Raw genomic sequence first — 144,179 nt, 5'->3', positions numbered from 1 at the left:
AGTTATAACTGAACGACAATAATCAAGGAAAGCTTAAGGTATTCACGATGCCCGGGATTCCCCTATTTTTTTTATTTTTGACTTTTTTTTTTTTTTTTTTGGTTTTCGCGATACTTTCAAGATGCATTAAGCCTTCTTTCGTGCTTTCTTCTTCCTTCTCTGGCTTTTTCTGGGAATGTAGGCTAACAAGCAAAATGAATTTACTGAAACTACCTAACTGCTTGTGAATAATTATTTAATATCGTTTACATCAATTAATAGTCTTTATTTTACATGAATAAACTTTGTTAACCTAAAACTGTTTTGACTGTTAGAAAAGTCAATTTGAAGAAAAAAAAACAATTTCAAACAATTTCATTGACAGAGCTCCACATTTAAAATTACAAAATCAGAGTTTGTGTGCAAGAGCTGCTGGCTTGTTTAGTTCCAGGCTAACTTCGTTGTACTTTTTGCGATTTTATGAATCACTTCCTGCGTCTACACAACTGCAGGATTTAACATAGCAGTGCATACAGAAAGTGCACGTGATTTTGGTTAATCTCATTTATTATCGCATACATAAAATATCACACAGAAATTCAATGAAAGAAAATTTGCCAATACAACTTAGCTGAACTAAACAAATATTATTTTCAAACAATATGAGCATAGTGAAGAAACAAGTGCTTGTCTCTATATCAACATTGGGAAGATAAGCAAAGATTAATCGACATCAATTAAGTCATATTTGATATCATTTTCATAAGAGAGTAATTTTTGTAAAATGAACACACATTTTAAAATTCAGCTTAAAATAAAATATTTTGCACAATGAACCCTCAATACCAAATTCTATTGTAAGCTGACTACTAGAACAGAATTTATTCACAAAACGACTATAGCTTGACCACGAAAAGAAGGCGGATGACCTTGAAGCGAAACTTTATTTGTATCATTGGTAATTGGTAGAATATGCCAGAAAGCACTGAATAGTAAGCGGTATGGTCTCTCTAATCCTATCTGTTCCAAAATAATAACAAACAACCTATTGCACATGATACAAATGATAATTTTGCTTCAAGGTCATCCGCCTTCTTTTCGTGGTCAAGCTATATCAATACTTGTAACATGCTAGCTTACCGATCGAGGCTCCGTAAAGAATGAAAACAAATAACTTTTTTTTCGTCTAATGGCGGCTGCGTTTTGAGCTATTCAGCGTTTAGCAGACCTAATGCGATCCCCCGATTTGGCATCCAATCTTTCATGTGCCACCATTAAGGCGCGGATATCAATGGCACGGATAATTTGGGCGCCCAGTTTTCCATCAGATGGTGGCACATCGGCTCTCTTTGATGCGAAATTTCCAATAGGAATTTTAATTTTTCCGAGGGAACTCTAAGCCAAACGTATATCCAATGCATCTTTTACATGCCGCATAATCATACAGCATGGGCGCTGGTGATTTTCTGCATCTCGAAAATCCATCGACTGGCCACCCCAGGTTAGAAAATGGGTCCACAGGCGTAGATGGCCAGCGCCAAACCATCACTTCACCAGCCGGAATGAAAACAAATACAAGGCGCGTTAAAACAGAAAATAAAAACAGTATTCATTTCGATGGGTAATTTTCAAGAATTTAATTACGATAAACTGTGGTTTTGTTAAGATTTTTTCTAATTTACTACATAGGTACTGTAATTGCGGATGACTCTTAAAAGGATCAAAAATGTATTTTAAACATACAAAAAAAGAATAATGAAAAAAAGAAAAAACTTTCGAATTTTCAAATTTAATTTGAATTTTTAAATTTTTAATTCAAATTATGCTACAAGTGTTCCTTAATTAAATTAGGGCTGTGCTGTTAATTGCACTTTTGCGTGTTGTAAAAACTGTAAGTACATGCTGATGAAACTGCAACAAATTTCAATGCTAATGCACGAAGAAAAATTGTTTGAAGATGGAAATTTCATTTACATTTGATTAAAATGTAAAAATGTAAAATGCATTAATGTTGTCTTTATCTTTCAATAAGAAGAATAATAGAGTTTAAATAAATAAGTTATCTACACAGGGTGTTTCAGTTAACTCTTTCAGAACTCCTAAACGAGGTAGGGCGCATCGTGACGGCTCGAAATTATTTAGCAATGTCACATGCAAACAACATTAGCTACAATACAAATAAAATTTTGCAGGAGAAGCGTTTGAAATTTAACTCTTCAGATAATTTAATGTAAGGAAGGTAAATTTGCTTTGCTCTCCAGTAATTAATATTAGAACAAAAAATTTGTCATTATTTTCCAAAGAAGATATATATATATATATATATATGTATATATATATATATATATATATATATATATGTATATATATATATATATATATATATATATATATATATATATATATATGTATGTATATATATATATATATATATATATATATATATATATATATATATATATATATATATATATATGTATATATATATATATACACTGTTATAAGAAATTAAGAGAATTTTCAGATTTGTACAATTATTTTCAGAACTACTGGACCGATTTTAATGAAATTTGGTATGTACATACATTAAAACAATACAAAACAAATACCCATCTAAAATTTACAATGCACATTCATGATCATGAATAACACTCGTTAGAGTCGGATGGTATGAAACAGTAATTGCAAAATTTTAAAAAAAGGGGGTTAGTAGGAGGTACGGTCCCCTCTAAATGACATATAAGCCTCGCAGTGTGACCCCATACCTGAAATGAAGCAGTTTATGGGACCTTGGGGGGGGGGGGATTTGTTTCCACTCGTTCAACAACGTTGTACGCAGGCTATGGAGGGTCCTCGGAGGGGTGTTGCGAGTGTCTATTGCCCTCCAAAGAGCGTCCAAGACATACTCTATAGAATTGGAGGCTAGAGATCCGATTGGCCAATCCAGCCGATAAATATCCTCCCCTTCAGGAAATTCGTCGAAAAGAAGAACTGTATGTGGTTTTTTGCAAACATCCATTAAAATTAACTCAGGGCTAACAGCGCCCCTCAAGAGGTTGTCATAGGGCTCTAAGACCACATCTCTATACCTTGCAAGTGTCACAGAGCCTCTCTCAAAGGCATGGAGTGGTGTGTGGGCATGCAACATAATGTCAGCCCGAACCGTCAAAACACCACCGCCATAATGGTCGATTTTGCGGATATTGGAAGGCAAATAGCAAGTCCTGTTTCAGCTTAAACGACTATTCTTGTCCTACGTTTACATGGATAGAAGCAGGAACCTGCTACTTACCCTCCAATATCGGCGAAATCGACCATTATGGCGGTGGTGGTTTGACGGTCGGGGCAGGCATCATGTTGGATGGCCGCACATCCCTCCACGCCTTTGAGAGAGGTTCTGTGAAAATTGTGGGGTATAGGGATGTGGTCTTGGAGTTCTATGCTCACTTCTTGAGGGGCGCTGTTTGTCCGAGTTAATTCTAATGGATGTTAACGCAAGGCCACAGACAGCTCTTCTGGTCGACAAATTTCTGGAAAGGGAGGATATTCACTCGATGGATTGGCCAAGTAGATCTTTAGACTTCAACCTTATACAACGTGTCTGGGACGCTCTCGGGAGGGCAATAGCAACTCGCAACACCCCTCCGGGGACCATCCATAGCCTGAGAACGGCGTTGTGGAACGAGTGGAAATAATTGCTTAAGGATCCCATGAACTGCTTCATTTCAAGTATGGAGTCACACTGCGATTCCTATACGACTGTTAGAGGGAACCATACGCCCTACTAACCCATTTTTTTTGTTTAATTTTGCAACCGCCATTTTTCATGCCATCCGACTCTAACGAGCGTTATTTATGATCATGCGTGTGTATTTTAAATTTTGGGGGGTTAATTGTTTTGTACTGTTTTAATGTATGCACATAACAAATTTCATTAAAATCGGTCCAGTAGTTCTGGATATAATTGACCAAATTTGAAAATTCTCTTAATTTTTTATACCAGTGTATATACACACACTGGTGGACAATTGCTAAGGACGGATTCCAATGGGCTATGTAACGAGTAAAAAAGTTCGTGTAATTCGATGTCAAGTGAAATAAACTAATGACAGAACTCTAGAACATTCAAATGCCGATAATTTATTGTGCTCTGAAATCCGGAAGGTGTTAAAAAATGTTCAAAAAACGAAAAGGTCATTTTAGGCTGAATACGTGAAATTGAATAACTATTAATAATATTGAATTAAAAATGGGGACGGCAATATAAATAATAAATATTAATATTGCCGCCTCCAGGCGTTCCGGCGTAAGATGTTAATATGGGATGTGGCTAACATGGAGAACGATGCAATCTTCCACACGTCATATGATACTTGAAACAACATTATTCAGCAGCTGTTTGGGTTAATATACCCTTTTCTTATGTCAGTCACGGATAAGGGTGTCCTTGCTTATTGGAGGGTATTGTCGACCAGCAAAACTACTACCCAAAGCAACCCAAGCATTTTCAATTTGATTCAGATCTATAGAACGCGCTGGTCATCCGATGTGTTGAATATTTTGAGGGAGCTAGACACTCCTGGACGACGATTGTTAGTGGCATCTGACGTTACCATCCATGAAAACGAATTTATCGGCCACAGCGCTACAGAACACGTGAACATGGGGCAATAGAACAACATTAATGTATCACTAGCCGTCATCGTCTTGTTTGGAAGCACACAAGCGATGTACGGTCATTGATCATAATCTATCCATACCATGACACAACTTGTAGGAAACTAGTTGTAGGATACTAGTTGTAGGATACTACTTGTAGGATACTACAGTTTTTCGTAATATTTGCTTGCTAGTAGCAGCAGGAAACTGCTTTGCTATCTCAGTAGCTGTGTTGCGCTGGTTCCTTTTCATTTCTAGCACTCAGTACCAATCTTCTGCTGACGTCGTGTTGCGTACACAACCTCCCTCGTGACATTTGCTCCACATTTCATTTGTTTGAAATGATTTCCAAACTCTAGAAACAACCCTATGGCTGACGTCAAACTCCCTTTCAACATTTAATTTTTTCTGCCATTCTTCGATATTGCCAACCACCCGGCCACCCATAAAATCATATAAGGGATGTCGGGAAGACATACTAAAAAATGCAAGTTAGTCAATTGCTTCTTTCCCGTCAAACTTTGCTTTTGAACAATAATGGTCATCGCGTGCCCTATCCTTTATATCGTTTATCACAGCTACCACGTGACCAGCAATGCTGTGAGTCTAAAATTTGCATAATCACAACGCGTCTTACTGGGTCCCGAACTTATACTAATTTCCATATTTCCTTGCCTTCCTTTTGTGGTTGCTAGCGCTGCTATTGCCATCCGTACTTAGCAATTGTCCACCAGTGTAGATATATATATATATATGATAAACACTATCATATACTGTATTTTTAATCTGGTCAATTCAACCAAAATGAACTTCACTACTCATGTCAATAGGTGCCATAGGCAGCTCTATGATAATGGTAGACGACAAATTTAATAGCAATATAAAGATTGACCAAGAAAGAACGAACCTTTTTTTAAAGTACGAAAAATTGAAATAAATAAAAAAGACATGTGACCCTCTTCCTCCAATCAACTCTAATTTGAATTCTGAAACTTCGAATTCAAATTATGTTTTTCGCAATCACGAGTTGCGACAAGACCCTACTCATTAGAGTTATTGTTTCTAGAAATGGCTCCCCCCCCAAGCATGTCCCTCCTCCTAGGTGGTTATGTGTGTATAGGTGTGCAGGCTTAAGTGTGTGCACGTAGGCCTGTGTATGTGTGTAAAGGCGCGCGTGTGTAGGCGAGGGTGTATGAGCATGCGTGTCTAGGACATGGACGCCACCACCCAGCAGAAGTGGATTCCGGGGGACAGTGCTCAGGACCAGAGCAGCCGTGCCGCCGCCGCGCCGGTGGACGGTGGTGCTGCTGGTCCAAGCTGAAAAAGGAACCACAACGTCAAGGACTGTCAAATGAGAACAATAAGCAATCGTGATTGCTCAAAAATCCCAAAATACCCTGGGGCCTCATCAGGGGGTACTCCCCAAGGGTAGGGAAAAACCATGAGATATTTCGTGAGTGCTGCTGGCGAAGAAAGCAGCACTAGTCCCCGGCATCTCACAAAACAAGCAAATGGGGGTACCGAAACTCCAGATTATCAGCATGACAAGAAGTAAGAACAATGAACAGTTACAAACCAAAAATATAAGCTTTATAAAAAGATAAATAGAACAATTTCATAACTAATTTAAACTACAAGAGAACAAAATTCACAATTGAACTCAATATCAAAAGAAAGAACGCATAACAATCAAATTCAAGGAACAGCAAAATTGACCTACCGCTAATCCTCCACAGGCTTGCAAATGAAATGTTTTGTAAGATGCTCCGATATTGGTTCTTAGTTAGGGTTGCAGTTAAAATTTTAATCGCTGTTTTCAGATTTGCTTTATTATTGCAGATTTTTTTTAAATTTAGTAATTTGTGAAGTAATTATATTTTTGAACACTTTCTTACTGATACAACTGTGAAAATGAATTAAAGAATACACTTTAAAATCAAAATCAAGACGTTTATCATACAAAGCTATGCTGGGATCTTTATTATTTAGTTGAATATTGCGATCAAGGAAATTAACTGACTCATCCTTATTTTTTTGTTTCAGCAATAGTTCATTTGGGTAAATTTCTTTATGTGAATTGTGAGAATCATTGTTGAAAATCATTGTTGATTTGACGTTGATTGGATTGAATGGTTTTCACTATTTACATAAAGAAATTTACATACCCAAATGACACACGTTTTGCTGTTTTTAATATACGAAAAACAGATAAGCAAATGATTTTCTCAACTGCACTTGCACTACGATATCTAAGTGATCTGGGTGCAGAAAATTTAAATTTTAAGTTCTTCCTATTACATTTTGCTTAAAATTCTTTCCATATTGAAAAAGAAAAAAGAGCAGTTCACTTAATCCCCATTTTAAAACCTACATTTATCTATCACATTAAATTTTAAGGGTTATTATTGTACCACAGACCTATGTTAATTTTTTAATGCTGTTGCTAACTACTCATAGTAAAGCGTTTTAGACAATGTGCAGGCCGTAAAACCGTATTCCTCCTTGTAAATATGGAACTCACCCCTAAGTGGCAATACTTCCATTCCATCTAAGCAGCTGGGACCTGGTTCGAGTCAAGCGATTCAACCAGGTCCTACCATTTTCATGTAACCCCCATATTTACTACCCACCCAAAGCGCACACCTACACACATGCACCTTCCATTAGTAAGTTTTTGTTTGAAAGAGCCGCCATTACTGTCTCAGAAGCCATCGAGTTCTTGAATTGTAGCATATATTTTCCATCCAATCAGCTTTAAACTGCCGAAAACGATTCGCTTCTCAAAAAGGATTCTTTCTTTTCCCCTTTTGTTATTCTTTAGTTCTTCCGAACAGGTTCTTTCTCATTTTCTCTTTTCTTTTCAAAAGCATCTCGCCACGGTCGGATTTAGCGAAGATTGAACTCCTCAAACGGCTTCAAACGTGAGAAATCATACCATTCTCGCTTAGAATACTGGATACAAAGTTGGACTGAATTTTTTATGAAAATATGAACAGCAGTGATTGCGTTACAGAGACAGATTGTGCCCGAAAAATGATCTAAGCTCTTGGTGGAAAAATATTGTTTAATTTATAGGTTTGAAAAAGTAAAATCAGCTTATGTCTATAAATTTTCGCTTATTTCGCGTTTCTTTTAAATCAAACTTTATTTGAGCTAAAGAACAAAAATATGCATAGTTTAAACTATTAATCTGAAATTGTAGGTAGATCATTTTAGCTGAGGAGTCCTTAAAATCATCAAAAAGAAACAACGAACGAGGTTTTCGCACGTTCAAACTAAATACTTTTCCAACAACCTGTATTCCAATAAAACAATTTTACGAAATATTAGAAACTACATCATCACAATTTTGAAAAAGTAAAAATATTCTTATTCTCTCTACTCGCAGCTGTCTATTTAATTGCATAATATCAGGAAGTATCCGATTACATAAACACTCCTTATCCAGATAAGAAAAGTTTGGACATGCCGAACCATGACCAACGTAACTTAAATAAATTAAATAATCCAAACATCAAGTTTTATGCAGTTAAAAATTAAACTTCGATTACTAAAAGCTGCAGTTTAGCAGCTTTTAGGAATCGAAGCTGGTAAAAAGCTGCATACCAGCGTATGATCTTGTACAACGAATATTTTCTTGTCAGCATCTTACATTCACCTTTTTAATTTTTCTTTGAAGTAACCATAACCGCTTTCGTTTTTTTAAAAAAATCTTACATAGTTATATCAGTCAATTTCTAACAGCAAAAAAAAAAAAGTTCCTACCTGCTTGTTATAAAAACAATGTTCAGTTGAATTCTCCAATGTCACTAAAACACTAACCTCAAAAATAAATAAATTAAATAAATAAAAAAAAAAATTTCAACTATTTTATTTTAATACAATATGATACTTTTAGGGTGCTCAATGAAATAAGCGATCAACAAAGATTTTCTTCTTTTAAATGTAACCTCTGTTTATCATTGAAATAAGGACATTTCATAATTTTTTGCCTAGTCTTTGAAAATCGATAGCCAGAAGAATTGAAAATTTCGACTCTAACTTTTACATTTAAACTATCTTAGAGTAAATTATTGCTCAATGATGACAATCGTGTACGCTTGTGGAGCAAGGGTTGTGAGCGCCCTAATATTGCCTTTTCATTTCAAGAGCACACCGCGCCCAAAGATAGGGTGATGTTTTAGAATTCTGTTGTGTACGAAACGCGGTCAACCCTAATATTAATCCACAATACCCTGACAGTCTTACATCACGTTTGCATTATGTTTCTGACACATGTGTTGCCACTTATGACGGAGCACCTTAGAGCTATTTTTGTTTATCTAGATGATGCTCGATCACACACTGCAAGGGTGTCATAGAATTTTCTCCTCCACATTATCACCTTCATGGCCTACTTGATCCACTGAATTGTCACACATCTAGCGTATCTGGGCTTACTTTTTAACGGTGAGCTGGACGACCTGCGTGTTTGTTCAAATTAATGGCGCCCAAAAGTAGGGTGATATTTTGGAATTCTGTTGTGTACGAAACGCGGTCACCCCTAATATTAATCCACAATACCCTGACAGTCTTACATCAGGTTTGCATTATGTTTCTGACACATGTGTTGCCACTTATGACGGAGCACCTTGGAGCTATTTTTGTTTTTAGATAATGCTCGATCACACACTGCAAGGTGTCATAGAATTTTCTCCTCCACATTATCACCTTCTATGGCCTACTTGATCCACTGAATTGTCACACATCTAGCGTATCTGGGTTTACTTTTTAACGGTGAGCTGGACGACCTGCGTGTTTGGTCAAATTAATGGCGCCTTTTTCAGTTGATATAGAAAGAGATGACGTACGACCATTGTACGATATTTTAATATCTTAATCCTCGCCAGAAACACCACGTACATTCATGCTAGCGGTGGCCGAGCAGGATACCAAAACCTCCACTCATTTCTGATGTTGCCTGTAATGAATGATAATTTTGCTTTAATTTTGTAATCACTTTCTTGTTACATGTTGTTTCCACATTTGTAAAGTTAACTTTCATTCTTGGTGCATCGATGTTTTGTTATATAGATTATATGCGAAAAAAACAGAAGTCATAAGGAAACTTCTGAGAATGTAGTTGACAACTCATATTTCAAGTCTCGAATTTCCAAAAGTGTCAACGCCGTGTAAATCAATCTTAACACGCAATTCCTTTCAAAGAAAAATTCAAATCTGAAAAAACACAGATATAGAAAAAATAGGAATACGGTGCCGAAGAAGTGCTATTGGAGTGTTTGATTAATCTAATAAAAATACAGCTGTATCTCTTTTAAAAGACACCTCCAAATAAAGGACGACTCTATTTTAGGGACATTTTTTCTGGTCCCAGTCTCTTTGAATTGGGATCTCTATGTATTTGCCTCTGAATAAGTGACACTGTATTTAAGGGACAGTTACAGCGAAAACTTAAAAAATAAATGTGTGAAAGCATAAAAATTTACTGGAATCTAAGAATCTAAAATTCAACTGGTGAAAGTTTGACATAAACGTGTATTATATGTTGCATTATAAAATTCTTGCTAAAACTTATATGCATATTTTTTCCCTCTCAGCAGTTTGTTCATGTTGGCTAACAGCCAATGGATAGTCAGTGGCCGAAAGAATACCTTTTTTAGAAATTTGAAATATGAACACTGATAGAAATTTATATTGTATTGAATTTTAAATATCACGAAATCTAACAAGTTTATGTTAGGAATTACTTCAAAATAATTCATGTGTGTTACCAAACTATACCATTGCCAATTTTTTTTATTAAATTTTTATTATCAAAAAGATAAATTTTGAAATTTGGATAAGTTGAAATTTTATTCAGTTTACATGAATCATTTTTAGCATTTTATCTGAAATGTTAATAGTTTATGTTAATTGCAATATTTTACGTTTATTACGTCGTATACATGAACTCAAATACCTCCGAAGATAAGACACTTCTATTTAAGGGGCAAAATTTCTGGTTCCCTTATAGTCCCTTAGTGAGAGTTTCTACTGTATATGTAAGAAACAGGAGCCCTGAAAGATTTTCTAAGCAAGTAATTAACAATTCGGAGCATAGAATAATTGAACTGTCTGACTTACAATCTGGGGGCAGAAGCGACAGAATTTCGAGAACTTTATTCCACTTAGTCATTGCTTCGATCGAAACCTCAGAGATACTTGGATTTAAATGCGAGGAATGCTCATAACTTTAGTCTCCATCTTCGGAGCTGTCGAAAGGCTATCATTTTCTCGAACCCAGAAGAGTCTCAGAGGCTATTTCGAACAGTTTCGAACCTCCCTCATCTCATACATCTCGAGAGTGACACTAGAAATTCCTATCTTTGGTATAATTTCGGAACACAATATAGTTATGCGAAGAATTCGCAATTTAATATCGCAGTGAATTTGATTGTAGCCATCTTACGATTTTAGATTCTGTGACAGATTTAGTAGGATGTAAGAAAATGTTTTATAAAATTGTATTTACTATTTATACTCTTTAAGTATATTTAAGAAATACTTGACAATTTTTGATGCGTAAGGGAGCAGCAAATTTAACTTACTAAGTTTAGAGTCAAATAAAGCTAAATTTTCTTATTGTTGTTAAAGTTTTTGGATTGCTAAGTTACTAGAGTTTTTCATGCGTTATATGCAAAAATTAAACAGGGAAAAAACAAGGAAAAGAGTTTCGAACAAGACTATAATTAGAAAATTTAACGTTTCAGAAAATGAATTTAACACAGAAATGAGCTACGTCCTTTGTGAGTGAATTTCATTAAAATGAAATATTTGATTCACAGGAAATGTTTGTAGAGAACGTTTGCACTTTCTTTAATTTTATACTAAATTATTCCGACGGGAAAGATTTTTTAAATGAAATTGACCCCTTTACCAAAACGGTTTTCTCCTGCTTTCCCTTGCTGCTTCTAACTATTCATCAGTGAGAACAAATAATTTAAAACCCTGTCTTTTACCAAGAAACTATAAATTGCAATGTGGTGTTTTCAATCACTGCTCGAGCAACACTATTTTCATAGCTTACAATTTCATTTTTACTTCTTTGCTATTCTCTATTATTAAGAACTAGACCGTCAAGTTACGACAGGTAAAAATTGCTTCTACATTTGAACGAAGCAATTACGTGTTTGGTGATATTTTGATAGTTGAAATTGTAATTCTCACTCCAGTGGATTAACCCTCAAATCCAGTAGTTAGCGTTCACTGTTCACCATTTTTTCGTTTTTCATTCCCCTGAAATGACAGTCTTACCAGTAAAACTGTTAAGTTGCCGGATCGAGTTCAGCCTTGTCACAAAAAAGCCGTTCCCTGCATGTTAAACATTACCAAAGCATATAATCAAATTATCATGCCATGGCGCGAGTTTCCTAGTTGAAACACGCGGGTTACTCGATCATCGGCTATTATTTATATGAGGACTAAAAAATAACCCGTCATGGTATGACGGGAGCATATTGCCTTTTTATAAGAGAGATTAGCCTTCAAATTTGGTGTGTTCTGATAAATATCTGTGCCTGAAAGCCAGACTAACGTTAGTCACATTTTCACTATTTTTCATGACACGTTTCTGCCGTGGGCAGGTAAACGGCAGTATTTGCAGAAATGAATTTCCGAGACATTTGAGGAAAAGCGGTTTGGATTATATACTAACGATGGGAAAATGTTAGAATTCGACGCTTTTCCGTGCTTTTTTTTCAGCGGAAAGTAAATAAGCAAACTTGTACAATAAAGCTAACGTACAATAAATGAGAAAAATGCAAAAATAAATAAATAAATAAATAAATAAATAAAATAAATAAATAAATAATAAATAAATAAATAAATAAATAAATAAATAAATAAAATAAATAATAAATAAATAAATAAATAAATAAATAAAAATGAAAAAGTTGCAGCTGTTGGTCTTTACCTGCCTATGGCAGGTTTGTTTACCGCATGCGAAGGTTGGTACAGCTGCTTAAAAAAAGTTTTTTTTTTTTTTTCTTTTTTTTTTTTTTTTTTACAAAATTACGTTGTTGTGGCTCAACTTGGAATAGGAATCAATTCATACAGTCATTCATACACCGCACATAGGCGTATTTGGCCAGTAAAACCGGAGAAAAACCAAAATCCGAAAGTTCAATGATTTTTTTAACCTACTTTTCTTCAAGTCAGATAACTGTTCTATTACAGGACAACAGTAAAATCTCACCTGTTGCGTTTCCGTTGATGTATGTTAGTCGGAACTTAGACATTGTTGGAATCTCTCGCTTTTGTTTTCGACGCTTTTCATGCTAAATCTCCGTTTTCGTGTTATTGTATTTGAATGTGATGGGATTTAGTAAAACAAACTTTTGAATTTGGAAAAGGGAGGTATGTAGCTCAACCTAAAATCATGTTTCGTTGAATTATATTGTCATTTTTTCGCTGTGTGAAATAAAGTCGAAATCGGGTGTTTATTTTTCACTAAAAGTTTTAGATGTTAAGGTTTTTGTTTGCTTTCCGGGTCGAGTCGTGTTACACTTTTTCTATGGGCATAAAATTTAGACTTTCTGCTATGATATTCTGTGAAAACATCTTCCGCCTATTTCCGACATTTTGTTTTTTTGGAGTTGGTGAGTAAAAAAGGTTTAACTATTTCAAGTTCGGGGATTTTTCTTATTTCTTTATAGATTTTTCTGAAACTGTTAAGTATTTTACCAGAATAGAATTATATGATATTATGAAAGAATTCAAAGCCATGATACTGGATAAAAAGTTTACATTGTCGGAAGAAAAACTTGAAGAATTTGGAAAATAGGCAGATTATATATATATATATATATATATATATATATATATATATATATATATATATATATATATATATATATATATATATATATATATATATATATATATATATATATATATATATTGAGTCGTGTTTTGAAGTATTTTAAAACAGAGTTCTAGTGTAAAGATCCTTACGTAGATGCTATATTGATGATCGTTTCTTGAAAAAAAAAAAAAAAGAACACGGGATAAGATATTCCATTACTGGTCGACAAAATCTGTACAATTAGCAGAGATCACCAAAGCTCTTTCGAGAACGAAATTATAAAACTAAAGAACTACAAAATCAGGTACATGTTGAAGAGATGACTAGTGCTGTTGGTGCGTGCACTATAAAAGCAGTGATCAATCCAAAACAATAAAAGAACTAAATTCTTTACCAACCAGAACAACCAAACTTCGAAAAAATTTATTATTTCCTCCATAATAATCTAACTGTTGCTTTGAAACAGACACCTCAAGAGGCTCTTGCAATCTTTGCAGACGCAGGCTTCACTAGGAAACAGTGGGAAGAAATTAAAATCATAACAAAAGCAATTGCCCCTAGATGTTCCATTGCAGAAAGTGTTTAAAAGAAAAACATACCCGGATGAGGACTCAGTACGAGTAACAGATACCTTCTCTGAAATTCAACTTCATTTACTGCTTCGCCACGATGGGTTGCGACTGTATAAATATATATAGTACAGGTTGTAGAAACGTCTTCAGAGGGAAAAAAGCAATATGGTACTAATATAAAAATATGGCTATGATGGATACCAGCACACACAGTATAAGCAAAAATTTTGAAACAATACCGAAAACGATGCTAATATCAAACACTTGTTTCTATAGTAGTAGTTGTAATTATTAATGGTAAAGGAAACAAAATTACAAAATATTACGCCTTCCTCTGTTAGATTTTGTCGATCCATACGAGTATGCCTAAAAGTAAATATAAATTTTTGATCCCGGGTGTTGAAGGTTACCTCTCAAGCAATCCAACCAATTGTTCAGTTTTCAGAGAGGCAGCTGTAACCCGCAATAAGCCCTCGCAGCATCACCAATTATATTTTTTAAGAGTGGATTGTAACAGATGCGTACTACACAGACATTTACGAAATTTTAACCCCTACTTAAGAAGTGGAAGTAGACATCGGCAGCTCTAAAAAACAAACTCGTTTTCCCAAGAAGCAGTAAATATGATGATCGCAAGACGCAAGCACGCAGTCAGAAAATACTAAATGAGCAATTGCTGAATTCCAATAAGTGTATAAAAGAGGAAAACGATAGTAAATTTCTAAGTACTATCTTTTTTCTTCTAATAAACGCCTTATTTTTATTGAGTAGCAAGTTTCAATGCATCATATAAGACAAAAAATCGCTTAGAATGATTTTGTCCGGTTTTTCGGTACAAATACTCCTATGTGCACCGATGAGAGGCAAAGGCTAACATCCGGTTTGCGGGTGGAAATGAACACATCTATTAGCTTTCAGGAATACTACCTTTTTTTAAAATGAAATTACCGAGTTTTTGGTGATCCAACCATGACCCTCACGCCAATCATTTATCTTACTACTATTATGTATGCGAAAGTTTGTCTGTATGGATGTATGGATGTATGGATGTATGGATGGATGTTTGTTACTCTTTCACGCAAAAACTACTGAATGAATTTTGATGAAACTTTACAGTAATATAGCTTATGCATCAGAATAACACATAGGGTAGTTTTCGTCCCATTATGGGGTGCAAAACCCTCCTTAGGGGGGCAATAAAACACAATTTTCGTATAAATTCTCTAAAATGGGGATGAAAAAATGCTTGCACATATTAACATTATATGTCGATCGAAAGCTCTGATTTTTCTGCTGAAGATGGCACCTGTTCGAAATTTCTAAGTAGAATAAAACACGAGTTATGAGCTTTTTAGTTCCATGTTCGAAGGCTTTCCTTAACTCAATACAATATTTAGTGTATCATCTCAACTTCCTGTCGATAACGACTTTTGTTGTATTGTTGACTATCTTTGCTTTTCGTGACTGTTCAAGGCTTTTCTCAAGTCAAATCTTGAAGTAAGATTTTTGCACAAGATTGGCAAATAATACATGGATTTGGCTGATTTTTTTCCATTTTAATGCAACTTTGAGGAAATTAATGGTTTTTTATTTATTTGTATTGATTGGGTATTTAATCGATCAGCAGGAATCTAGCCAAACTTTTTTTGTGGAATCATTTCAATAGCTAAGGCATTTGGCATTTTTTTCAACTGTCGCTGTTTTTGAAGCTAAAGACTACGCAATACTGTTTCTCAGTTTTCACCATGTAACCAAATATCGCCATTTCTTTAATATTTCTTCCTTTAAATTTGTTAACACGTAAAATAATTCGCCATGTTCAAGGCTTTTCTCAAGTCAAATCTTGAAGTAAGATTTTTGCACAAGATTGGCAAATAATACATGGATTTGGCTGATTTTTTTCCATTTTAATGCAACTTTGAGGAAATTAATGGTTTTTTATTTATTTGTATTGACTGGGTATTTAATCGATCAGCAGGAATCTAGCCAAACTTTTTTTGTGGAATCATTTCAATAGCTAAGGCATTTGGCATTTTTTTCAACTGTCGCTGTTTTTGAAGCTAAAGACTACGCAATACTGTTTCTCAGTTTTCACCATGTAACCAAATATCGCCATTTCTTTAATATTTCTTCCTTTAAATTTGTTAACACGTAAAATAACTCGCCAACTAATTCGCAAATTCATAAACAGCGCAAAAACTTCCATTACTTCGTCTTTGCACACAATTTCAAACAATTGCCAAATTTTTACTGTTTATTGGAAACATTTCGGGTAGCATCATTGTTGACCCTATTTTGGGACGATTTCTACGGTAAGAAGTTACACATTATACAATAATTTAAATTGCCGGAGTAGCGCTGGATATTATGTATTTGATGAAGATCGGGATTATAAGGGAACTGTTTCACTTTATTTAAGAATAGTTGACCTCACTCGAATTGGATTTTTTGGGAATTACCCAAACTGACTTCTTTACAACTCCTGAACGTTTTCGTGATTTATTTTTTGTGATTTTTGGGTTTCTTCTCAGTTTTGCCAACATTTCATTTACTCCCTTTCCCCCTAATTTTCAGTTTTAATCATACCTTTTGATACATTTAAGGGGGCAGACAATTTGAAATGTCGGCGAAACTAGAGACAAACAATGTTTTAGTAATTATTTGACCTCTGCCTGCAATGACCATTAACTACTTGAATCAATTGAAAAAAAAACTACATCAACGTGAGCGAAGCCGCGGGCAAAAGCTAGTAACCTATAGTTTCGCACAAAAGTGAGAGACATTTTATCGCAAGTTTCATTGTTGTTGAAGTTAGAGAGCTACGCGGTAAGTGATTTTGGCTATTATATATATGAGGATACAGTGATTGGTAACACTTAAAAATGTAGGAAAAAATATTGTTGGCGGACAAACTTCATATGAATTGTCCTATTCATGGTATCCTCGTTGACGCCATACAACTTCGCTCATTTTCTGAAAAAATATTTTCTTTAAAGAGCGTTATAATTTAGGCATAGCAATTGAAGATAAGACAAATAATAATAACTTCAGCACTTGTGATGAGATTTTGATTGCTTTACATTGCCGCATGATTCGCCTATTTTAAGTCACCGAAAACGGTCTTACATGTTCAGCTAATAAAGTTTTAACTTTGATTCAGTTTTTTAGTAAATGGTACTTATAGATGTGCTTATTTATTTTCAAAGTCACGCTTTCGAAGAGAAATATTTCACCGAAGGGCTAAACATAAATACTAAGAGGAACGTACGTTCTGATTGCGAAAAAGGTGAGAAACGTTGAGTTGTTTTCGGCAATTCTTGGAGGAAGACTTTCACGATAACTCCATGCCTTATGAAGACTCCTAACATTATGTAGGATTTAGAAATCAGTTTCCGCACGAATACTTCATGAGGACTCGTGTGTCTGTAAACATCTTTTATTTCCGCTTGCAATCTCTGCAATTCCCTTTTCTGAGCAAACAGAAATCTCATATAACCTTGACAGAATGATTAACAGATCTTTCTGATGGAGTACCACGCCGTCGATAGATACCTGAGAGAGAGAAAGAGAGTGAGAGAGAGTGTCCTGGCGCAGGGATTGGCGTAGGGTGGCGAAAATTGTAACCTCTCGTCGAGTGCGCTTATCAACGGGATTATTTGCTGGCAAAGAATGAAGGCTTATAAAGCGAAAGAGAGAGAGCGTTGAACAAGGGGGAGGGGAGGATGTGCTATATCCATTTATTTATTTCATTTCTTATTCTCTTTCTTTTATCCGGGCAGTTCCAGCAGAAGGGAAAGCCGATAATGGTTGGCGAAAATTCGCAGTGCGAAGGTATAGAAGCGAGCTTTTATGTATAAGGGATTGGAAATAAACATCTATCAAATTCTTTAGCGCAGCTGCGTTTGGGGAGGGAGCATTTCCTGTAATGCAATTTATGCTCCAACATCTTTTATTTGAGGGGATAAGAGCCAATTTCTGCACCCGCTGCTCCCAGTCTTCCTTTTTCGCCCTGTAATCTCTCCTGTATATTTATATATATATTTGTGCGTGCGTACTCCCGCGCATTTTTCTTCTTCATTCTGTAATACTTGCGCAATGGATCTGATGCGTCCGTAATGGAAGCTCCCTGATGAATGTGGAGAAAAATCCGTTCATCAACAGGTGTATTTTCTTCCAGCAACAATCAGTCTCAAATGGAGAAATAAATAATAGTAACTTATAGTTATTCGATGCCTTTGCAATGAATGAATTACTTGTTCATCAAATATATATCCAACTTGCGATATGTGTTTTTTCAGGATTTTCATGTTTACGTTTTCAATCAAATAACTTTGGGCATCATTTTATCATTTATTATTTTTACATACGTCCGTGATTCGCCTGTGATTGGAGCTTTTAGGAACTCTATACAGAGAAGAAAAATGACTAAGAGACAGAAAAAGAGTGCAGGGATAAAGAATAACAAAATATTTTGAACAGCAGCTCAGCTACCGTCGTCCTTTGCGTATTACTTTGAGCAGATACTATTCAATTTTCACTTCGTTTTAACTCTAATAAATAGTTTGGGCTCTTCTAATTTTCGAGAATTGTAAAACAATATCTTTGCAAAGCTTCCGTCACTACACACACACACACACACACATATGCACATATATAGCTATTTTTTTTTATAGCTTTGTTACTGCTTCATGTAGTTTTTAGATTTTCAAAGTGGTAAAATGTTCAGAGCTTTTGAATACCCTCGCTCTTTTTTTTTTTTTTTTTGCCAATGGACACATCATTGCATTTTCAAAATATCCTAGATAAAAAGACTTATTTGGTCATAGAGTTCCTAAACTATATATTTTCTATACAATTTCAACATTTTCATAAAAATATAGATTATATTATCTGCACGATTCGTCCCAAAAGATGCGGAGTATATTTTTACCACGATCTGACCTGTCGAGGGCGCTTGAAAAAGCTGGATGGGTGAAAAGTATTTTCAGTTACATAACACTTCCATAGTCAATTAGCTAAAGACATTAAACGCATGAATATCATTTACAAGAACATCATTTATTAATTCGTATTAAGTGTTTCGTGACCACATCATGGCATGCAATTGGGGATACTGTCGAGTCCCGTCGGAAAATTTAAAAAAATGATCGCTTGCATACAAAAAGACTTTTTCCGAATTTGGCTGCATAACAACAGCAAAGCTAGTTCGTGTGATTCTGATCAGCAACGATTCCGCAACCACTCTACTGCCCCGACCTATCATTGACCAATTTTAATTTCTATAACTCAAAATTAAGATTGGGATACCTAAAAGCAAAAGCTATTGCTATCCGAAAAAGCTGTGACAACCGCCTTAAATCAAATGCCAGTTGAATACCTCCTAGGAGCGTACCGGATATGGCAGATTAGTTGAAAAACTAATATATGTATATACTCTTGGATAGCACTTCGAAGAGGAATAGCACTTTATATTGGTAATGTCAATGAATTTGTGTAAAAAGATTTATTTTAAAATTTTGTGTGCACACCGTGTGTATTTGTTTACGGACGCACACACAGGCAGGCAACAAGCACACACGCAAAAACACAGCACAGGATGTCATAGCGCTTCACTCCTTTCTTAGTATAGAAAACGTGAAAAAAAAAAAAAAGCTCTTATAATCTATACACCCCGTAATTTTGAAGAAATTGCGAGAGAAAAGTGTAATTAAATATCTGCTGTACGAAAAAAAAGCTATATTAGAAGTATGAGCACCAGCAATTACATTCATTTATGTCTGTTGACATTTAAATGCATGTCCAACAGGCATATCGAGGTATGACGCACGTTGCGAGAAAAATTAACAGTTTTTTCAGTTACTTTTTTTTTTCTTCTACCTCATGGTACCTTAAACATTTCTTTCGCATTTTTCAAAAAAAAAAAAAAAAAAAAAAAGCCATGGCTCTTAAAAGTATAGTTTTTGATTAATTTTTTATTTGCTAGAAAAATCTAGCTGCGAAGAGTTTATGCGGATTGTTTTTGAGGTAATAATTATAATTATAACTTCTGTTCTTTTTTTTTTTGTTTGTTTGGGTATTTACTGCATCGCTTTAACAAGATTTTGAAAGTATATTTTAGAAGACATGGTGTTATTTAAACTTTACATGTTCTGTCAACAACACCCGTCATAATAAACCGTTCGCAAACTTTTTAAACCGACTATTAACATTATTAAACCATTATCTTATAATAAGAGATTCGTGATATATATTGCGACAGCGGTAGCACAAAATGATTTTCAATGTATTTTCTAAATCTCGTTATCTAAATATAACGATAAAATTGATGAGTTTTACGCATCCACCCGAAAAATTAAATTATTTCTTTTGTTCGCACACTTAGATCTTGTTGCCAAAATTCCTTAAGAAACTCAGGAGCGTAAGTAAAATCTAGATAGTACCTCCTTTAGTTGAGTCTCTCCTGTTGATTAGATGACTCTAACAAAACTTTCGGAATCCCATTAAGAGTTAAGAGCTTTCAAAAGTTTCTTTCATACTACTCTCCTACAAATTTTCTTCAAAGAGAAACATTAAAGTAATTAGAAGTGTTAATGTTGCATCCTGAGCAAATTTTATTGCATTAAGAGTTTGAAATTCGTTAACATAACTTTAATTGTATTGTAAAGATTTTGTATTTAGTTTTCAGGAATGCCATCAACTTCAATTTGTTCAGATATGCCCAGCTTCATTTTCCAAAAGATGAATTAGAATTTTTAAAGAAAATATCCCTTTAAGACTTTCTCTGAGAAACTGTCAAACCTTGGACAGTAAACACTTTCAATGCAGCTCTATTTTCCTACCTCAACGCTTCGGAGAATAAGATAGAATTTTGGAAAAATCAACACTTTTTCTTTTGTGCAAAAATGTGTAACTGTTACTTGAAAAATTTTTAGCCATAAGAATTAGCACCACATTGTTATAAAAATTAGACATTAATGGTCTGTGAGAAGATTGAAATTGAATGTCTGTAATTGCATTTGCAGTCTAGGCTTCTTCCATATGAGCACAGTACTTGATGGTAATAAAACGTCACTGTAATGACATCAAAAGGTTGCAGTAACTTAAGAATTTTGGGCCCTATGACTTTCAAAAGTGACGGTACTGTGACCTCTCCAAAAAGTAACATAGTGCGAATCACAACTTAATATTTTTTAGTGATGTCACAGTGAAGTCACATTAAACATGCCACCAGCGTGACTTTGGTGAGACATCACCGTTCTGCCTGTTTGTGAGAGTGAACATTGTGGCTTGCAGTAATATCTTGTGCTACCAGGGTTGTCGCATCGAAATTGTTTTATAAGTACACTGTATATACAACCAAAAGTATTGGGAAACTTTCAAAAATTCACATTTTTACGGATTTCTTGAAAAATAAAAGATTAATTGCTCTGTAGTTTTTTTCCCATAAAAGGTACGCTCCATCTGTCATTTTCCAATAAAAATTAACTATTCATTTGGGGGGAGGGCAGAAACAAACTGAGAAAACAAAAAATGTTTTATATCATTTTTCATTGTAAATAGATGGCAAAGAGCTATAAATTTCAAAAACAAATTATAAAACTATCTAGAATTTATTTTCACATTTTCATAAAAATATCTCTTATAGGGTAAAGACCCCAGTAATTGGCACTTTAAGAGTTTGTCCTTAAACTTACTTCTGTTTTCAGTACTTAGAAAAAAAATACTCTCTTGCAAATATCTTTGCCTCAAAGAGTGCACATCTGTGCATCTATTTGGTTCACTAAAATCAAAAATATTTGAATCGATACTTTTATAAAAATATGTATATAAAAAGTTACCAAAATCCCCAGTAATTGGCACCTGATACCCCAGTGTATAACACCTTGTGATCCAGTAATTGGCACATGTTAATAGAACTGGAAAATCACTTTATTTTTAACTTTTAAATTACATACAAATTTTATCATCATAAGAAACATGAGTAATGATAATGTAAAGTAGGTAATCTTTACTAATAATAAAGCAGAAAGTCTCTCTGTCTGGATCTCTGTCTGTCAGGAATTCTCTCTGTCCGGATCTCTATCTGTCAGGATCACTGTGACGCGCATAGCGCCTAGACCGTTCTGCCGATTTTCATGAAATTTGGCACAAAGTTAGTTTGTAGCATAAGGGTGTGCACCTCGAAGCGATTTTTCGAAAAATCGATTTTGTTCTTTTTCTATTCCAATTTTAAGCCCATTTTTCATATAAATTTGTTAATATGAGGAAGAATGTGTTTATCTTTCTTCTAATTTATCTTTACTAATAATAAACGTAGAAGTTTCTGTCTGGATCTCCCTCTGTCCGGATCTCTCTCTGTCCGGATTTCTGTCTTTCTGTCAGTATTTCTGTGACGCGCATAGCGCCTAGACCGTTCGACCGATTTTCATGAAATTTGGCACAAAATTAGTTTGTAGCATGGGGGTGTGCACCTCGAAGCGATTTTTCGAAAATTCGATGTAGTTCTTTTCCTATTCCAATTTTAAGAACAAAATTATCATGAGATGGACGAGTAAATTACGAAATTATCATAACGTGGAACCGTAACATGGGCAAAAGCCAATTGCCGAGATACGAAATTATCATAACGTGGAACCGTAACTTGGGTACAAGCCAATTGGAGAGAAAATTCGCCACACAGGCGAACAAAAGACCTTTTAATTTTTCTATTACGGGCAAAGCCGTGCGGGTACCACTAGTTTTATATAAATTAATGCTAAATCACTCTTCTTCATGTTGGAAAAGTATTTTAGGGAAATAAAAACATAAATTTGGAATGTTCCATGGAAAAGATATTGAAATTAATGCTGTTTCATCCTTCGGTTTACAGTTTTGATTTTACGAATGCTACCAAGTTAGGTTTGCCCCAAGCATAGTTAAAAACTCATATAGCATACTTTTTTGCATAAGTTTTCCTCTTTTTTATTTATCAAATGCAACAAGTCGGTTTTCTTTCTCTTGAAAAACCGCCCGCTGCAGGCGGCATTGAGATACCGTAGGTGTCGAACGGGGGTTAGCGAGCGAATCGAGCAGAGGACGGAGCCCCCAGTATAAAATTAATTACTGACTAACTATCATTTGGATATTTTTCTGGTGAAAGTCACTCCTATTGACAAAAAGCCGCAACTTCAAAAATTGATGATTTTGATGCTTTTTTTTTTTTTTTTTTGACAATTACTGTACAAAAGCTATCGATTTCAATTTCCGCTTTATCATATTCGTAATCTACGCAAAAAACTGAAGATAATGACACTTCACTCAGCTTTATCGCGGAAATGACGCTATATCCCCAGTACTTGGCACATGGCACCCATCATTATTTTAAAATTCCAAATAGGGACGAAAATATACTTCTACACAATTAAAGTAACAGCTTTCAACTAAACAAAACTTTTGACAACGAAAACTTAAAATATATTTTAAGTCATATTTTAATGGATTTATGTGCATGCTTCCCTTAAGCCAGAGAAGAAGCTTTTGCAACAAAAATGGCTGATTTGACACAAGCCACAATTGTTTCTCTTTCCTACGAACTGCTGTCATTTAGTAACATAAATTGAAGTTATAATCATTAAAATTAATGTACATTCAGTTGGTATATAGCCTTCGTTTTCAAAAAAATTGGATACGAGTCTTATTTAGGACATTTTTGTTGGAAGTGCCAATTACTGGTGCCGTGCCAATTACTGGGGATGTTAAACCTATGTGTCCCCCGTGTGGATGGTAAACCCCTAATGTCCCTATAAACGGAGACACAATTTTTTTTTTTTTTTGAAGGTTTTTGGCTCATATCACGCAGAGTTTTCCACCAAACTTAACTAAACTTTCATAATATTTTACAGCATATCAGAGAAACATAATAATAAAAAATTTGAAGTAAAAATATTGAAAATGTAACGAAATATAACGATTAAAGCAATTAATTTTTCACTGCGCATGCACGAAAGATAGCAATTTATATTTTTTATAATCCAAAGCTTCTGAAGCTTTAAAAAAAATTACATTTCAATATCTTTAAAATTTAAAAAGATATCAGCGATCTAATGAGCAGAATTTCTATAATTTTGTTCTAAAGATTTTGATTCCATAAAGCGGCTGATTCAGTAAATTGGCTAATTCAATAAAGCTGGATTTTATTCTGTTTTTGACAATTTGATTCATTAAAGCGGTTGATTTAATTCTCCACTCATACAATTAACCGGCGTTACTGTGGCAGACTTAATTTTTATTGGAAAATGAAAACTGAAGTATACCTTTTATGTGAAACAAATTATAGAGCAATTGGCCTTTTATTTCTCGAGAAATTCGTAAAAATGTGAATTTTTGAAAGTGTCCCAATATTTTTGGTCATATAGTGTATACAGCGTGTTCCTGTTTAACCTGTAAGGCCTCTATTTTCGTATCAGTTGGCCTTCGAAGCATAACTCCAATTGCAAAAATGGAAGACCCGCAAGTTTATCGCATTTACGAAAATCACAAGCTTAAAAAAAGAAAGAAAAAAAAAGCAATTCGAACACATGAAAGTCGACATTAGTACGATCAACTTTCACCGAAATATGAAACATGGCGTTTTGTGACTTAAACCACTTTATACTCGCAGTCAATTACCTATTTGGGGGGGGGGGGAGAATAACTAAGAAAAGCTTCGACTAGAAAGGGTTAAAAATTATACGTGTACATAGAGTGAATTTCAAATACGAGCTTTTGCAGTGTTTTTCACGATTCGTCAAACATTTGTAAATGCACGATACATCTCTCCTCCAAAATTGTGCATTAAACTCGGTTTATGAAAACATTTTCAAAAGCTCTGAAGAGAAAAGTGACCTTCTTGCATTTCAGTAAAAAGATTCGGAAATATGTGAAGCAAATTTTTGTTGATCCACAACTTAAAACTTCTTCATGATGAAGAGTTTGAAAGGAAACTGCCGGAAGCAGAAAAGGAGGCCTGGCTAGCTTTTTTTTAATCTAAGTGCCCATCTCATTCAAAAACTGGGTCTTCTGCTCTATTGAAAAATATTATGACATGGGTTATTTAGAATTTAATTTGTCAATCAAGCATGATTTTTTAACATAACCATACAGCTTCATTTAAGGCAAGCAAAACATTCAAACTTTTCGTGCGGTGTTATTTGCACTAGGAAAACTATTTAATCCTAAACAATTGGATAAAACAGCGACGTTTGACTTAAATAAAAAAATAACGTTTGAAAAGGCACCTCCTAAAATTCATTAACAAAATAAATCAAGATTATCAGTATTCGTATGTTATCTATTCGTATCTTATCTAGCAGTACCCGAGCACCGATGCCCGTGCTAAAAATTTAATGTAAGTCCGTGGAATGAAAAAAAAATTGACGCCCCCTCCCCTTCTGATGGTAAATGAACATTTTTCTTTGTATAAAATGCGTACACACCTTTTCAAAAAAAAAGTTTCTTTGAATTTAAAACTCTTCGTCATTAAATTAGATTTACAATTGCTTTAAAATTCTATTTAGCGAATGAAGTGGTTTTTACTACAATTTAAAATATTTCGCCAAATAAAAAAAAAAAAAAGACATCAAATAATGTCTTTTAAATGTAAAAATAATTCAGCAACTCTATTGTTTATCGTATAACTCGCTCAGCAACCACGCTATTATAATCCATCCGTCTGACGAAAAAAAAAACCATCCTATGGAACATTCAAAAATCATCGTCAGAAAAAAAAGAAAAAACTGTCGTACATTTCAATCGGATAAACACAAATCAAAAATACGTGAAATACACCGCCAGCTCAGTCATTTCCAGCCGAGGACTGCAGTTTCGTGCTTATTAGCACTCATCAGCCCGGCATAGGAAAGTGACTGAGCTGGAGATGGAAAACCTCTTAAGGAAGCCAAGAGTGCGAAACAAACTGGTAGCTAATATACAATTAGCAGACCAGACAGTGACCTGCTTTAGCCCTGGCTAATTGGGCGGTAATTTAGTGAATATACCTTGCCTAGCGTTCAATCTTCGAGTTGAACCGAACCATTGCTTCGGTCACTGTCTGGTCTGCTAATTGTATATTAGCTACCAGTTTGTTTCGCACTCTTGGCTTCCTTAAGAGGTTTTCCATCTCCAGCTCAGTCACTTTCCTATGCCGGGCTGATGAGTGCTAATAAGCACGAAACTGCAGTCCTCGGCTGGAAATGACTGAGCTGGCGGTGTATTTCACGTATTTCTGCTTTAGCCCTGGCTAATTGGGCGGTAATTTAGTGAATATACCTTGCCTAGCGTTCAATCTTCGAGTTGAACCGAACCATTGCTTCGGTCACTGTCTGGTCTGCTAATTGTATATTAGCTACCAGTTTGTTTCGCACTCTTGGCTTCCTTAAGAGGTTTTCCATCTCCAGCTCAGTCACTTTCCTATGCCGGGCTGATGAGTGCTAATAAGCACGAAACTGCAGTCCTCGGCTGGAAATGACTGAGCTGGCGGTGTATTTCACGTATTTCTGCTTTAGCCCTGGCTAATTGGGCGGTAATTTAGTGAATATACCTTGCCTAGCGTTCAATCTTCGAGTTGAACCGAACCATTGCTTCGGTCACTGTCTGGTCTGCTAATTGTATATTAGCTTCCAGTTTGTTTCGCACTCTTGGCTTCCTTAAGAGGTTTTCCATCTCCAGCTCAGTCACTTTCCTATGCCGGGCTGATGAGTGCTAATAAGCACGAAACTGCAGTCCTCGGCTGGAAATGACTGAGCTGGCGGTGTATTTCACGTATTTCTGCTTTAGCCCTGGCTAATTGGGCGGTAATTTAGTGAACAAATCAAAAGTTTCTTTTCTTTCAAAACAAATCGCCAAAACAATGAATTACATTTACGGTTGCTTTAAAACAATAATCCTAGACTGAACTGCTCAGCTTCTAACGCGCCAAGCGACCACGCTACTAGAACCCAGCCCTTTTGCGAGTTAAGCGGATGTTTCGCCAAGCAAACAAAAAAGTATAAAATCATATTAACAGTAGCTTTCAAATCTTTATATATTAAGAGGTGCGTTGCCCGGCTTTGCCCAGTCTATCTTGAGAACAAAAGTTGTGTCAAGTGACATATATTCAACAATCAGGCTTAAATAAAAGAAACAAAAACACCATGCAAAATTACCCTTCCAAACAATGACGACAGATATTAAAATACTTTTAAGACACTGAAATGCGAAAGACGAATTTCAAAAGCGTAACCATGGAAACACGAAATAAAATAAGTTTAAGAAATTAAATGCAAAATAAGGAAAAAACAATGGATTCAAAAAGCATAACCGTTGAAACGCGAAAATAAAATGGTTGACAACCTGAATCAAAATGACATTTTTCGAATTCGATTTAAAAATGCTTGTAACTTTTCTTTCCTTTGAAGTTAGAAGCTACGTTTTTCGACCATAGGTCGATAGAGATTGGGAGTAAAAAAAAAAGGCGCTTTTTACAATGGTGTCAAAAAGAAAACTGTGGGACAATTCCTTCACTTTTTATTGATAGATTTAATGAAGAAAGTAATGACTAAATTTCAGCTAAGCCTGAAAAAGTTCGAGCTAAAAACGCAAATTACTCGCGCCGTAATTAAGTTAGATAGTATTGAAACAAATTGTTTAGTACACGGAAAATTCTACCCTTTTCAACGATATATAATATTAATATGTGCAAGCAATTTTTCACTTCCATATTCGGGAATTTATGTGAAATTCGAGCATAAATTGGAATTAAAAAAAAGAAATATTTATTTGGTTTTTTTCGAATTATAGCCTATGTCACTCAGTAAGATAGCACCTTTCATATAGTGAAGGACTTTTTCAAATAGGTGCAGTGGTTTCGGAGATTACCTCAAACATATAAACGCATAAAAATCCGCCCTCTGTCTTTATAATATCAGTAAAGATATGAGGCTTTCGTTATCAAGACAGTTGTGCAGTTTTACTCTATTGAAATGATTAGTTAGAAATAAAACATGGATAAATTTTCTTCATCATACACAAAAGCAGCGATCTTCAACCCACGGACCTCTGGATAGATTTTAATGGCTTACCTAACGACTTAGTTTCCGTAATTTTTTTTTAATTCTTCGTTTTCAAAAAAAAAAAAAAAAAAAAAACAAACAAAAAAAACAAAAAAAAAAAACAATATGCAGCAATAAGCTAAAGTTTTCAAAACATCGTTTTTTGGCGTATCTGTGACGATCTGCTCTTCAAAATGAAGAAGTGAAATCAAAACTGAGGAATCGTGTTTCTTATACTCTTTACTACACACAACTAGCTGACCCAGCCACGCGTTGCTATGGATTAAATATTCTTTTACTCAATATTTCGATAGAATCTAATTATTATTTTTAGTGAAACTTAAAATAGTCTAGCTAATTTTAAAACATATGTGATTGTTAATGGACGTGTTAGGCTGAATTAAGTACTTATTGAATTTAGTAAGTACTAACCAAATTTTCAATGGAAAAAAAAAACTATACTTACGCTTAGCAAATTTTGCAAGTATGACTTCGGCCATAAATCAAAGCAAAATTACTTGAAAGTGATAGTAAATATCGAAACTGATGGCAAAATATCGGAACGTAGAAATTAAGCATAAATCAACCCACACTTTAGAATTTACACTACATTTTATTCATATCAGATCACTATAGTTTGTAATCAATAACGTCTTCACAAAATACATTAACTAAATTAAAAACATATAAAAATTAAATTTATAAATGAGGTAGATGAAATTGACTTCGATCTATTGTGTTTCTATTATTTGAAAACTGAAAATTATCTAAGCACTAAGTGTGCACAATATTCCTGTTTAACCTGTGTTTTGCTAATACGAATAGGTGTGATATCTTTCCCACTTGTGAGTAGGCGACAGATAGTTGCCCATGAGAGAAACATGTATGTTTCAAGTCCAAACCGAAAGTAGACATTATTTGGTCTTGAGATCTATATATGGTCTTCTCAAAAGCTAAACAAATCGGAAATTGAAGCCTTCCAAATGTGTTTGAAAACTATGATGCAATAAATGGATTACGTGGCAACACAAAAATTTCTCCTTTAAACTTTTTCCTCAAAATTGTTGAAATTTTGATGAAGAAACAGGTACTGCTTCATAATCTAGGTGGGGTTGTGAAAAAGAATAATTGGTGAACCAATTTTATACCGGAAGCCGTCTAGTGGCATTCCTGGTATATCCAGAGAATTTAAAAATTCAGTTGGAATGTTTACGGCTTTGTTTCTATCGACAACTGTAAAACATTGTTCAGCATCAATGGTCAGCACAATCTAATTATGGTTTTTTTTCAGCTGTCAGTAATGGCTTATTTTTCAAAATAATTGTAGCTAACCCAGCGTCATTGCAACGTTTTTTCTCGTTGTAAATCAGTGTTAACGAAGTCGGTGACCAATTGATCAGGTGATATCACATCATAATGACTAAACAACAAATTTGAAATTGAAATGCATAAATCTTCAATCAACACTAAAGCTTCATTATACATCTTTGGTATAAAATCTTAAATTTGAACGTCGGTGTGTTTGTTTAATTCTATTGAGCACATTTTCAAACATAAAATTTATATAGTTTCCCCACAGAAATGATGATTGTGTTGGATATTACGTCGTCAAAATTATCTTAAACAGTTGACGAATACTGTTTCTCGTCATGCAAAACCTGCATTAGAAAATGCAACTCTCAATGATTGTGTGCTACCAATAAATACAATTCGCGCAATGCATATTAACGGTACGCTAATATTCCCGTCTGTTCGGGAATCTTTAACGAAAACAAATGCAAGAACAACATTCACTTTGTTTTGGATGCGCAGTTTTGTTTTGGATGGAGTTTTGGTCCCAATGTATTGACTTTAATTTTTATTTATGACCGAGATTGGTGAATGTTGTGTTCTTTGTTTGCGTCGCTTCCATGATATTTTGATTTTATTCAACACTGTAAAAACAATTAAGAATTGTCCTGAAAAATAATGGGCAGCGAATACGCCGAATTTCTGCCAGTAACGTATCTTGCAAAAAAATAGGAACGTATCTCACTAAAAGTGAGAAACCTTCCTAAAATTATCCTGAAGTCTTTCTAAAGAATTCCGAAACCTCTAAGATTCGAGACAATCATTTCTCTGAAATCTTTAGAGAGAGTCGAAGTAAGATTAAAAGTAATAGCTTGTCACATTTTTCGACTTACCAAGAAAGTACCAAATGCGTTGTCGCTACCATAGCCACTGCTAAGTTGAACTTGTAAGTATGCGCAAAGTATTCCTTTTGCTTGTTACTCTTGGAAAGTTACGGAATCCAGAGACTAACTTTCTCCCATTGGGAGTTACGTCAATCTGAATGGATCACGACGACGGTAGTGAAGTCAGTTCACTAAACTTCATTAACCTTCCTAAAATTATTCTGAAATCTTTTTCAAGGATTCAGTGTTATCCTAGGCTTAAAGCCAGTGGTGTCGCTGGACAGTCAGGAAAAACTTAGGTAGATTGAACACAAAGCTTGACACCACGCTACTTTTCCAAGAAAGCTCCATCAATAATGCTGCAAGCATGGCGAAAGGTAAGACCGACTTGCAAGCAAGTGTCGTAAGTCTAAATCGCCTAGATTCCAGCAAAGCTACATTATCCAAAGGGCTTTCGCTCTCTCTGAGAGCTTTTAGGCAGTACAATCGGAACGCAATTGAGTTGAAGCCGATATACTTGATAAATACGCTCAGTTAATCTTTAAACTGGGAGCTAAAATATTTTTCGCAACAGTGAGAAGTGTTCATTCATGACGTTTGTAGCAATTCAGGAACCTTTTGGAAGTAGATAGTTGATTTCCAAATAAAATTGTTAATGACCTGAGAAATCCCAACATGTTTCACGGAAATAATCAGTGACATTTCGGATTTATTTACATTGCATGTAAAATTGCGTGGAACATTGGTAAATAATTTTATCTCTGAGAATCGGGCCAAACACATTAGGTTTTAGACAATGTAAAAAAAAGAAAATCAGGATTGTTTTTGGTGGTGCAAGTGCTCTTCGTAGAAAATATCTTCGGTAAAATATACTCGTTGACCGTTTTCAAGCTGTAGTACTGCAAGATACTATACAGAAGGGTCTCTTTCGCATATGGGGAAACTAAATAACACCAGATAGCTTTCGTTGCTGCTCATATATCCACCCAACGCATTATTTCGTCCATATCTCGTACCTCAAATGCGACCTAATAAGGATAGAGAATAACGTATTTGACAATGTATTTAGCGGATTGTACGGAGCTGGAAAACTTGACATTTATATGAGTCTCATACGTTTTTAAAAGCAGTGGTGAGTATGGAACTACCCGCTGCTTATCAATTTCAACTTGATTTGTAGAATTTGACATTTACATTGAAAAGTGTGGCCTCAGTACTCCTCCTTTCTACGGTGATATTGTTGATAACCATCAATATCCGTAACATAGTATCATTTGTAAATTTTAATTAACTTAAGAATAAAACTTTTGAGGATGAATTAACAAACAGCGCCATCTATTAAGAACTTACCAAACCAAACAATCAATACACACTATTAGTGTATCAAAAACATTTTATTTGCAATAAAAAATTATAAAAACCATCCTATCTTTTAAGTTGGACCAAATTACAGATACATATGAAATTTGATAAAAATCGGTTCAGTAGTTTCGGAGTTTACCTCGAACAAACATCGTGACACGAGATTTTTATATATATAGATGTTAAAAAAGAGGAAGAATGAAAAATTTCTAATGAAACTGAAACAAAACCACCTTTTTGATCATTTTTGTATAGAACCGTGTTTTCTTTTTCAATTCCTACTGTTAGTTCACAATAAGTCCTATGTCTAGTTTAAATCTTGCAACTCAATTTCCAGTCACTTCTTGTGATCAGATTCTTTTGAAATTTTACATGCGACCTCAGACAATGAAATATTCTATTATAAAATTGATTAATATACTATTAGTTATAAATTTATTCCAATTTAAGTAAAGTTTTTGGAAAAATCCTCGAATATAAGGACAAAAAAATGCATGCAAAAATTAGAATTAAATATCTATACAAACCTCTGATTTTTCTGCATAGGATAAAATTTGTTCCAATGTTCCAATGGAATTAAAGCGTTTAACTGTAATTGATTTTAACTAATTTGATGCTAAAATGTAGGTAAACCTTCAAGGGAAGTTCATTGTTGATCACCGTAATTGCTGAACAACGCTTTTATTAAAATGTATCTCCGATTTTGAAAGCAATATAAATATGGCATCCACACATGGGACAAATTTTTTCCTTGGATTTCCCTTCTTGATCTTCGGAATTGACTAAAGGGTGAATATCAGGAAAAGTAGTTTAAGTCCCAGATGTATTTCTCTAACACTTAAAATAAAAAACCAAAAATATTTTTTTTTCATACAGTAAACTTTTGAGGCTTTACTTTAATGTATGACACTGGAACTCTTTTAGTTGTTCAAAATAATGTCGGTAAATATCCCACGTTTGAATCGCAAGTTTCAAAAAAATCCTGTGCATTATAAAACATCGTAGCAGAAACAAATACAAAATGATGTAACGTGTTGTTTATGTTTGCCTATGAGAATTGACCGTTGTGTTATAGAACAAGCTGATGTGTGCCTCACATGACTTCCTTTTACTCCAATTTAATGTCATTTTCCCATTATTGGTAATTTTAATGTGATTCAATAGTTTACTTTCTAAATATCACCAAATTGAAATCAGATTTAAAATTAAAAAAAAAAAATGTCGCCAAGTTGGTGACAAAACTTGGCGACCAAAATACTGGCGATATATTGCCAAGTGTCCGACAAATTATAACACCACTTGAGTTTACATCGAAATTAACAATGATTTTCCCCCAAAAAGGGGCAAATACCTCCTTTAACATCCGAATGCAACCAAAAGGGAAGGTGCACAACTAGACCCCACTAGGAGTCTACGTACTAAATTTCAACTTTCTAGGACACATCGTTTTTGAGTTTTGCGAGATACATACACACATACGCACGTCACGAGAAATTTTGTTGTAATTATCCCGGGGGTCGTCAAAATGGATATTTCGGGTGTCTGTACGTTCCTAGGCATATATCCACGTGTGATCGGGTCGAAAAAAAAGTCAACATTCATTTATGGGTGAGAAAAATGGAAATTAAGGCCGATTTTGGAGTGAAATTTTTTTCGCGAATACAATACTTCCTTTTTTGAAAAAGGAAGCAAAAAATGAATTTACGTCAATTAAAAAAAAAGCAATTTATACTTGTCTCAAGTTTTCATACCATGCCTGGAGCGCAAACTTCCGAGATGGTTATTTCTAGTAAAAAATAATTATTTGGCTTCAAGGGATTGCGCGGGACGTAACCTTTCATGTGATTTATAAGTTACAATCGAAAGTTTTCACTTCAGTTGTGCAGAATTACAAGCAAGAATTTTCCAAACTTTACTTTTCTGTTTCAACCAAATGAAGCGTCATGTCGGTAGAGCAAATTAAAACGGAAAATAAATTAATTTCTCAAACTATTTTTGCATAATTGAAAATAATTTTTCTGCAATGAAAATAATAATGCTTTTCAATTTTCTAATCTTTAATTAGCGAAGTTCAGTCTTCAAAATTCGGGAAGTTCGTCACGTCGGTAATAATCATGTCGGTAGCACATAATTAGAAAACCATTTGTAACTGAACTGATGCGTGCGTTACCGATGCATTTCACAATTCTTTCCTTGTGTAATGACTTTGTTGTAAAAAAAAATTGAATATTTGTCAGATTTTTAACATTCGCCTGAGATAAGTAACAGTCAAATACATCCCCTCCCCCTCAAATGGGGTTAAATATTCACTTTGACCTTGCCCCAATTTAAAAAAAAATCTGTTACAGATGTGTAGTTAAACTACAGTATTAACTTTAATTTCTTCGTATCTTTAAAAATCGAAAATTTCCATAATCAAATTGGCACTTTTCCTGATATTCACCCTTAAATGTTTCTTTTTTAAATATCTTATTTGTTTAAAGAATTGTTCACTATTTAATTAAACTTTGTGTCGAAAATCGATTGTCACTAATTCTTAAACTAAACGAGATCTTATTTTAAAACTTTACTTTGTCTTTCTTTAAATTGAAGTAAGTATATGTATTAGTTAATCAATGCGACCTTCAAAACCTTCTATTTGACCCTTTATTTTAATAAGGATGAAGACAATTGCACCTAATTATAACTTGTAGTGCAAAAAAGTCAATTTTTTATTTTAAAAAACAAAAATTGATATTTTTTTTCAAGTACTGAAATTTTTTATTTAATCACAGGACATTAAATATCTTTAAAAAAATCATCTCAAACAGAATTTTGTTTTTTGAAAATGCCTTAAAGAGTTTTAGGGAACAAACTATCGTTATTTAACTCAATCTTTCGTTGTGAAATAATTAAAAATCATTCATGTGAGTTGAACAGAAACGTAAAATTTAAAAGTTTAAAAAGGAATACCCACGTAATAATGGAGTTTAATCTCGAGCGATTAATCTTTTGCTAAATAGTGTGCCAGCGAAAATATTAAAAATTCTATGTCTTTGCGGTCATTAATTTTTGAGTTAAATTGAACCTATAATTAGAAATGAATAAAGAAAAAGCTTCATGGTTGCAGTACATCAAATTTAATAGGAACTTGGTAAGACATTAATTATACTGAGAAAAACCAGATCGTTGCTTCCTATGTGCGGTGCATTAATATATTTTTCATTGTGTTGTAAGAATACCGAAAAGCGTAATTTATTCAAAAATTTAGCGAGAGGGAAAATTTTTCATTTAAAAAGTCTTCTTTTATAAATCAATACAACTACTTCGAGGTTGTTAAAATTAATAGGCTTGATGGGTATTAATAGTTAAAATAGTATAGCGTATTTTTATTGTATGTGATTTAAGCCTTTAAATAATAACGATTCCGTCTGAACGTTGTTGTAATACTTGATACTCGCTACACGTGTTACACATAAGAAATGATTCAAAAAATAAAAATAATAATTTGTATTTTGATATCTTTAATTCAAATTATGTTTTGACAACCACAAGTTGTAATGGGATCTAACTCATTGGGTTCATTGTTTCTACAAACAGCTCCTGTTCCCCGAAATTGACTTTATTTATACCTGGTCCTCCAAACTTGACAAAACCCTCTTTAGACAAAAAAAACCATCCAAAACACATCAAACCTAAGTAACATGTCCCTCTTTCTGGGCGGTGGAACCAATGTCATCTGGTCCAGGAGCCTCAAGCATGACCCTCTTCTGGGGCGGGGGCTTTTATGTGCGCGTAAGCATGTATTGGTGTTTGTGGGCATGTGTGTGTGTTTGTGTGTTTATGGGCATGCGTGTGTATGGGCGCGTGCGCGTGTGTGTGTTTGTGTGTAGGACATGAACGCTGCCTCCTAGGAGGAGCAGATTTCGATGGACAGTGCTGCTAGTGGATTCCCAGGGCCAGAGGAGCAGCACCTGCAGGGGCCGGTCAAAAGTAGTGCTCGCAAAAGACCCGGTTCCAAAAATCATAGGAACATCAAGTTTGGTTAGATACAGTTATAAGCTATTCGTTGATTGCTTTAAAAAAATTTATGAAGTTTTGCTCTCTTCAAAAGATGATCGTTATTTTTGTTTTATATCAACAAGTAATGTCAAAAGCCTTGTGCTACTTTAAAATCTACAACTAAAGATAACTTTCCATTACTGAAATATTTGATGTATAATGTATATATTATCCATTAAAAAAAGGAATAAAATAAAAAAGTGCACTATATAATAGTATTTACATAAATGTTTAGCAAAAAGTGATTGGGTTTTATGAAAGATTTCATTCAAAGCGGAAATTTAAATGGATATATTTATTTATTTATTTTTTTGTTTCTCTCAGTCAACACACTTTCCAGTCCAAATGTTGAAGCAATTTGTAGGTATTTTTAAAATTTCTTCAGCCATAATTTTATAAATTTTGCATTGTTAATTTCCGTTTTTCATTTCTATATCTCTTTTCTTATCACAGCTGAGAGATGATCCAGATGAGAGAAAAAATGCATCGGGCCAGCTATCTGCGGAGAGCAAAATCTTATTGCCCCCACCTTACGAGGTCTACTTTCTTTTCCCAAGTCGTTGTCAACATCTGGAGTAGCAAAGACACTCCCCACAAACAAAAACTGAATTCAGCAACTAACTAAATAACCAAACCGCCAAAGAACGGAAGGAGCTGAAGAAGAAGGGGAAAAAAGAAAGACAATGAAGACTGACGTATAACGTTCTCCTTTATTTTTCTCAGGTACCTTAATGTTTGTTTGTTATTGCTTTCTTCCCTTTTATCTTCCTTTCCCTTTCGGCTTGTTTCAGATAGAAACGTAAGAGAAAGATCAACCCGTAGAAAGAGAAAACCGATTGAGTTGAAAGATGGGGCCATCCAGTGAAAGAGCTAGTTCGATGTCACGTGATCCCTGAGTGGCCAATCAATCACACCCTGACGGACGGATCGTTTCTCTTAGAATCGGTTGCAACAGTCTTAAGAATGATTTTTGTTCTCTATGGAAAGGAAAAGTATTTCATATGCTTGATAGAAATTTGTGATAAAACGGGCAGCAGAGAAGCGAATTGCTCTTTTACGGAGTTCATTATTTGTGATTGTCTCGATTAAGAAAATATGGCTGAAGTTCTATTTACTGTTGTTAAGATTTAAAATTGAATTATTTTAAAACAGTACGGTATTATTCTTGCCAAAAGTATAGTAAGGTAAAAGAATCAGTCATCGTTTCAGACGTCGGTCGTTAACTCCAAAACCCAGGTGCGACGTTTAGTTCGTCAGTATCTGGAAAAGGGTTTGTGACACTAATTTTCATCAGTTGAAAAATATCCATGGCAGATACAGTCGTTTATCTTAAATTACAGTCAGCGTTCTGCTAGCAAGTTTTTAAGTCGGTTTCACATTTTTATTTAACAACAATCAGTTGGATTGCTGTACACAGTCATTCAATAATTCTCATATTATGTTTATAACTATGTTTCAACGCTGATGTAAATTTTCTGAAATCAAAAATCCACTTTTCTGAAATATTCTCTAAAGTATAGTAAATAGCAGAAATTTTGTGATGATCTGAAGTAAAAAAAAGGTGGAGTTTTTAAAAACAACTTTTTGCTCTTCTTCAAGGTTGCACCACTTCGTGAAAGAGAATTTACTGCACATTATTGAAAAATCCCTAATACTTCATTAAAGAAATTTTTAAACAGAGCATATTTTTAAAAGATGATGCCTGATTTATTTTGACGTTGTTTGCTGATGCCAGTGCACAGCACACTCGCAGAACATACAGTGCACGGGATATAAATCATGTGTCTGAACTTTCTTTTTTATAACACAGTTTTTGCTCATTGTTTGTTGTTTACTTAGCATAATAAAATTAAAAGTATTGCAAAAATGAGTCATATTCTTCAAATGTGCTGAATGTCCGAAAAATCCTCAAAGCTTTTTTCATTTATGTTGTCAATAAATTAAAAATATAACTACTCTGAATGTGTTGCGGGTATACTTTTCGCAAAAGACATAAGGCAAAAAAAAAGACATAAAGGCCTTCGCAAAAGACTTATACATTTTTCTTTTTAGTTTTTTTTGGTTCGGGTTTTTTTGTTTTTATTTAATAATTTTTTTATTTAGTTTTTAAAACAGATATTTTATTTTGTACGCATTATAGTTAATGATTCACTAGGCGGGGGGGGGGATTACGCAGACTACGTTATAGAAATTTTTTGAGGGTATTTTAAAGCGGTTTTTTGGATGATTCTAATACGGGGGGGAAGGACTCTTAGAGGATGGACACCTCCAATATTGTGGATTTACGATTCTAGTTTTTGTACTCAAATAATCAAAAATTAATTGTTTGTATTTTTTTATTTCTGAAAAACATGAAGTCCTTATTACTGTTTTTTTTTTTCCAAATAAGATTTCGATTCTAAATATTGCTAACATTTGTAACTCTTAAATGAAACCTTTGTGCGTGTGTTCGATTTTTATAATGGAATGTATCTTAGTATTCTATTGCATTATTTGCATCAGACATTTTGAATGCTTTCTGGTAAATTCATGTGCAAACATTGTTACACTCTGCAGCTCTGATTTGTACGTTGTAATTCTAATATGCCACTGGCTATTTGTCCAAAGGAAAGTTGAACCCAAACTAATAACTTATCGTTAATAAATTAATTTGGTTATAGAATATTGCATTGTCTTAGGGTCTGAGGTTGCATTCCAAATTTTAAAAGAATCCGATCACAAAAAGAGGGCGAAAATTGAGTTGCAAGATTATAACTTTAATTTCGGTGTAGACGAGATTAAAACGCACGCCAATGATTCCCGGAGGTGGACGTCAGCGAAGACCCGTGCGTTAGATCCCTCGGCCACGAACGCTCATAAAGTGGTGGAATGTGCTAACAGTAGCCAATAGCTCTTACTACAAAGGAGAGTTACTCACAAACATACAAGTGAAGCTAATAAAAGCGTGTTAAAAAACCATGTTACATCAGTTAGATCCCGTGGGTACGTCATATTCGGAGGGATCAGCGGTGAAACGAGAGTTCATAGCTTCGTTCTGTGCATACTTTTGAAAAAAAAAAAATTCTGAAGAAAACGAAATGTTTTGATTATTACGTAGTAAAATTTTAGAAAATAGGCTTTCATACTTTTCGAGGGATGACTTTAGAAAAAAATTAAACCCAGGAAAAAATGCAAAATACAGGTTTTTTTTTAAATTCATAAAAAAAAGAAAAAATGCTCTATCTTCAAAACTTTTTGTTCATCATATTTAAAATTAAATTTCCGACACTATAGCACAAATAATATTTGTCTGAAGCGATTGTTTCGGGGCCTGTGAGGAAAACATTTCTAAAAAGTGTAAAAATCACATAAAACATTAAATTACTCTTTTCCTAAGTAAAATATCAAACACCGAAGACCGAGGTGCACATCGTCGACGAAAACTGCACCTGTATACCAAATTTCATCTTTCTAGGCCTTACCGTTTCCCCGGGAAGCCTGCCACACACACACAAGCAACTTATTTTATTATACGTATAGAATATATGTATAAATACAGAAGATGTAAAATAATTAGTATGAGTAACGTAAAATTTTAAAAATGACTGCTAATATTTAAAACTTATTTAATTTAATGTACATTTTCACGAACAATTTTGAATAAGTAGACATTCTACATTGATTAAAAATATTTACGGTGAAAAATACCAGTAATGTTCTAATGTAGACCTTCTGTCTTCTTCAATAAAAAGGCTTTTTGAAAGGTCTTCTTTAAAAAGATTCCAATTTAAAGAAGAACCATTATTTTTTTAAAAGAAGGGTGGCTAAAGCAAAATGAGTACATGTGCTGAATATGCATTCAACACAAGAGTTCAAGCTAAAGAATTAAGAAAATAGAAAGACCGTCTTAACAAAGGAGAAAGTTTCTATTTTTTAGAAAATATCCCCACTAATTAGTAAAGTGAAGAATAACAGCTCGTTGGAAAACATTTGAAGATGTTATGTAATATAATGACAATAAACGCTGCAGCAGTATATTCCAGAAAATGCATGAATGATCATTTAGAAATTTAAACGTTTGTGGTGATATCTGGAGTTAAAATGCATTCTGAAAAAAAATGTTTGAGCATTTTTCTTTCAATATTACATTTAAGTTCAGGATGTACAACACTATTCGTTCGATGAATCAGTAAAATTCGAAGAATTGTATTTCCTTGAAAAGTACTACGGTGTTTTTTATGACAATATCTAGTATTTTGGCAGAATACTAGAATTTGGTGAAACTATCAACTCGTATAAAGTTAACTTTTTAAAAGAGATATTTAGGATTTAATTTGCCCAAAAACGATGTTATTCAGTTAGTAAAAGTATTTTTTTATCTATTTTTATTTATTTATTTATTTTTCTGGCACATTAAAATTGAGTTAATTAAAATGAATCCTTCCATTCAATTTTTTACACTAATGTGGAAAAACATAAAGAAAGAACCAGAATGCAAAATAAAAAAAGTTCCTAAAAAGTGTAAAAGCAATGTAAGAAAGAGCATGAGATTAATTACAAAAAGTTTTTTATATGTATGCATTGCCTGTTAATCGATGGTTACATTACTCACGTTACGTTAGTCACACACAGTTTTTCGTAAAAGTACTTTTAGGAACCAAAAAATATTGAACTGTAGTAAATCTGTAGTATATTAAAAAAAAGACTCTTTGCCTTTTACAAATATATCAGCCAATCTTAAATGCCTGCGTAACGTTCAGAAAAATTTGTCTCGTAACAAAAGCGTTGTTTCTCAGGGTTACGTTGGTCACAATGTCTCTTTTGGTGAAAAAACACCTGACAGCGATTATTTTGCTTCAAATTTTTGGTAGAAATGAAAAATAGTCAACTTGTGCATCTTTAACCCATATTTTACCACATTATGAAAAACTTGATATTTTTCATAAAAATTACTATTATAGACTAAGGAGACCTCAGGAATACACATAAAATTTTAAACATTACCAAATATGTATTTGTTTCCATTTTACAAGCTGTCCTATATATAGGACGATGGTACAATCCACTACTGTATACTTGGTTTTTCACTCAAGCTCTGGTGCGTGTGAAATGGAAGAAAACTCTCTATGCAAAGTCTTAAATAATATTTTTCATGAACTGCCACTGTTTTTCTTAGTACAATGCTTCAACTTATTGTGTTGTTTTCAGTTCGAGGTTTTTACTAAAACGTTTTCAGTCGGCAGCTTCAAAAGGCTCTTCTGTGTGGTTCGAGTCTTGTTTTGATGAGCAAACAGTTACTTTTCCGCAATGTTTAGCAGCAATGTTACACACAAACCCATGTAAACAATAGTAACTTTTCTACAGACTTCAATACATATTAAGGCTTCTTCTGAAGCAAACAGCTTCGATATTTTCCAAGCAGCTTCCAGTACTGCTTCAAAGGCATTTCGAAATTATGGTCGATCGTTATCATTTTGTATTACATATGGATTCATAATATTTCTATATGATTTTCATGTAAGTCCACAGTACTTTCACACTAGTACAAAATGAAATATTTTTCCTTTTTGTTTCAATTCTTCATTATTCTGTGTGTGTTTTTTTTTTTTTTTTTTGAAAAACTTCGTTTTTTTCAAAATTGCTGATGAGTGATACTTCTTTGCAATCATTTTTTTTTTTTAACTTCGTTTTTTCAAAACTGCTGATGAGTGATACTTCTTTGCAATCATTTCAACAAACAGCTGTGATCTTTGTGCTTCATGTGAAATTTCCTATCGGATGTTTAAATCTCATAATTTTCAAAATTTTGGATGGTTCTAAGGGACATTTTCTCATTCATTAGTGTTGATTCGTTTTGAAATGTTTATTGCTCAAAGAGTCTAGAAGTTTTTCGTCAAAATCAGCGTATCTATACAGAATGCTAGAATCATCATCAGTGAATATACCTGGATCAGAAGGCAATATTTTCAAGTCAAGGTCACTCTCATGGGTTCATCCTACTATGATATTACATATTCTATAGCTAGTTCAGTTGTTAATTTCTTATTCAATATGCCACATGTACTCTTTCTTTAATTTATTTGTTTCTGAGATCAGTGTTCATACTTTAAACAGCAAATATTTTTACTCAATCCAGAAGGTAGCATCACAACGTATTAAGTGCGGATGATAAATTAGTCAAAAAACTCCCTACGACTCCCGAAAACCTGCTCTTTCAAATCTTGTTGTGAGAAAACTTCGTAGTATTGAGTTTTGAAAGAGAACAATCAAGTTTTCCACTCCATTTTCCAACAGCTCAACTACTTTTGTATGGAGCGCTCATAGCAGGGGATTTTACCATCGTCCTATTTACAGGACAACTAACATAACCTTCATAAAACCTATTTAAATGTAGTTTTATCTTTGCAAATTTTGATCAGTACTAATGTATATTATTAGTAATGATAAAATTGAAAGAGGATTTCGGCACATTTTCTACACAATAATTTTAATCAATTATTAAATTATGCATTATAAAACTGCAAGAAATTGTTGAATTCAAAAATAAAAATAAAATAAAAATATTTATAATTGAACTCTAAAATTTTGTCAACAGTACATTTCGAATGTAGGGTTTATAAAAATACCAAATTAGGAACTAAAAATGTGATAACTTTTGCCAAAATGCAATAAATATGACCTGTCCTATATAAAGGACGATAGTAAAATATGGGTTCAATCTGCTCAACCCCCCCCCCAAAAAAAAAGTCTTTTTTTTCCGGTTTTATGTAAAAAGAGTTAGAAAATCAGTTGCGAAAGTTACATTAGTCACTATGGATTGACCCTCCTGTTAAAAAGCTTTAAGTTTGTTGCTTTCGTACAGTATTTTAAAACGCATTTTTGTATCAGGTGTTCTATTCGTTGTAATTCACATGATGAATTTGTTACTCCATCTTTCAACCCTTAAATATTTTTGTATAAAAAGCAGCATGATTTCAATACTATTTTTAAAAAACCCTTTAATCTTTGAGATTTACGGAAACGACATAGATTCCGAAAATTATTTTTATATTTTTTGATACTAACCAACAATTTTCGTTTCAAAATAATTTTCATCTTAAACTAGTTCAGAGAGTGGAGTTAGTAAACTAGATTCAGGCAAAATCTGTTTTCTTCATTTCCATTTCTGTAGATGAGAAAATTGTTTATATTTCTGTACTTCAGTAACTTCTTTCGGTTTATCATTAATTATATATTGCTTCGGAATAAACTTTGTATTATTTTGAAAATACATGCGGTTGAAACAGCACTCTTAATTCCACCCCCCTTTTTTGTTTTAGAAATAATTGCATGCTCCGACTGGTTTTCATTCTTGGAATACAGTTAAAATTATTAAGCGTCTAAATGTACTTTTGAAAGAAACAATTAGCTTACGGTTTTTTAATAAGCATAAATGCACTTTTACTCATGAGATCTCAAAACGAAGAGAGACTTTTTATAAATGAAGTATTTGAAGGAATAGCTTAAAAATAACCTTAACGCTCAAACTTTATCCAAAAATAAATTTGTAAGGAGTATCCTAAAAATTTACTACAAGCCCAAACAAGTCAAACTCTTCCAAAGGAAAAGTATTGAGTAGGACATAAACAAAAAAAAAAGAAAAAAAGAAAAAACAAGTCTATAATCTTTTATTCTTATTTAGTGAATCGGGGCTTGTAAACGAACGGTTAACAGCCTCCCACCTACCTTTTTTCTTTTTCCTCATGTCTACACATTTTTAGGCTGAAAGGCACGCAGTTTTTCTTTCTTCTTTGCAGCCGAAGTTTTCTGTCTTCTTTTAATGGTGCTCTTAAATTCTTGCTAGAGTTCTGCGGCTGCGAAAGCATTTCAGAAGCATATGTTTACTCTCGGTGGAATAAATATAATCTTTAAGTTGCAGTGATGATGTGGGGAAAATGCACCGTTTTTGGTATTTATATCTTAGGTCCAAAAGAAGTTTGGAAGAATGACTATAGGGTCTGGTGGGGTAAAGTGGTCATAAAATCAAGGTTTTTTAACTTAAGTGGATAAAAAATAAAAGAAATTCCTTAAACATTTAAACTTTTTTTGTTGTTATTTTACATTACGTTAATGAAGAACACAATACATTGAATTTTAGAAAGAAAAATATTTATTTAAGTACTTTTGTACCACTTTCTATTCCCTATGTATTTATGACCACTTTACCCCATGGGGTGGGGGAAAGTGGTCATAGCATGGGGTAAAGTGGTCATACTTAAAAAAAGATGCAAAACCAGTATGAATAACCATATTATTTATATATTTTGGTTATTTATATAATGATTACATTTATAAACACGAGTATATGCATGTATACACGAGTACATACGTGCATACATGAGTATACAAGTATATACATGAGTATATGCATCTATGCATTAGATGCGAGTTATGTACGTGTCTAGTCGAGTATATACGTGTACATCCGAGCATATACGTTCGTACACGAGTCTTCACGAATATATATGTGTCATGTGGAAATGTGTTTGGTAGAGTATAAGCGAGTATTTACGCGTATTGACGTATATATACCTGTATAGACGAACATCATGTGCATGAATGTATATCTCTCGAGAATATACGTATGTACACGAGTATACACGTACATATACGAGTATACACGTACAAATACAGGTATACAAGAGTATGCATGAATATATGTTTATATGTCTAATGCGTATATGTACTTGCATACACCAGTATGGACGTATATAAGTACATATAGTTGTATATACGTAAATTAGATGTATACACTAGTATATGCGCGTCATAAAATGCTTGTATGTAGGTGTCAACTAGTGTATGTATTCACGATTATATATGCATGGATATATCAGATGCTTTTATGCGCGTGTATACTCGAGTATATAGGTATGTGTCCAAGTATTTACGTGTTACGCATTTCAGGAGGCTCCACACCCTGCTCATTCTGCTCGACAATCCCGTTCCCCACCAGCGGCGGGTGACAATTGATGCCTTTAATGTTTTTGATGATTTAATAACCGGCCCCTTATCTCCGGCTACTTAAGTATAAGTGGGGTGAGACAGGGCGAAATGGCTTCCCCTGAATCTCCTACCATCCAGCAGAACCAGTATTGACCTGGTAGACGTTGCCAGTCCGGTGGAGATTGGGTTACAGCCACACACAGAAGCGCTCAGAAATTAATGCTATAGAGTAGGCAGCTCTGCCCCTGCTCGCTTCGCTCGTCAGCCCCGTTCGTCCCCTGCGGTGACTCGAAACCGACTGCGTTTGACAATTATTAATTTCAAGTTTCTTCACCAGGATATCCGTCCCCTTAAGGTTTAGAGGGGTGAAACCGAGCGGAATGGCTTAATATGGACGTCCTGCATCCAACGGTACTAGCATTGACATGGAAGAACGTTGCCAGTGCGGAGAAAATAGGTTTAGAGACGCACAAACAGACAGACGCGCAAAGAAAATAATTGTAAAGATAAGCGAGTATATACGTGTATAGACGAATATATACCTATATAGAAATATTCTTGTAGACACCCATGTAGGTATTTATTGGTACAATTATGTAAATGCCTTTTTTTAGTAAACTTGTAACTCTAAATACCGGTGTATAATCGTTTATATACAGGTAAAAGCACGTGTTTACACTCGTGTTTACAAGTTCATACTCGTGTACACACGCATATACGAGTATATACTCGGGCCGACATGTATACCCACATACAGACTCATGTATGCATGTAGTTACATTTATGCTTCTCCATGCCTGTACATACTTTAGTAAACAAATATATAGTATACGTATATACAAGTACTAGCCGCCTTCGGCGACCAGCTGGTCCGCCTTTTTACGCCAGGGTTGCCGTCTTCGGCGGCTGCTTAGACAATTTAGCGACGGTATTAATCAATGTTTTTCTCTATATATCATTATTATCATGTGCCTTTTTTATGCCAGTGTTGCCGCCTTCGGCGGCTGCTTAAAAAGGTTTCGTGGCGGTATCAATCGATCTATATCTATATCATTATTAATTTAAATAAAATATTTTCTAGATCTATCTCCAGTTCCGTCGTTTGGAATATTTTTAAAGGAGGGGGAGGGGAGACATAAACTGCTTGCACTTCATGCAAATTTTGTTGAAAAATAACAAAAAATACTTCCACTTTTACTTGAAAGCATTGTTTTTTCAAAGTCATGGTGTGTGTGGGGGAGGGCATTGACACCCCGTTGAAGTTCCTTAAATAACGGGCATGTCGCTTGCTCTCCATCTACTATATCGACCTCTGCATTTGTCTATCTATCTATCTATCTATCTATCTATACGATCTATGCGTATCTACCTCTGACAGTAATTAACAATGTTTTCAAATCGCAGCGGCGCCCCCACCCCAACCCCCGTTGTTGTTCTTTAAATAACGGGGGTCTATCTTTCACTGTACATCGACCTGTAGATTTATCTTTCTCTAGATCCATGGAAATTTACCTCTGATAGTAATTAACAATCTTTTTTCAAACAAAAAAGTATTAATTCGAGAACAAAATTTAAAATGTATATCTATCTACCTATTCGATTGAAATTCAAAAAAAAAAAAAAAAAAACTTTTATTCCCATTAAAGAACAAATTAATGTACCAAACCGCTAAAAGAAAAAGAGCTGAATTATATTACACAACAATGTATCGACTGAAACCAAATAAAAATAATTAATGAAACAAAAAATGCATTCAGTTTTTAATATTAATAATCAAAGATATTTATGATCAAAATCTCAGCTTTAGCAATGACGAAGTCACAGCATGGCCAACTTCAGAACATCGCTAATAAAAAAACACAAGAATTTAAACGCACAGCTTGACATAATGCAAAGAAAATTCGTTCCTCCAATTACAATTTAGCGATTAAGATTCGATGCCTCGTATCGAATCGAAATCCAAGTAGTGACGTCAGAGGCATAAAAGATTGAAGAACGCTTTTTTTCGACCGATGCGTGGAGAGACATAATGTGTTCAGCATTAAAAAAATTGTTTAAAAAAACTATTGCGTATTTTTAAGAACTTTTTTTCTGAAGAGGGCGAAATGTTTTTACTATTACCAACTTAAATTTTAGAAATGGGGCTTTGATACGTCTCGCAGGATGATATTAGAAAAAAGTAAAACCCGGGAAAAAATGCAAATTAAAGGTTTTTTCAAAAATTCGTTAAAAATACAAAGATTGCTCTATCTTCAAATTTTTTTCATTCATCATATTTAAAATTAAATTTCCTACACTATAGTGCAAAAAATATATGTGTGGTGCGATTGGTTCGTGGACTGTGAGGTAAAAAGTACTAAAAAGTGCAAAAAAACACATAAAACATTAAATAACTTTTTTTCTAATTAAAATATCAAAAATCGAAGTCCGAGGTGCACAACTTCAGCAAAAACTACACCTGCATACCAAATTTCATCTTTCTAGGCCTTACCGTTTTCCCGGGATGCGCGCCACACACACACACACAAACATCTTATTTTATTATATGTATAGAAGATATACACGTGTCGGCGCGCTGATATACGTATTTACGTAAAGCAACGTATTTATTCGGACATGTGCATCTATATACTATTATACGTGTTTACGTACAGATGTAGTAGTATCACACGCATGTGTTCGTAAATTAAACTTTATTTCACACCATTTACTGTAAAAACAATACATGTTTAGTGAAATGAATATTTAATTAATATCTGCTTTGTACGTTAAGATTGAGTGACAGTAGAGCAACAATTTACGTTAAGCCTAATTATATGACCACTTTACCCCATCTTACTTGAATTGCTCTAAAATATTATGTAAAATAAATACAGATAGCTGCTAAAGAGTAAGTGCTCTTGAGACATGTAGGAAGCTTCCCGCGCCGTCAGTTTGATCGAAATTCACTTAAACAAAATTTCCCTGAGAAGTTAAAAGAGCTGTTTAGATTGTTAAGTTTTTCATATGCACACAAAATATTTTTTTTTACTAAATAAAATATTGGCAGTTGTAAAATTTTGTATTCAAAATGTAGTTTCTAACTTCCCTACTCTAAAATAAAAAAATTATACTTATTCGAGCATTAATTTCCAAGTTACAGTCATTTATTTGATGTATGACCACTTTACCCCATTGACCACTTTCCCCCACCAGACCCTATCTTCTTTTCTTATTATTTGGAGAAAAATTAGAATTTTTGAGATTAAAATCTCATGTGCGCATTTTTTGTTTCATTACAAAATTACTAACATTTTAATTCATGACTTCGACTTTCCAGTCCTACTATATAATTTAATTAAAATTGAAAAATAAAATGGTGAAAACTTGTTTTTGTAGAGCTTAAATAGCAACCAGGGAATGAACAGATCCTTTTTTTTTCTTTTTTAACAAGGTTTCAAAATATATGCCTTGGAGGAATTGGCAACAGTTACTTCCTTCTATACAATCCTCCCCCCTTAAAATGCTTAGAAAATGTTATGTTTATTCACTGGTTACGTGTCTTTCTCGTGAATATAGTACGAATCACATTCGTCTCTTTTCTTCTTTTTTTGTAAATAATTGTTTCAAAATAATTAAATTAAAAAGTTCAATAATTGTTTCAAAATAATTGCATTAAAAAGTTGTATAAAGTACTAATGGTTAGTACATGGTGTGTAATTTATGTAGAGCTAAAAAGTGTTTTGTCCAATTCACATAGTATTACACACTATACCATTTCGCAATGCCTGTACGAACCACTAAATGTTTAAAAATAGCACAAATGAATATCTAAATTTTTCAATTTCTTACTTGTTCCACACAGTGCTCAATTTTTAGGTCAAGGATTGGTTTTATGTACATCAATTATTATTTTCTTTTGACTAGAAGTACTATCTACATTCAAGTCAATCTGGATCGTATTTTCACACTATTTCAAATTTCAGTGCTTTGCTGAAGCAAATTAAAAAGTTCTTTTTTTCCTCTACATTTTACTGTAAAGCGTAAATGGACAACTAAAGGGAAAGTAAAATACAAAGTTGGGATATAAGCAGTAATCCGAAAGGGATGAATGTTTTAAACGTTTTTATTAGTTAGTTATTTAATTTCATTCTTAAATTAATTTGCAGAACACAAGACATGAAACAAGATAACGTCAACCACGCATAAATAAACAAACAACTCGATAATCAGGAGTGCTCACCTAGGGAGAGGGGTCATGTTGCAGACCGCGTCATTAAAACTTTTATGGGGTTGTTTTGAGGGATATTTTTGTCTTTTTAGGGGGGGGGCTCTTGCAGTTGAAGGGGTCTTTGCGATATTGGGGGGGGGGTGCGCCTTTGCCCTTGGGAGGTGGGCGCCCCTGCCATAATTTAGAGATTTCGAGGATTCATGAACGGTTTGTACATCTTATAGTATACAAAGAACATATAAGCAAAACATGGGTTTTGGAGAATTGCAGCATTTGCGATTAAGATAACTAGAAGTAGGATCATTAGCGAGGTAAAAACCACAAAGTTAGAAAACCAAAAGATAATGTAAAAAGGCAAGAAATCAATACAAGATTGCCTAAACGTATTGGCTATCCGTTAAATAGATTCAACTATGATGACATAAGAGAAAGTGTTTGCAGTGTTGACGGAAATTTTCCACTTTACGAAACATTTCAAACGTTTAGATTCTATATCTACTGTAAGACTAGGTAAAAAAAGTTAAACTGATTAAAAATGCAACAGTGTCACGAACGAGAACTCTGGCATACTACAAAAACAGCGCAGTGAATATACGAGGCGTGTTTTTTAAGTAAGGTCTATTTTGTTTTAGACACCAGTAGTTCGCGCGCATAACGCAACGAACACATGCGTCGTGTACCTACATGCATCGGGAAGAACTGTGCTCATTTTCAGCTCTATAGCTGGCCTGTACGGTTCTGTTCTATATTTTCATAATGTTTATCAACTGGCCCGCCGTATGCGAGGTTCGCTCAGTGATACGCTCTTTGTCAGCAAGGAACCTGTCTTTTGAAGAAAATCATCGACAGATTAGCGAAGTGTATTGTGATACTATTATGAATGAACAAATAGCGGTAAGAGAATCCAAAGATGGCCGTGACAACATCCGTGGTGAGTGGAAGCGAAATCTTCGGAAATCTGTCGATGAATTTCTGCAGCAGACAGGTTCCTTGCTGATAAAAAGCATATCACTGGACGAACTTCACATGCGGCGGGCGAGTTGATAGTCTTAAATATTATGAAAGCATAGAGCAGAACCGTACAGGGCAGCTACAGAGATGAAAAAGAGCACAGTTCATCCCGAAGTATGCCGGTACACGACGCATGTATTGGTTACGGTGTGCGCGCGAACTACTGGTGCCTGGTACCAGACCTTACTTTAAAAACATACCTCGTACTTAAAAATAGTACTCGAGTTTAGCAATGTGTTTTATAAATTACCGATCACACACTCACACACACACACACAAAAAGCGTTAACGTTGAGAAAATAGTTAAACCCAAGGAACAGGAAGTTATATTTGAAAAAGTCTTGTAGTAATAGCATACCTGCAATCAACGAAGATTAAAAGAAACATGAGTTGATAATGAACACGTATGCTAATAGCACGTCTATAATTTTTCTATTTATAGACCATTTTCTAAATATTCGTTGCTTTTCAACGTCTATTTAATGGAACACTATATTTTCAGGAGATATTAAACCCTTAAAGTAATTCCTCCGGCGTGGTGCGGTATGCATTTTCATCATATTTAATAGGTCAATAATTGCGCAGTAAAAGAGACTTTTTATGGAATAAAGTGACTAATTTATTAATGGATCCAACTTGAACTCTGAAATATTATTTAAACAATTTCTAAAGCTATCTAGTTTTACTACAAAGCATCGCTCGTCTTTAAAGTAGATAAAAATGGTATGTTTACAAATTCATTTAAGAAAATTTTAGTAGTTCTAAGAAGGAAAATAAAGATCATCTAATTTACGAAAATCTGATTTGTTTCAATCACGATGTTAACATACAAAATATTAGAAATTGAAGAAAAAAAAAAGAGAAACATTAAAAAGCTGGCTTGTTATGCCTTATAAGAATCATAGTAAATCAATCATTAATATTCAGCAACGTGTAGTGAATATTAAGAAGAATTAAAAAGATATTTAAACGAAGAAATTCTTACGTAGTTAGCATTGTAAAATAGCAGTGAATAATAAAATGGTCATGATATTATTCGCATGCAAAAAACTACACATAAAAGTCAAGTACTGTTAGTTTCTTTAACTTCATGCATTTTTACAGCATTTTTTTTATATAGCGAAAGCCAAGTATAGAACATAAACACACACACACATCTTTTTTTAAATTTTCATAACTATTAAGCACATGTAGGGAAATGTGAAAAAATGAAATAGCAGAGAAAGTGAAATGGAGAAATATTTAATCTGTTTTTAGCGCCACCTACCTAGTAGTACTTTAAATATGTAGTCTATTATAGTCAGAAAAAGGTTACCTCTAAAGGTCAAAGCATATGATAATATAAACCATTTTCAAAAATTGATACTCATATTGTAATATTTTGCTGCAAGTCAAAAAATATTTATGTTATTACAAAATGACAGAGTTATTGTTATTAATATTTTAAATATTAGTTAAGACCTAATAATATTCGGTGCAGTAATTGTTTATTTAATATTAAGATTATTTCTATTTTAAATGCTTTGTACAAAGTCAAGTGCGTGTGTGGCAAAGGGGATGGGGAAAAGTGAAATAGAATTCATTTCGTTTACTAATTCAATCATTTATTAAATCACTAGCGCATTCATTTATTACTTGATTCATTTACATTTTGTTAATAATTCACTTATTTATTCATTAATTCACTTAAATTATCTTAAATTATTATTTTTTGTCACATATTAAATAACTAATTTATTTTTTTATTCGTTTTTTGTTTCATTTTCTATTGATTGATTCATTCTTTCTTTACTTTACGTGCTCTATTGATCAAAAATATTTCTAATATTCAAATGGAAAACATTTCATCAGAAAAAATATTTTCACTTTGCCCCATGGAAAAAATCAAGTTAAAATCTTTTTTTTTTTTTTTAATTCAAGTTTACTGCCAAAAAAAAAAAATCAATGCAAGTTTTATTATAAACTAGTGGTACCCGCACGGCTTTGCCCGTAATAGAAAATTAAAAGGTCTTTTGGTTCGCCTGTATATTTAGAAATGTATGGTGAATTTTCTCGCCAATTGGCTTGTACCCATGTTACGGTTACGCGTTATGATAATTTCGTATCTCGCCAATTGGCTTGTGCCCATGTTACGGGTTCCACGTTATGATAATTTCGTAAATTACTCGTCCATCTTATAATATTTTTGTTCTTAAAATTGTAATAGAAAAAGAACCACATCGAATGTTCGAAAAATCGCTTCGAGTGCACATCCCCATGCTATAAACTAACTTTGTGCCAATTTTCATGAAAATCGGCCGAACGGTCTAGGCGCTATGCGCGTCACAGACATCCTACAGTCATCCTCCGGACAGACAGACTTCCAGCTTTATTATTAGTAAAGACTACATTGTTCTTTTAACTGCAATTATTAACTGCAATTTTCAAAACAAATTTCTCATTCGTTCATTTTGAAAAAGGTAACTTATCTTCACTGTTTCACTTTACCCCACATTTTCCTAATATGCGTAGCAAATGTTGCATGTGATCACCTCCTGCAACCAAAAATAACACTTTAGCAATTTTGTAGTTAATGAAAAATAATGCATTTTTTGCTTGTAGATTTTTAAATATGTTTACTTGACACGCAAATAATTTTCATGTCTCATTTTTTTTTTATCATTTCAATTTCAAAAAGCTGACACTATCGTTGTGATAATATGTATTATTGAGTTAACTTTTTTGGAAACTAATAAAAGTTGTATGATACCAGAGATTTGCGCGATAGTATCCATAAACATTGTTCGATTAGCCAAAACGAAGTTAGGTATTTATCACATGTTTTTTGAGGCAATAAATAGGAAACATAACTAAAAGTAAACTTTTATTGTGAAAATGACGATGTAACGAAAAATGTCAATTATTTTTGGTTAAATGAGAAAATTTAATTCTTCAAAACCTCATTTCAAACAATGAGTACGTACAACATTTTTAGAGCCTTAAGACATTCATGTGAGTAAAGAATTTTTCGGAGCTTATTGGAAAAGTAGCTAACGATTACAAAATTACTGAGGGGACCCACAAGAATTTACTGTAATTCAATATTAGAGCGCCCCCTGGGGAAATGTATTTAAGTGTCACCCTCTCGACTGCGTGATTAATAGTCTTCTCTTCCCCCTCTTTAAACAGAAATAAGCATCACAAATAGCACAAAAAATGAAAAACGGGAGAAAGAAAAAAAAATCAGATCTTACTCTCAGGAAGCGACGAGTGTCGCAGAGGACTACTCTCATTACAGCCCTATCTTTTTCTCAGGCCTATTAAGGAGGTGGGATCACCCCAAAATATGCCCTGAAAGGTCACACTCCCTCTGCGTCCATTATGATGCCATAACTGAGATATGAGGGGGGGAGGCTGCCGGTTACGCTCAATGACAAGCGCTGATTGGCTGCCTGCTTCCGTTGATAGCCCTCCTGTCTTCGCAATGTGGAATTCGTTACTAAAAGTGTTAGATCTTTTTTCTTATCTTCCTTCTGAAGAGTAACTTAATGAGATATATATTCTAGGCAAGGAAAAGTCACCATGTGTATTACGTCCATGATTAAATTGCTCTTAGACATGTGTTTGGATTTTATTTAAGTCAATGTTTTTCTAGGTGGACGTTAATAGGTCGTAATTTTTTGTAATTTATGAGGGAAGACTTGATTTATGTTGTTAAACATTTTATCTCTTTCTTGAAAAGCTTTTCGAAAGAAAGTGTTCGTATTTCAGAATAGGAACCGATGTTTCCTACACCAGGCAATTTAAATTACAAAAAAAGAAAAAAAAAAAAAAAATGAAAAAAAAAAACGTGAAACGTTCTACTCCCTTTAAACATTTAGAAAAAATTATGTGTTAATTAAGTAAAGGAAAGATGTGAACAAACTTTTTAAGTCTGCTGCTTATTATTTCTTTTTGGTTTTAAAGAGTGAAAGAGTAAAAACATTTACCGTCTGTCTCAGAATGCTTTTGTGCAAAGGTGAAAATTCCCTTTAAAAAAGATGAAGTATGCAAATACAGTGGACGCCGGTTTGTTGAATCAGTGGATGATTGAATCAACCGCTTTAATGAATCAGTGGATAATTGAATCAACCACTTTAATGAATCAATGGATAATTGAGTCAATCGCTTCAATAAATCAGTGGATTATTGAATCAACCGCTTTAATGAATCAATTAGTAAAAATTAAAAAAAAAAAACAGAACAAAATCCAGTTTTATAGAATTAGCCGTTTTATTGAATTAGCCGCTTTATAGAATCAAAACTGTTTAGAAAAAACGTGATTCTTATAAGCGGCGGCCACTACACTTTAAGTAGTCAAAACACGTTTAAAATACCCCAATTCAAACTATCTTTACATTAAAAAAAAAAAAAAAAAAACATGAAAATGACACTACAATCTATTTTCTGATGGCTTTTTAAAAGTGCGTACTATTTTAAACGATATTATAATACGAAAGGATGAAGAACATTTTCCCATAAACTGAAACTGAATGAATGTGATGATGTCAATTTTAATTTCCTATCATAAACTAATGCCGCTGGGATTTTTAAGAAATACAATTGGTTTCAAAACATTTTCAGTACTGAAAAAATATAAACAAGGAGTGTTTTTTGTTCCTTGTTTTTTCTTTCCTTTTCATCCTGCATAAAATACGAAATATAAACGTTTTACTCATTTAGCTTATTGGATTTCCATTCAAAAGGGCGCGTTTTGTGCACTTCGTCCATTAAGTACAGAGCTAAGATATTTATTTTTATTATGTCAAATATTTATTTTTGGGTATTATGCCATCCTCCTAGGACATATTGGATATCCAGCTCACGATCAGAAAGTTGGAACTAAATAATAAGATTATCGTTCTCCAGTGGATCCCAGGCCACTGTGGCTTAAGTGGCAACGAACAAGCCGACACACTAGCAAAGAGAGGTTCAGAAGTCTCGCCAGGGCCGATCCTAGGGTGTCGGCCGCCCGTGTGCAAAGACCTAATGTGCCGCCCCTCAAGTGTAATTTGCATATTTTGACTAATCTTTAACGTCTATATAAATCTTTCTTTAAATTTCTATGCCAAGTTCGAATTTAAAAAGAAGAGAGGGGGGGGAACAGAAGAATGATCTTATAAAAAAGAAGAAATTTTTTATAATAAGAAACTTCTTAGGTACAATTTATATCTTTGAAGAAAGTAATAGATACCAAAATTTACTAGTCGTAAAAACGCATTTTATGGCCTTTCTTCGGTGACATCAGAGAAGGGACGGAGGAAGGGGAAGCGTGGGGGGGGGAGGTGTCAGGGGTTCAGGGGAGGAGGATTAGTCCAAGAAAAATATTTTTAATTCATCTTTAGTTGTGTTTGGTTGCAAGGACAAAAGAGTCAAGTATATTCAAGGTGCATGGAGAAATTTTCGAAATTGACGTCAAATATCGCAATTTTAGGAACGTTTTCGAGACTTTAGGTGAAAGTAATGTTGCAGTTCTTTCCTAAAATTCTTTCAAAATTGAAATCAATTTGAAGCTATTTTTTAAGACCGTAGCTTAGGAAGGATCGCCGTTCTTCCCGAAAAATCTCCGAAACTGAAATTTTAAATCAGCAATTTTGGGTTACTTTTGTTGACGTTGCAGGAGGGAGGGAGATTCAATCGTCTCCCATCGACAGATTTCGAAATATAAGTTTAAAATGCAAATTTAGGCAATCTTTGGTAACGGTAGGGGATCTGGCGGCTATCCTCCGGTAATTTCTCGGCACTATTTTTTCAAAAACCCTTTTTTGGCTAGATTTGAAAACAATAGGGGAAACTTGAAAATATTCTGAAACAAAATATTTTTTGGAACTGAAATCCATTATAGGCTATTTTTGGGAAGGAAGGGTTTTGGAGCTCTTCAGCGGATATTTCTAAAATCACAATTTTATATTATCTTTGGTGACGTTAACAAAACTGGGAAGCTTCTACGGTTCGGATATATTTCAACATTAATATCTGAAAAATATAACTATAGACTTTTGTCCACCTCACCTCGACGATTGATGGATATGCCCTAGCACCGTAAGAAGTTACATAAGCCTGGCAGTTCTCCTCCTGAATTCTTTAGAAAAATAAGTCCCAAAATCGTATTTTAAGCATTCTTTGATAACGATGGGACGTAGAGCGGGCGGGGGTTCAGTGTGTCCTCACGAACTGTGTTTTTGAAACTGAAGTCAATTACAGGCTAGTTTAGGCAGAAAGCTGTAGCTCCACGGAACCGTCTAAAAACGAAATTTTCAGGTATAGTGATTGCGTTGGAGAAAAGGGGGATCCAGGGTCTTTCCCCCAAAAGTTCTTGAAATTCATGTTTGAAAAACGCAATTTTAGTTTGTTTTTCAATAAGTTAAGTGAGAAGAAGGGGGGGGGGGGAATAGGGATTTTTTGAAGGTGGAATTAGGGGCTTCTCTAAAGACGCTAATTGAGACTGTCTTTGGTAGTAATGTTCGCGAATGGATTTCGGGGTTCTCCACCGCAAAAATTTCGAAAAATGCCAAAGCAATTTTATATGACTTTTGATGATAGGAAGGGCTGTCGTCTGAAAACACGTTTTGGATTTTGGAGCCAACATTTTTAGACTATGTTTGATTAAGTTAAAGTGGAAGAGGTGAATGAGAGATTTAATTGGGTTTTTAAGATCGATTGTTCAATCAGCGAAATTTTCTGAAAGTAAAGTCCTAGAAACGCAATTTTAAGCCTTCTTCAGTCTCGTCAAGGAGGTCATGGCATCCTTTTGGATCTTCGTTTTGGAGCTACATTTAAATTTGCTTCCCGGGACAAGGACCCTGTCCTTCTACCTGGGGAGGACAGGGCTCTTGCCTACCTACCCCTCCGGGCAGTTCATTCAAGATTTTAATCAGAAAAATTGTCGTAAAGGAGGAAAAGTACAACATTTTTGTTCGTCATTCATATATGCTACTCTCAAGGGAGTCGCAATTTTCCACTTTCTCTCCACGCATCCTCGATGGTTAAACACAGAGTTTGTTACATAGTTTGTTGTTTGAAATGCTTGCGAGAGTATTTAATCAGTATAGCTTTTTTTTTAATAATTCAAATAAAATATGTTCTTCATTGTTTAGGTCTGTAAAAGCTTGGGGGGTAAACATTAGTGGCCGCCCTCGGTGCTCCTTTTAGACGGCACCATTTCATGCTTCAGAAGGGGGCCTTTTCCCCTCCCCTGTATCCATGCCTGCTTACCGGTTCTGTCGCAAATTTTGCAACCAAATGAAGCATGTTGTTAAGCGTAGACATTAATGGACAATGAACCAACACAATGTTCCCTAACATTCTTTTTTTTCTTAAACTATGCTATGCTGTCGGGAAATCGACACATACTTTGACAATTGAACATTTAAATATCAGCATATTTATTATTCTTATTATAAGTTATCTTGTGAGAAATTCTTGAGGAATTTTGCTTGATTGTAAGAACTATATGATGCGGCCTGCGGCCGCCCCTTGCTTTGGCCGCCCTTGTACGTCGCAAATATCACTCAGCAGTGTCCCATTCCGCACAATGAAAAGACTCATCATAACTCGTTTTCCTCTCAACATCAGAGGAACTGAAGTCACGAACCAGTTCCAAACACTGGAAAGTACTGGAAAAATTAATCATACCTGATTTGCCCCGCCGTGAGGCGGTCGCCATGTTTAGATTTTGTGTACAACATGACTGTCTGGGTGGAAATCTCTTTAAAATTGGTGTATATGCTACTCCAAACTGTAACTTTTGAGGATATTTCACCTTCATGGATGGCCACCGTATTTCCCACTGCAGAGCATTCCAAGCGAGCTCCTTGTTAAAACGGTACTGGGAGGCAAGAAGCCGAATAAGACAATGAGTTTTTTCCCTTGTTCTTTGTTTTACTTCTGTTTGTATTTTAATTTGTCAAGTTCTCTGCCATTTGAAGTACATAAATAAATTTAAAAAAAACCTTACATAGCTAAGCACTTTGGATGCTAGTTAATTTACAGATGAGTGCTTAAAACTGCAGTCAATTAACATTGGTCAGTTCAATACACCAGTTTACTATAGCGTACAATTTTTTTTTTCTTGGTATTGATAATGTATCACAAGCCTCTTGGAGGTAGAAGATTTGGTCATAAAAGTTATAACATTCTGTTGACAGTAAATACAGAAATGTTTACTAGAATCGGCAAAATGGTTTAAAACCAATTTTTACTGAGATAAGTAAAAAAATAAGTTCTCGTTATTTCCGACTCACCGGCGCCCGTGTTGGAGGGATTAAATACGTTTCGTAGCATTGCGTCAGCACTTCCGCTTCTAGATTTTTTGAAATAACAAAAAGCTTTCTGAATAATGAGGAGTTCGCTATTAGATGAAGGATTCTTACTATTTCGGAAACGTTTCCGATATATCCAGAAACGTTTCCGAAATTTGTTACAGTGTGGAATTAAAACTCCCAATCCTATCTTGATGTGCCACTAATCAAGTTACTTTTCTGACTGAGCACAAGTCTTAAGAAACCACTGCAGCTAAGGTACCAGTTACTTCTGCAGCTGACTGATTAGGTCGTCAGTTACTTCTACTGCTGATTGCTCAACGCATGAGACACCACTTACTCAATAGCTGAGTGCTGTGGACTTCAGCTTGCTCGTCTCAAAATCCCATGATCCCAAATGAGGCAGAAAACGCCTTCAGAGAGGGTACATCCATTTTTCATGGCATAATATACGATTTCTCAAGTTGCAATAATATACAAGAAACGTTTACATTCAATATTTCACATGAAAAGGATTTATGTATTGTATACACTATGGTAATTGTACCGCAAAACGATTTATTGTAAGGCAATATTTTAAGATTTCAGTGCATAACTGTCATTTAGAATACTTAGCAGTAAGTTACCTCCTAAACTTAGGACTAAGGCAGAACTGCATGCAGCATACCAGACATCACTCTCCGAGGGTCCTTATGTTTGTCACCGAGGTGACTTTACCGTGATGGAACACTCAGAAACATACCAAACAGCCCGATTACCACACCTTAGACTGTAGTTTTGCCCTTGTTAGGACTCAACAGTCAGGAATAGTGTGTAAGCGAGCTGGAGGCAGACGTTATCACATTGAAGCTAAGAGCGCCAATAAACAGATCGATTAAGTAAATGTATCTCATCAGTAAGTGTCTACAGCATCTTTGCTGTTGAACTCGTAAAAATATTGCATATTTTTGATGAAAATATTTCTGTGTAGTTCCTGAACTACATTATAAATTGCCTCATACTTCCAGAACAATTTTAAATCTTGCGTAGCTAAAGCAAGTTTAAATAGTCTTCTAATTTATTAATATTTCTCAGGACAGAGAAAACTGGTCAAACAACTCTGGATAACGGGTTAGAAATTTGAATATATTTGTGACATTAACAATTTTTCTTGCATATATATTTTTCAGAATCTGTTTTGTTTATTTAAATCGTTAGCGTCTGTTTACTCATGCTATACCTGTCTTTCAAACTGTCAGCATAGAAAAGTAAAATGGGTCTCAAATGTCATGAATAAAATTTTCCGCTTATATATTTGATGTTTATTCCCTTCATCCTGACAGTAAAACGTATTTTAATGGAAAATTATTTTAGCGTATTTTTTTCTTGAAAAGCGTTTCAATACAAACTTAGCGGCTATTTTAATGATTTTGTTTACTCAGTTGTTTAATATCGTATCCGCGCTTTATTTTTACAAAATATCTAAACGAAGCTTAGAAATATATGACATTTGTGCTCAAAAATTATTTATTTTTTAGTTTACGTATCATTTTTATCAAGTGACCGTTTTCGAAACAATATAATAAGTCCTTTATAGTAAGTCCTAAAAAGACTTACCAATTACAAATAATCGCTATTGAAAGTTCTTTTAGGTGGAGGGGTGTCTAAATAACAAGTATAAAAATTTCAGACTTATTAAAAAACAAATTTGTATTTTTGCACAAAAGCAAAGCTTGAAACTCCTTCAATAGAACATTAGTAAAATTCACTTAGATCGTTTGTACAAAAACTTTGAAATGCGTTATTATTCGGAAAACTTATCAACTGTAATGTTTTAATGTGATGAACAAAATACTGCAGTTTTTGACGTTATAGTAAATTTCTGAAGATTATATTATTTTTACGCGTTTATTTCTGGTTAGATTATTCTATACAGCGTTACTTCTAATAAAGCACGTTCTTTTATATGCCATATTATATTTATCTTTTGAAGTCATAGTATACGAGCAGCCAAATTCAAAATGACGTATTGTAAAAGGAAATTTTCCTATTAACGGATATTTTCCCTCATCGTATGTTCAGATGAATTTTGCACATTTTCGTAATCATCGAATAGTTGTAGCATGCATATGATTTTAATCCCTCCTTAAAACTTTCTACTTTTGAAGATATTCTATTATGAAAATGTAAAAGCAATAAACATATAGAAGCTTATTATAGAATGAAAACAATCGATTCGAAATAGTTCTATTTGTATATCTAGCTTGAGAACAGCAACGCTCGATTTAGAATATTTTTGTGAAATCCTAAATGTACAACATTCTCAAACGTATGTCAACTCACAAGGCACAGTGTCAAATGATTTTGAGTTTAACTGTGCACATTGAAGGAGAATGAAGGTAAACTTTGAAGAGATAAATATATTTTTTATTTTGTTTAGCTCGTTTTATGTTTTGGTAGCATTGGTAAAGAGAGGAAGAGATTTAGACATTAATTGGAGTCTGTCGCATTCTAGTCCGTCATTAAGAGGGGTCAGGAAGAGCGAATTAACCCATGCTTTGAGAAATTAACGTAGGTACCTACAAGTGGGCGGGGTTTTAATTGTTTTCCCCCAACGTTTTATGTTACTCTGAGTTCATTGGGCTTGTGAAAGTATTCTAAAAATTGCAATGGTAAAACAGATCTTAAAGTTTTAGGAGGGGGGGGGGATACAATTGAGAGAAAGAGTCGAAAATAGATCAATGACAAACAAATCCACCAATTATAACGACCTTCTGACGCATCCAAATTTTATATATTTAATGGTTAGTTCATTTTTTGGCGGATTTTTTTTTTCGTTTTAATGTAGATATTAATCAAACTTAATGGATAGCTTTATTTCAAAAAATAGGCATTCAATTTTAAATTTCCAGTTATATCGACCTTCTGACGCATCCAAATTTTATATATTTAATGGCGTAGGGGCCATTCATTAATTACATAAGGATCATTAATTACATAATTACATACATCCGCACTGTTCTTCGAATCGTTTCATGAGGCAAATCACTCTTTAAAAATTTCAAAGAAAGAACACTATGGAGAAGAATCGAAAAGAGTAAACGGATTAAAGTAAACGGGAAAAAGTAAACGTACAAAAGAAGGCATATAATTTAAAGACATCGGCAACAAAACCTCAATAAATACAATCTTGTGATAATGTGATCATCTCTCATTTTTTGGTTGTACGTATTTTCAATGCAAACATAAATAACATTAAAAGTGTGACTGAGTAGCTCGTGAAAAAGCAGTAAATGTGCATGTGAAAAAAGGGTTCTGGCAAATACAATCCTGCCTATGTAAGCCTCTGAAAGAAAAAAAAAAGAAGCATTAAAGATATATTAATTGGCAAGGATTCGAACTGGTGCCCTGTCTGATTATTAGCACGACATTCCAACCAACCGAGCAATTGCGCCTTCGTTTTTGAATGCTATTCATTGAAACAATATATCATAAAAACAGCAAAAAAAGCATTTTGCAAAAAAATAAATAAATAAATATATAAAAAAATAAAATAACAGACCATGTATCTATGTTTTGTCATTAACCAGCATGATGTGCTATAAAATTATTCTACAAACATGGAATTCGATTAAGGAATGAGGAGGTTATTGCGTAGCGATTGAAACAAACATTCTAGAGAAATAATAAATTAGATTGAAAATAAGTGTTTTTATTTTTGAAAATTGATACAATTTTCCATATCAGGCTGCTGTAGCCGTTACGGCTTGAATGCCAGCACATGATTTTCTTTAAATCGAACACTTAAAATTTAAAACCAAAACTAGTTGAACTGAGTCCGTTTTTTAAGTGTAATTTTTCGAACGTGGACAAAATGCTTTTTTTTTTCACCAAAAGCAGAGGAATAGAAAATGATTTCTAACTTATGAAGTTGATAATAATTTTAATGTTTTACATGGTATCTTTATATGTCAATAGGCAAGCGGTTTTCTTTCGGTACCGATTTTTCTTCTGTTTGTGAACCGATTTCCTTCATTCCTTTTTTCTTCAGTAGTTATTGCCAAATTTTAGTGTCATCAACAAAAATTTTTGAAATCGAACGCTAATTACCGGAGATATTAATTCAAAACGCATTTTTTCCTAAAGGGCTCTTTCTACGCGAAAGGATAGTCCATTTTTTTTCAAATTCGATATAGTTGGAAAGGTCTTTAAAAAATACTCCTAACGAAGAAGTTATCAAGGCGCTCAAGATTCAGTAACCTAAATCCACTAGAAAAAAAAGTTATAAGCTTTTTTTTTAATAAAAATTTAAATTTTATCTCTTTTCCATTGTCGAAATTAATTGTTGGAAGTGTGAAACGTTAACTTTTAATTCATCTTTTAAACCGCGACACACGGAAAATGCATTTTAATGCTTCGAGCTTGGTATTGGTTGGAAAGCTCGTGAAAAATACTTTTTAACACGTTCTAACCGCTTTTACCGAGCGAAAACGCCAACCCGCTAGAAGCGCTAGAAAAAGCGCAAGAAACAATGAAAAGTTGGTGACAATTCATTTTAATTTCCTTTTCACGCGACATAGCGTGAAGAAATTGCTAGATAATATTACGTGTTGCCATTTCTTGCTTGAGTATTAAGAAATGAAATTCGTTTATACAAAGGTTTTACGTACATTGCTCGAAATTGAAAATGCAACACCAAAAAGAAGTGTTCAAAAATTTATACAAATTTTAGAGTAGACGTACACCACTGAGTTATGTAAATGATGTGAAATGAGCAGCTGTCCGACGCACGTGAAGTAAGATATAAGGGAAGGAACTTGCAGAAGGGACAATATTCGGGTCGTTATTTCTGACTGGAGAATTATCGAAGAAAATTTGTTTTTGTCTTGGAGGATACGTGTAACACGAGAGAATGCCAGACCGACATCAACGAAGGCACTTCCAGCAGATGCACGATTTTACGAGGGGTATGGTGATCGGACTGAGAAGGGAAGGTTGGTCCGTACGTCAAATCGCAGCTGATACCCACATAGATGCGAGCACGTTGCATCGGCTGTGCCGAAGATGGTTGGAACAACGAAATGTGGCAAGATTGAGGGGTGCAGGGGCAGCCAGAGTTACGTCAGAACGCGTGGATCTACGCATCAACCGACAAGCTGTAGCAGACCCACAAGTCACTTGTTCCTCGATTCTACAGCAGGTGCAAGATACCCTAAATGTTCCCGTGTCAACCAGAAACATTTCTCGTCGTTTGGCCGTACGTGGTCTGCAATCACGGCGTCCGCTAAGAAGACTGCCATTGACCTCACAACATAGACAGCAACGTTTAGTATGGTGCCGGACTAGAGCGATGTGGATGACAGAATGGCGAAATGTCGAGCTCTCAGATGAATCCCGCTTCGGTTTTTCCAGTGATAGTCGAAGCATACGTGTGTGGGATTTGGAGACAGATGTAATCCGGCAGTAACTGTGGGACGTCCTGCCGCACGACAACGTGTCATAATGGTTTGGGGCGCAATTGCGTACAATTCCATATCACCTTTAGTGTATTCAGAACACTACGACGGCCCAACGACATTTGGATAACGTGCTGGGGCCGGTGGCAATCCCTTTCTTTCAAGGGCTACCTAACGCAATTTTTCAGTAGGATAACGTTCGACCACACAGTGCTTGCACCTGCCAACATGCTCTCCAGGGCACACAGATGCTTCCCTGGCCACCATACTCTCCTGACCTGTCACCAATCGAACATGTGTGGAATGTGATTAGACGCCGTTTGCAGACTATGTCCCTGTCTCGTTCAGAAGACGAACTGTGGCAAATTGTTGAAAGGGAATGGAGAGCCATCCCTCTGACACCATCCGTACCCTTATTGCCTCTATGCCTAGATGTGTTTCTTTGTTGTCCGCGGTGGTCCTACACCCATTCTACTAAGTCGACGCCATTCTCGCTCTGTATTCTGCTTATCATTTTGAAATTAAGATCATTTATTATTCTTTGCTGTTTCAGTCTTTTTTCTTAATTTCATCACTTTCTGACCACTCCTTCTTGGTGTTGCATTTTCAATGTCGAGCAGTGTATCAACAGTTCTTCTTCTCCTGAATTCATTGAGGCTGTTGGGGTCATTTGTATCTCTCATGATATGGTGCTCTAGCCACAGAAAAGTCCCTCAACGAGTTCCGTTACAAATCATTTGCCAAAGTAGCTACAATCATCAAGACTGATCTCTAACTCTGCTGTACCACAAGGTACACCTGTAGCTAGGAACCTAATGGTGAAGTACAGGATTGGGGATTTGAGAAAGGAGGAATGACCAACTCGTGCCGAAACTCTCGGAATCGGATGTTGCTCCAGACGGAATCTTGAAGAAGATTTTGACCCATTGCTTCTCTACAAGTGACCGGGAGGTCACTTGTAATCTTCACTTATTATCTTCGTTAATTAATGCCATTCGAAGACGCAACCTAGCTCAGAACAGTCTCCTTTCAAAAAATTTTTTTTTCAAAATCGGTCCATCCTTTAGGCGCTAGAGTGGCACAGACAGATACTAAGACACGTCAAACTTATAACCCCCTTCTTTATGTGTCGGGGGTTAAACAGAACACCTTGTGAATATACTTCTCCATATACATATGATGATGCTCATCCCACCATGCCATTGCTGCTGCTGTAAATGGCGCGTTTACTGCTATTTATAAATACCACTTACGCCACCGTATACCCATCAATACTCACACAACGACCTCTCTAAATACAAGAGGTTGATATGAGGCAGCCTTAAAATATTAAAGATGTTTTGAGAACGTGAAAGACATTTAAGGGTTTTCAACAGGTTGTCAAAGGGCAGTAAAATAAATAATAGCAGGTACTATACATACCGACAGGTGCACAGGTAGATGACGAGTTTGACTCTCAATACCTGAGTTTCAACTCAACGTCCTGACGCAACTTTTATGACTCTGTTTCAAGAATTTTTTTATTCAGTTCTAACACCGGATTTTCTGCGGAAAAAAAAGAAAAGAAACAGTTTATGTTTAAGAGTTAATAGCTTTGATCAAAACATTGCTGTGTTTTTTAAACAAACCTTTCGATAGTCATATCTAGTCATCATTAAACATCCAGACTTTTCCTTATGAATAAAATAAAAAAAATAATAATAATAAAGAAGTTTGCTGTTTTCCCAATAACCTAGTATGCTAAATCCCTAATAATTGACTTCCCAGAACAAAAGCCACTAAATCAAAAATTTATATTAATGACAGCACTAATTGCGTCATAAATCTTTTTTTCTCGCAATGCTCTTGAAAAAATTCTGTTTAAAAACCTTTATAACCAATATTTAATGAGTTTCCATTGGAGAGGGTGGCCCAAAGCGGATGGATCGCCAAAAGCGGGTAGACCTTCGTATGCCTCCCCCCCCCCCCTCCCATGATGTGTAAGTGGCGGTGCATACATATGTCGTGTTAACTTGAAAACCTCCGTGTTTTTATCACTCCCAGCAATGCAGCAGTGAAGCGGCACTGCGCACAGTGGGGCGAAAACGCCAAAAAGCGCTTAAAAGTGTTTTTAAACCTCTCCCGCTTGTTTTGTTTACAGGCATGTTATAATGGATTTTTCTCGATTTGCTTGAGCTCAGGGTTCAAAAGTTCGCAGATTTACGCAGCTAATTCTTTTTCAGTGTCTTTCTACAGACCATTTATGACTAATTAATATTAATTTCGAAGAGGACATAAGAGGACATTTTTTTGTAGTGTGTTTTGAAGGAAATGACCTTGAAATCCGAAGTTTTTGGTGGTGTTCAAAACCGGTTTTTGGTTTCAGAATTCGATTACTCATTTTTTTCGTCCTATTACTATCACGGCAGAAATTAAATATAGCAGCCTTTATAGGAAAAAAAAATAATAGACTGCTTAAAAGCAATTTTTGTAAACTCCCGCACTTATGGTTTTTCACTTTTCTAAAGGTTCCCTTCAGCTTTGTAATGGACGAAGGGCTATAAAATTCCAGTTCTGATGGCATAAGAGGTTGGAGTGTGCAAATTTATTAATATGCAATCGGTTTAGTTTAGGAAAAAAGAAAACCATTTATAAGCGCTTTTTGGCGTTTTCGCCCCACTGTGCGGCGCGACCAGACTTAAAATAAAAGAATGAAACATTTCTTTAAAAAATGAAATTTTGTAACTTTTGATTAGTCGAAGAACCGCTTTTTTTTTTTTCATTGTCAATAATATTACGTTATTCCCACACCATCCACCTACAAACTACGATAGTCATTTCGTTTGTTTCTTTTTTTAAAATTTAAGGTTATAATTATTGAATTAAAAAACGTTCCTTTGGACAAAGAGGGAGGCAAAGCAGGTGTAGAATTTAATCATATATTTATTTAGGGTCATTCTACAAAAAACGCGCTTTTTTTTGGTCCAGGGTGGTTAGTTTCAAAAATATTTATTTTTAAGCACTTTTTTTATGAGATTTAGAAAAGTATAACAAATTTTGAAAATGATCAATACCAATTAATGATGTTATAAAAAATTTTAAATGTTTTTTTCACTGAACGGAAGGATACTTGTATGCCTCCGTTACATGTCCCAACACATTTCTTCCCATGTACTTTTTCATTTATTTACTCAATACAAAAAAATATAACAGATTTAATAGTGAAATTTAAATCATTTGATACTTTTTTAATAAGTTGAAAGAGTTATGTTGTGAAATAAAAAAATATATATTGCATTCATAATCTTTTGACTCACTGTCGCAGTATTTCTTGTATCCACTGTTCAGGATTTAATTAAGTAATAGAATTTCCTATAGACGGCAGTACTGGCAGCTTATTAAAGAGGTTTAGAATCACGAGTTAGCCCTTTTCAACTCTGGATGTCACGAGCACTCGATAGTTTCGGCATTGATTGTTGGCAACACAGACACCTACAAAAGGGCGTTGCTGTATTGGCTCGAGGCCTTTTTCGAATGTTCGTCAGCCGTCGATGTTGAGTTTTGAAATGAGCCGGTTTTTGCTCAACCTTTTGAAATGTGCCATCATTTTTAAACATTTTTCAATGCACATATGTTCCAGTTACTAATTAAAGTTCTAACCAGTTTAAAATGTTGAACTGTCGTTATTTCGTATCGAATAGAAAAATTTGCTCTCCCAAATAATCAAGCTGTTTCGATGATGAATTGAACATATTTTTTGGTGCCGAAACCAGGCTTCTTTAGATTGTTGAATGTCGAAAACTCGGAACTATTTGGATTAACGAAAATTTGGACACTTCCTATATTACTACCATCGAAAAATTGGATTATTGGACAATTGGAACTCTAGGACAATTTTACTATTGTGCTATTCGGATACCTAAACAATTCTGGATGATTGCACCTTCTGAGAAAGGGGTAAGTAAAAATACCCACTTTTACGTTATTTTATATTTGAACTTATTTTTCACCATCTATTATGGATTTAAAATCATTGAAAGCGATACGAACACCGTATCGAACACTAGCTACACGCATTTGTAATAAAATAGAAGAAAAACTCAATAATACAAGCACACCTATTGAGGACTTTGAGGATTTGAAAATTCAGTTAGACGAAAAAACTGTTCTTTTGAAAGATTTAAACGAACAGATTTTGCCTTTAACAGATGAAAAAGATATTGAAAATGAAATTTTCGGTTGTGCAGAATACAGTGATAAAATGCGTACATTAAGGTTGAAAATTGATCGAAAAATTTTAAAATTCAATAACAGTACATATGGTAGTCAAAATGTTTCGGGGTTTGAAAGTTTAAATTTGATCAACACTGTGCACTTACCTAAACTTCACATAGATAAATATTACGGCGAAAGAGATAAATATTTAAACTTTTGGAGTCAGTTTGAAAATGCAGTTCACAAAAACCCTACGTTAACAGATGTTGACCGATTTTCTTATCTAAAATCGCTACTTGGTGGTTCGGCTGCAAATGCAGTTAGCGGGTTTGCGTTGACGGCGGAAAACTATAAGATTGCAAATGAAATTCTTCAATCCCGTTTCGGAGGACATTCAGATTTAGTCCAAGCTCACTTGAATAATTTGTTAAATATTCAAGGTGTAAAAAATTCTAGGGATTTATATGCATTACGTGCTCTTTATGATAAATGCATTGTTGAAATTAGAAGTCTGGAATCGCTTAATGTTGCTGCTGACACGTATAGTACACTACTTTGCCCTTTAATCTTAAAGGTTCTTCCGTCTGATTTAACCCTCAGATTTACGCGAGAACAATCTCAGAAGACAAATTTGAGTGTTCAAGACTTAATGGAGTTTATTAGAACAGAAATTGAGACTAAAGAACGAGTTTACGCAATACAAAAAGCAGAAATTCAATTTCCCCAAGGTCAAAGTACTCCAAACTTAGAAAAGAATAAATTTGCCTTTAATAAATCGAAGAATTTTTCTAAAAAACCATTTCATAAAAGAAATATTACAAACACCCCTTCAGCAGTTGAACTCTTGACACCTCTCGATAAATGTTGTATGTTTTGTTCGAATTCAGATCATGATAGTGAAAGTTGTTGCTCTTTAACTGTTGATGAAAAAAGGGCAATTTTGAAACGTACCGGAAGGTGTTTTTTTGCTTGCAATCATTTCATAGAATGATAGACTGCCCTAAAAGTGATAAATCATGCACATTTTGTACAAAGAAACACAATGTTACTTTATGTTATAGGAAAGAAAATTTTAAGGATAAGGTACATGTTAATGCTAATAAAGTTGAAAACTTTGTTTCAAATCATGTAATCGAGGGTCATAATAGAATTTTACTTCAAACTGCACCCTTGGAATTAGGGGGTAAGGATTCCAATAAGGTTTTACATTGCCTTCTTGACACGGGAAGTGAAAAAACTTTTATCCGGAAAGATATTTCTAGATCCTTGAAGTTACGTACATTAGGAAAAGAAGAGTTGTTAATTCATACGTTTGGGTCGAAAATTCCTCGTCGTCGCGTTTGTTCTCGAGTAGAAGTCAAAATAAAAAATAAATTGGATTGTACGGAATTTAAAATTGAAGCTGTTGAGATTGACGAAATTACTCATGCAATTTTAGAGTCACCCCCCGCAGAGGTACATGAGGAATTGAGATCTAAGGGGATATTGTTAGCCGACGTTTGTGACAATGCTATACGGGGTAAAGGCATTTCTTTGCTCATAGGTGCTGACAATTATTGGAAAATTGTTACGGGGAAAATTGAACGCTTGAATTCCGCTTTGGTAGCAACTGAAACCAAGTTAGGTTGGCTTTTAATGGGAAAGTTAAAAGAAGATAAAACTGGTTTTGAATTAGGAAATAAAACTTTTGGCGTTCTTTCTATTTCATCTCTGTTTGTCCACTCGCCTAACATAGAAAACTTATGGAGATTGGATGCTTTGGGAATTCGTGGCCCAACAGAGAGTAAAAATCTAGAGCAAGATGCGTTAGATACTTTCGAGAAAACTGTTCGAATTAATGATGAAGGGCGCTATGAAATCAATCTTCCTCGACTTGAAGGGTTCGAAGATTTAGACAGTAATAAAGAAACAGCAAAACAAAGATGCAGGTCTACTACAAACAAATTACTTCGGGAAAAAAAGTATTTTCAGTACGATGCAGTATTCAAGGAATGGTTAGAAGAAAGAATCATTGAGGCAGTACCTTTAAGGGAAATATATAAACCAGCTCATTATTTACCTCACAGAGGCGTTTACAAAGAACATTCGACTACGAAAGTACGTCCAGTGTTTGATGCCAGTTGTAAAACTAAACAAATGCGGTCTATTAATGACTTTCTGCTAAAAGGTCCGAATATCTTGAAACAAATCCCTCCTCTTTTAATTAAATTTCGTAAAGATAAGATAGGCGTAACTTCGGATATCAAGAAAGCATTTTTACAGATCTCTGTTGCCAAAGAAGATCTTGATTTCCTACGGTTCTTATGGTGGGAAAATATTGAGGAACGTGAATTTCGAACATTTCGTCATAATCGTCTGGTTTTCGGACTAAATTGCAGTCCGTTTCTGCTCTCGTCAGTTTTAAACCACTTCATTGCAACTTATTCCTCTCAATTTCCGGAGACTTGCACCATTTTAAGAAATGCGTTCTATGTGGACAATTGTGTTACATCCGTTCCAGACGAGAAAAAACTGAATCAGCTTATTCATGAATCAACTTATTTGATGAATGCGGGCTGTTTTGGCCTAAGAGGGTGGGAGTATACCACTCAAAATTTTGAAAAAAAATCTGAATCTATCGCAGTACTTGGATTGCTCTGGGACAAACATGAAGATGTTTTATTTTGTCAGATAAAAAACTTGGATTTGGATTCCTTAGAAATTACTCGTAGAAATATATTGTCGATAGTTCACAAGATTTTCGATGTAATAGGAATTTTGTGCCCAACTACGTTGATTCCAAAGCTTATACTTCAAAAAAGCTGGGGTTTAAAACTGGGGTGGGATACACCACTACCAGAAGAGTTTAATATCGAATTTAAAGCATGGGCCAAAGATTTACATTTGCTTTCGGAAGTTCGAGTTCCAAAATACATTAATACATTTGAATCGGCTGAACTTTCTTTACATACATTTTGTGATGGAAGTAAAAGTGCATATAGCGCAGTAGTATTTCTTAGGTCAGGTCAGTATGATGACGTTCACGTGCAATTAGTACAGGCGAAAAGTCGTGTTGCTCCACTGCGTAAAACTACCATTCCAAGAATGGAGTTGCTGGGATGTTGTATTGGGACTCGTTTGGCCTTTTCTACCCTACAAGCACTCAACATTCCAAATCTTCAAAGCTACTTTTGGACTGATTCGTCTACAGCTTTAACGTGGATTAAGAAAAATGAGCCATGGGGAGTTTTTGTTGAAAATAGAGTTAAAGAAATTCGAAAACTAGTTCCTGAGGGTGTATGGGGACTAGTTCCTAGCGCTTTGAACGCGCCTGATTTGCCCTCAAGAGGGTGCTCAATTAAAACGCTTATCAAATCCGACTGGTGTTTGGGTACAAATTGGCTGAAAAAGAACATTGAGGACTGGCCGGACACGAAACTAAAGCTAGATGAGGAAGAAATATCGCGTGAGAGAAGGAAACAAGTTATTCAGACTGTTACCTGCACTTCTCAAAAACGATGGTATTTAAGATATTTTCCCAAGTATTTTCTGATCGTTAGAATGATATCCTGGATAATTAGGTTTGTTATAAATTGCAAAACACAAAGAACTAAATTGACAGGGGAACTGACTGTTGATGAAATCGATGTGGCGGAAAAGAAATTGTGGAAAATCGTCCAAGAGGAAACATTTGTTAAGAATGTTAAACTTAAAAACCTCTGCACTTTTGTTGACCAAGACGGCTTGATAAGGCTAAAAACCAAGATAATTAGAAGAGAGGATGATGAATATTTTCGATGCCCTATCTTGTTGCCCTCTGACCACAAATTAGTGGAATATTTAATTATTGATTATCACCAATGGTTTTCTCATGCTGGTGTACAATTTGTGCTTTGTAATATTCGACAGAAATTTTGGATTTTGCGAGGTAAGAAAACAGTGCATCGGGTGTTGAACAAGTGTATTCGATGTAAATGGTACAAAGTACAACATCCAGAAACTGTACCATCTCCCCTTCCCGAGGATCGAATAAGAGAAGCCTTAGTCTTTGAAGTCACTGGTATCAATGTAGCAGGCCCCCTTTACTTAAAGAAAGGAAATAAAGTATGGATTTTGCTATTTACCTGCGCTGTTTATCGTGCGGTCCATCTTGAGCGTATCGATAGCATGTCAACAGACGTATTCCTGCTCGGTCTCCGAAGATTCATTGTTAGAAGGGGACGACCGAACGTTATATATATAGACAACGGGACTAACTTCGTTGGTGCGGATAATCTCTTGAAATCCGTAGATTGGAGACAGATTGAATGCGATTCTTCAGTTTCAAGAATTCAGTGGAATGTAACCAATACAGAATGTGATTAACTATGTGAGAGTAAAAAGGTGATAAAAATATAAAGTAACTTTTTAAAAAATTGAAGATTTTTTTTTTTTTCATGAATTCTAACTTCAAAAACCTATGTTTTTTGTATAATGACCCTTATAACTTCTTGACTCGTGTGCTGACTTATACTTTCTAATTCAATAGGATAAGTATAGGTTTAAAAAGTTATTTTTTAGGATGACAATCTGTTAGTCTATAAATTTAATCAGTTATTTCGTTATGTTTTATAAACAAATGTGCTGACTTTAAATTGGATAAGTACAACTGCTTTACATTTTTTTTAATATAATAGCAGGTAGCTAGTGAACTATTTTGATCATTTATAACTTCATATTTGATTGGAAAATGTACCATACCACCATTAGTTAATCTTACCTGCTTTGGGTTCCCTGGTAGGGCAAAGCGGGTTTTTCAGATGTTTGTAAAAATTGATAACAAATAAATATTAGGTTTGAAATAATACAAAAATCACTTTTTCTTTTGAAGCTTAAGATTCCTGCTAGTAAATAAAACCGAAATTGTTGCGATAAAAATCCAAAAACTACAATTTTCGAGTGTTCTTCGAAACCCCTTCCCGCTTTGGGCCTCCCTTCCCTAACCATTCAAAATTCCAACAAATTTTTAACTATATATAAACGAGACCATTCTAACTATACAACTTGATAAATGTACAAACTTTGGTAGGCACAAGCACCCTTTTGGGATTCAAACTGTTTAGTTTTGGAGCCAATTTCATTAAGTTGGAAGGATCAATCGAACTTTTTTTTTCATGAAGAGTGAGTTTTTAACCCACGTAGTAAAATAAGAGGTGGATTTCAGAAGGAATAGAAACTGAATCATTTTTGACCGAAACCACTACAGAGGAGTGGAAACTAAGTGTGGTTTCTAACTCTCGAGAAGTAATACAAAGATTTGTCCATAAATTGGTATGCAGGTGGATTTTAATTTAAACAGACGCCTTATTTATTGTTTTTGAAGAAAATTGCTTTAAAAGGGGAGATGCAACTAAAGGTTTTACCTCGCTTTAGTCGAACTACACTGTTATAACCAGGGGTTGCAGACGAGTGAAAGTAATCCCTCTAAAGTGAAAGCATAGTGCCTGAAGGTGCAATGCAAGCTAGAAAATGGAGCACAGGAGCCGAAACAGCATGCAATCACAAAAAAGACTCATTGCGCATGCGCTTTTGCCTTAGACATACATTCAACCACCTCAATATGGCGGACAAAAGATGATTGCGTTTGTGTGTCTTTCACATTGAATGAAGTACACTATTGGATTTAAACACAAATTTTCTTGGATTAATTATCCGAAATTACCAGTAAGTACAGCTTTTGGTCACTTTGTAGTTTTTAGGGCTTTCAAATATATTTAAGTAGTTAAAAGTGCATTTATTGCTTTTCAGTTACCGTTACTGTCTTTAAGTTTCCGTTAACCGTTACTATCGTGAAATTTCTTTCTAAAAATATCTGTCATTATTTTCTTGAGTACTCAATAAGCAGCTTTTATTAATCACAAAAAAAAGCTATAAGATATCAATAATCAACAATTGAGAATCTTAATAAAAAATGATTCTTGTGCTACGTAGATTATAACAGAAAGCTAGCGAAAAAAAAAATCTCTCTCAGTCTAGCTTTTTTTTTTTTTTTTTGGCTTTTTCATTCAAGTGTTAGAATCATTTCCTGTTAGCGGTTAATGTCTGGATAGCGTTATAAATTTCTTTTGGTTTTTTAACTATCGAAGAACTTCATGTGCATTTTATTTTGTTGCCCTTGATTAACGTTTATGAAACGATTTTGTTTTTCCTTAACTGTAATATCCCTGGATATTTTTGGCTCTTCATGTAAATAATCCATAAGTACAGCTATGCTTCATTTTCGGAATGCGTCAAGGTTTTAGTAAATGTATAATTTCTCACATTATTTAAATAATTACTCGTCATTAAATTATAACGATTTGTGACAGATCTTTGATACCAAGTAAAGGGGTAGATATTTATTGTTTTATTAATTCTTAACATTACTTTTTGTAAAAAAAAAAACTCGTCAGAACTCTGAATTTTTCACATGTTTTTAATGGCCCCACAGTTATTATTAATATTATTTATTTTATGAATTTTTAAGAAAACGATTAAGATTTCACTGGTTCGCAAAGTTTTTCATTTGCTTTTACCGCGCCCGTGAGTCAAAAGAGGTTGAGAAACACTGAGTTAGAGCAATAAGCACTTCATAACTATGTTGAAAACTCTGAAATATGATCAAATGCTGTAATTACATGTTTTAATCATTTCCAGTATCGAGTTCAATGTGAAAAATGTCCAAAACGAAGAATATCATAAATCAAAACAAAACTTTAAAAAAAACCACAACTGTATTCAAAACCGCACACAATACAGGGGAGGGGGGGGAGGATCTATAGTAAGGGTGCCATTTCTCTCTCCAAAGGTTCCTTTTTTTCTTTCCGGCTGTCTATTTTTTAAAAGGTGCCTGTTTTTCACCCTATTTAGAGGTGCGATTTCGACTCCGTATTGGGTGTCGCTGGTGAACAAGCGTTTCTCCCCTGAAAGGTGCCGAATGCATCCTGTAGTTTTAACAGTGTACTGCCATAAATTTTCCCACTCACGATCGTCAAAGAATTACGCCAACTTTGCTGCGATAGCGCATAAGCTTGAAATTTCCAAGACGTCAAATCTTGTTTAGTTTGGGCTACTGTCAAGAAACCGAATTAACTTAGTTGCGAAAATATATTGATTAGAAAATCCGCCAAAACAGTAAATGGCGATAAACGGATTGTCATAATACGTGAATTCGAAATGCAACCAAATCTTAGCAGTTACTATATCGAAAAAGTACCGTGTTTTGTTTTATGTATGAAATAAAAGACATTTTCATATTAGCCAAAACATACTAATTTTCTTTTAGTTTTATTCAATAAATCATATTGTTATTTTGCATACTTTTTTACACATTAAAAATGCATTTGGATAAAGGAAATGTATTACAAGAGCATCTTCAAAAATTTGAAAATCTATGCCAGAGTTGCTAAATTTCTAGGAACTGTTCAAAACTGAACAAACAAAAATTGATCAAATCAAAAAACGAAGTATGGAAATTAGATTTAATGATGCAGATATTTCGGGGAAATGATCCTTGAGTTGAAATATTCTTTCAAAGCTCATAATGGGGAAAATGTTTTTTAAACTAATATACTAAACTAATTATATTTCTTGACTCATTTTCGTTTTTAGCAATTATTTTTTAGTATATTAAGCATTCATTCACGTTCTAATTCTTTCCCAATGAAAAAAAAAGTCACGGCCTTTTTTCCAAAAATAATTGTAAAATCACCTTTTAAGGATGTAATTAAGAATTCATTCTTGCTCGTTATGCACTTTCTGAAATTTCAAATCATATGCGAGGATTTTGTGTTTCAAAAAAATATTGAAAAACATTGACGAATAAGAAGCAACTAATGAGTTACCTAATTAACTAATAAGTTATATAATTTGTGTAGTGATTTTGTTTGAAGGCACAATTTTTGTCAAGTACTCGTGTAAAGTATATTTGATCAAATTTAGTGGAATATTTTATCCTGATCTGTATGTTTTTGTAACCAGTTTCAAATAATTGAACCGTGGCCTACAAGGCTCATGAATCCTATATTTTCTTTTTTTTTTCCTGCGGTCCTCTAAACTTAATCCATGTCCTCCAAGTGTGTAATATAGCTGCCTTTGAGAAATATTGTCCCGCAATAATATCATCAACTATTTAGAACGCGAATGTACATTTAACGACGATTTATTTTATGAAATTTTTACTAAATAGAGAAATATTTCTGTAGTGGAAAAATGTATTTAAAGAATATTTGAAACATTTGTTGAAAGTGATTACATCAAACCGCCACAGTAAATTAGAAACTTTTTGTGATATTAGTTACCATCAGTTTATTTTAAAATTTCCTCTGCCCCCATCGCACCATATTGTTTTTGACGTTTCTCTTTATTCGTTAATTTTTCCAAACTAAGAAATCACGTTTTATGTTGAAAAAAATATTTCTGCTTTGACAAACGCATCCACAAAAAAAAAAAAAAGTAAATTAATTTGTATTTTTACCTCTTGAATTCAAATTATGTTTCTCGCAATCACGAGTGTGTGTATGTAGGCGTGTGTGGGGGGGTATGTGTGTTTGTGTAGGCATGTGTGTTTGTGTCTGTGTGCAGGCATGAATGTGTGGGTAGTTGTGTGTATGTGTTTGTGTATGGGTGTGTATGTGTTTGTGTATGGGTGTGTATGTGTTTGTGTGTGTGTGTGTGTGTGTGTGTGCGTGCGTGTGTGTGTAGTTGTGTATGTATGCGCGTGTGTGTAGGACATGGATGCAACCTGGAGACGGCTTTCGCTATAGGAGCAGCATCGTGAGGACCCGGTCGACGGTGATGGTGCGGAGTGTGGCGGAGGGAAAATAAAATTATAGGACATCAAAACAGTCAAGTGAGAACAATAAGCAACCGGAATTGCTCAAAAAGAAAAAAGAAAGAAAGAAAAAAGGAAGGAGTTTAAAGAAACCCCATGAAATCCTTTGCAATATAAAATATTCCTCCAGAGAAAAAAAACATTAAATTAGAACAACAGTTGCTTTGAAATGTCAAAAAATACATCAACGTCATTTTTTTATCGCTTATCTTGCCAAGCGATCAAGCTACCGAAACCCAGCCGAATAGTGAGTGAAGCTAACTCCAGTCATTAACGTTCCGATCTTTTTAACTGAAACGTTTTAACGAAACCCTTGCTCTCTCCCCTTTCCTTCGAAGAAAAAGGTAGTTACAAAACACATAACTAGAACAAAAGGAAAATTCTGTTCCCAGTATAAAAATGAATTTAACTTAAATACGCACTCAATTTAAATAAAATGATCATTCTGCTCCACATAGAAAAAAATTAAATTGAAATGCGCATTTCAAATACAAAAGGAAACTTCTGCTCATCAAAGAGAAAAGAATTTAACTTAAATACGCACACAATTTATATAAAACCAGAAGCAATGAAGTACCTATTTATCTTGATATGAGGATCTCGCCAGAATAGCTCGAATATGGCAGTACTTTTTCCTACTTATTTGACACTTATCGTAATATATTTTGGAAAATTCACCCAATATCCTCATATAAATAATAGTCGATGATCGAGTAACACGCTCCACGGCATGATAATTTTATAATATGTTTTAGTAATGTTTTCACGTAGGGAAAAGCTTTATTGAGACAAGGCTGAACTCGATCCGGTAACTTAACTGTTTTACTGGGAAGACTCATTTCAGGGGAATGAAGAAATGAAAAAATGGTCAACAATGAACGCTTACCTACTGGAGTTTAGGGTTCATTCACTGGAGTTAGGGTTTCAATTTCAACTAGCAAAATATCACCAAGCAGGCAATTGCTTTGCTCAGTTGTAGAAGCAATTTTCACTCGTCATACCTTTACGGGCGACGTTCTAGTTTATATATAAATTATAGCCTATGCGTTATTCTGGTGTAGTTATATTGTTCTAAAGTTTCATTAAAATTTATTTGGTAGTTTTTCGGTGAAAGGATAACAAACATCCGTACATTCATACATACACACTAAAGCGTTCATACTAGCAGTAATACAAGATATTCATATAAAAGGAAATGTGTAACATTCAAGCAATTCTACAATATATTCATCCATAACCTTGAAAAAAAAATGAAACAGAGTTAGAATACGTCCAACATACAACCCAATAAAAATTAAAATATAGATCAAACTAAACTAAAAATAACTTTGACATTAAATAGTGTTAAAAATAATAAAAACAAAATGGTACGGCTTTCGCTTTTTGTGAAATAAATAGTACCTTTTAGGTTTTGGCCGCTGACAAACTAAACAAAGTAAATTGAAATTCAATAAAAATAATCGGAATTCCATATGTATTTTACATTGATAATTCAATAATTTACTTTCTTAGAATATCATTTGCAAATATTTTATGCAGCACGAAATTCAAAACGCTTTAATTATTTAGAATTTTGAACCTTGGGGGTTTGATCGACAATCAGACTATGGATTTTTTTTTTAACTTATATCTTTTTTTATTTTATGAAACAATAAGTAAAGAGACTCTTGAGGCTATCAACCTTCCCTCCTCCCCGTCTAACTTTACCTTTCGTTTTTTTCTTCGAATTTCTGGCTCGGGTATTTTATCCGGTTAGGGCATTTTATCCGGCAGTTATCGACTTATAGACTTATAGGATAAAATTCTGAATTTCTACCGTGAAGTCTATTATTAAATATTTTTGAGCTGTTGAAAGGTACTATTGAACTGAAAAAGCCAAAAATTTTTCAAAGATATAATCAAATCAAACCCAGTTGTTAATGTAAATCCACAACGTAAATCTGCATTTAAAAAAAACTACATTTTCTGTATTGTCAGATAGCATAGAATATAGTTTTTGGAAGATTGGATTTTTTTTGCGGGGGGGGGGGGGGGGGTCTATGAAACTGAAAATACTGAATCTTGGAAATAACTCAATTTTGACACTGTAAATAAGAATTCTTTAACAAGTACAGTTATCAGTACTACTTGAAAGGTTTTACAAAAAAGGAATAATAAACATGTTGTGAAAAAACGCAGCACATTCTCGTTTTCTCTAACATCCCTTTTATCCTATATAATTAAAAACTGAGTGTATGTACCTATGTATCTATGTCCGAGTTACTTCTCCCGAACGTCAGTGAACTGACCATCGAACCAGGTATCGATCGATTCGTAATTTTCCCGTCATGTTGGCTATGTAACATAATCCTCTGATAATAATTGGCGGAGATATCAATTAAACTCTATTAATTATGATACTTGGATTTGGACATAAAAACCCTAATTTTCGAAGGCTTTCCTCCATTAAAATTATTATTCAGTACTTCAACTTAACTTTCCGTAACAATGCTTTTATTAAAGTTTGTAGCTTGAAGAAAATCATTGAAAAGTAAGATATATTGCCATTTTTTTTCTCGCATATTAATAAATAAATTTCTGTTCTTTGTTTTGAGGCTTTTCCTGTAATCGGGGTATAAAATGTTTCCTTTTTGGTTATTTTTTCGCAATCTGCAACAAAAATTTACTTATTTATTTATTTTGTTTGTTTGTTCAAGCCGGATAGTTGAACACGCGTTCTTGACATAACTTTTATTTTCGAGGTAGACCGAGCAAAGCCGGGCGACGCAGCAAGCATTCATTATTTTCCGTTGATCCAGAAACAGCGTCAAATTTTATAGCATTAAAATAGTCTGTCCTGTCACAAACTCACGTCTGTAGATCTACAAGGAGTGTCTATCCATGAGTAAATATTCTCAAGCTTAATCTAAAACGCCCACGTTTGCGCTCACTACACAGAAAGCATCTTTGTATTCTGAGTCCATTGACTACTTAACTATGCAGAATCCTGTAATGCCTTTCCGCACAAACTCTCTTTGCCTACATATTAAGTACTGGATTCTAAACGGAAATTGCTTTCAGTGTTGAAAGTTTTAAATCTATAAACTAACCGAATAGTAGGCACGTGTCAAGACAGAGCGTTTACATGAGAGTTTCTGCGCTATTTCTGCACATCAATGTGTGATTGGATTGCTTCATTTCAAGCTTCAAATTGATTTCAAACGTCGTTTGTTTTGGAAGATCAGCATCAAGGAAAGAATTCAAATGAATAAAATTGTAATTTCTAGTAGTAATCGGTTATATAAATATTTGTTATCTGCGACACTACGTTGACAATATGGGTTGGCTAATATTTTAAGGAAGAGCTAGTTGCAGAGATTGTACTTTACTCAGTAAATCTTTTTAAGAAATGAAAAATTTTCTTCCCGAAACTTCGAATGTAGTTTTTATTTTGACTGTTAAGGTATTTCTCATGACTTGGCAGCTCCTTGAATCAAATCTATGTATTTATTTTAAAGAAAGTTGAGTTTCTATTTTTCACTTGGTTTCTTCGTCTGTAGCTATACTAATAATAAAGTTGAAAGTCTGGATCACAGGATATCTGTTTTTCTGGATCTTTGGATGTCTGTGACCGTTCGGCCGATTTATATTAAATTTGGTACAAAATTAATTCGTAGCATAGGGGTGAGCACCTCGAAAAGATTTTTCGAAAATTCGATTTTGTTCTTTTTCTATTCCAAATTTATGAACCTTTTACTGAGTATATTATCACAACGTGGTCAAACAAATCATTATACCGTGGACTAGCAAACAGTGGTGTAACTAGGAGTTGACAGGAGTAGTTCTCGCTAGGGGTACAGCAGCCAGAGGGCGGCATTTCGACTAATTTAGACAAAAAAAAAATTTCTTTTTTTTTTTTTGCTTTTTTTTAAGTTATCATATAAGTAGAAAAATATTTAAAAAAAAGAAAAAAAAAAAAGAAAATAGAGCTACGGAGGAAAATAATATAATCCTTAATTCTCAAAAAAAAGGGGAGGGGGGATTTTACCCGTGGCGTGAAATTTCATTCCGCCACTTCTATACACAATTTGTATACCAGGGAGCGATGGTGGAGGGCGTTCTGTATAGGATGATTCCTTTTTTTTTTTTTCAGGGAGGCGGTGACATTGTGAGTTTAAAGTTTACAGTTTTTCTTATGTTAAGTATTGATTCTCATTATAATTAAAAAAGGCACAAAAAAGTCTCATTTGAACAAAATATTCGGTGGCCTTCATTTCCGAATATATAATACTTTTATTTTGCCTATATGTAAATGGTCTTGCTTTATAAGCAAAATTCAGATTAGCCGTGCTTTTTGTATGTGCTCTAAATTCCTGATTATAATAGAATGTTTTTAATGCTTTGATTTTTATTCAAAAAAAAAAGGTTTCTTTCCTTCTTTTAGTAAATGTGCAAATTATTTTTATTGTATATTCTCCTAGTGTTTTGAAACAAGTTGATTTACAGTTAAAGCTATTTTGAAAAAAAAAATAAATACATTTGTATAAACGGAACTGAAAAATGTTTATGTTCTCATTGAGTTCAAGAACGTGCATTATTTATATTTATTAATGAATTGCAAATGTCATTGGTTTTATTGAATTTATGTGAATAAGAACATTAAAGTTGCAATACTGTCTCCTAATTTGCCGAATCAATTGACTAAAGTGCCCCCCCCCCTTTTTTGGGGGGGGAGGTCATATTGACCTCCGGTGGCTTCCCATCAGGGCGACACGGGTGGGGGTGCAATTTTTTAAGTTCGCCTGGGGTGCCAGGCCCCATAGATATGCTACTGCTAGCAAATTACCATAACGTAGACGAGCAAACTACCATATGCGACCATGTGCGAGCAACTTAACGTATCGAATTGGCGAGAAATTCACCATCCATTATTTGCAAATATACAAGCAAAACAAATGACCTTTTAATTTTCTACTACGGGCAAAGCCGAGCGGTTGCCACTAGTATTACATGAAACAGCTAAAACTTCAGATAAAACATTTAATAATTTTTATTTCCAATGCGTCAAAATGATCAATTTTCAAAGCAGTAGACAAACTGATTTTTTTTTTGAAATCATTGTGCAGAAGATTAGATCATTCCTAACTAAAGATAGCTTATTTTTATAAAATGGCTACGAAATCTTCGATTTAAGTATAAACGATATTAAGAACTAAAAAAAAATTTTTGCACCAATTATTTTCAAAACACTTTTTTGATAGTTAAATTTAATTAGATTAATATATTAAAAGCGAAATTTTCACTTGATTTTTTGAAATCATAAAATTAACTTTAAAATTGTCCAACCCATAAACTGAATTTTTTTTCTTTGCACCAAAAAGGCGCCAATGTAACCCAGAAACACATTTCTGTAATTTTTCATAATTTTTGCGTCAGTTAGGTTGGTTTTATGATTAATACATTGTCAGTTTCTACTTTGACGTAAATTTCACTTTTAAACACCGGTAAATAATTATCTCGCACCAGAAATACGTTTCAATTTTTATATCTTGCGTATCTCAGCAAAACGAACCGGAAATTAAAACTACTGTTTCAGGCAAAAAAAAAAAGAGAGAGAGAAGAAACAATTAAGTTCATTGCCATTAAACAAAACATTAAACCTAAGCTGTCTTTTAAGAAAGAGAAATGCCGCTAATCTATATAATGGACGAGTCCACAGCGAAAATTGGTTCTTGCTTTAATGACGCATCATACACTCCAAAAGCACTCCAGCCATCACATCCCATTAGGAGTGCTATTTAACTCAAATGATGATGTGACTTATATGAGTCTAGTTTTTACAATGAAAAATGCACCTACTTAAATTCAATTGCATCCACTAAGCGGGCATTCGGCACTAATTTAGAACAGTGCGCCAAACAAAGCGTAAATCATAAACGCCTTTGGAATATTATGTGATGGTAAATACTTCAAAGTGGCTTGTTGCATCAAAGGTAAGTAATACAATGAATGCAAACTAAAGGGCTCCATTCGTTTTCAGTTGAAAAATTGTCTAATTGTGCTCAGCTAAATAATGGCTTGCAAGGTCGTTTTCAATAGCAGCAGAATAAATCCTCTGGGTATATTAAGATAGAAAACATTAATCAAGCAACGTTAATAACACAAATTAAAAAATTTCATTAGATTATTTGTTTTTACTCTTATATTTAAAAAAAAAAGTTCAACAGATAAAGGGGTGACGTACAAGTTCGTTTTTAACACTAGCAGAATTTGGTTGTTACCAAAGTTTTTTTTTAATATATTTCTAAAAGGGCATGCCTTAAAACATGGGATTTAAACATTTTTTAAATAATTTGACAAAACTTAATATTTTTTAACATATATTTTAATCGGTACTCGGATTCAATTTCGTTTTTTACGCTTCTGCGTATGACATCTCAAGTGATGAAATGCCATTCATTGGTGCCATTAGCGCAGAGAGCAATATTTAATTCACTTCTTTATTATCATGAGCTGGCTACGCGGTGGACAGCAAAGCGTAAGCATTTAGAGCATGAAATAGAGTAATGCGCCAAAGTACATCACTTGTGACGATATAAAGACCACGCCTTTTTTCCGAAATCATGCATTTAAAAAATTTGAATAAAAAGTAACTGTTGGGAAAATAAAAGTTTTTCCGGCATCATGTTTTTTTTTTTTTTTTTTTTTTTTTTGCCTATTCAATCAATTTTAGTGACTTAAAGTTGTACTTTTGACAGAATGAAACATTCCCATACAAGCTCTGAGCTTAATCAAAATGCGTAATGGTCTTTGAAGAACGGTACTAAAAAGCAAAAACCTAGACATAGTGAGCGATTTATATTTGTTTTTTACTTGCATGAGCTTTAAACTGAAAAACGAAGGATTTAAGCTGCCGTATTGTCATCTTTGAAGTAGCGTTAATTTAATCAAGGCGTTTTTGAACTGTCATAGAAATTGAAAATTTATTTTTTACACAACGAACCTTTGTAATCAGTTCTCTTGGATCACTACTTATTTGAAATGTCTTTCAAATGTAGGTTTACGATATATTTTTTAATTAGGATATTATCATGTGTATAAACAATATGAAATTAAGTTCATTAAATAAACTTTCGTAACTAGCTAAATATTTGGTACAAGACTCTGTTTTAAACCCTGAAAGTAGAACTGCATTATTGCTCAATTTTGAACTTGAAACTCTTAAATGGAAACAATATTCTTAAATTTTGCGGGTTATTTGAAAATAATCGTGATTTGAGATGTTATGAGTCGCAAAAAAAAAAAAGCCGAGGAGAGGAAAGGAACCGTTTAGAGATAACCAGTGCAACTAATAGGGACGTTCGTAATCTGTTTCCAAGCAATACGATCTTAGTGGTAGTTTCGCTCCGATAACTTAACTGCGATGGGTGATGGATTAAATGATTTCATATCATGAAATAGGCTATTACTATAATTTAGAGTCAATTTTATTATAATTACTAGAAAACCGCCCGTCAAGAAATGAAGGGTGAAAATTGCTTCTACATTTGAAGATATTGACATTACTTCAGTGAATTTAACCCTAAATTCTAGTCGACAGCTTTAATTGTTGAACACTTTTTCGTTTCTTCATTCTCCTTAAATGACAGCTTTACTAGTAAAAAAGTTAAGTGACCGGATCTAGTTCAGCCTTATCAAAATAAAGCATTTCCCTGCATGTCAAACAGTGCCAAAAATTATTATTATTAAATTATCATGCTGTGACACGAGTTTCATTGGTGACGTCAGAAGCGTTACTCACATCAGTTAATTTGATCACACACACACATTATATATATATATATATATATATATATATATATATATATATATATATATATATATATATATATATATATATATATATATATATATATATATATATATATATATATATATATATATATTAGTGTGTGTGTGTGTGTATGAGGGTTTTGTGTATATACAGTAGAACTCCACTATAACGAGCCCTCAGCGGCCAGGCTTAGGTAATCGCTATAACCGAGACTTCGTGACATTCACCTTTAAAAAAAAGTCCAAATTTACTAAGGAGTCATTCCATTGTCAAATCAACAGGAAAAAAAATTGAGTTTCATGAAATTGACAGGTTTGAATCTGCCTAGGTATTGATAGAAAAAATGTTTCTTAGTTTTCTTCGACCGTTAGTTTTCTGTGTGAGCCCCCCCCCCCCCCCAAAGTACTCGAAAAATGTCAAAAAATGATATTTCGGTACTTACAAAAGTTCCTTTTTCGCAGTGTCTATTTGAGCTACAGTATCGCACTAGGTGACATTTTAAAGCTTTTTCATTGGACTTTCACATGATATATAACTTGAGTGTTATTAAGAAAAGTTATGTGTTATTATATATAAGGCCATGAAAATCATTATTTGACCTTGAATACGGTTAAAAGTATATTGTTTTGAAAATTTGAAGAAAAAAAAATTGCTTACTAATGTGGTCTACACAATATAAAAATTTCAGAATGGGACTGCAATGGTATCATACTGAAAATTAATTATTTAATATTTTGATGGCGCAGAACAATGCAGTTTTTCTCATTGTACTGTTTCTAATCGATAAGTAACAATTGAAGATACATTCCTTTCACTATTATAAATCTTTCGAAACATTTCAGAATGAGACTGCAGTTGGCTCATGATGAAAAAAAATAACTTCTCACAGTCTCTAGACTTAAATTATTGAAACTGAGTTGTGAGACATTACAAGGATGTTATCAAAAGCTATGTGTATAAAAAAACTGCAAATCATAAATTATTCTTCATAACTTAAGGTTTGCACAGTTCGATTCTTGTTTTGAGAGATCATAAACCCTTCTTTTTGTATTTCTGCTGGGGTCTGCTTTTGTAATAACATCATATCCGCAATACGATTGCTAATCAATAAATAGTGATTGCAAATATTCTTCCTTCTAAATTTGATGCAATCTAAAATGTACAATGACGATATGAAAAAAAATGAGCAGTAAAAATATATGTTTTTAGAAATCAAAAGCTTTTTAAAATCACTAAAGTTATTGGGCTAAATTTTGGTATAAAAACATGTTCAATCATGTTAATCTTGGTAACCATTGATCAAAACTGGGGGATCAAAGTTAAAATGCATTTCTTCGTCAGATCCTATGACAAATGTTATTGAGATTGTGTGAGTGGCAGGGTCAGATTACTAAATATGCTGTAACTAGACCGTGGTCTAAAGCGGCCCCCACTTTTCTGGGTCCCAAATTGCGAAAACTGTTTCAGAAAATCGTAAGGTGTGACTACATGGGGTCCCGAAGAACTTTTTGACCTATAGCCTCTCAGTTTCCTTATCGGGTCCTGGTGAGTAGCACTTATAAAGTACCTGCTTGCATCTAGAGCCAGTCATCAAACAACCTATGGTAACCTGTGTATGACTCTACGACACTAATTTGATATGGCAAATGGAAAATTAAGCCAATAGATCTTTAGTAAGTAGCATTTTGCAGCAAAACAGAGATGAAATTTTGAAACTTAGGAAAACGATAGCAATATGTTGTTCTCAGAGATTTAGCTCTTTAATTCCATTGAACAAGAACATGCTATAATTGAAAGCATTTAATTTTTCGAATAATTCAACAGTAGAACGCATCAAAATTTTCGACAATGATTTTAAATGTTTAATAAGGTTTGGATTTTGAAAATGTGATGGATATTAGTTACAAGGTTATCTTTAAAAGGCAGAAAAAGAAGAGAAAAAAAAAATAACACAGTGCAGCAAAAGTTTTCACGTTTATATGGATCTTCACATTCTTTCTACTGTCCGAACTTCAAGAAGGTTTTCAATGCACCAATAAATGATATTATTACACAAGGAGATTTCTGCAGAATCCCGAAAAGAAGGATTTATGACCTCTCAAAGCAAGGAACGAACTGTGTAAACCATAGGTTATAAAGATTTTTTTTTCCTTTTCGCATTTTTTTCTGTAAATATTTTCAAATACCATCGTTGCCTATGGCTCTCAAACTCGATTTTAATAATTAAATTTTGAGACCGTGAAGAGTCATATATTTTTTGAACTGAGTCAACTGCAGTCTCATTCTAAATGTTTCCGCACATTTATAATAGTGAAAAAAAATGGATCTTCAATTATTCCTTATCGATTATCAACCGCACAGTGGGAAAAATTGCATTATTTTAAGGTATCGAAATATTTCATAATTAATTTTCAGCATGATAATATTGCAGTTCCATTCTGAAATTTTTACCACGTACAGACCACATTAAGAGGCAAAAAATATATTTTTCTCATATTTTCAACAAATAAACTTTTTAAAATATTCAAGGTCAAATATTTATTTTCATGGCATTGAAAGATTAAGAACAAACCTTACCAAGTGACATATCATGCCCATAGAAAGAGCTTTAAAATGACACCTAGTACGACACTCTAGCTTCTATAGAAGCTGAGAAAAAATAATTTTCGTAAGTTCCGAAATGTCATTTTTTGCCGTTTTTCGAGTATTTCGAGGGGTCTCACACAAAAAAAACTTACGGCCAAAAAATCTAAAGAACAAAATTTTTACTTCCTTTTACAAAAAAGGAAGTATTGTATTCGCGAAAAAAATTTCACTCAAAAATCGGCCTTAATTTCCATTTTTCTCACCCCCGAATGAATGTTGAGTTTATTTTTCAATCCAACCACACGTGAATATATGCCTCGGAACTTACAGATACCCGAAATATAAATTTTGACGATCCCCGAGTTAATTATAACGAGTTTTCTCGTGATGTATGTATGTGCGTATGTGTATATGTGTGTATGTATGTCGCATAACTCAAGAACGAAATGTCCTAGAAAGTTGAAAATTGGAACTTAGACTCTTAGTGGGGTCTAGTTGTGCACCTCCGTTTTTGGTTGCATTCGGATGCTGCAAAGGAGATCTTTTGCCCCTTTTTGGGGGGAAATCATTGTTTATTTCGATGTAAACTCAAGTGGTGTTATAATTTGGCGGACACTTGGCGATATATCGGCAGTCTTTTGGTCGCCAAGTTTTGTCGCCAACTTGGCGATAAATTTTTTATTTATTTATTTTTTTATTTTTATTTTTTTTTTTTTAAATCTGGTTTCAAGTTGGCCACTGTTGGTGATATTTAGAAAACTATTGAATCACATTAAAACTGCCAATAATGAGAAAATGACATTAAATTGGAGTAAAAGGAAGTCATGTGATACACACTTTAGCTCTTTATCTATCAATACGTGGGTAAAATCAAAACTGTAAATTCTGTGGAAATCGATGATGGTCAGGTTCAGAGGGTCGTTGATTTGGCGTTTAAGATAATTTCATAATGAATTGTTTTGTTGCACGATTTTCTTTCTGTGATTAGGATTAAAATATGTAGAATATTAGTATTAACTATTGTACTCAAAGATAAGAAACTATAACAGTTTTTCTCTTTAAAAATGTCATTAGTATGGAAACAAAGTAATTTATGGTAGCAAGATTTTTTTGATTTTATGTTAATTTCTTTGATTATTCTGTCAGCTATTGTAAACAAACTTACAACATATTTATCTAGTTTCTGTATTTAAAAAATTGCCAAAATCATTCACAGCTGCCTTTGGATTACAATTCTGCTAAATAGTGGCTACAGAATATTTGGAAGAATTCAGAAAGTTTGGATATTCTCCTTAAATAACAGTTATACCAGTAACACAGTTAAGTTACCGGATCCAGTTCAGCATTGCTAAAATGAAGAATTTTCCTACATGTCATACATTACCAAAAAATATTTTCAAATTATTATACCGTGGTGCGAGTTTCATTTTTTAGGACGTCAGAACGTTACTGTGAATTCGCTATTATATATATGAGGAATTTGTGACTTCAGACAATTTATATTCAACATTCTAAAACATTAGTTTCGTAAATAATATATTAATTTATAATTGAGATCTACTGATACTCAGTGCAGTACTTATTAATTTAATGTCAGGCATAGTACGTTTTTTAGTGTGTTATTCAATTTTCTTAATGCCATACAGAGCAAAGCGAATGGATCAAAGTAGATATTAAGCAATAAGTTACAACCCCTTAGTAAGGGTTAAGGAACAACTACATGCAATATACCGACAGCAAGGGAGGAAGTTTTATCTTAAATGTCCAAGCAAAATTCAATTCTCGTCAACTGATGGCAAACTTCAATTGACGAGTTGAGCTGCATCATTACTGCAGACTTTCGCTGGTGAGCTAAATATACTTTCACCACCACTTTGTCAGCACTCGCAACTTCAGTGAGACGGCATCTGCCTCCAGCTAAGCTATTGTCTCTTCCGGACATTCCATTTGACGAGTTGAACGTACCAGTGTGTTAAATTTACCTCAGCTAGCAGTTTTTAGGCACTCTTAGCTTTAATGAGATGACATCTGCCTTTTGCTAGGTTGGTGTCTATTCCAGACTCATTGGTCCATAACAAGGACGACACTGCAGTGAGGGACAGGACACTGCAGTCAAGGACGACATCTCTCGATGCCATAACTGGGCTGTAGGTACATTGAAAAGTAATATTCAAGTGTAGTTTAATTTAATTTATTTTTTTCATTATTTTTTAAAAATTACACATACCTTCATTCATTAACAAAATTCAATTATATCGCCTTCTTTATTCAATTAACAATTTATTCAATTCATCATTGATTTTCTTATGCAATGAATGTTCTATTTACATATATATTAATTACGTAATTTATTGTTTATTTCTATAGTTTTTTATTATTAAAGTATTTATTGATTCATCTACTTGAAGAAAATGTTTTGAATAATCAAACAGAAACTATTCCAGCCGAAAAATGTTTTAACTATTACTTTGCCCCATGTATGGAGCTGGGTGAACATTTTCTTGTTTCATTTGACGATTCAAATTTTTTGCCAAAAATGAAGTACATACTGTTTCTATTCAAAATTTCTAACAAAATACATTATTCTGTATTGCAATTTCCAAGACAAATCTCCAAATCTTTGACTTTGAAAAAAAAAAGTTATCTTAACTATTTCCCTCATACTCCTACGACTTAAATTTAATAATTTTTCCCATAGAATGCAAATTAATGTATTTTGATTTGTGGTTTTTAAAGTGTGTGCATGTAAACTTAAAAGCAATCCTATTTTTGTACACTTCAAAAAATATTATGTTTCCTCTGGTAAAGAAATAATAGTTTTTTTCATTGTAATACACAAAAAGAAAAAAAATGTATGGAACTAATTAAAAGTTATACCAGCTAATTTGCCAATCGTAAACATTTACATTACTAAAAAAACAGACATTTGAGACAAAGGACGGTGAAATTTAATTTTTAAGTTTATAAAAAAGAGAGAAACCTTTGTAATTAGTCAGAGAGTGACACGTGTTGAGATTTTTTTTTTTTTAGAAAAACAAAATTATATTGGAACTTCCAAATAAAATTAGTTTAGAAAAGCATTAAGGGTTTGTATTTCGAATCATTGTTAAAGTGTAAAATGATGAGATGAAAATACTATCGTTGAGGCTTTTTTTATTTCTTGTTATCATTTAGAAATTGACTAACATTTACGTTTAAAGTGCAGCAGTTAAACATTCTGAAACATTTTCAGTAAGTTACCGCCCTATAGCCAGGGCAAACGCAGAAATACATGAAATACACCGCCAGCTCAGTCATTCCAGCCGAGGACTGCAGTTTCGAGCTTATTAGCACTCATCAGCCTGAAATAGGAATTGACCAGTCACCTCCTATGACGGATATTTCGTGTATTCTGAAACAGTTTTCTGTTTTATGTCTTGTAGAATTGTTTTGTAGGAGGCATTTTTGCTCTTTAACGTATAAAATAATCTCTGGTTGACAACATAAAATATTTTCAGCAAAATTGCGACGCTTCAATAAGCAAATTGAAAAATTACCTATTACAGATTGATCAGCAGAAGAGAATCGGCCGCTTACTGATTAATCGGAAACTGATTAATTTGAATGATAGTGATTTTTAGTTCTGCGATTTCCCCATCACCATTTTTTTAATTTACATTTTTTTACCTTTCAGAAGTAATAATAGCTTGCTTTTTTTAATAATTATTCGTTTTTCTCTACTTTTATGCATTTTTAAAAATTAAAAACTAAACATTTTATTCAAATTCTGTAAACCAATTTTTTAAAATTTTTCAATAAAATTACATCATTTTAACTGGACATGAAAATAAAAAGAATGAGTTCGTTCGGGATTGGAAACTCTAGTGGCCATCTGTCATTCTCCCATTCGAAAAATTTACATTACTTACTCTAAGGGGTCCGGGACACAAAAATCGTCAAAAATTGTAATGTTTTTAAAATAATTTAATGAAATGTTCCATTTTTTTTCTGCTTAAAATGGCGTTTGAATCTTGTTTCTATTTTATATAAAAGCGAAATATATAATTAATTTTGTAGCTTGTACAGTTTGTATTAATATTTTATATATGAAAGAGTTAAAATAAAGCATTTCAAGGGTATTAGAATTTTAAACTTTTAGATTTGTTCAACCTATTTAAAGATAGATTATGGTTTGCCTTTTTTTTTTCTTTCAAATTTTGCCGTCAATGCGCAGTCTGAAGACATAAATATTAATTGTGTTAATTAGTTTTACCTGACTGCGCGTGCGCGACGCAAAGGAGGGTAATGTGTTCATCAGTCTATGTATGTATTTCCGTTTCTATGTGGCGTTCTACAGGCTAAACGCCTTGACCAATTTTGGTAATTCTTACTTCAATAGATTTGTCTTAACCTTGCGAGTGTCACTAAACACATGACAGTAATCAAAAGTACCATTTAAAAAACCTATTCCTATTCATAGTCACAACTGACTACAACTGTATTTATGTCGATGACTGCATACTAAGTGCCTTGCCTCCATTATTTTATATACCGATAGATGGCAGCACCATCACCGGATCGAACAGTTAATGAGAATTTAGAACTAGTCCAGGAGCTAATAGCTACCTAGCACTAGCACCCCAAAGGTATCGTTTCACTTGGAGGACATTGAGACCACGAGCATATTTAACGTCGCCCAGTCCCCTTTAATGACGACGGTGGGTCTTCGACCATCGAGGTTCGAACCCAGGACCTTCCGGCCCGAATCCGACACTCTACCGATCGGGCTATCACGGCCCCATTTCAAAAACCAGTTGATATTTTGTCAGTTTGGGATCGGTGCACGCTAGGTGTCGCACGCTACCTGCGTGCTACAAATGCAGGTAGTTTTCGCAGCCTGAATTTTTACCCGACTGTTCGTGAGCGACGCAATGGAGGGAAATGTGTTTATAAGTCTATGTATGTATGTTTGTTCCTATGTGGCGTTCTGCAGGCTAAACGCCTTGACCAATTTTGGTAATTCTTACGTCAATCGATTTGTCTTAACCGTGGGAGTGTCACTAAACACATGACAGTAATCAAAATTCACCATATCAACAACCAGTTGCCATATTTTGTCAGTTTGGGATCGGCGCACGTTGGGTGTTGCACACTGTGTCGCACGCAGGTAGCGTGCGACACAGGTAGTTTTCGCTGTCTGAAATTTTTTGTTTACTAAGTCTACTAATTGGGGGTCTCATTTACCGAGTGGTCTAAGCGATTGCTTCTCCCACTTGAGGCGGTGAGTCAAGACACCCTCACTCCGGAAGTACTTTCCCCTCTTTTTGATGTAAATTCTTTCATGTGTTCTTTATATTTATTCTGTATTGTAATAAAAAATATAATATGCGTAACGAAGGCAAGACACTCAGATTGTAGTCCTCATCAAAATAAACCCGTGCAATAAGCACCAAAAGAAGGAGTCTACTAATTCGATTTTCATTTCTAACATGTTGCATTTGTTTTTGCCTTGATTCAAGGGACTGAGTTTCGCGACGTGTACTTTCTTGAGAGGTTTTTTTTTAGTTTTGCGAGAAAGACTTGACTGACGACGTTTCCGATTTCGCGTCATCATGAGTTATACAGGCTGTTTATATAGCTGTGCTGTGGTTAACAAGTTCGCGCATTTTTGCCGAACGTCAAACCCATGTAGCTTTAAGTCGAGTTAGGTCCCTAGAGAGACTAATTATCAGTAGTTTAGATCACCGCAAGTTACTTAATAAACTTCACGATACAAACAAACTCTCCCAATGAAATGACAAGGTTGCAAAATGTACCGTCTTATAATCATAATAATTAAGTCAATGAAAATTAACTAAAAAGTGTAAAATAAAAAATTATTAAATAAAAACGAAAATCCCGACTGCGTAAAAATAAAAAAAAACTAAAAAGAAAATGGATAAGCCCAGTAGTTTAGAATGTTATTAAGTACTACTGAATAACTATACCGGTGAAATAGTTTTATAACCGTACACAGATAAGGCAAATCATAAATTCAAAAGCAGAATAGAAGGATCAACAGTCGGGGACCATTCAAATTTTACGGGGTTCTTTGAATCAGAAAGGAATCGGCCCCGATTGTTGATCCTTCTATTCCGCTTTTGAATTTATGATTTGCCTTATCTGTGTACGGTTATTAAAACTATTTCACTGGTGTAGTTATTCAGTAGTACTTCATAACATTCTAAACTACTGGATTTATACATTTTTCTTTTTAGTTTTTTTTTTTTTTGGTTTTTACGCAGTCGGGTTTTTTGTTTTTATAAAAAGTGTTAGTATAATTTCGTCAACGTTTGAGAAACGGGGTGAGGTTCGAGGGTCCAACCCCCGGAAGGTCTTCAAAGCTTAAGTCTTTAAAAAAGAAATTAAAAAAAAAATCCTCAATCGATGTCTTAAAAACACAAATTTAGGCCATCTTCAGCAAACTAAGGGGTTCCCCTCTGCGAAAACATGGAAAAGTAGAAGCTTTCTTTTGGTGCTTAATTGCACAGGTTTATTTTGATGAGGACTACAATCTGAGTGCCCTGCCTCCCTTAAGCAAGATATATTTTTATTACACATATAAACAACAAATGAAAGAGTTTTTAAGGCATGAAAGCGATATTATTGAATAGCGATATAAATGAATATAATAAGAATATAATAAGAATTATAAGAATGTAAATGAATATAATAAGAATTTTTAAGGCAGTTTTTTCGAGGGGTATTTCTTTCTTTTTTGAGGGCTTTTATTCTGGATGGGTACTTCGTCACACTTAAGGGGTGCGCCACCGCTTTTTTTTTGGGGGGGGAGGGGGACCCTGAATTGGCATTCTAAAATCAACGATTGTAGTTAAGTTTACGAAAAAAAGTTCCCTGATTTCAACTTTTCCGAAGTACAAAATGCCACACAATGATATAGTAATGTCAGAAGGATAATTCTAAAAGATCTAAGCGAGCTCAGTAACCAAATTATTAGTGACAGGAGTTATTAAACTGTTTAGAGCGCTGGAAAACCAAATTTTTGTGCAGCATAAAAAAGTCCAAATTGACTAAAGTTTCTCTACTTCTTGAATAATTTACTTCAACTTTTCTACAATATTTTGCCATCATCGTAAGGGGGGACAAACCGAAATTGCCAATAGTGAGACATGCAATGCTGCAATTCTGCACCCTCTAAGTCGGTGGGGGTTCTCATTTGCAAACACCAAGCTGCCTCTCTTTTACGCAGCAGGTTATGTGAATTATGCTAAATATGTGCACATGTACTTGAAACACTATCTGAAACTTTAGAGTACATTATGCGATAAAAAAAAAAAATTTGATCACATCAAACATCAGCTAAAACATCAGTTATCCAACGATGTGACAAATTCAGGTGGTTCAGAACCTGTAGTGATTCAACGATAGAACCAGTCTTGATGAGAGCAATGAGCAATACAACAGTAGAATGCTAAATATTTACACCTTTTTGTCTCTCAGTTTGGAGATCACAATCCGTTTCTAAAGTCACCAAAAGTTTCTTCCCTCTCTATGTTGTATTGACTCAAGTTGGTAGTGGTATTGCTTGTTGATACCGGTCGGTCGCTGATGATAAGGTGAGTTGTGACGAGGCCTTTAACGTTGGGGTAGTAACATTAAAGGATATTGAAGACAAACAAGTTGGTTGCATTTCTTTGTAAAGAAGGTAAGCAGTTACGTCTTTAGCTTCTGTTACAATAGTTACTCTCTGTAAAGGTGTGTAAGCCCAAACCATCTTTTACACCGAATGATATGAACAGTAAAGATGGAATAACAAATTGCTAAAAACTTCTAGTATGAGTTACGCGCTGATCCTCCATCAGTATTTGATGAATCTGGTTTCAGAAGGAAAAAAAATCTTGTATCGTTAAAATGCTATTGTCTGAAGCAAAAGATCTAACACCATCATAGAACGAACAGCTGGTGTCATATATGAGGTAGTGAGAAGCAAAGGGATGTAAGTGAACATTTTCAAGTTTTGAGTAAAACGCATTTAAAGATTAGCTCCTAGGTAGACTTTCATTGATTTTTCTTTTAATCATGTTGTATAGCAGCAACTACCATCTCTACTAGTACCATCTCTTGCCCCAAGACAGAGGAGAGGTTCACCTACCATTTGTACTGGTTATTTCCAAATTTTTAATTTTGCCACATACATCCCTTTGCTTCTCACTGCCTCATATGTAATAGATGGAAGATACCTTCTCGATCATATTTTTTGGTAATGATCTGCAAGCTTCAAGGAAATATGCCAGCGATGCAGTGTATAGGTCACTTGTAAGTATGGGGAAGTTAGTGTCATTTTTGATGGGTACATAAAAAGCACCACAGAAATATAGTCTACGTCCTATTACAACAGCAAAGCCTTCTGCTCTAGAAGACTTTCTGCGCCTCAAATCTTGTGCTTCCTCTGAGGGGTACATTGGATATAGTAAATGTTTGAAAAGTCTAAAAGTAGACTGAACTGCTCAATTATGTGCACAAACTGTGTTAGACATAGCTGCAACAATAACGATTTTGCTGAGGATCTAGATTCCAAAAAAGATCTCGATGACGAAGACTTTTTGTTACAAGCTTAGGAGAAATCATTTGAAAGCAAAAAACAGCTCAGTGTAATTTTTGGACCATTTAATCAAATGTGCGCCATCAGAGGGGGGGGGGGAGGGGGAATCTTTTAGCATATAATTTCGCTTTGGGAGGTGAGCTACTGTTCTTATGAGGTGGACAGTTCTGATTTACTGCATTTTAGATTTGCATGAAATAATACTTCTACTTGAAATTGAAGGGGGGGGGGATTGAGGTATTATTTATTTGGTGGAAGGGGGTGCTGTAGCTTTGGGAGGAAGTGCACCATCGCACTTGGAGGATAGACACATTTGATTTCTAAATTTAACTTTGCATAAAATAATATTTCCATATGAAATGTATGGAGGGGGGTTCGGGGGTATTGCTTCGTTTTACGGGGATAGGGGGTTCTGTAGCATTAGTGGGTTACGTCATCCCTCTTGGGGGGCAAACACCTTTAATTTTATGCTTTTAAATTTAGTATGACATAATATTCTCACTTTAAATTTACTCTAAAAATTCTGGAAAAATACCCAAAAACAGCAATTTTTAGATGCCCCCCATTCCGAAACCCGACGCACAATGGGGTGGGACTTTTTACCTGTTCTTATTGGGAGGGTAATAAATAATTTGCACCAAGTTTAGCTTTTTTTTTGTGGATGTTTGGGTCCGACCCCTATTTTTACTGTATTACTACTGAATAACTACACCGATGAAATAGTTTTGTAACCGTACACAGATAAGACCATTCACAAATTCAAAAGCAGAATAGAATAATCAACAGTCGGGGCTCATTCAAATTTTACGGGGTTCCTTGAATCAGAAAAGAATGGGCATCGACTGTTGATCCTTCTATTCTGCTTTTGAATTTATGAATGGTTTTATCTGTGTACGGTTACAAAACTATTTCAACGGTGTAGTTATTCAGTAGTACTTAATGCATTCTAAACTACTGGGTTTATACATTTTCCTTTTTAGTTTTTTTTTTTTTTTTTGAGCAATCACGATTGCTTATTGTTCTCACTTAACTGTCTTTGATGTCCGTGCCTTTTTCTGCTTGGACCAGGGGCCTCTGCAGCATCAGCGCTCACTGTCCTCTGTAGGCCCGGCTCTGAGCACTGCCTCCTGGAATCCATTTCTCCTGGTCGGTGGAGTCCATGTCCTACATACACGCCCGCTCACACATACACATGCTCACACACACACGCCTATGGCCTACGTGCATACACACAGGTCTACGCACACACACACACACAAGCCTACACATACACACACAGCTATACACACGTTACCGCCCGAGAGGAGGAGTAGGCTTGGGGGCACAGGAGCCATTTGTATAAACCATAACTCCAATGAGTAGGGTCCTGTCGCAACTCGTGATTGCGAAAAACATCATTTCAATTCAAAATTTCAGAATTGAAGTTAATTTTTTTTTTTTGTTTTGTTTTTTACGCAGTCGGGTTTTTTGTTTTTATTTAATAATTTTTTGCCATATTCCATATGGCAATGTACACCTTTTTTTTTCTTTTTTACTCTTGGAAGATGCTTCTCGAAAATATTCTTTTTTCGCTCCACCCTGACGTGCAAATGCTGACCTAATTAAGTTAATTATAGAATTCTAAGTTTGGAGTTCATCTCGTGAATTTCATCTACAATGTGTTGAAAGCAAACGTAGAACTGCATACCACGCGTACCTCATGATTGCAAATAGTTCTTCAAAAGCAACAAACGCATTTTCAGTTATATTTGTATTATAATTATCCTCTTATATATAATAGCAAATGATCGAGTAATGCTCCTGACGTCATCAACAATGAAACTCGCGCCACGGCATGATAATTTGGTAATATTTTTTGGTGATGTTTGCCGGGAAATGCTTTATTTCGACAAAGCTGCGCTAGATTCGGTAACTTAACTGTTTTACTGGCAAGACTCATTTTAGGAAAATGAAGAAACGAAAAAGGGATCAACAATGAATGCTACCTATTGGAGTTTAGGGTTAATTTTCTGGAGTTATGGTAAAAATTTCAACTATCAAAATATCATCAAACAGGCAATTGCTTCGTTAAAATGTAGAAGAGTAAAAGCAATTTTCACCCGTCATACCTTGACGGGCGACTTTCTAGTAATTGTAGTCATAATTACTTTTTATATTAAAGATGCAGAAAACATTGCGCCTGGGTTATAAATATTACAGAGTTGTGAAACTATACTAAACATAATTGAAACAATAATTGAAACGAACATCTAGGTTATTCACTACTCCAGCCAGATGAGTTCTAATAAGAACGAAACTGCAGTCTCTGGATGTGATCACTGGGCTGTCTGGCATATTGCATGTAATTCCATCTTAGCCCTGGCTTAGGGGCAGTAAATCACTGCTAAATACTCCAGCTTTGTCTTCAATTAACGAATCTAACCGCACCATGCTGCGAACGCTCGCTGGTGAGATAAATTTATTTTATCTACCCCATTGTTGCCACTCTCAGTTTCAGTTACATCTGCCTCCAGCTCGATTATTCACTACTCTAGACTGATGAGCTCTAATAAGAACGTAACTGCAGTATTTGGATGAGATAACCGTGCGTGATTTCGTACCTCTCAAAATCAAATTACCATTACAAAAAACCCTTTCTATATTACTCTTCATGTAACGTCACCAAGAAAAGTTCGCACAAAAAGGTACCGCTTAGCCGTAAAATAAAATAAATAATAAAGAAAAAAGAATACAAATTCATAAGACATTGCGCGTTTTTTAGCATAACACCGCTTTCAATTTATTAATCAAATACTTTTGAAATTTGCCCAATAACTTCAATCGTCGCACTTTTGTTTGCCATGGAGTAATGTTTGCTTATGAAAGACTTATCTCATACACTTCAATGAAAGCATATTACTAGTTACAAAATCAAAGAAAAGTCATATTAAGAGGAACTCATGTCTTGAATGCGTATTAAAACCCATTAAATTGTGAAAACTCATTTAACTAAATAATGCAGTACAAATAAAGGAACATTTAAACTCATTTAAGAGCCACTTTGCAATATTTCAGTCATTGAATATCTATCTTTTGAAAGAAAATTTAAATGACTATTTCACAGTTCAACAAATCGAATAGTGAAAGTGATTTTTTTTAAAAAATACTCTATTGGAATTTTTGTTCTTAGATCAAATGTTTGATTAAAGTTTTTAGTTAGACAAAAAAAAAAAAAATTATTATTAACTACGGCTGAATTATTTTATTTTCAAACAGCCTTTTAGACAGAGCGAGATAACTACACCGTATTAGTTTGCCATATTTGGAACTAACAATTTTCACTGCAGGCACCAAAAGCCTTTTTATTGAATTTGATAAGTTCATTGTAATATATTTGGACGATATAGAGAAACAGATCGACCGGTACACACATTTGCTCCCAAAAGTTTACATTCACAGTTTTGCTTATTGAGCAATCACATTGCTTATTGTTATCATTTGACTGTTTTGAATTCCTATGATTTTATTTCCCCCCGCCTCCTTCTGCAGCACCACCGTCGACCGGCCTCACGATGCTGCTCCTCTAGCGAAAACCGTCTCCAGGTTGCGTCCATATCCTACACACACACGCATACATACACACGTTCACACACACACACACACACACACACACACACACACACACACACCTACACACATACCCACACACTCATGCCTGCACACAAACACAAACACACATGCCTACATACACACACACTCGTGACTGCGAAAAACATAATTTGAATTCCAAATGCCAAAATTCAAATTAATTTTTAATGTTTTTATTTTTTATTTCATTTGAAAAAAAATAGCAGTTTTAACTTTGAAAAAATTATATTTATAAAGACAATTAAGACATTTTAGTGGCGAAAACCCCTGATTGACACCTGATTAGTGTTTATTTTTAATTATATTTATACTCTAATTTTTTGTGCGGAAGTTGAGTAAAACTGGATAGTCAGGTGTTCCAAAACTAGGTTACGCGGTACGATGAGGGGTGCCGCAAATTGTCTGTCAACATACACTATATGATTTTTTCAGATTGTTGAAACAGGAAATATAAAGATTTCCAATTTAGAGGAAATCCTATGCAGAACTCAATCTAAGCACGGAGTTAATGATCAAAACGTAGAATCTGAGAATCCAAAGACGACTTTTCAATTGAACAAAATATTCATTTTGCTAATCTCAGGAGCACCTATAGATGTGAAATTTGATACAAGTTAGTTCGGACCGCAGTGGGGGCAAAAAAAAAAACCGTTTATAAATGTTTTTCCCCCCTATTCAACCAATTTAAGGTTAATAAATTTGCACACGCCTATCTCTTAGGCAACCAGAGAACCGGAATTTCAAAGCCCTTCGTCCACTACAAAGCTAATGGTAGCCTTTAGAAAGTTGGAAGAACCATGAGCGCGGGAATTAGAAACAATGAAACTCGCGCCACGGCATGATAAGTTGATAATACACTCCTGTTTGCGAAAATTGAAACACCATGAAGGAAGCATCATAGTTGAATGAAATTTAATACACAGTTGAATGGTAATAGTACAAATAAATGATTACATTTTCAAACCAAACCAACAATAAAAAGACAGAGAAATTGGTATTTTGTTTTGTCACCACACGCCGCAATAATAGCTGCTACACTACTCGGCATGAAGAGAAACAAAGTATGAATATCTGCCTGCGGAAGAGTATTCCATATTGTTTGTATGCGCAACCAAAGTTCGTCTATCGAAGCAACAGGACGAGGATCACAAGCGAGACGCAGCCCAACAAAATCCCACACATATTCAATCGGTGACATATCCGGGGAATATGCAGGTCAAGGAAGAAGCTATACCTGCTGCGAATCAAGGTAGGATTTAACAGTCCCGGCGACATGTGGATGGGCATTATCCTGCTGGAATACAGCCCCTGGCAATCCTTACAAGAAAGGAATAGCTTGGGGCTGTAAAACTTCGTTTTCGTATCGGATACTGTTCAAATTGCCCACAATTCGTAGCAATTGTGATCGTCCATGATATGCTATGGCACCTCAGACCATAACTACGGATGTTCGTCCACTGTGGCGTTGGATAATGCACTCCGGACTGTGCCGTTAACCGGCATAGCGCCTGACACGAATTCGGCCATCATGGTGCCACAAATTGAAGCGGGATTAGTCGGAAAAGACAACCTGATGCCAATCACCACGCCAGTTCCTATGCACATTGGACCATTGTAGCCGCAGGCGGCGATGGTTTTGCGTGAGAGGAACCCTGTATAAAGGAATCCTTGCGCGCAGCCCACGCTGCAGCAGACGTCTCTGAATTGACGAAGCACACAATGAAACACCCGTAGCTGTTGACCACTGTGCTGACAATTGTCTAGAAGAAGCTGTGCGGTCCATTAGCGCCATACGCACTAGGTGTGTGTCATCGCCAGCTGATGTCACATTTCGGGGTCCACTCCCGGATTTCCGAGCTGTCCGACCCTCGTCCGTCCACTGCTTCCAAATACGCATGATTGTGCTGTTGTTACGCTGCACACGAGCGGCTACTGCACGATAAGACAATACAGCTTCACGAAAGCCAACGATTCTGCCCCGTCCAAACTCCAAAATTTGCTCAAATTTCGCTTTCTTTCGTCGAAGAGGCATAGTAAAGATTCAGTTAACGTTTACTCTAGCATGTAACCACTGATAATCGTACACGCCTCGCTACAGCCGTCTTTTTTTATCCGGTTCGATCCGCCGTTCAGAGGGCGCTGCTGAGCATAAGCATGCGCTACCGGTCTGCAATTCTAATCTTTTGCATATTATGCCCTACTTTACATTTCCTGCAATTTTCAGCTCACTCGCGTAAGTCTTTCGTGGTGTTGCAATTTTCACAAACAGGAGTGTATGTTTTGGTAATGTTTAAAATGAAGGGAAAGGCTTTATTGTAATAAGGCTGAATAGGATCTGGTCACCTTACTGTTTACTGGTAAGACGGTGTCATTTCAGAGGAACGAAAAAACGAAAAATTGTTTAACAATGAACGATATCTACTGAAGTTTACGGTTAATCCCCTGAGTTAGGGTTAAAATGTCAACGTTTAAAATTTCATCAAATAGGCAATTGCTTCGTTCAAATGTAGGAGCAATTTTTTACCCTTCATATCTTGACGGGCGATTTTCTAGTATGAATTATAGTCACACACATTTGCTTTGAGGAAATATTTATTTTATTGAAAGTTCTCTTTTTTGTCAATGTGAGTGTCTTGTTACTGTCTCAAACATTTCTGACAGAGAAGTCCTAGTTTCGTTACCATTGGTGGTTAAATAAATTAATTCACATAATAGCATTTGTAGAATAAAAAATACTTTGTGATCGGTCAATTCAAATAACGTAAAATTTCAAAAATTTTAACATAACATTTCAAATTAACATAATTTCAAATTAAATATTTAATAATACTCTTTTTTGCAAGTGTGTGTTTTTAGTACTTTCCAACGAGTATGCTTTCTATTTATTACTCAGAAAATATTATACATTTAAACTGCTTTTTACAGGATACCGAACTGATATAAAGTTCGAGCTTTGGGTCTAAAATTATTAAGAATCTTTTTTTTTTTTTAGTTTCTTAAAGGAGTTTTCTAAAAGTTTAATATTAAAAACTTCGTATACGAAATCGGAAAAAATGTTCTCTAAAGCAAAACTTTTCAAAAATATACCGTCAAAAAATTGCTGAACTTTTTGCTCAAGTATTATAAAAGCTATAGAAATACGTTCTGAGTATTTTGATAAGAAACGGAATGTTTAACTATTATAATGTCGAAGAATTTGTTATTGAAAAGAAGATTGCAAAAAATCTTTTAATAAAACTAATTCCAGTAAAAGACTAGCAAAGAATTAGAGCATTTTCAGAAACAATCACTCAGTTGAGATAACCTAGTTTTTTTTTTTTTTTTTTTTAATCTTTTTGCGTAGCAGTAAAATAACATTTACGGATTTGATTACGATTTTCATTATGTTTTAAGTGCGTTTTTTTAAGAAGGAAGATTTAAAGTTAAAAGGGGGGTGGGAGGATGAAAGTTAAGAAAATAAAACGAATTCTACTGAAAGAAGTTTTTTAATTTTCACTTGTAACAAAACTCAAACGTACAAAATTAAAAATTTGAGCCTTCGTAAAGATTTGTTCTTTGAATTCTAGTCTAGTGACTAATTATTTGAATAGATTAGTATTTCACAAAGTGTGTATTTCATTTATTTTCAATTACGTTTTTTTCTTAAGAAAATTATGCCTTTGGTGGAATTGAATTTTTGAAAAATAATGTGTTTTATCTTTTTTTTTTTTTTTTTTTAATATGAACTCGGCACGTGGGCAAGGTCTCACATAAATGAAGAAAATCAGATAATGGAAATTTTTTGGGTTGGAAAATTTTAAGAAGCTGCTCATTACATTTCTAGAGTTTAAAATAGCCAATTTTCATTCAAATATTTTTCTAGAAATAAAATAACATTTTTGAAGAATCTTAATGAAAATTTCCAGCTCTTTTAGAATGTTTCAAAATCTTTGAATATTTACAACTGCATATATTAAGTTAAATTCATACAAGAGTTTGAATTGTACAATAGCTGAGCACTGTATAACATTTTAATAAAAGTTTTACACATTTAAACTTAAGTTTTTTAAAATGTATTCAAATTAACCCTTTTTTTCAACAAAAAGACATGATTATATACACGCATTCAAAAAACAAAAGAGAGTTAAGAAATGATATGCTATCGTAAATTTTAAAACATTCTGTATTTTCTTGAACTTGATCGGTTTTTAAAACTTCTGTTTTTATCCATTTCTTCTCTTGAAATAAAAGAAAAGCGAAAACATTTTGAGGAAGAACCATTAAAAAGCAACACTTATGTGAATTGCATATAAGATGAATGAAATACAGTTGACGCTCATTATAATGACCACATATTACAAAGACCATTCTATTATAACGACCGGTGATAAAAGCCCCAACTTTGTCCCGATGAAGTCTATGTTGATTTTGTTTTCGGTATAACGACCGTTCTATATCGTCCAATCCAATACAGCGACCAAATTCAGCTACCCTTTTTTCGTGTTTTTAAAACAAATTTGTAACAATAATCTATGTCATTTCAAGTTACAAATTTGTTTAAAACAAATTTAATGACATTGATTATTGCTTACGGGGAATCTTCAATGTTCAATCCAACTTGGAGAAAAGGGAAGGGGGGGGGATTACCACTAACCACAGCACAGAAAAAATAAAGGGAGGAAAAAAGTGAAATTTCCGGAAACCTAAGGAAAAGGGGTTGACAGATGTATTGTTTGATGTTTGGAAGGCGTGGTTTTTAAGAGTTTGTTTTTGCACTCGACAAAGATGATGATTACAAAATGGATATCCTTACAGCTTTGCATCACTCTAAAGCAGCATGGAATGAAACCTCAGAAAAGACCATGAAGAATTGCTTTCATCATGCTGATTTTAAAAAGGAAACGGAATCTACCGCTGAAGTGATTGGTCGGACAATCCAAAATGAAAATTCGATGAAGAAGATGAAATGCTTTTTTTTTAAGAAAACGAAATTGGATGAAGCATTGAAATTTGACGATTATGATGAAATCGATTAAGATGTAGAATATGACGATCATCAGTCAGAAGATGAACTATCTCTCGATATTGTGCAAAAAACAAATTGATGTAGCATGATCAGAAGATGAAGAAGAAGAAATTGAGACAAAAGTTCCTAGTGTGAAAAATGTTTCGAATGTGCTCGAGGGACTTTTAAATGTTTCATTGAAAGGCAAAAAAAAAAAAAACATTTTGTCATATATAAAACTGAAATGGAAAACTATGCAAAATTTTGCAAAAATGACGTGCGTTAAAAAGACAACCAAATGTTTCTCACTTTATCTTCAGAATAGAAATGATAATAAGCACGTAATATTTTTTCCCCCTTTTTTTCCTACTTTAAAATCTGTTTAATATTTTCGCCCACAACTTTACTAAAAACTCTTATGAAAAAAATAATACGGACATTTAACTGGAATTCTCCTTATAAAGAACTTTTTCTCTGGAACGGAGATGGTCATTATATCGAGCGTCGACTGTAATTGTGTAGTGCAAATACACTCAGGCACATTAAAAGTAGCACTCCAAGAAGGAAGCATTTTATTGAAGTGAAAGTTAATGTACAGAATAATACAGATGAGAAATACAATTGATCCCAAAATCTAGACAATCAAATTAATACAGGTTAAGAAATGAGATAAATACACAGGACTTCTTCAACAGTGTGTTGGACCCCTTTTTGCTACAATACAAGCCACAATATAGTCGGACATTGAGCCAATTAAACGTTTGGTGTTGTTCTGAGCCAGATAGACCCCAAAACTTTGAACAGCCACTTCTAAATCTTGCACAGAGTAGCACGGCGACATCGGTCGTTTCAGCTGATCCCATACATGCTCTATAGGGGACAAGTCGGGGTAGTGGCCTGGCAATGGAAGAGTCTCAAAAGGAAGTAAGAAATCTTTAGTAGCTCTAGCTGTATGCGGGCGAGCCTTATCTTGCTGGAAAATTGCTCCTGGGGGGCCATAAAGGAACGGTCCTAGATGTGGTTGCAGAATGTCATTAACATAACACTGGCCCGATAAGGTTCCATGTACCACAACTACAGTGTACCTGCTATTATAGACTATAGCCTCCCAGACAACTGTGCGGGTAGTCTTTCGTGTGATTAAATGGGTGGAGTGGAACCTTTCTCCAGGGCGCCTCCATATCAGTGCGCGGATACTATCTGACCCCAAAACGAATCGGGATTCATCACTGAGCTCCACCTTTTGCCAATCAGTGACATCCCACATCGCTCTGACTTCGCAACATTGCAGACGGAGTTGCCATGTTTTGGTGTTAAAGGGAGTAGATGAAAAGGGCGCTTGGAGGGCAGATTTACTTATGCAAGACGTTTAGAGATGGTTTGAGGAACAAATTCTACTCCTACGTCTGATTGTATGGTGAAACGAGTCACTGTGGGATCCACTAGCGCATGCCACACGATCCTTCCATTCTCTCTCCTCGTAGTCTTCCCGGTCGCTCCAGACCCTTTTTTTTTTTTTTTTGCACGTGAGTACCACCTCGTGTCCACTGCCTAAGTTCATGGAAAATCAAAAGAAAACTGGCGTGTAGTAATTTCGGAAAATATAGTGTTGTTAGCAAGGAAAAAAACTTTTATCCATGATTAATATGCTTAAAGTAATGATTCTTATTTAAATGAGTTTTTTCACAACGGTTATACAGTTCTACGTGTGCACATTTCGTAGCCCAGAAAAGATTTAGACGGGTTTCGAACTAGCAGCCGCTAGCGCAGCCAGCATTTACCTTCTGGAGTGCGCGTGTTCTGTTATAACAGCCCTTATAGGAACATATACTTATTATTGTCATGTTAGGATTTGAAATATGCGTTGAAGCCGACGTTTCTGGGCAGTTGACCCTCCAAAAACCCATACGCAGCGCGCCTGGAAGAACTTTTTCTTTCATAGAAGGCATTTTCTGTTCTCGCTGTTAGCACCACCTTTACCGAATATTTTTTCAACGGGGAAAAACTTGATAAGTCATGGATTCAAGTAAAATGAGAAAAACGAACAAATCTTAAATTATATATTTTTTAAATACATTTTCTTTATCAGTACAAGATTTTATAAACACCTTCTATGTATGTGAAGTAAAAAAAAACAACGTTAAAAAGCACAAATTGAAAATTTCTTATACAGTAATCCGCAATTTGTGCTTTTTGACGTTGGGCTTTTTTACTTCCCTTTTCAGCACAAAGGTATTTATTTATCCCTCTATATATACTTTTTTCATAATTTACATATGGGTAAAAACCGTTACATTGAATAATAAAGTCTGAAATTGCTGATTTCCTGAACAACTCTTGATCTTTTTCTGCTAAACAAACAATATAAATAAATTAATAACATCACAGTAACTTTCTGGGTGCTAATATCCATCATAAGCTGAAGGCTCACTTCAGAAGGTAATCTAAACCTCTTCCCATTCGGCAACGACTGCTATTGGCCCTTTCGTAAAGAGGCATAATCCAAGAGAAGGTAATTACATTAGCTGCAGAATTTTGTTGAGCAAGGGGCGAGTGACGGTTACGGTCACAGACACGTGTGACGATGGAACAGAACATTGTCTTATTCCAGGCGTGAGTTAATAGGGACATCATGTCTCAAGTCGCGTTCTGTCTTAAGGATGATTGAGGTATTTCTCGGAATGCGTTTTCTTACGCATTTCGAGTTTCGTATCAGTTACTTTTTCCTTTGGTTGTTCCGATAGGAAATTATTGCTCTTACAAGATATTAGAGCTAAAACTTAGAATTTTCAATTTGTGTGTCAACCAGCAAGTTGAGGAAATGAATGAGGCTTTATTTTGCAATAAAATAGTATTTATTTTTTTATTTTTTTTACGACTCCATTTTTTGTATGCTCCCTGTTTATGAAGTAAGCACAAGTATCCCTCGTATAACACGGTAAATTCGCTCCGTGTAGTATCGAAACCGTGCTACCAGACTTTTTTATAAATGTTTTTTTTTGCTCATTTTTTAATCTAATTAATCATGTATATATCATAAATCATGTCAATGTGCACCGTGTTATACCGAAACCGTCTTCTACGAGACCTCGAAATAATGTAAATCAAGAAATATGTACCGTGTTAGATCGAAACCAATTCATACAGTGCAAATTTTATAATAGCTGAAATTTCGGCTCAACAGAACATATAAAAGACTGGCAGCCAGAACATACAAAGACCCACTGATTTAAAAATAGGAGCTGTTATAAACGATAGAACTTAATTATTTTACATACCTTAAATTAAAACGTATGCACAACAAGAAGAAACTTAATCCACTTTTCGTTCTGTACTAAGAACAAAACGCATTCTATAAGAAAAAGTATCGGAGCTTTTCTGTAGCAATTAAGTCCGTCTGAGCAACAAAAAATAAATAAATAAATAAATAAATAAATAACAAAATAAATAGAATCATTCTTTTTATTTTATTTTATGTTTTGTTGCGACTACATTTTTCATTTATCGTTTGCCAAATTTAGCTTATGTTTAATCCTAATGTTATTTTCTTAGAATGCATTGGGAACAAAAAAATATTTACATGTTTGCTTTTAGAACACTGATGAGAAAATTCAAGTATGTGTTAAAAGTTAATAGTTAATGTTATACGGGAAAACCAAACTTTTGAGCCCAAGACAGAATTTTTTGTAAAAGTTTCAAATAAAAAAATGTTTAAGAAGATACAATGCAACAGAAATGATGAAGATTGCATCTTTTAAATTTATACAGTATCCTCAAAACAGTAAAATAGTTTTTAAAAGAAAATACAGATATTATGGAAGTTATGTACGAAGTTAGTCCGAAAAACTGGACAAAAATTACTGAGTGATAGAAAACATCTAAACAAGCAAGATAATATAGCAATAGGCTAACATCACCCAATATGATGGTACTTCCTAACAGAGGGTACCTATGTATGTTTTTATGCGGAATTAATTGTGTAAGAGTTCATGCTTTGTGCTGTGACTGGAAACAGTGGTATGAGTTGCAGTTACGGCGTTTATGCATAAGTGTTCTCGTTTTACAGTTTTGAATTTTTTGAGAGTGCTTACACATTAAAAATTGAAGCGTTATAAGTTATAATTTTTTCTCTTTAACGTTGAGTATATGCAACTTCAGATTTTTTTCGATTTCAATCATAGTTAATGCATGTGGCTAAAATGGAAAACCAGATTAAAGAAGTGCGCAATATGGAGTAAGGCACAATATCGATAAAAAAACAACCTTTTCTGAAGAAATTAGATACTGTGTAAAATCATTTTTGTGCAATAAGTTTGTTACCTGTTTCGCAACGTCAGTTTCTGGGTTCGTTTGCATGTAGCTCGCCAGTATTGCGTTTGTAACTGTGTGTTCTTCTAGCATTTTTGCATGATTACATGTTTTCTATCTCCTCACTATGTTTCGTCCTTTTTTTCAGGCTTACCCTTAATAAGCTAAATCGGTGGTTACTGACAACATACGAGGCAGTTAGAAGCAAAGGGATGTAAGTGGACATTTTCAAGTTTTGAGTAAAATGCGTTTAAAAATAACGTTCTAGGTAGACTTTCATTGAATTTTTTTTTCTAATTCATGCTGTACAGAAGCACCTTCCAGAGCTGCTAATAATATCTCTTGCCCTAAGATAGAGAAGAGGTTCCCCTACTATTTGTATTGTTTATCTCCAAATTTTTAACTTTGCCACTTACATCCCTTTTCTTCTCACTGCCTCATATGTACTCTAATTGCTATCAAGTACAATGGGATGTTAAATGGATTAATTTTAATAAACCACCTCTAATAGCAAAAAAAAACTGTGTAGGCATCCTAAGTAGTGGGCAGTTAGTTTAAAAATAATGTCGCAAGAGCTTCAAAGTTCGGGAAAAGAAGTCAAATTTCAAAACTTTAATTATTGTCCAAATATTTCAAATTTTTGATTCAATACCACTCTAATGCTTCCTTTTAGAACTCTTTCACGCGTTTTTAAAACTATTAATTTCTTTTCATAGTTTTTAATTTGCACATTAGTTGTCATGTCTCGTAAAAGCAACCGAAATTTGACCTTTTGTAACTTTTTTTTGCACGGTTGAACATATCGTCGCCTTAGGGCAACAGTAAGATATCTAAACCTAGAAAGAGCTGCAAAATATCCTACTGCTGTTCTGACGCGATCATACTTTATTTTACTGTTCAGTTCTATATTTTCCAAATAAATGTTCAGTGTGAAATTATATTCTTGTAATTCAGAATATTACATTAACATTAAGAACCCAGAACCCACCCAAGGAGAGAGCTGCACTTCGTGTTCCACCCTGCCCTTCCCATATACATAGCCAAAAAAGATATTAGTTTTGTTTTCATATATTGACACTACATTCCCATTTTCAGTTACTATATGATATTAAATACGTTTATCAAGATTTGAAGTTGTTGAACTTATGATTCAGTTTTATCATGGATGATCGTGATTATTTATTTCTTCATATAAATCCATCTCTTGTTATCTCCTCAAATACCATTCTGCCGATTCACCATGAGTTTCACAAATTTTTTAAGAGTTTGAGTGCGACACAGAACCTCTTTCTAAGTAATTGAGAAAGCTTTAACTGCGCATGAAAAACTAATTTCTATTTACTTTGTAAGAATTCATTGGAAGAAATCGAAGTTATAAAAACAAACTTGAAAATCAACTAAAAGTATATGTGTATTGTAAGTGCACTACAGAAAACAATAAGGCTCTGCTCTTACCTTCAATCTTTCTATATTTTTATTGCCGTAGCAGTATATTGTTAAATAGTCATAGTCGATAAGACAAAATCCTAAAAGATGCAATTACATTAGCTCCTGGGAATTTCTTCGGCCGAAAACCGAGTGAATGCATGCGAGACGGCACGTACTACGACGATGGGACATTTGTCTTGCCCTGTGCCCAGTCCTAATAGGACATCTTGTCTCCTGGCTCTTTTACCCTGGCGGATGATTGCTGTGTTATCATGGAATTCTTTTGCTGATGGATAGATAATGCTGTCAAGTATTTGCTCTTTATTTGGAGACTCTTAATTGAGATTGCACATTTGTGGGAAAGATTAGTCGATAAAACGAATAGATTACTGCTTGGACTTTGTCACTCTGCATTTTATATATCCTGCCCTTTGATGTAAACGCAACGCATTTAGTTTCTGTGAGTGCTTTGTTTGTAGGTAACTATTTTAGTGAAATATAAAAAGCGATCATTTTTCTATCTAAAATTTCACAATCGGTAAAATACCTTAGATAAAATGGAGTTATTTGCAGACATGTGTAAGAGACAAAAGAAAAGTTTTGATTAAAACACGTACAACGCAATGTAAGAACAGTACTATCTCTCTTTCGTTTCGACGAGATGTGTTTTGTTTATTTCAGTCTTATTTTAAGCCCCCCTCTACCTCCAAGTCAAAACAAAACAAGTATCCGATACGGTAGCCCGTTTTTTTAAACTACATTGATGGAGGCATCTCCTCTCAGGGGCGGATCTAGGAAGAATTCTCGGAGGGGGCCATTTGGAAAGATACGATGCTTTGGAAAAATTTTGAATTTTACAAATATCAATATAGCCCACCTTTAACTAGAACATTTTTTAAGGAATTTTCACTAGGCGACGCAAGTTTAACATAAAGGTTGTAATCTTTCCAATATTTTTCCTCTTTTCTTAACAAAGAGTGCATATATCGTTGCCCCTAAGTAGTATTCTTGTAATCAGTACTGTGTTCTGAGGCGACTGTATAGGACTTCTGATTTAAAAGAAAGCCGATATGAACCAACTGCAAATATAACATTAACCCCGAAGTAAAGAGGGCCCAGGGGTTACTCCCCAGGGAGCATATTTTCCTAACTAATGCATTTCAAGTTTTAATTTTGCTTTCTATATAACGGTGTCCCTAAGGCAAATACAAGGGATTGGAGTCACAAACGCTATACTTAGGTAATAGAGACGATATTGAAACAAGCAATATATAGTGTGACGCTTTTGATAGTATAAATACTGTAGCAATCTTTATTAATATCGCTTCTGCAGTTGCTTTGAACTCGCTTAATGTTTGGCAAAGCACTACAAACTTATAAGGGCACACAAGTTATTGCTTAGACGTTTGTTACATCTAATAAACACAATGAATTCCTGTTATAACGAACAAGCGACCGCATAATTTGTTCGTTGAAACGGTATTGAGGTTTCAATAAAATTCAAACAATGTAGTGGAAATAGATCGGGACAGGAAATTTACTTCGTTGATAGGGATATTTCGTTGTAATGGCATTCGTTGTAATGCTACTTGTATAATGCTACTTGACAGTATAAAAACTGAAATTAAAAGTTAATTTCTTACTGTGATCCGCACAATGTAAAAGCAATTTGTTTTAACTGGTGAAAAAATTTCGGAAAATATACTTTAGAATGCAGACTTAGAAAAGCATAAAAAATAAATGCCTTAGAGATCTTGCTGAAAAGTATATCCAACGCTCCTAAGTCTTTCTAAACGTGTAACAACTTTGAAACAAAGCCTACATTTTACAAGTGTTTAATGTCTAGATATGCTCAATATCTGTAATATCTGGAAGTCATTGGACTTCCAGAACTATTGTTAAAATCAATATTTAAATCAATCATGTATATATCTTACATAAATGAATGTTACAATTAAATTAGTGCCAAACCCAACCAATATAAATGCTTTTTATAATCTCTATTAACTACCCCCTTGTAGTTAAGCTGTTGCAATTAGTGCTTAGAAATACCGCATAGTGATGACCATACATTACGGTGAGCTGAAAATTGGACATTTTCCACAAGTGGCTTCGAATTGCAAAAAACAAAAATTGTTTCTTGGCATCATAAAGATAGGAAAAATAGTTTTAAAAAAATTGTGTTTTAATATCGCGTATGTGCCTCAGAAAATGAGAATGTTTGAGAAAAGGGATGAAAAATGGTAAAGTTTCAAAAATTGCATGAAAATATAAATATTATAAGGTTCATTTTTCAAGAAGTGTAACTTTTCTGTCACATTCCTTTTACAGTAAAAGCTTTAAGGAACAACGATGTTTGTTAATTTCATCAAAAATATATCTATATAAACCTGCCATCATTTTTTCAATAATAAGTTTTATTTTACTATGTTTTTGGTTTACAACATGTAAATTCTCACCTCCGTGGCATGTCACACACCTTCTGTCACTGTTTATGTTGCTTAATAACGTGTTTAATTAAAAGTATAAGCTTATTTATTTAATTTTCCTTCCACAAGTATCTCGGATACTAATTGTTTAAGAATATATATTTTTTAATATTGTGTTTTAGTTCGTTTTAGTAGGATAAGGAGTCATGTCACACAATAAATTCTCACATCCGTGCCCTAAACATAAAATTCCATTCCTCATTAACACGTGGAAATAATGACATCAAGTTTATTTTCTATGATACAAGGGAGTCTTGTTAATTTTCAGCCATAAAGAAGCTGTGAGATTTTTGTCGAAAAACAAGTAGATAGATTTTGTTTTAAAAACTAAGTGTGGTTATTGTGACTTCTCACCTCCGTAAACTTGAATTTCAGGGATGTAAATTAATGTAAAAAAAGAAGTGAACATGTTTTCATATGCTTAACGTGTGCAGGTTGTAGCAACGAAGAAAAAAAATATTTCCCTGAAAAATGTATCCATCAGACATATATTAATGGAAAATTCTTCACCACCGTGAATCTCACCTACGTGACAGACCTTATCAATGAGATTATTTCTGAGGTGAAAATAAATGATGGAGGGGAAATGCAACAATTTTAGACAGTTTACCAAAATTATAAATTAGCAGTATGTTCTCAAATTTACTGAATATGTATTTTTTAACACACAGTTGAACTAAAAGGATAACTATTAATTAAGCCGTACTTTAATTAAGAGAGCTTAATATTAGATTCCCACTAATCATTCAAATAGCTCATTATTTGCACAACCAACAAAATTACTTTTTTGGTATTAAATTGGTCTCAATTTTTAAACGTCGAATTTTTTTTCGTTTTTTTTTTTATTATTATTTTTATTTTCGTGAACAAGGCATCTATTATTATTTATTTATTCATTTATTTTTTATTTACTTTTTTATGAGTAAAATAATTGGAACTTAGCTGGGCCTTTGTTTATGGTAACTTCTAGTAAGTAACACTTTCATGTAAGAATGAAAAAAAAAGAAAATAAAATGTTTCGAAATTGAAAACTATTTGCGTTCAAAAGTTACATTTTCTGGAGAATGACCCAAAAATGTTTAAATTGATAGCACTAATTTGTTTCCCTTTAACACTTTTTTCATTACATGTATAATTTTTTTCCAGTTTTTAAATCACGCATAAACCGTAAAAATTTTGAGAATCTGCCAAAATTTTACTTTTTTCAGTTTTTTTTTTTTTTGGACTTAGCCATATTTTTTCTTTTGTATTATAACTTTGCACTTTTTGCAATAGCATTTTAGTGAAGCTCTTTGCTCGTAAAATTCTTCCTCCAAAACATTCATTGCCCAAAACATTACATTTTATTACACTATATCACAATGCCCCACGAGGAGGTGCCGGTACTTCGCGTTCCGCCCTGCCTTTCCAATGCATTCAGACAAACAGGGTATTTGTGTACAGGAGTTACATGTTACATATTTGCAATATACTTTTATATTTACAATGAGCGCATGATTTTTTACAATATATTTTCATTTAAAACTATTAAATGATTTTAAACAAGTTTGAATCAAAATTTGAAGACAGACTTATGATTCAGTTTTGATGGTCGAAGATAGAAAGTTGTTCTTCCGTATTTTGTGTCCACCCCGAATACATTTTCTGCTTATCCACTGACCAGTTCTACCATTCAATTGCGTGGAAGCTTTAAGATTGCAAACTTTGGCAATTGTGTAGTTTTTGTAAATGCCAAAATATTCTTGTTCGACCCATCATTAAGAAACAAGAATTAAAAACGCTTACCAGACAGTCAAGTCTTATAATTCGAAGCTTCAAAACACGAGATAGATGGAAATATTCTTATTATAGCTGAAAAAGTGTTTCCTGATGGTTGACCTAAAGGCTTAAACATACGTATACTACTTTTTTTAGAACTACCATGGCTAATCACAAATTATCAGGGTTGAAAAATTAGGCATTTCAACGATGTTTACGACATCATCGGGCAAATGACTTTCAATAAGTATAGAAGCTCCGTGTTTCACGAAAGATTTTAGTTTTATAACAAACTATACTGAAATATAATGTTTTAAGATACAGCATACAAACAAATATCTGCATCTGATTTGTAGTTTAGTTAGAAAAATACAGTTTTAGGATTTTACTATCACACGTTACCGTTAATGACTTAAAGGTTCTGCGTTTTTGACAGAGGAATCAACGTCACGTTTCACTATTTGTATTTCACTGATCAAGCAAATACTTTTGGTCGTCTCTCAAGTCAGTTTTGGAAACGCCGATTTTTTTTCAAAATAAACTCCTTCAAAAATATTAGTTATTTTTTCAAAGGCAATTAAAATTTTAGAGTAATTCCTAAAAACGTCTCCATGTCACTCTAAGATTGATAAAGGAATGTGAAGTTGGTTGAAGGAGTGGTGTATGGGAAAAGACAAGAGATGGATTTTTAAGAACTTTTTCAAATAGTGACAATCAAGGCCTAAACTGAGTTGAAAGTTAAAGTTCAAACCTTTATCCAAAAAGAAAAACCTGTTTAAAATTATAAAGTAAATGTAAATATATTGTAAGCACGTAAACACTCTAAATAACAGTCCTTCTTGCCTGGATGGATGAGAACGGCAGGGTAAGAAACGAAGTACAGCCACCTCCTCCTGGTGAATTATGGGTTGTCAATGCAATAAAAATAGAACTGCTTTATAAGATAAGAGCTGCACAACACATTTATTGCGAAAAATGTGAAAATAGTCTGTAAAAGAAAAAATACGGTAATGTCCAAAAAAAAAAAAAGTTAAATTGTGATTGATTTCAAGAAGCTTTACGATTTATCCACAAACTAATAACTGCAAACAACTTTAAAGCTATGTGAAAAGAGTTAAAAGGAAGCATTTTAATCTCAATAAGATGATCAAAAAATATATATTTATACTTTCATAAAAATTTTGAAATGTTACCATTTTTACCCTTCTTAAAACTTTGAAGCTCATGCGCGATCTAAAGGCACAAATACTTATATTTTTTAACTGTTGTTCCCATTTTTAGGACGCCAAGATGCAACTATTTTTGCTATTAGACGACACGTACCCAAAATATCCATTTATCGGCCCACCCTAATATACATCACTGTAAACCAAAATCCTGCTTAAAAGTTACATGTATGTATCATTTAGATAATTTAATTATATTTATAAAGCAAAGAGATGCTCTTAAGGTATTATGTAAAATAAATCTCCAGTACTTTTGTTATTTTATTTTGTATGTTAAAACAATCAAACGTTAAACCAATAAATAAAGACTAAAATATTGAACCTTAATACAGTTATTATGACTCCTATTATTATCTTTATTATTGACTCGATAGAGTACAGTAGAAGGAACAAACAAGAATAATTCCGGAAACCATTAACTATCCTTCACAAAGGCACAAGCTCCAAAGAAAATGGTGAAACATTTAGAAGTGATGTATAATCCCTTTTGTTTCTTGATGCACTTTGGAAGGATCATCTTTTGCAAAAGATGGGCTTTCAAAGGCGTTCTTCGAAATGCGTTAATCAGTTATGGAATGGTTCGATAAAAATAAAGGTTACATTCTTAGAGAATAGGAGTGTAATGTCTTAAGATGTTTTCATTGTTTTGCTTATTATCTCTGGCATAAGCAGAGCCCAAAATTCACCCCATTCTCTAAATCACCGTACGGACATTAGGGGCTTTAATCTTCAAAATCCGTCACATTTAGTCAATGCTTAAAAACACCTGCATGATATTAATTCGATAGCTGAATAAAGCTAATGCCTTTACGCTAAAAATTGAACTAATGAAACATTAATAATAGAGCCCAAAATAAACAAATATTTTTTATACGAGTTTTGAGGTTTCAAGGAAACCTTTTTTGCATTTTTGCAGTGTAGAAAACTTAGACATGTGTTGGGGAAAGTGGACGAATTCTGCGTGTTTAACTTCATAAAACTGTAATATCTTAAATATAACAACGACCTGAAGGATTTTTTTTTCTTGACAAGAGTGAAGCATAAGACATCCAACATTTGCAGCACAAAGCATCTATCAGTGCGATTTTTTAAAAATATATCTAACATAATTCTTCTCATAAGTTAATCAGATGCATTCAGTAAATGAATTTTTAAAAAATCGAGCTATGTAAGTCTTTATAACGTACTCAATTTTTATTACTATCATTTAGAATTTCTTTAAATTTGGAAGTAATGACACTCGTTTTAGTATTTTTCTGTTTCTTATTTGTTTATTTAGAAGACTCATAATATTAAATATTTGCAGAAAATATCATCATAAATTTTTGAAAAAATGGTTGACAGCAGGTCCAAAACCTGACTTTTAACCAAATGATTTAAGTTGTCAGAGGGGAATTTAGGAATGACAATTCGAATGTAAAATATCAGTGATTGCAGTAAAAAATGATAGATTTCAGTGAAATTCAATAACAATAACAGTTCAAAAAGTTTAAATCAGAGTTCAAATGATTTTTTGAAAATGACTGTAATGTAATGAATATAATTATTCCTTTGTTTTGCTTGGCTTCCTTGTCCGAAGCAAAGGAAGTTTGCTGTTCACAAAATATTCCCATTTAAATTATAAATATAAGTGCTGACTGATTCAGAGAGCTTAATGTGATTTGTTTGCTTCATAATTTCTAAGCTCAATTAAGCCCCAATAAAATTTTTACAGTTATAGTAACTCTTATTTCTTGGTGTACAATGACGTCGGAGAGACGTACATTTGACGTTGTGGAATGGCGCCTCTTAGACGTCCTTTTTTCAAGGTTCACTGAGGGCTTGTTGACATCGTCTAGACATTATTGAATATCAAGAGGTAAAAATGTTTTTGTCACATGCACATTATCAATAGCACGCCAAAGCACAAGAAGATGTAAATAGAACAGTAGTTGATAAAACCCTACCCGATAATGTAAATGAATATTTTCAACTCCAATGTGTAACAAAAATAATCATAAAATATTTTCTGCCAGACTTGTGTCAAAGCTTTAACTTATTTAGTTTGGAAAGAAAAAAAACTACGGTAACCAGTCCTGGTGATGCAAGTCGTTGTTTTGCGAGGTAAGGCTGTTGTTGTAGCTGTTTATTCCCACTTTCTCCGAAATCTAAAATTTCTTCCACCCTTTAACGTATCAAAAGGTATGACTGAAAATGAAAAACAGGTAGTGGTGGGATTTAAAAAAAAAAAAAAAAAACTGGTGGGTCGCTGTTGTAGCTTCCAAATTGTCGTCGAGTTCCTTGGAAGAGTCAATAGGCAAAACGCGAACACTTTTAAAAGCATCAAGAGATTGTTTTCCCTCAAGGTGTTCCGAATTCAAATAATAATAAAAATAATAAAAGTACGGAAAAAGTAGGCTTCGTCGATGCACGAATATAAATTTCAATAGGGTAAAAATATCCATAAAAAGTCCTCCTCATATTACCACTCTTGGATTGGCAAAACCACTAGGTTCATTACCAGTGTAGGATCGGCAACATAGCGAGATAAATTAGGTCCTGACTGGTTGAACAGAAAAACTTCAGTCTCCCTGTGCCCCCCCTCCCCATTGAGGCTCTTGAACAATGAGAAGTAAAAGTAAATAAACAACAGCTCTGACTTTCTAGTGCAACCACTACTGAAACTGCAATCACGCTCTCCTCTTTGTTAAGTATTGTATCATGATTTTATTACCAACAATTCTGATCAGTACAATTTTAAAATTTATCTTTTCCAATATCAAGTTACGTGCTTTGTTCTCTCGATGTTGCCAATCTGCTAAAACTTAAAACATAAATACATGACATGCCCTTTTTAAAGGAAATAAAAAGGATTAAAATATTTTCTACAGTAATAAATAAATAATTGAATTCAGTTCAAGTGTATCCATATCGCTGAGGCTTGACAATAGTTCTTGACGATCTTCTTACCGGGTTTTCCGCGGATGCTTGCTGGACATTTGTTTTGTGAACTATTTGTTCTGGCATGCTTGAATGTTCTTTATTTATTTCTCGATTTGATCCCTTAGCCAAAGTCGAAGGATAAAAATCTTCCACTGATCTTGTTTGTGAAGAACTATACTGCTCTGATTTGTCTGGACGAATGTAAAATCTATTTCTGCGATAAACTCCACCATCCTTCCCTTTAATAACGTAAGACCGAGAATTATGATTGGATTGAATGAGTTCCTTGCTTCCACGGCTCGTTCGGCATTTTACGAAACCATACCTTTGCCTGATTATGAAGAATTGGCAACTCTTTTCCATGTATGTTTGCATATTTATTTTGTGCTTTCTGTCGCTTCTTTAAAGATTCTTGTGCTTCCTTTAATGGGAAGTTTGGTCGCATTTTCTCTGGATGCGATGGCAAAAGGGATCTAAGTCGTCTACCCATCAACAACTCAGCGGGAGAAGGAAGATCAGAAGATGGTTGGGTTCTGTAGTCTAACAAGACCGTATATAAGTCTTTTCCATCTTGTGCTGCTTTTATCAGTGATTTTTTTATTGTCTGAATTGCTCTTTCAACCTGTCCATTGGCCCTAGGAAAGTACGGTGACGTGATCTGATGATTTATGTTCCATTCCATGCAAAAACTTTTTACACACTCTGAGTCAAATGGCGGTCCCCCATCACTCACGAGCTCCTCCTGAATGCCATGTTTGGAGAAAATAGATTTAAAGATAGTAGTTACGTTTTGTGCACTGTTATGCTTCACTGACTGAACTTCCACATATTTTGAAAAATAATCAATCAATAAAATATATTGTTGACCTTGCAAATGAAAAAAATCACAGCCCACTTTTTGCCATGGCCTTTCAGGTACTTCTTGTTCAATCAGAGTTTCTTTTTGATTGTTACGTTGGTGTTCCTGACAAATTTTACATCTGTTAATAAGGTTTTCTACATCAATATTCATGGAAGGCCAGTAAAAGTATTCTTTTGCCTTCACTTTACAAGCTACTACACCTCTGTGAGTCAAGTGCAACTTATTTAATGTTTCTGATCTTGAAACTTGTGGCACAACTAACCGTTGACCGCGACAAATAATTCCTTCTTTTGTAGAGTATAACTCATCTCTACAATGCCAGTAAGGTTGGGCGAGTTTCTTAGTACTTCGTTTATCATCCCACCCATTTTTTATATGACATAAAACATCTTGTAATTCTTCATCATTTACAGTAATTGCTGCAATATCTTTCCACTTGCTTGGTGAAGCTCGAGTTAGAATATTTATTTTTACACTTGCTTCTGTCTCTTCTTCATTTTCAAATTTTTCTTCTTTTAATTGAGCTCTGGAAAGTGTATCAGCAATGAGTAATAATATTCCTGGGACGTACTCAAGTTTGATATCATATCTGTTAAGTCTAAGGAGCATTCGTTGCAGCCTAGGTGATATAGTATCATACTGCTTCTCTTTTAATCCAATCAATGGTTTGTGATCAGTCTGAACGATCACTGGTCTACCATAAGTATAGTAGTTAAAATGTTCCAAACCATAGATTACGGCAAGCAACTCTTTTTCAATCTGGGCATATCGTTGCTGTGTCTCACTTAGTGATGCTGATCCATATGCTACGGGTCTGTTGTCTTGCAGCAGAACGGCTCCAAGTCCATTGCGACTTGCATCTACAGATAATGTCACAGCTTTATTTTCATTAAAATATTGTAAGCATGGAGCTTGTACTAGAGCTTTCTTGATTTTCTCAAAATCTCGTTGAATATTTGCGTCCCATATCCACTGTTTATCTTTCTTCAACAGTTCTCTTAAAGAATAGGTTAAACTCGAGAGGTGAGAAGTAAATTTAGATAAATATGTCACCATACCAAGGAATCTTTGCAACTCTTCACGGCTCTGTGGTGCTGGAAAGTCAACAATGGCTTTTACTTTCTTAATATCTGGTTCTATTCCTTTGTCAGATAAAGTGTGACCTAAATAATTAACTGACGACTTTGCAAGTTGGGTTTTACTGATATTGAATTTCAAATTGGCTTCCCTGGCTCGCATTAAAACTTTATTCAATAATTTGCAGTGCTTTTCAATGGACGATGAACCTAGAGCAATGTCATCAAAATATGGGTTTACTTCTGGCATATCATCAAAAGTTTCTTCCATAGCTCTCTGAAATTCCTCTGCAGCGTTATTAAGGCCAAATGGCAGAACTAAATACCTATATCTTCCCCATGGAGTTGCAAATGTAGTTAAGAATGACGATTCTGTATCCAGTGGTAGTTGCCAAAAGCCATTCTTTGCATCAAAAATCTTACTAATATTATATATGCGAAAGTTTGTCTGTATGGATGGATGTATGGATGTTGGATGGATGTATGGATGTTTGTTACTCTTTCACGCAAAAACTACTGAACGGATTTTGATGAAACTTTACAATAATATAGCTTATGCATCAGAATAACACATAGGGTAGTTTTCGTCCCGTTATGGGGTTGAAAACCCCCTTAGGGGGGTAATAAAACATAATTTTTGTATAAATTCTCTAATATTGGGATGAAAAATACTTGCACATATTTACATTATATGTCCATCGAAAGCTCTGATTTTTCTGCTGAAGATGGCACCTGTTCGAAATTTCTAAGTAGAATAAAAAACGAGTTATGAGCTTTTTAGATCCATGTTCGAAGGCTTTCCTCAACTCAATACAGTATTTAGTGTATCATCTCAACTCCCTGTCGATAGCGACAATTGTTGTATTGTTGACTTTCTTTGCTTTTCGTGATTGTTCAAGGCTTTTCTCAAGTCAAATCTTAAAGTAAGATTTTTGCACAAGATTGGCAAATAATACATGATTTGGCTGATGATTTTCCATTTAAACGGAACTTTAGTGTAATTAATGGTTTTTATTATTATTTATGCTAATTGAACACTTACTCATTATCCAAACAACCAGCAGATCGCCAAAATTTTTGCAGAAAGATTTCCGTAGCTGATGCATTTGGCAGTTTTTTCAACGTTGCTGTTTTTGAAGCCGAAGACTACGTCATAATGTTTCTCAGCTTTCACCATGTAAACAAAATATCGCCAATCAAATAATTTTCAAAAGACTTTTTTTACTGTGTTAAATAATCCAGCAACTAAATTAGGCAAATCCATAAACAGCACAAAAACTTCCATTAATTTTCCTTTTTGCACAATTTCAAACAATCGCCAAATTTTATTACTTATTTCGGTAACATTTCGGATGAAACTGTTTAGCGCCATTTTATGGTGACCAAAAATATCTCAGCATCTGGCGACGATATCTCTGTAACGAAAATTAATATCATATCGTTTTACAAAGTAAGGAAAGAATGGGGGAGCATCATCGAAGGTACCTCGAAACGACTTTCGCAAATTCGGTAAAATCGCACCAAGAGCCACAATGATTGAAATTTCCCGAAATAACTAAAGCAAGTATAAGGGGATTACGAGCGCAGCTACTTTTTTTTAATCACTTCGTACTTCATTAGCCATACAGAGAAGGTTTTAGACTCCATGTTAAAAAAAAAAGTATCAACAGATTCATCTTTTTAAACATGAGAAGATTAATTTCATGTTTTTTTAAATTTGTATATGCTTAAATATAGTGCTTTCGTTTCTAAATCAATACTACTTTGTTCTTTATACTTATTGCTATTTTATTTTATGGGTAAGGAAGAAACTCGATTTTTAATCACGTCAAAAAGATGTGTTTTAAATTCTTTTACTTAAAACAGAAAACAAAAGCAAGTAACGATTTTTTCTAATAATTATTACTGACCCAGGCAACGCCGGGTATTTTTGCTAGTCGTAAATATTTTACTTCCTTGAAGTCGTGTGATAAGGTTGTCATTTGTAGGTATCGGGTAATGAGGTCGTAAGATAGCTTCATTGAGTGGTCTTGGATCCAGACAGATGCGTAACTTTTTTGCGGTATTAACAACAACAATGCTGTTCACCCACTCTGTTGGTTCATCCACTTTTGTAATAATTCCCGAATCCATCATATTTTTCAGTTCTTCTTTAACTTTATCATGCAAAGCAAGAGGTATTTTGCGGGGTGCTGCTATGTGAGGGGTGTAGTGATCTTTCAGTTTTATTTTTACTGAACGGTTTAAACGACCAACCCCTGTAAATACGTCAGAAAATTGGTTCAAAATTTCCTCAGGAGTTTCACCTAAGTAGCTCACAGGTCTCAATACATTATAAAGTCTTTGAATAAGACCTAATTCCTCACAAGCTTTGAGGCCTAATATTGGACTTGAATCCAAAGAGGTAACTAAAAATTTTAGAACCTTATTCACTTTCGCTGTTTTACATCTAAGCATACATTCACCAAGAATCGGCACAATATTATCGCTGTAATCAAGTACAGGTGTTTTGATTTTCTTCACCAATGGCTTTTCAACCCACTTTAATATCTCGCAATTTGGAATGACATTAACTTGAGCTCCCGTGTCCAATTTAAATGTGACTTCATTTCCATTTAAGTCTAATTTGTAAAGCCATACATTTCTTGATTTTCCTTCTTCCAGATGATTTATATATTTCAACTCTCCTAAGTACCCATTTTCTGAATCAGAGCCACTAGTTTGCTCTACAGTATTAACACTTGGCAAACGTTGTCTATTATTTGATTTTATTCGGCACACTTTGGACCAGTGATTATTTCCGCCACAGTTTCGGCACTTATCGCCAAATGCAGGACATCTTCTTGGCGCATGACTTTTTCCACATTTTTTACACAGAAATTCGCGTCTTTGCGAATACGTGCGATTTTCCTTGTATTTTATATCATCTAAATTAATTTTCTCAACTTTCTCACCCATTTCTGCCGCTTGCAATTTACTTTGCTCGGCTGTTTTACATTCAGCCACGATTTCATACAGAGTTTTCTTATTTTTGTAAGTTTCCCGAAACAATCGCTCTTGTAACGATTTATCATCAAGTCCTTGAATTATTTTATCACGAAGCATTCGATCTGAAAGTTCACCGTAATTGCATTCCACTACTGCGCAGCGTAAACGTGAATAGTAATCCACGAATTTTTCTTCACTTTTCTGGCTTATTTCCAAGAATTTGAAAGAGGCGTAAACTTCATTCACATAATCTTTAAAGTATTTGTCAAATTCAGTCAAAATTTGTTGCAATGTTACCTCTTTTGATCCACCCTCAGGCTTAATGTTGAAAGTTCGTAACTGCTTCTTCAATTCATCGCCACAAACATGTCGAAAGAGGGCCGTTTTCGTGTTTTCCGATTCTTTACCATATTTTAATGCTTCTACATAATCGTTAAAATCTTCTCGCCAATGGCGCCAAGCCTCGGATGGATTTGAGCCGGGATGAAAAGCTGCTATTGTTGGAAGATTTGCAGCCATTTTTTTTTTTTTAAACTCCCGAAATCAAATTTTACAAATAAAAGGACTAATGAAAAGCACTTTTTGCTTCTAGTACTGGCTACGTGAGTACTTTATACTCTGACACCATGTTAAGTATTGTATCATGATTTTATTACCAACAATTCTGATCAGTACAATTTTAAAATTAATCTTTTCCAATATCAAGTTACGTGCTTTGTTCTCTCGATGTTGCCAATCTGCTAAAACTTAAAACATAAATACATGACACTCTTTACACAATCCCTGATTATCAGTAAAATTAATATTTAAGGTTTATCTTTTAACTTAAGACTAATATAATTTTGATATCAGTATAAATATGTGAAACTATGATCGCAATTTGCAACTTTAAACACGGAAATCAAATTTGTTCTATCACTTACGCCTCATTAAACAGCATCGAATAATGCATGCAATTACTAGACTTTCAAATAAGGAGCCCATCTAAGAATATTCCACAATGTAAGGAATAGGAGGAAATACCCGAAATAATCCCCCTCGCTTCAGTTTCCTGCTTTAGTTATAGGCATCCTAAAACCAATTTCCTCACAGGCGTCAGTATGTGTTGGAATATGCAAACGTGGCTCAATAGAAGCGTGTTTTGGAAACTGATATGGACTTCTAACCGATTTCTGTCCGGAATTGCGAAGTAGCTGTTTAAACAATTTCAGACATTGACTTGAATTTAGGGCTTCAATGAGAATTGGCCGGGAGTGTTTCATAGCTTGTCAAGGTTTACATTTCTAATCAAATATATGCCTAGAGCATTATCGTACATTATGCATACTAATAAGGACTCTGGTTCAAGCTACATAAAACATTTAAGCAATCGTGTTTTAGCTTTGAATAAAATCAAATTGTTTTCTTGGTTAAAGAAATTACTAACATTGTAAATATTTCAATAAAACAAGAATGAGATATATACATTATGAACATTAAGAAAGGAAAGTAAGCAATGTCGTAGAAAACAATATAAAAACTCCTCTTAAAAAAGTAATTGAACAATTGAATCGGTGAGAAGCAAAGGGATGTAAGTGTCCAAGTTAAAAAGTTGGAGATAATCTGTACAAGTAGTAAGATAGCCTCTCCTCTTTTAATGCAAGAGATGGTGCTAGTAGCTGAAGTGGATGCAGCTATTCAACATCATTTAGAAAGAAAATTAAATTAAAACCTACCTAGGATCTGAATTTTAAACGCATTTTACTTAAAATTATAAAAATCCCACTTACATCCCTTAGATTTTCTCTGCCTCAGTTTATATTAACACGGATCACACACACATACAAAAAAAAAAAAAAAAAATGTGACTGCCACAAAAGATGTTAAATGGAGATTAGAGAAAGACTGCCTAGTATTACCAGTCTTGTGGAATCTGATAACCGAGTAAATTCACTCTTGATACTGAAGTGAAGTGATAGCGCTTATGTTTGATTTATTTTGTCGATAGAAGCTCAGAAATGTGTAACGTGATGCTATTTGTTTTTCTTTGTTCCAGTTTAAGTCAGATCGTTTGTGCTTGGGATGCATGTTAATCAAAAATTTTTCTTCTATATCTGCCACATTTACCCTTCTAACACACATAATAACGCCTAATTACTTTTTCTCACTTTACAAAGAGCGTTTTTTTTTTTTTCCCTTGAGAAATAATTCGTTTTAATTTTAAGCTACAAGGTATATCACGATTCTTAAGGAACGGTATATCACGAAGATGCAGTTAATTAAAACTATTTTATCTTTGAAACGGTGTGTATTTCATGCATTACGTTCATCATCACACTCCTGTTAAAAAAAAACACAATTCCTTTGCAGTTATATTTGTTGGAGCTTTTGTTCGTTAAGAATAAAGCATATTTTTTGCTGAAGTATGTATGTCTGAAATCAAAAGTTTATAACTAAATTATTCGTTTCTTATTTATTTTCAGGCGCTATATTTTTATATTGTTAGAAATAATAGAGTTAAATAGAAGACCTCGGTGCAAAAAGGGGACAATGCCAGTCCCGCCTCGAGAGCTCCAATATATAACAAATAATTATACATAGGTAACAATATTTATGCTACATTAAAGTAACATTGAAATGGCGTTTATGCAATTTCAAAACCATACAAGTTGAGCATAAACGATGGACCCGATTTTTAAAAAATCTAATGTTTGAAACTGCAGCACATATCTTACAATAAGTAATACATGAATGTAAACAGAAACACACCAATTATTTTTTCTAATCACGTTCATTTACGCAAAATGTTCAATGTTGGAGCATTTTGTTTCAAGAAAATGTGTAAGCCGTAATCTAGCTTGTTCTAAGCATCTTAAAGTACCACACTGGTGATGGTTACACAAACGCCTTTTTAAAGTTCTTGTAAATAGGTTTTTAACGCTATTTCATAAAAAGACATAATATGATGTCGAGTGGAACGAAGTTTTGTTACAGATTAGACGTTTGTTGTGTAACAAAAAGCTCACATATCGAACATTTGTAACTGAAAAAATAATTTGTATATTTCTTTTTGAGATTCATGTGTCAGCACATTGCAGCATGTGCAATAATTTCAAAATTATGAAATATATTTTTTTTAATCTGATAATTTTTGAAATTGATTCCATCATTTGTGCTTACCCTGTATTTAATACTAGTGGTACCTGCATGGCTTTTCCAGTAGTAAAAAATTAAAAGGTCATTTGGTTCACATGCATATTTAGAGTTAACGTCTACTATGCGTTATTCTTTTATTTATTTTCTTTTCAAGATTTCTTCATATTTTTTGTGGGTTTGAAAATTTAGCAATTCGACAACCAGTCGATAAGTCGCTATTACCAGAATTGTGGTATTTTTTAGGAAAAAAATGTCAAAGAAATTGAAAACATGGTTGCAGGTGCTGATGTACGCTAGTCACCAAATTTGGTGCATCGGTTTTCACTTCAAATTTTTCAAAATGTCTCTAAGCTGTCGTCAAATTCTCTCCCATTTAAGAGTTCACTTCTGTCCCGTTACTTCTGTAATTTTGCTACCAGTGTAAGACATTTTACCTTCATCGAGCCTGTTAACTTCAAAAACGCTTAGTTTGTTTATTGAAGATAAAATTTGCTAGAATATTTCTGCTATAAGTAAATGTAACATTTGATATAATTACATTTAATTAATTATAAATCAAAACCGAACCGCAAACTTTATAAACTAAACGGAAGAAAAAGCAAACATTTCACACTGGAATTAACCTTAAATTAAAAACTCTTTTATTATCTAAACGGAAATGGTAAGGTTTTAAACCTTATTATTATCAAGCCCATTTATTAATCGAGCTTAATCATTTATAAATGTTTGACTTGCTTAAGGTAAGCTTTGGATTCAGTTTTTTAAAAACGATTCTTGCAGTTTTTCTAATTCTTGTAGAAACTTTGAACAAATTTCGTTTTATGCAAAAAAATTTCAAGCTTTGATTGACCTAAAATTGAAAAATGAGCATGAAATATTTCTCTCCCATATTATCAACTTTATGTGAAAAATGATTTTAAAATTGGAATAAGAAAGATAAAGGAAGAAACCAAAATCAATTTTTTAAAAATCGCTTTGAGATGCACACGATTATGCTACAAACCAATTTTGGGCCAAATTTCATGAAAATAGGTCGAACGGTCTAGCGCTAAGCCCGTCACAGAGATCCAGACAAACTTTCACCTTTATTATTTGTAAAGAAGATAAAGAACATTTTAAAAAACTTTAATAATTAAAATATTTTTCCTTGGTTTAAAAACTCAGAATTTTTTGAAATTTGGTCCAGCATTTGTGTATCAAACCGTGTATTGAATATAACGAAAACGTCTAAAAACGTAAATAATTAAAACATTTTTTTCTTTGTTTGAAAATCTGGCAGTTTATGAAGTTGGGCACATCATATGCGCTCGCGCTGCAATGAATAGAAGTCTCAAAATGTAAATAATTAGAAGATTTTTTTCTCCGTTTGAATACCCGATATTTTTTAAAAGTGGGTACAACATTTGGGCTCACTCTGTTTTCAATTTAAAGAAGAAGTCTAAAACCGTGAATAATTAGAAATTTTTTGTCTTTGCTTGGAGATACGATATTCTTTGAAATGGAGTCTATCATTTGTGCTCATACTATATTGATTATAAGGAAGTCTAAAAACGTGAATTTTTGCTGATGCAACATATTTTTGCTCTTAGCAAAACACACAAAGTCTTCAAATACGCCGATTGCGACCCATAACTAAGTCTTAAGTCACTTTTTAAAGGATATTATTTTTTTAAAGATCTGTCTAATCTTACCGGAGAGCGTTTTTTGTTTTTGGCACTCACTGTAACATCTAACAATAAATTTGAAAAAAATTAGAATCAAACCGAAACCCCACATGATTTTTAACTTGACATGATTTTAGTTTGCTTATAAAAGTATGACAATTACGAAAATTCAAGACGCGGAATCAAAAATTTTCACTTACTAAACCCTCTAGCAATTTTCATTATTATATCTCATGAAGCAAGGGAGAGTGGAGAATGTTGTAACATGGCGCATGTTGGAATATTTAAGTAGGTAGTGATTAAAAAAAAAGGCAGAGAATTTTGATAATATTTATTTGATGTGTCTTGAGCACAATCAGAATCCATGTTATTTTCAGTACTCCGGATCTTTCACCTTTTCGATCATATAGATATTTATAACTCGAATCAAGATTAGTAAAACTTTTAAATTCTTTAAAAACAGGCTTTGAGTTGACGTAAGAAATTTTATGCTGCCACAGTTGTGTTAGGCTGAGAGTTGCAGCTAAAAACCAGCAGTATCAGTAGATATAATATTGTTATTTTGTTGAATTATATTATAATGTTTTATTAATGAAAATACTACATAGCATTTTTTTTATATAAAATTGGGCAGTTTCATTTTGAAAAATTTATCATTTATTTTGCAAAAAACACTCCTACAAAAAAGTGCTGAGCAAAATTAATTATTTAAATTTCGTTTAATGAAAATTTAAATTGCATGACATCGAAGTAGAGTTCATGTTTTTCAGAAAGTTCATGCAATAAAAATTAATCATGTTTATTGATTTTATTTAATAATCAATCACCAAAATATTAACTAACATCAATTATTCCTAACAATTTAAACCTATTAAATTTCGTTAGGATAACCAAGAATAAAAAATATTTAATGTTACCACAATCTCGGCGTTTCACATGGGAACCAATAAAAACATGTAATAGATATCTTTGATATTAAAGCTTTCTTTCCCGTAATGAAGAATATCTACCTTGTTTAAACACTAGTTGCAAGTGCTGCCTTGTCTAGTCAATCATGCTGTTGGTTCAGAGTAAACAGATATAAAATCCTACAACAAACATTGTTCCATCAATAGCTCTTCTTGTTTGGAAAAGTCTTTTCTAAGAACTTTTATTAGATTGGCGAAAGAGATTGATATACATTTATGAATTTAGTCTTAGGACGTACAATTTTTCCCTAAGTTCGTGCATAGATTCAGTTATTCTAAACATGAAACAGACTTGAATATCTCAAATAAAGAGTTGAATTGTGGGGATGAATCTAGAGACTTGACATATTTTCTTTCATTGAGTCAGTTAACTTTGATGCGTAACATTTATCACATAATTTCTTTTACATGTTTAAATTTTAATTACAAAGTAACTAAAAATGTCCGCAAAAAAATTCAAAATAAATATAAAAATGCTTAAGAACTATTCCTTCTAAGGCGCATTGATAGGAACATGCAGCCACATTTTGCTTTCACAAAGAAGTTGTTTACGTATACAAATGTGTCCCTCGTATAACACGGTTAATTCGTACCGTGCTATTTCGAAACCGCGTTATATGAGACTTATTTATTTATTTTTTTAAATTTATGGTTATTTATTTTTATGTATATACAAAACTTAAATCAGTGCGATATGAACCATGCTTAATTGAAACCGTGTTTCGTGCTATATCGAATCCGTGATATACGAAACTTTGAAATAATGTAAATGAAGTTGAGTTCCGTGCTGTAAAATTATTGTCTTTAGGTGTATAATTTTATGCTAGTAGAAACTTCGTTCCAGTAAAACATACAAAGCACGCTTTTTACTTTCATTAAAAATTTTAAAGTAAAAAATCCTGAAAACTAAAAATTAATTTGACTTTTGACATCTTGAATTCAAAATATGTTTTTCGCAATCACGTGTGTGTGTGTGTGTATGTGTGTGTAAGTGTGCGTGTGTGTGTAGGATATCGACGCAACCTAGAGACTGTTTGCTAGAGGAGGAGCAACGGGAGGGGTCGGTCGACGAGATGCTGCAGAAGAAGGCGGGGGGCGGGGGATCAAGCCAAGAGACATCGAAATAAGTCAAATGAGAACAATAAGCAATGTGATTTCTCAAAAAACATGAGCACACTTTATCAACTTCATATAAAAAGAACAAAACACATACTGTCAAATAGAAAAAAATAGAAAATTCGAGATTATCTGTAGCAACAACAACGAAAACATATATACATGTATATGAAAAATATATATGTATACATGTATGTATGTTCCCTATACAAATCCACAATTTACGTCGGGACTTGACCAAATTTGGCAGGAAGATACTTCTGTATCCGAGAAGAGTCGTAGGGGTCGACCTGTTGTCAAAAAAGCATCGAATTGTTCGAGTTTCAAATTTAAGGCCGAAATTGTGAAAGCCCGTGAAAAATACCCCCTTAGAAGATTTTCTTCTATCGGATTTGAAAATTCCAAGTGCCTAAATTGACCAGGAAAGTAGTAATGAGCATTTTTAAGTTAGTAAAAATCTATTTTAAATTGGAAATTTATCGTCTGCATGCGAGCTCAGTTTTAGTTATCTTTACTAATAATGAAGCTTAAAGTCTCTCTGTCTGGATATCTGGATCTCTGTGATGCACATAGCACCTAGACCGTTCGGCCGATTTTCATGAAATTTGGCACATAGTTTGTAGCATTAGGGTGTGCACCTTGAAGCGATTCTTCGAAAATTCGATTTTGTTCTTTTTCTATTCTAATTTTAAGAAAATTTCACCGAGCAAATTATCACAACGTGGAAGAGTAAATTACGAAAATATCATAACGTGAAACCGTAACATTGGCGAGTAAATGAACATAGCAAATTGTTGAGGAATTCGTCATCAATTATTTGTAAATATACAGGCGAACCAAATGACCTTTTAATTTTCAACTACGGGCAAAGCCGTGCAGGTACCAATAGTCGTCAAAAAAATCATTAAGAATAAATATCCGTTGCCATTTCTTTCTAAAGGGTCAAAAAATAAGATTATTGCTTTTGCTTTAAGGCTTTTCCTCTATTTAGGAGATTCAAAATTTTTCCTGTTTTGGTTATTTTCCTGCTATTTATGAATTTTCTTGTACTTCTGGCAGAAGATATTCAGCTGGCAGGAGATTTCAGTAGCATGAATGGAGACTCTTACTATTCACTTTGATTTAATTGGGACTTTTGGATTTGACTTTAACATTGTTCAATAATGGTTGATAGTGTCGCAGATTTTGAGGGATTGACTTTGTTACTCTAATGGAAATTTTTTCCATTGGGGAATGTTTCTAAGCTATCGTTCCATTTCTGTTCAAGATTAAAAGAGCGAATGTTGGTGTTATTTTTGAAAATAATACCAATATTTATTGTATTTATTTTGATTTTTTTTTCTCTTTCTGAAAGGGGTTTTTGGAATTGTATTCCTTATCCAGACATTTCCTAAGTTAATGTTGATGTTATTATAAAACTGAAACCCTTCTTCTAACAGGGATTTTAGAAATTGATATCCTTATCATTATAATTAATTTTAGGGAGAGTTTTTTTTCTTGTGATGAAGAGTTTGGGGAACTATTGTCTTCATTCTGACGAAAATGTTTGGGGACTCTTGTCTTCACTCTGATTGGAATTTATTAGGACAGTTATCCTTACTCAGGTAAATATTTTTTTAGGGTCTAATGTCGAGGTGGTGCTGGGGATTTTTGGGGACTGTTGTCCTAATTCTAACGAGGGTTTAAAAGATCTATTTACGCTATTTTGGGATTCTTGCATTAAGTCTAATCTTATTTTTAGATTTATCTCGCCGTTTTCATAAGAATTTTTACGGTAGTGTAATTTTATTTGCGAAGTTTTCTTATTCGAATGGGAAATTTTAGGGACCAATGTACAAATTTTAATAGAGGTTTTTAATTGCTGTCGTCAAAATTCAGAAGTGAAATTTTGTATTTTTTTTCTAATTGAAGTCTGATTGTTGAACATACGTCACTTGACACATTTTTTTTTTATTTTCCAGGTAGATTTGTGAAATGTTTGGGATGCTTTGAGGAGCAGTCTCGCTGGTCGACAACGCAGTCCAATAAGCACGGACACCCTTATCCGTGACTGACAGAAGAATGTGATAAATTGATAAATTACCCAAACAGCTGCCGAATAATGTTGTGTAAAGCATCATATGACGTGTGGAAGATTGCATGGTAGCCATGTCCCATATTGACATCTTACGCCGGAACGCCTGGTGGCGGTAATTACATTTATTCACTTTTAAGTACTCACAAATGACCGTCTCATGCTTTGAACACTTTTCAAAGCCTGGATTTTAGAGCACAAAAAATTATCGTCATTGCAATGTTCTAGAGTTCTGGCATTAGTTTATTTCACTTGGCATCGAATTACACTTACTTTTTTACTCGCTACATAGCCCACTGGAATCCGTCCATAGCAATTGTCCACCAGTGTATATGATAAAAACAAGTTAGAAGATTGTTCAAATATGCTTAAATGTTCTGTAACAAAACACTACTTCCCGTCAAAAAATGGTTTTTCTTTTTGTGCTATTTTTGCAGAATTTTCAGAATAAAATATTTAACAAAATTAGTATTCATACCATCCCATTATTTCTGTAAAACAAGAAAAGGAAAAAAAAAAATTAAATTTTTTTACAAGACTAGAAATTTTATAGTGGGTCTTATTTATACTCAAACCCCCAACCAAGTTAAGTCGTACTCGGTCAGTTTTTTAAAAAGAATTTACTAGAAACTAAAACCACTTTTAGCTGAATCAAAAATTTTACTTTTGCCAGTAATTTCTGGAAAAAAAAGGCGCACCCTTTTAAGCCTTAAATAATGCAAATTCGGGTACACAATCGATAACTTCAGTAACTTTAAGCACATAAAGTCGTATTCAGTCAGATTTTAATGCGACTGTGTTAAATACAACATCATTTTATCCACTTTATTTTAACGAACATTGTACTTTTGCCAAATTTCGTTTAAAAAAATGGGGGACTACTTTTTCATCCCTTATATGAAAATTATGGTACACAATCGATCTTTTCTATAACTATGAAAACGCAATGTCCTATTCAATCATATTATAAAGCGATTGTGTTAAAAACAATATAACTTTAGCAAAACACTTACACAAAAATTCTACTTTTGTTGGTTTAAATAAGGCAAGTTCTGGTACACAATCGATTCCTTCAGTAACTTTGAGCACATAATTCTCGCTCGTGGTATTTAGAACAAACTGAAAGCTTACACTCGCTCGAGCGAGCAATTTGATGAGTGATATTACACAACTCTTGATTAATGAGTTTTAAATACGGATTAGTGCCTAAGCTCTGCCGCTAAATAAGATGTCAGCCATTCAAACGCGAGATGGCTTGTTGGATTTCAGTTATTAAATGTCATTCGTCGGTTATTAATAGCCTTTCTCAAATGAATGCCGAAATAATACATACAGCAGTGTTCCTCATGACTTAAAACACAGCAATGTCCTTCTTATTCACAAAATGCTTTGAATACTCGTAAGACATTTATTGTGGGAAGAGCTGATTGAGGATTACAATGTAAATTAGCAGAATTAATGGAGAAAGATATTATTTATTGCTCATTACAATTTTCATTGATATGTTTATTGTTTTTGGAAATGTGATATTTAAACTTCTACATCTTTCCTGTTTTTCTTTGCTTTCATCAAATTAACCCATTAAGCGCCAAGTCTCCCATTTTGGGAACCTTCAATTAAGATTTTTTTCTTCATCAAGTAATTGAGATATCATTTTGAAATTTTTTAAAATGAATGATAGAGAACCAAACTTTACTCGTAATTTTTTCAAAAAGGTTTGGAATGTAAATTCGTTTTTGAAAATTTTTTAAATTTTACGAAAATTTCTTGTTTTTGCATTACACGGGTAAAAAATTCCCTAAAAATAATAAATGCAAATGCAGGAAATTAGGAACATGGAATATGAAGCTCAATAGACCATTTTTCAAATCACAACAAACAGGGGCCAAGAAAAATAATTTAAAGTAGTTTTAGAGGACTTTATTTACTGAAGTCCCAAAATGGGAGACTTGGCGTGTTCTGATTAGCAGAACAAGTCATGCCCAGTAGAAATCGTCTTCACCCATTTTGCATGAATGAACTCTCCCCTCTTTCCTGTTGAAGCCACAGCCCCCTTTGTAGTTTCTCATTGTAAACACTCTTTTGTTGTTCAAGGTCAAGAGCAAGTGCTTTTATCAAAACAAGTAACATTCCATTCGTTTAGAAGAAAGTTCAGAAAAAACAGGGGTGCCAATCCTCCCTAAGGAGGATGACGCATCTCTCTGAATTTCTACAGATCACGAAAGATATTTCCGTAAAAGGAGTTCAAATTCCCTTTAAAACTATTCCTCCCCCCTCCATAAAAATATTTTGTAGCTAAGTTAGCTCCATGCTCCCCTCCCCCTTGAGGGCACTCCCCCTTCAATTAGGGAGATTGAATTTCAAAAGAGAAATTTCTTCACCTTTTTTTTTTTTTTTTTGAAATCAAAAATGTAGTAAGAATTTTTGACTTTGCTACGAGCTTCAAACACTATAAAAATAATATATTTTAGCTTATATTTTTACCATGTATCGTAATTTGTTGGATGAAATCGGAGAAACTATAACCGTTGATAATTCCTCAGTGCGAAGCATACTAGACATTTATCTCTAAAAACATTATTATGATGAATAAATCATGTCATCAAACATGTTGTGAAGTAACCCAAATGGCTGACTGCAAAAAAACCCTTGTCTATAATAACACAATTACACCATCAGGGAGCCCAAAAATATCTTAGTTCCATTTTATAAGATACATTTTATATAGTGTGGTAGTGTGTAATGGTAAATGACATTTCATGTCATTGTCATTTACCATTGCTCGACCCCCCTACATGGTTAATAGAAAAAAGCTACGTCTTCTCTTTTTGTATATGAAAATCCTAAGACTTTTTGCTAAAAGGTAGTAAAATGTGTGGGAAAAGTTTCGTTTTGTACAAAAATGTATAAGAAGAAGGAATGCAATAAGAATGAAATCCAGACACGGAGTGATGTACGGGCAGAGGGAGGGGGGGGGGGAGACGTTCATAAGGGCCCCAACGGCTCAAGAAATTAAAAATAACTAGCATACTAATACTTATTAATGTTGCAAATATACACTGCTAGCCTCTGGGGCTGGCCTCCACAGCTTTTGTTGCAAGGGGGCCCAAAATGTATAGCTTTGGGTGTCATGAAAACTTAAAAGTTCTACATTTTAAAGCTTGAATATGTTAAATATGTACATAAAGTACCAATACCTAGCCATATTAATAACATAAAAACGATTTTAGGGCTTTCTAATTGGATTTAGCCAGAATTTTTTCAAGTATCAACCTAGTGGCAGGGATATGTATGTTGTCCCTATCAAACGCCAAGTCTCCCATTTTGGGACCATACCATATCTCCTAACCTAATAAATATTTTTGCGAAATTTCAACTACATATGATTAGAGATGTGTATTGAATATCAAAACACATGAAAACCTAAGTATTTTCAATGTGGTTCATATAGCGGCGTTTAATGGGTTAATCCACATATCGCTTATATATCGCTTACCCATGGCATATCTCCCCCCCCCCTCAGAAAAGAAAAAGAAAGGAAAAGAAAAATGACTTGTTATTACATGCACGATTTTCCAATTCCATTCCAAAGACAGCAATTTTGTTATTAAAGTTCGTAGTTCTGCCTTAGCCCTTGATTAGTGACGGTAACTTACTGCTAAATGACTTTTTATTACTACTGTTTGGTTTTATTAATCCTAACTAATAGTGTATTAAGATAATTCAAAGTTTTCAAATGTTTCTTATAAAATTAGGAGATTTTAAAGTTAGACCATTATTGGTTACATTGTTTAACGCCATTAAGCACCAAATATGTCAAAAAAAAAAAAAAAAAAACTTTGAAAAGACGAAAAAGTGAAACAAATCGTTAGTATTTTTCAAATGTATATCATTCTGAAGTTACATCATCGTACTGGCATCGCACAGGTGTACCATTTTAAATTCGTTGAAATAACGTTTCCATTTTTCAGTTAACTTTTCAAAAATAAGTAAACATTGTCAAGGACAAGTTTACTCTTATCAGAATCTTACTTATTGTATGTTCACTGTGAAAGTTTGTTGGAGCGAGGCCTGAAACTGAGACCTGGACAAAACAAACAATTTATACATACATCTCATCTTGTGCCCTATATTCATGTTGATGCATTATATTTATTAGTTGCGCCCAAGCGTCTACATGTGCGCTGCTGCAAATAGTTTCGTAGCTCCAATGCTATTTGCTCTCTGTTCGACATAACAATCTACGTACATAGCAGTGTTCTCACCAGGCTGCAGAGAGGGTGGAAAAACGATCGACTTCTGCTCTGACTTGGACTGCTGAAGTTTTAGAGCATTCGAAGCCGAATCCTTTTCCTCAAAATCAGTTCGACTCCGACTCCAATTCCTACTCCTCAAGCACTGGCAGAGTTGCGGACTTTGAGGAAAAATCTCCGACTTCGACTCTTGGAAATTTAAACCTTCGACTCCCGACTCCGAGTCGTTTGCCCTAAAATCAGTCTGACTCCGGCTCCAATTACTACTCCTCAAGCACTGGCAGAGTTGCGGACTTTGAGGAAAAATCTCCAACTCCGACTCTTGAAATTTTAAACCTTCGACTTCCGACTCCGAGTTGTTTGCCCTGAAATCCGTCCGAATCCGGCTACAGTCACTACTCCTCAAGCACTTTTTTTTTTTTATTATTAAATACGTCATCCTTTTGTACACATTCAACAATGTTAAATTTCACAAATTATGGGATGACGTACGAGAAAATTTAACAATACTCCACACTGATAAACAATAAATTTTGATATATACAGAAGAAAATAATTTTGTTCAATAAGAAAGAATATATATAAATTTACATTAAGATAAATAAAAATAAATAAATAAATAAAAATAGATGAAAGCAAAAAAAAAATAAATAAAAATAAATAAATAAATAAATAAAATAAAAATATTTTAAAAAAAATAATTAAATGAATTAAAAAAAATAATAATAATAATAATAAATCAATAAATAAATAATAAAAATAATAATTTTAAAAAAATAATTAAAATGCTTAATGCCTATATATTAAAAAAAAAAAAATATCCAAAGAGAAAATGTTCGTGGTCAATTAGAAATGTAATAAGATCTGTAATTTTCTTTTTTGCTGCAGGAAACGAATAATAGTTTTTTAAGTCTTGAGTCCAATTGCCAGAAGAACGAAGATGGAATGAAGAAGTGTGAATGCAATGTTGTATGTAATGTTGAGGATTTCCAATTGATTTGCATCTGCAGAGGTCACTATTTCTAATATGGAATCTTTTCAAGTATGAAGGGAAAGGGCCATGGCCAGTAAAGAAAAAAATTTCATGTCTATTTAAATTCAAAGGAGTAAGTTTAACTTTCGGACGGATTTTGTAGATTAGTCTTCCTGTTATGTCTTGTTCCCATCGTTCTTGCCAATCAGTCAGTAGATCTTGTAATAATTTATGCTTTGCAAAACTTCTTAGAAATGGCAAAGGATGCTGTTTTGTTGGTACTAAGAGTCCATTTGCTGTTTGGTTTGCGAGAAAATCGGCTCTATTGTTTCCAGCAGAGGTTGAATGACCTTTAATCCAAGAAATTTTGATATTATCATGATTTATTAGTTGTTGTTGGATTTCAGCTATTAAAGAGTTTGTTGGGTTTAGATTACCAATTGATTTAATGACTGATTGACTGTCACTGTACATAATTGATGGTAAGTTATTGTGGGTTACAGCATGATCTATTGCTTCTTTTATTGCTAACGCTTCTGCTTGAAAAATAGAGTTGGAGACATTTAGAAGAAATGTGGTTTCGTCAGTTGGAGTTGTGTTATTTAAAATAAGGAAAGCTGCCGTAGTAGCTTGTTTTGTTTTCGAGCCATCTGTGAAGTAACGGAAGGAAGAAATATTAGTGCTTGAATTTTCCAAATTTGGTGAGTTTATTTGTAATGAAGATGTTAAGGAAACACTGGGATGAAATAAAATTGTTTTGATTTTCTTTTCAAAGGAAGACGCTCGAAGAATTCCAAAACATGTGACAACGTCCTTATTAAGTCTGAGTCATGTTCCCATTTTTGCTTCGTAGGAAATTTGAATATCTAAAGGAGGTATACCGGTGATTATTTGTAAAGAACTATTTGCTGTTGTTGCATAAGCTCCTGTTAAATGTAATAACAAAGGACGTTGTAACTTCAAAAGATTTAAATTCAATCTTGTAGTTGGATTGCTTGCCCAAATTGGAGATGCATAAGCTATTATTCTGAGAAAAACAGAATCATATAAGCGAGCTCTGAAACGAATATTGTAGCCCCAATATTTTCCTGCCAGGCGTCTTAAATGTTGTAAATAATTGGTTGATTTGGTCTTTAGGTGTTGTATATGTGGTAAGAATGAAAGGTTTTCATCAAGAATGATTCCTAGATACTTTAAAGTCCTTACTCTTTTAATTTTTTTCAGTCCCATATTTAATATTTTGATTCTTAGTTTTTCTTCTAAAAAGTAATAAACTTGATTTATCTGTTGAGACTTTCAAATTATAATAATCTGCCCATTTTTTGAATTGTATTAAAGCTGAGTTTGCTTCATCTCCCATGCTCTTTATTGTTTCTTTAACAACGCCAATCACAAAGTCATCTGCGAATGCTTGAATAAAAACTCCTCTTGGCATTGAAGTGTGTAGAATATCTTCTGCTATTAATGACCACAAAAACGGACCGCTGCAAGATCCTTGTGGGACGCCTATCATTTGATTATGAATTACAAATTCATTATTAGAATCCATTATTAATTTTCTGTTTTCAAGCAGACTGTGAAGGAATTTTTTCAAAATATTAGGACACTGTAATTGAGAAATTTTGTTATGGAGTTGTGGATGTGGAATGCTATCAAAAGCTCTTTGAATGTCTAAGGAAATTATTAATTTATGACCTGTTATATTATAATCAAGAAGATTTTCCCAAATATTTTGTAAAGCATCCTCTGTTGAATATCCTTCTTTGAAACCAAATTGATTTTTTGGAGAAAAATTTTGGTAATAAAATTGAACTCTTTTAACAACTATTCTTTCTAAAAGTTTTCCTAATGTTGGTAAAAGTGTTATAGGACGATATGAAAAAACATTTTTAATATCTTTACCTTGTTTGAGAAATAAAATCAATTTTCCAATTTTAAAAACATCTGGAAAATAAGAAAGCTTGAGGCATTTGTTATAAAAGCAATGTAGTAGTTGTGGTAGTTTTTCAAAGATTAGTTTAACTATTGCGTAATCTATTGAATCTAATCCGGGGGCTTTTTTACTATTACAAGAATTCAAAGAATTTTTAATTTCTTCAATTGAAATTTCTGGTTCAACATTTGAAAGATCATTGAAAGATGAATATGTAGTTGTTGAGATCTGGCAGTTAGATAACGGATTTCTTTGCGGTATTGGATAAAGTTCATTTAAAATGAATTCCAAATTTTCTTTTTGCGTAGCTCCGTCATTAAAAATTGGCAAAGTAGTTGGACGCTTAATTTTTTCAAAACAGGATTTATAAGCTTTACCAAATGGATCAGATGCTTGCTTGCAAAAATTGCGCCAACTTTCTGTCTTTTGTTTTTTGATGTTTCGGAAATATTGGGCTCTGGCTTTTTTGTATTCAATTTTGACTCTAACATTTTCTTCTGGTGTTGGCTGCTTCTTCAATTTTCTTTTTAATCTATTAAGATTTGTTTTTTCTTTTTGTAGATCATTATTCCACCATTTTACTTCAAATTTGTTTGAAATATCTTTAATTTTAAACGAATTGTTGCAACAATTCTGAATAGTAGTAATAAAATTATTTGAGAATTTATTAAGTTCAAATGGTGTTAAAATATTCTGGCAAGAATTAATGAATGGTGTTAATTTTTCTGAAATTTCTTTTTCAAAGTTTTTAATTCCTTTAGATGTGATTTTATAGCGTTTAATTGCATAAGTCGAAAGCTCTTTTTGAAATTTAAGTGAAATAAATTTATGGTCACTTAGGGAATCTACATCATCTATAACATTCCACTGGTAATTATCATTTTGAATTAAATTTCCTTTAATAAATGTTAAGTCAGGCCAGCCATTTCCATTTTCATGTTCAAAAGTTGGTGAGTCATATGAACTATTTATTAATTGCAAGTCATTTGCTTGGTAAAAATTTATTACTCTTCTTCCTCTTGGATCTTCACCAGCATATCCCCAAGATTTACTTCTACTATTGAAATCACCCATAATTATAATATTTTTATTTGAAATATTTCTCAAAAGACTTTCGAGATTACGTAGAGGGATTCTAACATCTTCTGTTGGTGTTATATAAACTGAAATAATAACAATTGAATCTTCCTTGAAATCAGCTGATATTGCTATATGGTTTTCTTTTTGGTCTATTTGAGAAACTATTATATTTGAGTCAGTACTTATAACAGCAGCTTTTTTACTTAAAGAATAAAAAATTTTCCAATTACTAGGTTGTTCTGGTATTTGATCGTTTTTTAAATATGGTTCTTGAATAAGGAAAAACTTCGGTAACATTTGAGTAGATAAAAGTTTTAAAGAACTAGTAGCGATGCTTCTTTTGCCTAAATTTATTTGAATACAATTCAAAGAGTTAAAAGAATACTTTGAGAACTGAATATTAGAAGAAGGAAAAATTGTAGATGAAGTAAACAAATTCGGATGAGACAAATGATGAAGAGAGGAAGGAAAGTTAATAGAAAACACAGTATTATTCGTCATAATTGATATTCGATTTCAACTTTTGAAGAACAGAAAGATAATATGGACAAGATGAGTCAGAAGCAGGGTGATCAATCAAATATAAAGGCGAAGAGCTTGGAAGAGATTTAACGCAATTTGCGCATTTCGTGAAATTGCTTTTGCATTCATGTTGAGGGTGATTTCCAGAACAGAAAGTGCATTTTTGCAAATTACTTTGGCATTTGCTAGACAAGTGTCCAAATGCTTGGCAAAAATAACACCTTTTTACATTAATATATTCTCTCAATTTGTAAGTTTCCCATTCATTTTGTAAAAATTTGCGTTTCATGAGTATGTTAAATGTGAAAGGTTCGCACTCTATTACGAAATTCTGTCGACCGTTTCTTGTTTTGTAATTGAAATTAATTTTGAAGTTTAAATTTTTTCCTGTATTTTCAAAAATAATGTGGTTTATGTGTTCAGTTGTTGTTTCTTTAGGTAATCCTTGAATTAAAATCTTTGGGTTTATTGTAGTTGTAGTTTTAATTCTCGTATTAAGCTGTATGTTAGGTATTGTTAAGAGGGCTTTTTGTAGATTTTCTTTGTCTATTTTATTGTAAAGATCTATAGCCAGACCTCCATTCCTAATAACACGTAACTTGTGAATACGTATGTTGTCGCTTGCTGGATTGTATTCTTTTTTCAAAAGTAATTTTAAATCGAAGGAAGAAGTATTTTCACGAAGAGGGTAGACTAAGACGGTATATAATTTTGGATTTTTCTTCATTACATCAGCATACGAATGTTTATATAAAGGAGAAGCCGTTTGATTATCGGTAGGTTTTAATTCTGTAAACGTTTTAGAAAAACTATTAAGTGAATGAACAGGAGAAAATTTAGTGTTGTCATTTTGAAGATGAGCTTTTAGAGGTGTATCAAGCTCACTCTGTGTTGGAGAAGTGTCGACTACTTCGTAAATTTCATTTTGAAAGTCTAATCCATCAGAGGAATGCGTAGGGAAAATAACATGATTAGTATTCTGAAGGTTGAAAATATTATCTTCTTCAATTCCTACCTGGTTTTCTGCATCTTTGTAAGTTGAGGTAGTTTTCATAGTAGTGTACAATAGGTTTGTGGTAGTTCGATCTTCTTGAGTTCCTACGTCTTTATACTGTTTTTTAATTTTTAAAGTGTCAAAGTCAAGCAACAATTGAAGCCGACAATTGAAGACATTTTTTAAAAATTCCGTAAAGTATAGAAATATTTTTTAAAAAAATCTGAAAAAAGTCCTTGGCACAAAGAAAATACCATTCAATCATGGGGACTTTTATCTGTGAGAAATCAAAAATATTTTCTGAGAAATTAAGAAATGAAAAAAAAAAAAAAAAAACGTTCACATGTGCCCCTTTTTCCCTCTATTAATAACCGAATCAGAAAATACGTCAGATAAATTTCAAGTTTTCGTACTTGTTGTCGTGTATGGCAAAGTGCAAGGTGAGTTAAAAAAACAAGAAAAATTAAATATTGCCGAACGCATGAATCACAGCCCTTGGATATTCAATTGCTCTATCTGAGTACTAAGTGTCCATGTTGCAGTCACTGCTTATATTGAAGAGGGCACAAACATTGATAGGACAGCTACGTAAAAAGGTGTTTGGAGTCCAGTGGAATGCCGGGAAAGTGTCTGCGTTTCTCATATGTCCTGAAACCGTTGGGCAGGATCTGCATGTCCTTAAAATGCTTTGTCCTCAGTCTTGTTATTGTTGTTGTTGTTGTATTTTCTCTGCGGTAATTCAATTCTGGCAGCAATAATTTTTTCTTTGGCTTTGTGCAGAGCTTATGTTTAGCGACTGCATTAGCATCAAAAACCGTAGTATATGAAGTTACAAGCTCGAGTGTTCTGGTTTCATTGCCAATGGAATTTTCCTTCTCATTCCCTTTCATATGCATTCGTACTTATTATTTTTATTAATTTATTTCTGTGTGTAGGGTAAGATCTAAAACATTTTATGCTGAGTTTACAGTGCAGAAGCTTTCGCTAAAATTTTTCAGGCAGAAAACGTAAATGTATCCAAAGAAGGGTGATAAACGCAAAAAAAAAAAAAAAAAATCACGCAACGACCAGCACTAAAAGGGATGTTTATACACACGCTCTTACAAAACTATCGAAAATCTTATAAACGGTTTTAAAACTAACTGTCATTCTCTTTTTGCAGTAATGATCTCCCAGACCGAACGTTTTTAATTCATTCGATGATAGAGAAAAGCCCGTACCAGGACAGACGACAAAAGGGAATACAAGTTTTTCGAATAACGTAATGAACAACATGTCTTAACCTACACAACCTTGCACTAGCAGAGTAAAACATCGACCAGATACTAATAATTTACAGAAAACGAACCTTGTTCCGAGTCTTTCCCATGTCACATCAAAGCATAGAATTAAAAGAGCAAAAGTACCCTTGACTCATATTTACAGAAGGACTGCGCTTGAATCACATTCTAAAGATAGATGCCAAAAATGCAAGAAATTAACAAAACAGGTGATAACACTGTGAAGATAATTTATTTATGAATCAAGTGGAAGATTCTATGACAGTGATCAAACACAGAATGTTTAAGCAGTATCAAGTTGTCTAGACCTTGGAACTAAGTGCTACATATGAAGGCAAAGATAGATTCAAGACAACATTAATAATTGCACAGGTGAATCACGACATAACGCAGACGATCAGACATTTCGTTGTATCGTGTCAAATGTGATTACATGAAAACTGAACGATTCTATTTGTGCAGATAGAACTAAAAATAATTTTAAAAAGATCTATTAACAAATAAGACAATGAAAACAATATTTATTTTTTTATTTACCATCTGTTACACTGATGTTATCCTACAGCTGAAATAATGATCAAAATTTAATCGTTTTAAAGAAAATTAGTATTGTAGAATTAGAATTGTAGTTGTAAAAAAATGCAACTGCGAATAAGGATTTGAAGGGACTAAGCTAACCCGGCAATATTGCAAAGGCTACGCAGATCCCAAACGCACCGTTACAAATGCTGCCAGAATAGCTTTGAGCCAATTATGGTATATATCTTTGTACTAATTCTAATTTTAGTTCTTCACAGGTGATTATAGTCCGAATATGGCTTTTTTCTTTTTGAACATGTACGAGAGATAGTATCTTGATTCGTATTTATAACATTTTTCCTATTTCTTGAACCTAAAAATTAGGTTCATATTCAGTATCTGCACAATTTTTTCAATGTTTTT

At 33.9% G+C, this 144,179-nt stretch overlaps 1 long non-coding RNA gene across 1 annotated transcript; it reads right to left on the bottom strand.

Moving 5' to 3' along the window:
• Positions 1 to 52,275: 52,275 nt before the first annotated feature.
• Positions 52,276 to 143,410, bottom strand: LOC129234485 (uncharacterized). Its single transcript, XR_008581545.1, has 3 exons — positions 143,306 to 143,410; positions 64,996 to 65,118; positions 52,276 to 52,393 (listed from the first exon to the last, which is right to left on the bottom strand). It is a non-coding gene; the product is annotated as an uncharacterized LOC129234485 (long non-coding RNA).
• Between the last annotated feature and the right edge of the window lie 769 nt (positions 143,411 to 144,179).

This window comes from Uloborus diversus, chromosome 1 (genome assembly GCF_026930045.1).
Source record: "Uloborus diversus isolate 005 chromosome 1, Udiv.v.3.1, whole genome shotgun sequence".
NCBI classification, from domain to species: Eukaryota; Metazoa; Arthropoda; class Arachnida; order Araneae; family Uloboridae; genus Uloborus; species Uloborus diversus.
This window is presented reverse-complemented; position numbering and strand designations above follow the sequence as displayed.